General features: G+C 44.2%; 5 protein-coding genes across 8 annotated transcripts in view; 1 reads left to right on the top strand and 4 right to left on the bottom strand.

The window, feature by feature from the left end:
• The window catches only part of inpp5a (inositol polyphosphate-5-phosphatase A), a 132,944-nt gene extending 102,024 nt beyond the window's left edge, over positions 1–30,920 (bottom strand). Inside the window, exon 1 of one of the 2 annotated variants that reach the window (XM_071924798.2) lies at positions 30,457–30,920. In XM_071924798.2, coding sequence (XP_071780899.1) covers positions 30,457–30,534 — 78 coding nt within the window. In that variant the 5' untranslated portion in view covers positions 30,535–30,920. Of the gene's footprint in view, positions 1–20,619; positions 20,672–30,456 lie in introns of those variants that run through there. The other variant, XM_071924799.2, reaches the window with a different exon arrangement.
• A 26,153-nt stretch (positions 30,921–57,073) lies between these two features.
• Positions 57,074–64,522, bottom strand: pwwp2b (PWWP domain containing 2B). Of its 2 annotated transcripts, none has more exons than XM_071924803.2 (3): positions 64,288–64,522; positions 60,257–61,979; positions 57,074–59,101 (listed from the first exon to the last, which is right to left on the bottom strand). In XM_071924803.2, the coding sequence occupies exons 1-2, from the start codon at positions 64,425–64,427 to the stop codon at positions 60,257–60,259; spliced, it is 1,863 nt and encodes a 620-aa protein (XP_071780904.1). In that variant the 5' UTR covers positions 64,428–64,522; the 3' UTR covers positions 57,074–59,101. The 2 variants fall into 2 exon arrangements, with proteins under 2 accessions (XP_071780904.1, XP_071780903.1); XM_071924802.2 differs by having other exon boundaries at positions 60,261–61,979; positions 64,288–64,516.
• A 1,182-nt stretch (positions 64,523–65,704) lies between these two features.
• LOC139931342 (leucine-rich repeat-containing protein 27-like) lies at positions 65,705–72,268 on the bottom strand. The gene is made up of 10 exons (XM_071924821.2): positions 72,032–72,268; positions 71,723–71,853; positions 71,267–71,325; positions 70,684–70,836; positions 69,007–69,205; positions 68,230–68,370; positions 67,747–67,843; positions 67,036–67,154; positions 65,937–66,063; positions 65,705–65,800 (listed from the first exon to the last, which is right to left on the bottom strand). The coding sequence occupies exons 1-10, from the start codon at positions 72,266–72,268 to the stop codon at positions 65,705–65,707; spliced, it is 1,359 nt and encodes a 452-aa protein (XP_071780922.2).
• A 2,064-nt stretch (positions 72,269–74,332) lies between these two features.
• Positions 74,333–128,854, top strand: stk32c (serine/threonine kinase 32C). Of its 2 annotated transcripts, XM_071924806.2 has the most exons (14): positions 74,333–74,414; positions 92,893–92,948; positions 108,336–108,487; positions 115,395–115,568; positions 120,530–120,567; positions 121,073–121,162; positions 122,034–122,137; positions 122,319–122,435; positions 122,605–122,635; positions 123,252–123,322; positions 124,979–125,104; positions 125,416–125,544; positions 127,000–127,067; positions 128,647–128,854. In XM_071924806.2, the coding sequence occupies exons 1-14, from the start codon at positions 74,333–74,335 to the stop codon at positions 128,852–128,854; spliced, it is 1,446 nt and encodes a 481-aa protein (XP_071780907.2). The 2 variants fall into 2 exon arrangements, with proteins under 2 accessions (XP_071780907.2, XP_071780908.2); XM_071924807.2 differs by lacking the exons at positions 122,605–122,635; positions 123,252–123,322.
• Positions 128,855–132,017: 3,163 nt separating this feature from the next.
• On the bottom strand, positions 132,018–138,543 carry LOC139931339 (placenta-specific protein 9-like). The gene is made up of 4 exons (XM_071924818.2): positions 138,406–138,543; positions 138,249–138,320; positions 133,062–133,153; positions 132,018–132,586 (listed from the first exon to the last, which is right to left on the bottom strand). The coding sequence occupies exons 2-4, from the start codon at positions 138,310–138,312 to the stop codon at positions 132,431–132,433; spliced, it is 312 nt and encodes a 103-aa protein (XP_071780919.1). The 5' UTR covers positions 138,313–138,320; positions 138,406–138,543; the 3' UTR covers positions 132,018–132,430.
• Between the last annotated feature and the right edge of the window lie 5,636 nt (positions 138,544–144,179).

Raw genomic sequence — 144,179 nt, 5'->3', positions numbered from 1 at the left:
TCAAGGCCCGTCCCGTTAAAGACCCCTGCGACGATCTGCTGGGAACACATGGCCGCCACATGAGTTTCCTCCTCCCTCCGCATACTCAAACTCCAGGTCATCCCCTCGCTGTTTTCCCTCTGCCTCCATTTCGACCTCTGTGTTTTTGTTTCTCGTCAGTCTCTGGGTTCGTCTCTCTCCCCACCTCCCCGCCGCCCTGTTGTTTTTGCTTCATCCTCCTCAACAAATGTGTTATTCTCTTGTTCCCGACACGCACACCCTGCTCTCGCATTCTCTCTCTACTGCAGGGACGGGATCAAGAGCGCCAAAAAAGCAGGAAAAACAGTAACTCTGCATGAGAAATGAGTTGTGTGGTCCCCCCCAAAAAAAAGAAATCCTGAGAAAAACTGAAAGTGGAAAAAAGGGAAGATTTAAGGATTTGTTTAGGCCCGCATGTCAGCGTGAGGTGAGAGAAATGCAATAAAAAAAAACTTCACCGGGGGTTATTTTTGCACTTTCCGCTATAAAAATCCAAAAGCCAGGCCATAATCTTTGCGTCAAATCCCTTCACATGACCACTCCCCCACCTTCTATCAGCCCCCCCACCACCACCGCTGCTCTCATCCACCTCTCTACATCCAGCCAGCCTCTGGATGTAGAGAGCTCCATAATTGAAGAGGAGAGAGTGGAGATGAGGAGCCTTAAAATTAGCAACGGTTGCTTGGTTACACCTGCCGCTATTACCAGACACACACAGGTCTATCACAGAAAGGGCTCAATTTAAGCTACGACTTTGAAACCAAGGTATGTGGTTCACACACACACACACACATACACACTAACCCACATGCAGACCTCACTCTAGCATATCAGAGGAGGGCTGTGACTGAAAATAGAACAGCCTTCAGCCCATGTGTTCAAGGTTCTTGTCAAACATCTTAACATGTAACATGGCCTTTGGTGGATACTTTAATCTGACACTGGTTTGAAATGGATTTTTGAAGGCGGATGGAGATACTGAAATTTTTGGGATGGAAGCTGCTGATAGCTGATATTTTGAAGAAGAAGAAATCCCTGCAGCACAGGTACAGTACGATATCTAAAAGGTCTTACGACTTCTTCAGTATGCGCTTTACGGGGAACCATAACATTAACATAAATCGTCTCTTCCAGTTTACATAGTCAAAGAGCGATGTCCCACTTTGAGTAGACAAACCATGAACTGGGCCTGATAAAAAAGAAATGGATCCTCCTTTCAAATCTCAACCACCTCATTTGCCATTCAAAATGAGAGAATAAATTGGCGATAGATTTTTTAGGCTCGGAATGCTTCTCCAAACAACCGCCGCTTATAAAAACGTCCCTTCAAAGAGATTCCCTTCACTCCTGTGATATTGTTCCAGGCCCGACCCAATTATAGTTACCTCTGAATAGCAGGATTTCATCTCCTCGTATCAAACACAAATCCCCCCTAATTAATAACAATGAAAGATAGATTGAAAACAAACCACTAAATCAATATTTTAAAATGTATAATTGTGGTGGGCATGTATAATAGGGCTTTCCTCTCAGACAGCCTCGTTTTCTCGCGCCCCAGTGGCTGAGAGCTGATATCTCTTGTGCATCGACAGCATATACGTGTGTGTGTGTGTGTGTGTGTGTGTGTGTGTTGACAGACCATTCGAATTAGGTTATTGGCTTTCAGGGGAGCGGCCCGGCAGACTAAAAATACCCTGCCTAGATGGAGGGCTTTGATTGAGGAGGGGGTTTGAGGAAGGAGAGCAGCTGGAGTATCAGCAGGGGAGTCGGCTGATTGGCCGGCCTGGCGTCCTTCAACAGGTCGCCGCCGATGTCGTCTTCCCTAACGACTCTCCTCCGTAGCGGCCGAGTGGAGACCGGGCGACTCGGAGGTGCGTCCCTTCAGTGTCTTATGTAACTCATCATCAGAGTGGCTCATTATAGAATTAATTAGAGCAGACCCACTCTGAGTGAGGACTGAATTAGGCCTAGGCTGGCTCCTAAGGGGTAGGTTATCAGTTTTCAAATATATCAGGCCTGTATTGGCCTTAAAAATCTAAATCTAATTGTCCGATACTATGGATATGATGTAGTTTGATGATATATTTATTATACAATTAATCAATACTCAGTGTTTCCCACAGAATTCGAATGTACTTGTGGTGGTAGGTGGGTTGGCAGGGGGGGGAGGGGGGGGGGTGCCTTTTTATTCTTGTATTCTCTTATATTGTCAATATATGGGCTAATATCAATAAAGGATCCCACTACCTGGATGGCTGAAAAATTATCTAATGTACTCCATTTTAAATAGTTCCATTTGTCAAACAAATAACTAACCTGTATATATCTAAAGTACTTTGTGTCAAAGATAACATAACTTAAAAATATAAACAGTGCTACACTGTTCTGTTTGTTGCTTGCTTTTGTCTACAAGGTGAAGAATAGAAATGAGACTCCTTTTACAGAGAAATCTGCTTTTCTGCCCTGCTGCATCTCTCTGTGCTGTCAGTCTCTCCTGTATCTTTACATCGTTACATTACAGCCTTTGACATTATTATCTACTCTGTTTTACTGCTCAGCAGCTCCTCTGGTCCAGACTGTCCTGCTCCTCCTCAGGACGAGTCCTGTTCCTTCTTTGAAAATATTTTTCAATATTAATCTGGATTGAGGGAGCAAACATTCAGAGTCAGAGTTAAAAAGTTAATATTAATGTTATCAGTCCACTCGGTGGATACTGACTAGCAGCTAGGCTATACAGCGTGCTAACCTGGGAAACTCAGCTGTATTCAGAGTAACGTTAACTGTTAGTTCTTCTTTTAGGGAATTCAGTCGGCCGTCTTGGCATGGAAAAAAAATATCCCTCACGCGTGCGCAGTGGGAGGCAAACAGACGGGTCCGGTGAGAGAGCGAGTGAGCGAGAGAGAGAGAGAGAGAGAAAGAGAGAGAGCGAGAGAGAGAGAGGTCGCGTGGAGCAATTAGGGGCTGAGCGAATCAATGCGCTACACGCAGTTTTACGATTATATAGTTTCATATAAAGTTTTCTGTGTGTGGGAAACCGTGGAGGGGTAACTTAGAGTGAGGGGAGATTGTCCACTAGTTAATCGATCGCGGATGGCGTCGTTCTCTCGGACGGATAAAAAAATAAAAATAAAAAATCCTAAAATGGGTCGCCAAATATACTTTGGCGGCCGTTAATATACCTGGGCGGCCCGCCCAAGTAAAGTCTATGTGTGGGAAACACTGATACTGTACTGGCTGACTATGGGAAGCCCTTAACTGAATTGATTCTAATGGGACATTTTGATCGGACTCCACAGAAGTATACAAGAATATGTTTTCATCATCATCATCATCATCATCATCATCATCATGGGTTTCAATAGAGAGTTTTAGTGTGTCAATGCTGTTTCAAAGGCTTTACTACCCTGCCATGAATACAATTCTTGGGAAATATTTTGGCATGAAAATGGTCAAATTTAAAGACACTGAACAGTGGCACAAAATGTCGGCTGTCGGCAGCTTCAATCCAAAAAATCATATCAACCTTCAAAAATGTTGGTCAAACCACAGTAGGGGGCACGAGAGGATGAGAGAGGTGGAGGATACCGAAGCTCTGAGAGAGGAAGGGTGAGGGCGGATACTGCTGTTTTACCTATGACAACAGTTACAGGCACTGGTGTAGCCTAGTTGTTCACATGAACTATTATCATTATGTGCACAGAAAACGGTGTATACTCAGCACAAACAGAATCGTAGCTACAGGGAAAAAGTCAGTAGTGAGACAGTGAACAAAGGGGAAAAAAAGGAAAACTACTATGCTCATACAAGTGTGAATCTAGTGTGAATCAACACTGCAATCAGCTGGGCTTTGAGCAGATTAAGTGTCATCAGAAAACAGGAAATTACAGCACTCAGAACAACCACAGCTGTGTGGTTTGAAAGCCTTTTTCCTCACTGCCGAGACTACAGCGCACGCACACACAGACACACACACAGACACACACACACAGACACACACCATTTAACAGCTCACAAACCTTCTACATGGACCAGATCAATATCTGTCACTGGATCTACTGTACAGTAGCAAGGCCTAGGGTTACTGCTGAACACTGAAGTGTACATCAGTAGGCCAGTGCAGACTACAGCCTCTCTGGGTTCTAGTTTTATGAGAGTTGGTCTTGTTCACAAGTACTGATTACTCTTGGGAAAAACATACACACACTCTCAAGTTCTATTTGACCAATTTACTCTAATTGCAGTACGTGCATGTGATCAAATCGATAATAAGTAATTCAATAGATAGGCCTACTGCAAGGGGTGTCAGATGCTGCTGGTAAATGGTTTTATCATGAATTATCTTTCTTAACGTTTTCAACATTTCTGTAGAAATTGAAATTTTGCAACTGACAACTAAGGAAGAGCCTAACTTAGGGACATTTATGAAATTCTCAAGTGAGTGCAATTATGAAATTCTCATTAATTGCACTCACTTCTGTAAAACTCACAAGCTTCCACATTTTGCCATCCCCATTAGGCGAAAGAGAAAGCGAGCCCAGTGACTGACAGAGATAGGCTACTATCTACAGAGTGTGAACTCTCCCACTCGCATCTCATTACCATTTATTACTCAACACAGACGCCTAGCTCCTTGCAACAATATGATGCAGGAAACTACTGTCCTCTAGCACCTAGAACCTTAAACCACTACAGTGAGGTGGAAAAAAACGCCCAAGAGAAAGACCTCGAAAGACGGCTGGCATGAACAGGTATTGCTCTATGATTTTAATTCACAAAGGCCATCATTTGAATTCAGTGGTTTTTAAGCTCAGGATATGAAAACCACACCGCTGTGCATGCTTGGCTTCAGTACAACACAGTGTAAAATATTTAGTGAGACGTCATAAACAGGAACCTTGACCACATGGCAATTTCCAGTGAAAGTCCTCATGAAAGAGGCGTGTAATTAAGAGTGTGAGAGTGTATATACTAAGGGTTAGACCAAAATATGGATTTGCCAATATACTGGGCCAAATATTGGCCTTTTATTAAATGTTAAATTCAATTAAATGTGATCTACTGTATGACAGAAGTTCCCCCTGACCACAGCTTAAAAACCTACAATAAAAATGTATTTTCTTTTCACATTTTATTTATTCATTTAAATGCTCAATATTGTTTTTTTGTAAATTAATTCTTAATTTGAAAGTAGTAATCTATCTCCAAGTGTCCCTGCCATTGAATAGGTGGGTGGGTCAAGCTGCTTTAAGGAGCTTCTAACCCTAAAAGAATTTCATACATTTTCAGTGGAGAGTTTTAGCATCACATGATGATCAAATGCTGTTTCAGAGGCTTTTCCACCCTGACAAGAATAAAATTCTAGGGGGGAAACATATCTGTAATTTTTGGTACGAAAATGTAAAAATGTAAAGATACTGAATACCTGCACAAATTATTGGCTATCGGCAGCTTCAATAAAAAAATATCAGTTGACCCCTAGTGTATACTTGATTGTCCATGTGTGCATGTGTGTGTGCGTGGGTGTATATATATATATATATATATATATATGTGTGTGTGTAGGGGCCAGGGACTCCACAAAAACCAAGGCATGTCTCCACAAGACGCCTAAAAACAATCAGCTCTCACTCTGACTGGGGGGTTGTCTCGCCCTTCAGGCTTGTCAAGAAGACATTCAACATCAGCAGAGCCTAGAATTCACGTTTTCCGTGGCTGAAATGCCAAACACACCCAGTCATAATCCTATAGATGCATACAGACCATCCTATAGATACATACAGGCACAGCTACAGTAACTCTAGCGATGATACCAGTCTCTCTTTCCTGCCTCCGTGTGTGTCCATATGCATGGAACATGTGCAGTGGAATTACAGGGAAACACACCACCGCTGAGAGGGGAAGGGAGTGTCTAGTGCTTTAGATTCCAACCCGAGCCCACCACTCCGTAATTACACACCGCAAAAGCGAGCGAAGATAAAGACTATCCATACTGCGAAGGCACACCGTGTCTTTCTTTGATCCGCACCCTGTTCCGTTCACTTCCAACCGCCCATAATGAGAGCACTGCGGGTTACTTACAGTATCTTTGCTGTTCAATAAGGCTACTCGAGCGCTTGTTCTGTTAGAGAATATGACCGTGATGAGATTGACTAATTGGTCCTATTATCCTCTCTCTGTGTAACACAACCGAGCCTGTTCAGTTACTCAGAGAGAGAACAACTGAGAAGAGTCGTTCAGTTCCGAAATGAGACATCCACTGTTTGTGGAAAAAAGTGACACAGACTCATGGAAAATGATTAAAAGCACAAAATTTCAAACTAATTATGGTACTTTTTAAAGGACAGTAAGTAACTGAAGTCCTTGGTAGACACAGGGCTCCTACACCATTTCCATTTCCAAATTTCACACTTTTTCCAGACCATTTCTTGACTGATTTGAAGATTTTGGTCAGTATGTATGCTGATAGTGGCCATGAAATATGACTGTCAACTAGGCCACAGCACTTAATTTCCCAGTGTGAATGAGTCCAACTTTGCTGGATAAATAAAGGTTAAATAAATTCACAACCCTTACAAGTGGCAGATACTTTCCTGAACAAGGGCTCAAATAATGTTCTTCATGACATCAGTAATTCAAAGACCTACTAAAAACGCTGCACAAACAGGCCTGGCTATTGTCACTGCAAGTTGAATGTTTTTTATCCATCTGAACAATAGCTTGGAAAGCATCTCCAGAGAAAACGCATGGAGGTCTTATGCATTACGCTTAAGTCAGAAAAGGTGCCAAGCTGTGGGTTTCCTACACAAATAAACATTAAGAGATCAACAGGGCAGTTGCTGAGAGAATTGCGAGGATCTCTCATTGTTTTGAGCAGAGAGTGCATTCCATCTGAGATTTAAAAGCCATGTCAGATGCAGCGCTGAAGGTTAATCCTCGTGTTTACTTTGCTCCCGCTGGGGCGATCCAACAGAAGGTGCAGAGTCGGTGGCCACGCTGCAGAATGATGCGACATTATCAAGGCGCCCATCAGCGTCCCTGACAAGAGAGTGAATCTGCACAATATGATTCACGATGACTAGAATCTGGCCAGTGTTTTCCTCAAACATCACGTCATCGCCGTTATCAGTCCCTTTTCCCAAGAACCTTTGGAACTTTCTCAGAACGTTACAAGACAAATGCGTCAACTTCTACTCTGACATTAGCACAAATGGATTTTAAGTGAGGAACGTAAACATGTCAAAACGGAGGCGCTATTTCAGCAGGTAATGGTGACTGGCGGAAGATCCGTTTTAGGCCGTGCAGATAAGGAACATGGGACAAGGAGCAGGAAATCCCCAACAGTCTCACAATCCGGAGAGCTGAGCTCCTGAGGGCAGGCAGACCACACATCCTCTGATAGAGAGAGCACTTCCTCCAGGACAAACACCGATGACTCTGTGTCACTGCTTCATACACTGTACTGTAGTGTGAAATGCAATGTCCTGGGACGCAAACACGTCTCTAATCACGTGCCCATTTTAGCTCCTATCAGGGGATGGAATGTACTTTTATATCAAGCATGAGAACCACTCGTTGGGGCTATTAGATTATTCTTTGTAGTCACAATGCCTCTAGTATTAGCGCAGATGTACAAACTGTGCAACACTGTAAAATGTGACGTCCTCATACATAAAGACAGTCTCTAATCGAATAAGACTCAACCTATATGGTCATTAGATTACACTTCACAGACACAATGCCTGCAGCATTAGGCTAGGAGTTTCAGGCACTAAAAATACAATTCTGAAGCTAAAATCTGCATTAAAAGACGGCCTTGTTCATGGGTCGCATCCATTTATGACATTCTATTCTTGGGGCCTGTTTGCTGGTCTCTCGCCTTTTGACCTATAACCGCAGGTCAGATAAATCACAGCCATGTGACTCCCCAGCTGTCCATGACCACCAGGTCCACCTCCTAAAGATTCATGAGGTGCTTTGACAAATTGCCCACGGACATGGACGTCAAAATTCATCATTCAAGACTCAAAGTGTAGACTCAAAGCTGCAAATTAATAACCCTATCTACAGAGTGGTACAGAAGCGCTAGCATTTCCTGAACAACTGGTGAGGTGTTGACTGCCCCGACCGCCCGAGGACGTCCTGAGGGACTCTGCCAAAGTGGCTCTGCTCACATGTTCAAAGTAGAACTCAATCTGCAAAAAGGACATACTTAGAAATGCATGCATAATTTAGGAATGGAAGAGAAAGAGAGAGAGAGAGAATTAGGTTGTCACAGATTCGACATGAAAAGCCTGCTCTACTTTCTCGAGCTTTGAAGTCACTTGGACGTCTTCCGCCTCCAGAGGCGTCTGCAGAGCCACGTTTGATGAGGAGAGGAAGCAGTTTTTTTAATTCTGTTTTTGTGTTAGTGTGTTTGAGTGGAGTTCTTGAGTGGAGGTCTAAAAGTGACTGATTCTGATACCGATTCTGAAGTTTGTGGATTGTTGCCAAGGACCACTGCATGTCTTGATTAAACAAAATCAAAAGGGATGTTTTTTTAATACATGGTGTTCATCGTGGGAGCTGTTGAGCTGGTGAGGCAAATGTCACAGTAACTGCATCAAATATGCCTGATAATTAAATAATGTCCTTTACTCTGGGTATAAGAATAACTCAGTTAGGCTGTTTACATGTGTTGTGTAGCAAATATTTTCCCATAATCTGCTGTAATATTGCGCTCATGGTATTTCTTTGGTTGAAAATATTTAGAACACAATACATCAATGGTATGTTGGGCAGGTGTAGTGCGGTTATTCAATATGAATACAATATGAATACTCTATGACCTCAATCAAAAAACATAATTCAAGTAGTAGTTCATGTTTTTAACAAAGTCTAATTGATGTCCATCCAAAAAGCACTTGCACCAGTGTTTTGGGTTGCAAGTTATTGGAAGTTGGAGGATGAATCATATAAGCTCCTTTTTTTAAAACTATTGCTGTAAAGTTGTTAACACAACCCACATTTTAATCCTGAGTCAGTATTTTCATGGCTGCATTAAGACCAGAATGAGTTGAGTAGATAAATCCACGGAAAGTGAGAATAAGCATTGGCTTAGCGGAGGGAAAAAAAAAGACAGAAACATCATGTAATCTCTCCCTGGGTGAAGAGTAACAAACGATTATCTGCAAATCCCTATCAAAGTGTCAGTACACAAGATAAGTGAAGTGATTTGGCGACGCCACGTACGCGCATTTTATTCCTGTTCCGGTAAACACGAGCTCTGTTCCCCGCCATATAACTACCAGGCAGCAAAGAGATGGAGGAGGGGGGGGCAAGAGGTGTCTCACACATTTTGATTTCCTTGGTAAATAAAGTCAGTTTGAACTATTATGTGACAGCAAGGAAGCAACAGGAAATGGTTAAGAGGAGGAGGAGGAGGAGGAGGAGGAGAGACGTTACAATGTCTGTAGTCAGAGTCACATTTCCCTCAGGTGGCGATGCAAACCCTTCTGCTTCCTGTAGAAGAATCGCACTATTTTAGTAATACTGTAACTGTACAACTGCCTCTCCACCTTCCCTCAGGTATGCTCTTATCTTTCCACTAAACGTCTTCAACCGCTCCCATTTTCCCTTCATCATTAAATCCTCTCTGCGTCGTCCGTCTCCCTGCTGTTTTTTTTCCCCTGCCTCTCTGAGTTGTCCTCTGTCCTTTGCCCCCTCGGCACCCTTTTTTTTTTATTTATTTTTTTTTGGTCTTTCCCTCTCGCTGTTGTCTGTTCTTATCTCGCGCCGCTCTCCTGCACACAGCATCCTGTTTGCACTGGGGCAGGACAAACATTGTCTCTGTGTGACGCCGAAGACATTTCACAGGCTATCACGTTTTGTGCATGGGCCTGATATCTCTATAATTGGGCTCTTCCTGCTGTGGGAGTGGGTGAGAGAGAGTCAGAGTGGAAAGAAGAAAAAAAAAAGCAGGGGTGAGTAACGGGAGGAGGGGCAGGGGGCAGAGAAGGGTCAGTTGCAGTTTCCACCAGGACCCCATTAAAAAACGTCCCAGAGAAGCCCCCCTACAACTCTTTCTGTCAGCGCGTTACTATGTGGAGCAGAAAGATCAACATGGGTACTCATGTCACACAAAAATAGGTTAAATCCATCATAGTTCATCAGGCAGGCCCAAAACAGGACAAACCAGACTCTCCCCCCGACCACCTCCAGCAGAAAACAAACCAGGCTATCTACAGTATGTCCAAAATATGCCCAAATCAAGACTAAATCTCCCAAGAAGCCCTCTCTTGTAACGGTTCCCCCGAGGCATTGACCTTCACAGCGTGCCAGAAAACTGGACTTCCAAAATAAACAGAGGAGAGGGTGCTGGGTTTCCACAACACAGCACCTACGCCCGGACCTGAACCAGGGCTAAGAGTGGATGATTCATGCCTCAGAAGCACCACAACAGCCTTTTACTGGTTAGGACCTGGGCCGGGCCAAGATACTGGATGCACCGCATCCTTGTCAGAGTTGGGTGACCACCTGATGAAGAAGTTGAACTGTATAAGTGGAGGTTCTTCTTCCCTCTGAGTTTGGTCTATGAAGAATGCGTTTAGGTATACCTTGGTCTTGGACACTAAGATTAAGCCTTAGTGGGCTAAAGTACCCTTGTCGGTCAGTTTCTCTATCGGCTGGGACTTGAGTGTCTGTGCCAATGTCTGATGGTCATTTCCCACGACCGGGCCCCGCCACTGAACTCTCCGAATCCCTCTCCTCATTCAACCTCACCCATTCTGTCCTCCTGCATAAAGTAGTCCCTCAGCTCGGCTCCTCCCTGGCTATTTTCAGACATTTCCTTCTGCTTCCCCACACATCAGAACGCTAACTGGTCGAGAAACTACGGAGGGAGTCCCCTAACAGGATGAGAGTTGAGATGGGCCAACTGTAGGAGTCACTTGAGCTACTGTTTGTTTGAGCCCAGCTCTGGTTAGGTGACTCTACATATGTGACACAAGAGCTTTCCTTTGAGTAACATCCCCCTTCTTTAATGGAAAACAATAAATGTGCACATATCTTTTTTGGCCATTACGGTTCACTATCTTTGTGACGCACTCGACTAATTTCACAATCCAGTTTCACAACTTGCTGATGAACTGACATCGCTGGACAGCAGAAGTTGAGAAAGTGGTGGAGCTAGCCTACATTTCAGAGGACATTTCAAGTGTGTCACACATCTGGCAGTTTGACGAGTTAACAACTTATTTCGGAGTTACGACTGCCGATGCCTAGTGGCCATGTAGGTCATTAGAAAGATAGAACGGGGGGAAAAGGAGGTAGAGGAGGATCTAATTTCTCTGAAGCAGTATCCTGTCCTAAATGCAGATTCATCCTCCCCAATGATGCATTGGCCAAAAGAAAATTTCCACTTATTATTTAGTTTCTTCTTTGCGTGGTGAAAAAACAAGATGCACAAGATGTGTAGAAAACCTTTAGACCATACAGGTGCTGAACTCAGCTTGAACAGTAAATTGCACAATCACAAATGCACAGTGTAATTTAACAATTTCCTTGTTATCTTATTGTACACAGAAGAAGCCGACAGCAAATTTCCAGCATAGAGGACAATAAAGTCAATCTAATTTAATCTAATCTCATGTGTGACCTGAGCAATCGCACGTCTGGTCAGTCACTGGGAAATGGGCGTAGTCCAAGAGCGCAATGACTCTTAGACACATACTGCTGAACGGCCGGGCACGTATAGATGTGAACGGGAGCTGACTGTGAAGTGGGCAATCACTGAAAACAATGGCCGTTGTGTTCGCCAGGAGGAAGGCAAACAAATCATTTTGTGCACAGCGCACCGCAAAAACTGCATACTGAACTGCGCCGAGGAGACGTTCCTTTCCTCAAAACGATCCACTTTTTTTTTTTAAGCGTCAATTCTCCGCAACAGTGTTCTGTCTGTCTCTCGGTGTGCAGCGGGCCTTCGCCTCACAAGAAACCTAATCAGTTTTACGGATCCAGCCAGCCGGGTTCCTATTTACCTCAGTCTGTTCCCATTCATCATCTGATCTATCTAATCACGTCTCCCCGGCGGTCCTGTCACTTTCTACTGACCTTCCAGCAGAATAAAGACATGGAATAAGACAGAGTGAAATGGGGAAAACACACACACCATCAGACACACATTCCTACACACACATATATATACACACACACACAGGATGGGGAGTGTACACTGGCCATCATGAGAGAGGCGTAAACAGGAATTGAGAGACAAAGTGCTGTGTAATCTCTCTGTTCCAGATGCGAAACTCATACAAACTGGCAGACACACATCGCCTAGATACGCGCACACACACACACACACAATTTTTCCGCACTTACCAAAACTAAAATATTAGTTTACCTTACCTTATCTTACTAACTCAAACAGCCAGTAGCGAAAAAACCCTTACTGAAATGATTTATAGTGACAGATGTAAAACTTTGTGTTCCTAAACTTCACCCTCATTTCACATGAGGTGAGATGGGCGTGAAACTTGGGCACAAACACACGCACACACACACAATAATCTGACACCGGGGGACAGAGCCAAAAGGACATCTGTGTTTTTAGTCCCCTGAGGTTGTTTCACACATTGGCTCTCAGCAGTGTCATCTGTCCCGCCACAGTGTGACGGAGGAAGACGATGCAAGGGCCATTTTCAACACAGATATGAATGAATGTCACACCTTTGGTCCCTGCTAATCAAAATGGCCACAACCAACTCGAGGTAGAAGAAGTAGATCTGATCACTCTGTGGTAGCCAATCTGTGGTAGGGTTTCATTCAAAAATGCTTAATTCTGTATTCAAAAACAACTATTTTTTAGACAAAGGTCTTAAGATGACTCAACTTTTATAGTAACCTGTAATGTTCATTATTTTCAAGCCAGTGATTATTTTGTAAGAGTAGGTATCAATTTTCTGAAATGGTGGATATGTATAGTGGCTATCTATTTGAACTGTCCCTTGTATCATGTATGTGAAGTCCTGCTGTCAAAGCCCACAGCAAATCCCTGTGCTGGGTGAATAAAGTGTTCTGGTAGTTCTAATGCTGTAGTATGCTTGTTGGTACTGTATATTGTATTCCACTTAAAATAAATTCATTCAAGTGTTTCCATTCATGCTGTCTGAAGTAGGCAGTGCTTGTCAGTCAGCTAGTCTTCACTGCTGTAACAAATGCATGAGCACATGTACACACTCAAACACACACTCAGAGAGAGTGGGACATGCTGGAGCAGAGCAGCTTATCTTGTACATCATTCCTAGGTAAACGGACGGTGATAGTCGACTTACCAGACGCCCTACCAGAGATGCCCTGCCTGGGTGCTCTTGTGTGTGTGTGTGTGTGTGTGTGTGTGTGTGTGTGTGTGTGTGTGTGTGTGTGTGTGTGTGTGTGTGTGTGTGTGTGCATGCTCCCAAAATGTATTCATTTAATTTCTTTACATTTCGTGAAAATATGCATGACAGCATGACAGCAGGCTGCTAGCCTTAGGGGACAGAAAGAGGCCAGTGAACGTAGGAGCAGGAACCAAGGAGGGGTCAAAAGTTACTCTCCAGCCCACAATTTTTCATGTTTATGCAGAGGGCGTCCTCTGCATGGGACCAGAATTATCGCATCTACCTCCTATGAAATCATCAAAAAAGAAAAAGAACAAAAAAAAAAAAAGAAGGCCGGTGTCATCCATGTTGAGCCATACCTGCCCAAGAATGTTTGAGCAATATAATTAACTCCTATCCACTCCAACCAGAGGACAAAAAGATCATTTCCCTCTTAGTTGGTGAAGAAAATATGTCAACTTAAAAATCATTCCCGTGAATACTAGCTATCTAGTTTATTGACAATTAGTCTAACTATATCAGTGATAAAACAAAAAAATAGCTACCTTGACACTCGATTTACAAGCAGCAAAAAGCCCCAATGTTAATCTGCTGGATCCGATGTTAGCGCCATTCCCATGAATTTATTTACACTTGAAAGTGTAGCCTATGCAATGGGGCTTGAACATTTCTTGGACTAGTGCCTCTAGCTGAGAACAGGCAAGTAGAAAAGATGATGGAAGGATAAGGCCAGACCCAGACCAGGACCCAGGGACACCTATCTTCTCAAGTGTCCCTTAACACACCACTTCACCTCTGTCAGCAGCCAATCAGATAAGACACTCATTCTGCCTTTCACTGCCTGTCTCTGTCAGCATCTCTGGCTCCATGTGTCCATACATGTATTGTATGTTTGAGGACAAGGGAAAGGGAGTGATTGAAATGATGACGAATGAGAGATTCCTCCCATTTGCTCCAATTCGCGCTAACGCAGCTGAACGTGCCTAGCTGTAAATTCAACCAGTAAATACACAGCCGGTAAATACACAGCATTAAACCACAAGTTTAGCTTTTTTTTTATATTGTTTATCCAGGGAAAGTTGACTAAGCACACATTCTCTTTTTCAGCAACGCCCTGCTTCACATTCATACAACTACACACCTGGGAGCTGCCCACTATAACCACAGTCCTCAGCTGTTGGCCATTGGGCAGCTCCACTTGGAGCAGCTGGGGTTGCAGTGCCTTGCTCAAGGGCAACTTGGAGGTAGTTGTTGAGAGAGGAGAGAGTTTCTCATTGAATTTCCCCAGCCACATTTTCCCAGGAGGTCCAGGGATTCAAATCGGCAAAGTAGATTATGTAGATTAAACATTAGAGTGAGTCTGATTCTGACATAAGCAGGCTTGTGTTGTGATGGCTGAGGCTTTTTTTCCAGGTAATAAAAGCCGGAGCTGGGACCAGTGAACAAACAGAGGTCTGCTGCTGAGCCTGGACTCTGACTAGAGACGCTGCTATTCAGGACAGGAGGGGTGAGAGGTCTAGACTCCCATTGCCAATATCTCATACGGGCAATATCACATAATATACTCATTTCAATGAGAGCACTGTGGACCCGGGGGTTTGTTTCCAAGCCATATGTATCCATGAGCCATGTAGCCACCTGGCTACATTATACAAAAAGCAGACAGGCCCATTATTAGGCCGAAACTCGATTATATAACTGGAGATACTGTTTTTTTACTTAGTAAAACTAGAACATTACATTTACAATCTACATATTAGATGTTTAGCTGCCACTCTCATCTAGGAGAAGAAGCTTAAATTTGCCAACATAACAAGCAAGGGGTGGAAGAGTCAAGGGCACAGTGCCCAGAATAGTGCCTCATACTCCTGTATCCCTAGAATAGGTATTCGTAATAGAGAAGTGCGACATGAAGAAGTAAGAGCCGGGCAATACGTTTCTGTTCGTTTTACAAGACAGGAACACAAAGCAGATGCCAAAGCTTGTAAACCCTTGGCCTGTTTTGTTCCTATCAGTTTTATGTTGATTGTACAGTTTTAAATAGCCTAGGTACATTATCGTTTTTCTGCTGCCATACTACTTCCATGGGATAGTAAAGTGTTTCTGCAACCTGATTCACGCTCATGAAACTCAACGCACACCTAAGCTGCGTAGAAGCACACAAATCAAATGTTTTACTCGCGGAATTTTAGCGGGTTTCCATCTTTCGCGCAGACAAAACAAACACCTATAAAAGCTGAGTAATGAGCATTAGCAGGTGGCTTGCTGCACTACTGTTATCTTCCCATTCCAGCTAGCCTCTCGCTGGCCAAATTGGATAATAAAAAGCAGTGAAGCGGGCAAGGTAGAGAGGGTACCATCTGCCCGGCCGGTATGTGGACTGACATCAGAGGGCTGGTCTGTCCCACCGAGCCTGACAGACAGGTGGATACTTGTCTGAGGGCGCGCTGACAAGCCGCGGGCACACGGCCAGGGCAGCCCTTGAGACAAGCAAGTGTGTGTGTGTCTGTGTGTGTGTGTGTGGGTATGTGTGGACGTGCAAAGTGCGACGCCTGTTATCTGCTATCTACGATCTGCCCATCCAACCCTGACCACTGAAATCACGGCTTGGCTTTCCTTTTTTATGTTCTACAAATCCACCTGGCACACAAAGGTGTGAAACAAGCCAGCGACGGACTTCGGCTTATCTGGTCGACGATGCCCGCTGAACCCGACAGAGGTGCGGCAGAGGTGTGGAAATAAGTATCGCTACTGGAAGAAACCTCCGCAAAAATGTGTTGCGTGAAGCTATGCGGAAGAATACGGAAACACTTACAGGGTGGAGGAAAGCAAAAGCAAAAAAACCCCATCAGAGTCCCTGAGGGAACACAAGGAAGCATAATTCAGACGAGTCAAATCACAACTTAACCCCTGACACGCCCAAAGCCCATTTGATTTATTGTCTCCTTTACTGTCTTTCTCGCTGTTTTTGTCACTTGAAGAGGAAATTGGGGTGAGGCTCAATTCTTCGCTGTCGCGCCGCTTCCCAGGCCGGGGCCACGGGACCTTTCCCTCCGACGCGCTAATGAAATAAAAGGATGTCTTAGACAAAGATCCACTTGTGGTCGAGGTCTATATATAGCCGCCAGGGGAGAGGGAGGAGCAGTGGAAAGACGAGGGAGGGTCTGTATTGTTCGAGCCGTCCGCAGTGGAAACTTTACTGTGTTGGTGCTGGACGACCGAGTGATAGCCCGCAGTAAAGGGCAGTGACCAGAGATGATAAGGCAGCGATAGGGACCACACACACACACACACACACCTCTGTACACATGTACACATACACGCTGGAAAACTCGTCTTGGCAAATCCCCAGTGAGTATTTCCAAAACAAGGGGGAAACCAGTGGGGAACGGTCAAACACCCATTGACCTCTACACAACACGCATCAGCACAGCTTACAGTCGACACTATGGCTGCATGATTATGGCAAAAATAAGAATCACGATTATTTTGCTAAATATTGTTATCACAGTTATTTGTCTCGAATGTAGGAAACACCTTCAATTTTCACTTTTTAGTAGCAGCTAGAATGTCATGTTTTACTCTTATTGTGGTCCTTATTTACAAAATTCACATAATAAATACAGTCAAGATTTAATGTTGTCAAGTGTTGTTAACGTGTTAGCAAAATACAAAGACCATAATCCATTGCACTTATGACACATTGCATCTGTGCTTCGAGTCACGGCGTGTCTGTGCCGACACAAACTGAATAGAGAGACAGTTTGAAATGTGGCCTTGATAATGAGATGGAAGTATAATAGTCAAAAATATGAGTTACTGGGCTCGCTAAATGAAATGTCAGTAACAAGTCATTAATAACTCAACTTGACGTCAACCCTCTCCACGCTGCCCAAGTAAACTGACAACTTATGGGAAACACTGAAATAATTAGGCTACTACTTTATTACTTTGGGACGCAGCTACATATAATATCGCCAAGTTACATGATTATTAATCATGGAAACATAAAATCGCAATATACTATTATCTATGATTAATTGTGCAGCCCTAGCGCGCGGTGTATTTTTTTTCTCAGCCACTGGCGATTAACCATATCAACGCCAATCAGATAAAGTAAATTACCTTATGGTGCCAGACAGAGAGACAGACAGACTTCTACTGTTCAATACTTGGATGTTTCACTGTTGCGTCAGTTTCTGGAGACTGGCAAGTGATCAGGCTTGGCTGGATGTCTAGATGCTATATCTCAGAATATTGATCTAATGTTCAGTATTAAACAAAAACAAGTGTTCAAGGTCAGCGACTGTTGAGTGTTCAGAGAGGAAAATTCTGGGCCTTCATTTTCTCCAGAAGTGAGGCTGAGAGAGTGGGAGGACTAATGATGCAGTAATTAAAGCAGGCGCCAAGCTACAATGCCACAGTAGCTTGATGAGGAGTAACACTCCTGCGTTATTATCTATCTACACCCCCCCTCCACCCCCCTCAGCAGCTGGCCCTCTATTTGCATCCGAGGGAGGGAAAACAACATTGGCATTTTGGACGCGGCACGATTGACCAACAATAGCCGCAAAACAAAAAAATCACATGCATACACACACACACACACACACACAACTCACAGTTCTCCACACTATTCCTCAAGCTTCCTCAAGCATAACGGACGCAAAGTTGAAAATCTTTGAAGTGGCATGTGACATAAAACAGCAGCTATCAAGCTATTTCTGTAGTGATGGAGCGCCAGTAGCGAGCGTGTATTAGTGTGAGTGCATATGTGTGTGTGTCTGTGTGTGTATTATGTATTGCTCCATCAGTGTACGTCTTGTCTTGCCTTAAATGGGAAGCAGAGGGTGTCAAACAGTCGAATACTGATGTTCATTGGGAGGGAGTTTTCCATTATGGCTTTGTAAGTTGGTGAAGGAAACCAGACCTGGTAGCGAGAGTGAAGGAACATGCACCTTTGACCAGTGTAACATTGTGACTGACGCGCACACACACACACACACACACACACACACTTTTGAATTCACCAAAAATATTACATGTTGCCCACTGCTGAGTGCGAATTTCCTCCAGGACAATAAATGATATCACATCGTCTCACGTCGCATCGTAACCAAAACATAATCTGATATTTATAAGAGTGGAGAAAACAACATGCAGTAATACCATCCAGGTGCTGCGGCCAAAGCAGGAAATCAGGGAGAGACAGACAGAGAGAGAGAGGCTGGAGGAAAACCATGGTCATAGTACCAGGCCCTGCTTAATGACTTGGCCAGACCAGCTAGTACTTTTTCAGGCCGGGGCCACGGTGGAAAAAAAACAATGGCCTTAACTGGGAAATATTCACGCACCGTCTGTACATGGAGCAGAGACAATAAGCACTCTCCATCAAAGGCTTAGGGTTAAATAAACACCCGTCCTGCTGGGAATGTGTGGTTGAGTGTGTATGGGAAACAGATAAAGGGAACGGGGCGAGCGCAGAGTCCTCTGTGGGAGAGAAAAGAATCAGAATGAGAGAAAGAGAGAGACAGAAGAAGTGCAACCCGGTGGCAGACAATTTCTGAGGATGCACAAACCGGCCCAGAAATAGAGAAGATGCAAACAATCTAAAGGGGAGGAAAGGCTACAACAAGGCTACTGCAAGCCCTGAAGGTCTCTGTGTCTTCCCTATACTTTTCTTTCCATCTGCAGACCTAGTAAAGGCCTACAGGTAGACAGCTGGCCCGCATCAAGACCTTGATGCATCAAGACCTTTAGCCCCTGCTGTCACAGGGCTAATGCCAAGAATAATTTTGTGTGTAGAATCCGTTGCCGTTTGTTCATTTAAAGTTTGTCCACTTTTACAATGGATCAAGCTTGTAATTCATGAGTAATTGCAACGGTTCAAGTCACAATAACAATGCAACAAATTTAGACACTATTGCTTTTGGTTAACAGGCAGCCATTGTTTTGTTTTGATTGGCTCACGGTGGCCAAGTTTGAGAGTTTGAGAAAAGGCAAACAAAGACTGTATAAGGCATTAAGTGTGGCAGGTGACCCTTATTGATTGATATGCCAAAGACAAATTTTACCGGCATTTGGTGCATGACGGGTGGTAATTTCAAACACTACTATCCATCTAATCAGCGACAGTTGGGGGTCAAGCTTTCAGTTCAATACATTTCAAATTGTAAAGAGAAATGGCAGCTCATGTAACATTTACAGAATTTCTTCATAGATTCATTGGACCAGACAACATTAACATGAACCCATTTCGAAACAATTTCGGTTTTATAATTGGAAGAAAATCCACTTCATGAATTAATTGAAAATTGACAGAAAAAATCAGTAGACCTGGCATTTCTGAGTCATTTTCATGCAGCCCAGCATCTACCTCGTGTTAAAATCCAGTCTGCAACGCTATCCCATCCTTTTATCCAAACTGTGAAGACATGTGACGCCTGCAGCCGAGGTACAATTTTATGCTTCCCTTTTTGGCATGAACCCTGCAGCTGCCGGCGATAAGAAACGGCTTGGTTTTAATGTGGTGCAGAGCAGGGAGTCGGCCTATCTCGAAGTCCTGCATCGGGGACCGGGAACATCCTCGGCGAGACTGCGGGAGGAGGTTGCTCTTTTATTTAACAAGTTCGGCTTCTGCGGAGATAAATGAGGTATGAAGGCTTTTCGTAATCATTTGGTTTAATATGCCTCTTTTTTCGCTCCCCTGCAGGCTCAGTTGCTGAGAGAAAACACAGCAGGACAGAGAAAAAAGCATGTGTGCGTATGTGTGCGTGTGTGTGTCATGCGAGCGTGTGACTCTAACAAACACGCTGAGAGGTGTAAAACCGACATCATAGCAAGAGGCCATAGATTTGTGAAGTGGGTGTGGGTTCACAGATGAAAAAAAAACATGAGAGGACAGAGTGGACAGAGAGACTGCTGTTGGTAAGTTAGCTCTTTAGAACGCACACTTTGGGTTTACAAGATGAAAGTGAGCCAAATTCCTCTGATAAACACCGCTGACGCAAGCTCGAATATAGCACATAAACTATATACAGAATTCCAGTTATAAATACCAACACCATGATGACACACTGTTCAAAACACACACCTCTCCGACTGCGTACTCTCCAACACAACACACGACTCTCCTAAACCTCCCAAACAGATTCTCGCACACTAGCATTCTCTTTCTCGAAGATGGCCCACGGCTCGACTACAAACGCGTCCTCACGGAAAATCATCCCTACGGTACTGGCCTTACCAAGTATAGCACATCCCGGCCGTAACACACCCCACATGGTCAGCCTCAACCGGCAAGTCTGAAGGGAAGAAAGGCTTTCTGTTTTACCTGCTTAGTGATGGGAAATGGATGTTTACATTCCTGAGCCCAGGCCAGTACGGACTTGTCGACAACATCATTATGGGAATAGAGGGGGAAAAAAGGTTACGATTCTCGTCAAGCGTTTTACCCAATGGGACGTTGTGCATTTTATTACATCTAGGCTATAGATTTTACGGTGCTGCATGGATATATTAGTGTAAACAATCCCAGATTAAGTTGAGGAGCAGGGCCAAAAAATGTTAAGTCCAGCATATAGGTGTCATGACAAAAATCTTGGTTTGAGTATCAATACTGCCTCAAATATTATGGTTTCAAAGCTGAAATGATATCACATCACAAAATAAAGGTTTTTTTTTTAAAAATGCAATAGTTATTCAAGTAGACTTTGTTGGTTGTTCTGAAGAGGGTAAATGAAGCTACATAAAGTGTTCCCCTATGGGACATATTCTGCTGTAAGTGATTTCCCAGCATTCCCATGCTAACCAGCGAAACAGCACGGCCATCAGGACGACGCATACGCCTGTCACAACTCATGACTTTCTAGTAAAATTTATGGTGAACCCAACCTCTGTGTAAAACAGTTTTTACAAGATTTTGCGTGCAAAATTGTGGGAGTGCGAATTTAATGGATGCTGAAGACAGTGAATGTGGTGTCACACACTGCAAAATAAAGTGACTTTCTTGGAAAAACTCTAGTGCTGTTCCTCTAATCAGGATATGGTACTTTCTCAGTAGCAGACTAAACTCTCAGTTTAACCCCCTCTGTTCACTCTCACTGGCTCTCATTTCAGCTAATGTGGAGTGAATGCGAGACACCTGAGGCAAGGAGCTGCACTGCTAGGCAAGACGTGAAAGACGCACAAACATTCTTTGTCTTATGCAAGCAAATTCAGACACGAACGCTTGAGCTGAGCCTAAAAACACACACACGTACGCTCGCACGTAGATGCAGCTCGCATCCTCCAATGCGGGGAATGGCATGACAGCCAGGCGTGTCTGGACACGGAGGCGGCTCGGGAAACGCGCGGTGTGTATTCTGGCCGGAGACGCAGGCAGGGACCTCCTCCGGGGAACTCCTCTCTGCATGTCAACTAGCAGGCAGCGGGAGGAGATGGGAGGGGGCGGCTGCGAAAGCCTTGTGGGTCCCAGGCTGCGGGGCTGCAAGCAACGTCTACTACTGCATTACCGCAGCAACCGGAGGCACACTGCAGGCCGGCCATATTACCACCTTCATCACTGGTTACGTTTACATGCACTGAACACTACGTTCTTAACCCGGTTACTCAAGTCACCTGGTTTTGGGTTGACGCATGTAAACGCCATAACTGGGTTAGAATAACCTGTTTAAGCACATAATCCAACTATGAGAAACCTGGTTAAAATGCCTGGCTGACTTTAATGAGCCTTGTTAACTACTGTGGCAACCAGGGCCAGAGGTGACTGTTAGCTCCTGTACTACAATTGAGAGAAAGGATCAAATGTGACTAAAATGGATGTGTCAGACAAAATTTCAACAAAAACCCACCCACTGTAGCTGACGTGACTGCAATGACATGTTGAACGTGTCAGAAAGCAAGCAGCTTTTTGTTTCTGCTTCACGCTTTAATACCGACTAAGCTTCTGTTGCATCCATTCCATTGTACTACATGGAGTTTCACAGGGATTGAACCCTCACTCTTGTCTCTTCAGGGAGTCTTATGAATGAGTCCTTGGCCCCAGCGATAGGGAGGTGGGGGGGGGGGGGGGGTCCCTCTCTGGCTTTCCCATCCTGGATAATTATGGCTCTTGGAGTGAACCCAAGCTTCCCTTGCTCCATGCTGACACTCCCACCCTTATCCCAGTTCCTTATCTGGGTCCAATGGGGCCCGGCCATTCATTGTCTCGCTCTGCTCTCACACACACTATCAACTCCTCCTGAGCCGGGGTCAATGAACTCTGGAAAAAGTTGGCCGTGTTGGCTCACTGTAAAGTCCCTGTCTCATGTTATATATTACTGAGAGTTGGTTTGTGTGTGTGTCCGGATCCACATGTGTGTGCCTGTGCGTGCGTCATCCCCCTTGAGAGACCCCCACAATAAACTCTCCTGTCTAGTCCAGTGACTGGTTGCTTATTTTGACTGGTAAGATCAACAGATCCGGCCAGCCGGAGGGGACGTTCTCGACACTTCTGTCGGGTTGCTCTGCTCTGTTCCTGGAGCATGGTGACCTGACTGGGCGCCTGGGAGATGCAGCTCAAAAAATGGCCCGACATGGTCTATGTACCAAGAAGAAGATGTGCAAACAGGGAGTACTGGGACTGAATGATGGTCAGCCTTCAGTAATTCATTACCAAGTGTCGTAGGACAGGGCTAAAGCCCCCGGTTTGAGAGACACACTGAGGACAAATGACGGTGTGTTTTGGCCTTCAGGCTGCGTCCAAATGAATCCTGGCGCAATTTGTTTGATGCGAGAGAACATTTGGGCTAAAGAAAGGAAAATAGCCAAGGGAAATGTGCATTTGATGAAGCTAATGGACCATTATTGGCATGCTCTAATTCTCCATCAATATTTGCACATTGTAGGCAAACTCCATCCTCAATGACACCTCCCATCCCCTCGGTCCAGTTTCGAGCTACTACCGCCTTAAGTGTCAAACAGTCAGGTGGAGGGTCACATTCATGCCTGAAGTCATCAGGCTAGTCAATTACCTTCTCCTCCATACTCCCTTGGACCTACACTGGCACTGAGAGACTGCACTAGCAAGACACATGAACTTATTTGCACGTGTGCTCTCTTTCTCTTATGTTTTAACTTGCAGCTTTTAACAGTTATAGCACTTGTGTACTTGTGTCCAACTGCCCCTTTGGGATAAATAAAATTTACTGAATTGAATTGGACGGAGTGGGCAAACAATACTAAATAGCTACAGCAACCACATGTATAATCAATCAGTGACAGTGAATTGGACATCCTCAATATATAGTAATTCGTATTTGATTTCAGACCTATTCAAAACAAATTATAGTTGAAAAAGCAACCTGCGGCTGAATTCCCACAAACAGATGGGTCGCTTTCATTCGCATTGTCTTCCCCAAATGAATTCAACTGAACGCTAACTAGGAGGCGCCCAACATGACGACTGCAACTAGGCTGGAGATGGAAGTGGTGACGTCAAGGGAAAGCAAAGTATTGCTCGTGTATATTACCTAATCATTTCGTAAGACATTCTGTGGAAGTGGATTTGTTGACTGACATCCAGCTGCCAGCGATAGGCTGTAACAAGTCAGTGAGTCAGTCATGCATTCCACCATGAGTGGCTGACAGAGCAGGAACACACCAGAGCACAGGGTGACGCAGACAGAGGGGAATATCTCCCATATAGATGAATAGCAGACGACAGGAAAAAAGTTATATCTACTTCTTCTTCCCGCAGTATTCACCCGCAGCGTCAGGCTGCTGGATGAATCAGCCGGTGAGCTCTTGGGGTGGGAGGCAAGATCAGATCGGACCATTCGCAAAACATTCTTGTTTTGTTGTTACTGCCATAGCTCCAAAGAAGTCTTGTTTCAAAGTGAAGGTCTTGGCATGATACCAACTTCTAATTCATTTACAGGAATTCCTATTCCATGAGATACAGATGCCTACAGTTTATTTAATTAAGATACTATGCCATTGCCGTATAACTAAAATCTACATAACTTCACACATTATATACACACTGATTCAACAAACCATCCAGTGTCTTTAAGCTACAAGCTAAAAAAAAAAAAATCACATTGAGCCTCATGATGTCATGAGCTTTGCCTGAAGAATCAATATTTAACTAAATCTAATCCATCAAAGATGCCACTGTTGGATACTACAGATGTCGGTGGAATAATGAGGGCTCTGGCAACACACTACTGTATGTTCAATATTCTGGCTTTTTAGATGCCTGCTGGTAGCAACTTCATCTCTCTCCAACATCTCTTCCCTTTGAAATTCTAATTCCGTGTTATGAGAGGCTGGAGGAGGGCAGAGCAGGGAGAACACCAAAATAGCATCATCTGATCTTTCTTTCATAAACTTTTCCACTCCTGCAGCAATATACTGGAACCGGCTTTGGCAGAGGAGAAACTGCGAGATCGGGCTGTCAGATGAAGTCTTTAGTCACGGTCCGCCATTGAGCTTCTCCTCATAAAGCCTGAGTGACAAAACGGGAGCAAACACGGAAAGCTGGACAGCAACTAATGACTTAATATTAAGAATGAAGCCATTCTCAAATATCTTGTTAGCGCTGCTCTTTGCTCCCTCTCATCATCACAGCCTCACCTCTGTGATCACACATTTCAGCTTCATAAATCTAAATTTGTTCAGAGACAAAAACTGACAGCATAAACCAATACACCACTACTACTGCCCTCGCTATAAATACACACCACAAGCTACTCGATTACATTATTCACTTAGGGAATTCACTAACATCAGCCATGTGACTACGGCCTAAATATACAGTTTCCAAGGTCTATGTTGGCTGTGATAACATCCTCATATACAATTCTCGACCATCGTGCTCCTCGCCACTTATGAGGTTCAGAGGACCAACATGGCAAAGACAGTCTTCACAACTACACACACGCTGAGCTATAACAGAGTCATTGAGGACAGGATATAGGGAGCAGTGTATGCATGGCGACCAGGTTTGAGGACACAGTCAAGGGGGTATTTTTTCCTGCTCCGTTCTATCTTTAGTAGTGTAAATATGCCGGCTCGCTGGGGTCCGGATCCATTTGTAATGAGACAGGCTGTGATAGCCTGAGCTAATGAGCTGTCAGGGGACGAGAGGGAGGAAGAGAGAGAAAGAGAGAGACAGATAGGATGGAAGGTAGGTCGGCAGACAGGCAGGGTGCCAGTGTTAGGTACCCAACCCGTGAGGGGGCTATTCATAGTATTCCATTGCATCATCATGCGGCCATCTTGGGTTGGCAAACAAAAGGTGTTTGTAATCAAAAGCCGAGTGGTTGTAATCAAATGAAAACCACAGCCAATGACCAGTGTTTATTGCAATGAGCCACACTGGAGAAGAATGTAGGTAGCGTCATAAGAATAGTATGAATAGGTGTGTACCCACAGAGCCTTCAAAGGTATCATGGATAATATCAACACATAAGCTCACAACCTCAGCAATTAAGGCTAGCTAGTGAGTTAACATCTGCCTTGTCAGATTTTAATAATTTGGCTTAATCCCTCTGAGCTTTCCACTGGAAAATCTCTAAGAGTCATGATAAGCTCTCTCGGTCATTGTCAGTGAGCTGGAGTGTGTTACCACCATAGTCAAATAGATTACACAGTGCACTAGGACACATAGAGTGCGATCACACCTGCAGTTTGTTTTCTTTGGTCCGAACCATAATGGCAGAGTTTACTTTGTTGCATTTTTGTGTTTGGTCCATTTAGGTTCACAATGCCCAATTACAAGTGAGCCAAACAAATGTTCATTGACTCACAAGTAGGTTGTTTATTGGACAGAGTTTTGGTAACCTGTCATCCCACCAGGTTAGAGATGTTGGTGGTGGGAAGAGTTCCAGCCCCTGCAACTTCAACTAAGCATGATGGACTTGTCTGTGCTCTTTGCTGTAATTTACCGTCTCTGGCGTTCATACCAGTTAAGAACACATGAAGAAATAGCCGAATATGAGCATCAGTCCAGACTTTGGTTTGCCCTTGATTCATGCTGTTATGCAAGGCTTTCTAAGCATGAAGAATTGCAGGCTATATGCTGTCAACATCTGTCTCCTTATACCCATAAATCTTTGCATTTTGGGGTGATTTGCTGTAGCTGGTTATTTGTTGATGGATTAGCCTATGTTCTCACTCAAATCGCACAACAGTTCTCTTGGAAGGGGACCAAGACGCATTTTCAGGCGTGTCGGTGCGGTTAGGCCTATTTGGTGCCACCCGAGTTCAAATGGCATTGTTCTTACCTGCGCAAACAAACCAAACTAAAAGTGAACGCTCCAGAGTTACAATAAACTGCTCCAAACATGCTTGGTGTTAACATGCCCACAGATTGGCATGAGGTTCTAAAAACGTGTGATGGGCAGACTAAATGCTATAGACCATATTAGTGACTCTGCTTAAGCGATATGGAAGGGAATGGAAAGTTATAGTTATTATTAACAATGCAACGCCCAACTCTAAATGCTTTACAGAAGCAGAGAAAAGGATATGCACTCCGTCCTTGTCTAGAGTCCAACAAACTGTGACAGATAACTCCTGTAATGACACTATTCCACCTTAAACTCTTTACATTCCCAAGTTTATCATACACTACTATGATTTGCCTCTTGATGGGTTTGTATGGTACTACGGTAGCTTTTTATCTTACAGGTACATCTTGATGATCACTTGTCTTGAGCTTGCTGATCTGTTTAATCAACTTATCCTTGAATAAATTAAATGTTGTTGTTTTGAACAGTCTAACTGATGGAAAAGCCAATGGAGCAAAAAGACAAAATAGCCCCCAGGGTTAGGTTAGGGTTAGGGTTAGTTTACTTAACAATTTTAGCTAGCCAGGCTTAAGTCTGAATAAATACAAAATAATCATGTGAGACTTTCAAAAAAACAGCAAATAACGGTTAACACTTGACACACATTTTGAGGACTGGAGACAACAGTGTTTGCCATCATAATTAGACTGAGGATCAACATTTGAAACTGTCTCGAGTTTGAGGATAAATGTTTGTCTTTGCCTTTAGATAATGTTCAAATAATAAATGTTTGCCTTTTGGATCCAGAGAATACTCAGATGAACTTAAAGCGACACAATGAGGCTGACCGGTAGTAGAGCAGCTGTTTCAAGTAACATCTAGACTTGACACATCTGTTTCTACTGAGGCTACATGACTGTGTTCGATCAAAAGCAACATAGTTAATTAAGGATGATTTGCCATAACAGTGTGAGGGGAAGACCCATAAGAATACAGGCTACTGTTAGAAGCGCAGCAAAAAGGCAAGCTGGGACATCTGACCACAGGGCAGAGTCTTACAACAATGGCTCTGTGTGGCTCTATAGTTTTAGCATGGCACTAACACTGCCAGGGCTAGGGGTTCTATTCTGGGCCACCCACGCTAAAAATATACGCACATATATAGTTTCAAATGTTGATGTATATATTTTTTACATGTGTGTGTGTACTCATGGCGCTGTAAGGCACTTTCAATTTTATTCAATCCACCAAATGGCATGCGTTATGTTATTTTGATCCTCTGTACATCTAATTATGATGGCAAACACTGCTGTCTCCAGTCCTCAAAATGTGCATCAAGTGTTAACCGTTATTTCCTGTTTGGGAAACTCTCACATGCTTACTTTTGTATTTGTTCAGACTTAGGACTGGCTAGCTAAAAGTGTTAGGTAAACTAACCCCTCCAGCTGGGGGCAATATTGTCTTTTTGCTCCATTTGCTTTTCCATTAGTTAGCCTCTTCAAAACAACAACATACATTTATTTAAGGAGAAGTTGATTAAACAGACCTTCAAGCTCAAGGCAATTGACCATCAAGATGTGCCTGTAAGACAAAAAAACACTGTAGTACCATACAAACCCATTGAAAACAAAAATGCTTACAGTTGGTAACACTGTACATTTCCTGTGTTTTAGTGCTTTGTCGCTACATGCAATGGTTGTTGCATCAGACTTATACTTTTCTCTTATACTCATGTCTTTATTATAGATAATACAGTAGCCTACTTGTTGATTTAGAACTGCATTGGAGTATTGAACTGAACTCAGATGAATTGAATTTAGGCAGTGTGGGTGTCATTTTAGCCAAAAAAGCCTGAGGGTTTGAGCTCCCAGAGGCACGATGGCCTATGACCACACAGCCAATATCAGCTGATCATCACGCTATTGATCAGTCATCGACATTTGCTCACAATGGTTTTCACCCTGTTCATCTTAGTCTGCAAAACCTAGCCTTTCCGGCTACACCTTCACTCAGCGAGGGAAATTGTGGTATAACATTTTCCGTTAAATGCCTAATCCACAATTGCAGCATGGCACTCCTTGTTCAAACACCCCACTACTAGTTTTGTTTAGAACGTGATAAACAATGGAGTTTGCAGCCATGTAATTTGAGTTGCACTGGGCAAAGGAACGTTTGAAAAAGCATATTTTCCAGTCAAACTCTTTGAGATCACATGCGAACATACCCAAACTTTAGACAGACAAATAGATTCCATATTGTATCTTTAGCCAAGCTCTGGCTATGCAACCATCAAACAGGATCTTGTGATCTCCTACAACAGACCTAATTGTGGAAACAGCAGTAAGAGCAGTCTACAAAGACTTCATTCAACTCCAATATGCATCATATGGGGTGCCGACATACTGAAGACCATAGATAGCCTCATATATGAGCGGCACACCCACTCGTAAAAGGATATACGCTACGATGTGCATTTTGGCTCAGCCTGTCAGAAGTCTGGTGGAGAAATAATCCACGAGACACCCAAAGCTCAGCAGTTGTGACAGGCAGGCTATTTATAGGCTTACTCCAGTGAGGGAGAAAGCTCTCCGCTCATGTTTGGGACCAGCAGTTCACACGGTTGAAGGAAGAGAAAGAAGAGGGAGAGACTCTCTCACTATTGACACAACACTGAAAGTGACACAAAGTGTTTGAACTTGGAGTGTTAAATCATAACAGTCAGACTTGCCACCATAATTTGGTGCTGGAGTACAGCCTAACATAGCAACAAGGAAAAGTCTGGCAAATACATGATATCAGGCGTAGATATCATTCAACAGCCTCGACAGACACACCTTAAGAGGCCTGATACACCTTCAGTTATAGAACATGGTTTCATTTTCTTCAGACTAGCCAGCATGTGGTTTCCTTTAGGATGCGTTTTTGAAAGATGCTTTTTCTCATAATGATGCACAGAGGATGCTGGTGTGTCTAGAAGCATACTGTATGTAGCCAACATAACAGTTCAGCATCATGGGCCCCATTCATTCAACTCTCTATTCACTATATAGCAAATACGCATTCAGTAAGACACTGCAAGGCAGCCCTAACTGGAAGGAGATGAGGAAACACCAGCACTGTATGTTGTAAAAACTTTTGATAAGTTATAAGAGGCACTGGCCTTCTTATCAATCATGATCTCCAGTGATGCAGTAGTGAAGAAAAAAAGGGTAAACCATGACCTTCTGTTGGTGATCATCATGGAAGAACCACCACCAATATCAGCAAAAACAGATAATGCTTTTGAGTCTCATATAGTTTACATTAGCGCTATCATATATACCATTAGTTTAGCTCTGAAAAATTAATGTCAGACTAAAAAGGCGGGCATACTGAGTAAAGGTTGATTTACCCTCCACTACATCCCTCATTATCTCTAATTAGGGTTTGATCAACTATAGGAAATAACCATCATGTTGGCCATGGCACTACAGCAAAAATAAATTATGACGGATCAATACTTGCATCTTAAAATTGCTGTTTATACGAAACGAGCAGAGGAGGTGGGACAAAAAACATACCCATGTACATACATTACCCTATATGTCTTTCTGGTTATGAGAGGCCCATGCTGTGATCACGCGTGAAACAGTAACGTTATAGGTGCTTGGGCTTCTGTATGCGACTTGACACACACACGAGTCGTGACCAGCTGAGACCGTAAGACAACGTGAAAACGGGTTAACGCGGTACGAGCACAACAACACGGACAACACTGGTCTCTGCAGAGAAAACACTGTCAGACGGCGTTTATCAGCACAGTAACTCACATCCTCAAAGAGGGATCCAACGTTGGCTGTCACCAGCAGTATTCCTGTGCCTTGTGCTGCTGTCAGCTTCCCTGCCATAATTCTCTCTCGCAGGTGGGTCGGGGACTGTATAGCGGACTTTGAATGTAAGAATAAGGAAAAAAAAACAAAAAACAAACAAAAGCCGGTGAATGTTTCACGAAGCTGGTTAAAACACTGAAAATTTGCTACTGCAGCCGGGGTTGAGACGGCTCGGCTGGAGCATATTAGCAGTGGCCGTGCATCTACTAGGAGTTGCTTTGCAGAAGAAGCTCCGTTGGCGGCGGCGGTTGGCGGTTGCTGTGCTACTTTTTCACGTTTAGAGCCATCGTAAAAGTTTCCGTTTTAATCCACGGCGAGTGCTTGAGGGCTCTGGTTCATTTCAGCGACGAGTGTTTCCCTGGCTTTTTGCAGTGTAAAAGTCTCCCTCCTACAGCAGGACTCTGCCAGGACCATTGCCTTGACTGTTTGGAGAGGATAGGCTGGAGTCCTTCACTGTCCTGACGTCACCGTGCCAATGGAAACACGGGGCTCTCTTAAAGGGCCAGCGCACAGTAAACACAACCGCTCGTTTTCTTACGCCACGGTGTCCATTATCGGACATAGGTTTGCTCGCACATGGCGAGATTTCGTCCTTTCCAATAAGTCCATCAGTTTTATCAATATAACCGCAAACAAGCCATTGATTAATAATGTCAAAGCAGTTTTAAAAGTATGTATCTGTCTTTTGTTTATGTAACCTACTTACATTTTTCATTTGATGGATGATGCCGCATAAATCTTCCAAGTAAAACCAATCAGGTCACATTCACATCAGCATTTGTGATCCATCAATAAACAGATAATATCCCATGCATTTCAATGAGACATGTGCGTTGACGGATGACATGGGTTGCGTAAAAATATCGCAACCCAGTCCGTCAAAAAAGTTGAAACTAGTTGAACTGTTGACAGCGCAGGTAAACACATCATACGCTAGACTTCATCAACCAATTAAATTTGACTACTTCAAAAGGTTTCCAGACACACCCACAACAACGCAACCTTGAAGTGGTTTCAATGCATACTTGTCTGTGAATTTGACAGATGGTAAATATCCCATGTGATCGCCATCGCTTTTCGCGAAGAAAAAGCAGAGTCGAGCCGAGTTATCTTTACCAGCTGAATTAGAAGTCTTTTTTTCTTTGCCATTTGGAACTGAATGGGAGTGAATGAGTCCGAGAGAGGTATGGCAAAACTGATTAAAGAGTATATTTGATCATGGCACATGCATGTAAAAATTGTCACAAAGGGGAAAATGCAAAAAAAAAAAAAAATGTTTTGCAAAAACTCAAATCATGCTGGAATTGTCCTTTAAGGTCTGGTACATAAGCAAGGCGAGCATACTCCGCCGGCTGGTTCATGCTTCACGCAAAAACAAACACTGTGAAATGAGTGCAGTCAAAATGGCGTAATTGGGCCTAAATGACTGGGTTGTCCTGAGAAACATGAATGCCAAGGTGTCAGATGGAACTTGTGCATTCATACAGAGTTCAGGCACGTCTAGCCTCACAGAAAGCATGAGGTGTAACACAAGTTGAAAAGAAGATGGTACATGCATTCTATAAATATGGTCAAAAAGATATACGCTCACCGAGCACTTTATTAGGAACACCTTACTAATACTGGGTAGGTATCAACTTTTAGCTCAATGTAAACCGGCTACCAAAGTGCCATCCGCCTCCAGGTTGGACGTGTTGTGCATTCTGAGATGCTTTTCTGCTCACCACAGTTGTAAAGAGGTTATCTGAGTTACTGAAGCTTTTCTGTCAGTTCCAACCAGTCTGGCCATTCTCCTCTGACCTCTCTCATCAACAAGGCGTTTCCGTCCGCAGAACTGCCGCTCACTGGATGTTTTTTGTTTTTCACACCATTCTGTGTAAACTCTAGAGACTGTTGTGCGTGAAATCCCAGGAGATCAGCAGTTTCAGAAATACTCAAAGCAGCCCGTCTGGCATCAACAACCATGCCGCGGTCAAAGTCACTGAGATCACATTTTTTCCCCATTCTGATGTTTGATGTGAACATGAACTGAAGCTGCTGACCTGTATCTGCATGATCCTATGCATTGCACTGCTGCCACATGATTGTCTGATTGGATAATTGCATGAATATGAAGGTGTACAATGTTCCTAATAAAGTGCTCGGTGAGTGTATATGGCCCATGCGGAACGTAGATGAAGAGGGGCATTTCCAGTATTCTCAGATGTCAGCATCAAAAGTTAAGGGGCTTAATGTAATAGTAGCCATATCTGGACAAACCATGGCCAAATACGAACACTTGCTCTTTGATTTGAAATTTCATATTTAGCTTCTCAAATATGTATGATGTTGTGTCACTTGCCTTTCGGCAGGAAGTTCTTGGAAAAACTGACACTAAAAAGACTGAGTGTGTGTCCAGATTTGGCCATGGGAGTCCGGTCTACATAATGCCTGCTATTGTTTTGGTCTTTTCCAGACACCGCTTCCCCTTTCTTTCATAACTATTTGTTGCCAAGATATTGCTCATCCAGCGTTAGCTTAGGCGGGTGCGCCTGTACAACTTCAGTAAGCAGGGATCAAATTTGCTTTGCACTCAGATATATGTGTATATAGTTACAAAAATTGGGGGGGGTGGGAGTGTTATAGCCAAGTCCATTAATATTCTCAAACAAGTTATTTCAATAGAAGACGAGGGCAGAGCACCAAAAACACAACTGCTTCATTTTCCTTAACATTGCAAGGTCCATTATCAAACTCCAATGAGCCATTCAGTTTTATTAGTACAAACACAAACAAACCACTGAGCATTTCCATAGTTCTAAACACACATATCTATTATTTGTGTATGTACCCTTCGTGTGATGGATGATTACCAACCAAAGCCAGCAAAAAGATATTACCGACCATTTCCAACCAAAGTTTAACCCCTAAGTCCATTATTTGTCAAACAGCCACTCCCGGCTGCAGATAAGAGGCTACTGTTATTGTTTTGGCCTTTTCCTGCAATCAAATCCCCTTTCTCCTCCAGCTATGTGTTTACAGGATGAGGCAGCTGGGCTAGAGCCTCACCCTGAAGAGGTTCAACAAGTTAATGCTGCGTCTTTTCTTCTCATCACAATTAACATGCGAAAAACAAATGCATGCCGAATAATTCAATTTTACCTCTTGGAGAAAACTCTACAAGGTTATCCTCAAACTTTATCAGTGCCGTTGTTTTCTGTCACCTTTAGCGTTTGAAAACACAAACATCTGGCAGAAAAAATGCGTGATTTACTGCATCATTCACAGATCACAATGTGTAAATTACAGAGGTGGTTTTCACGCAGCATGCGGCGATCTCCGCTGATGGTTTTGAGGAGGCTGGGCAGGCCGTAAATAGACCACTCAAGTCAAAAGCTAGTTAGAGGTCAATGGGTCAGAGCAGGTATACGACATACTGAGTAACAGCTGCAGTTGACTCCTGTTCCCAAGAGGACAGATAAGGTGATCAGAGTCAAAATCACTATTGACCAAGTACAATAGATGCTTCTCTTGGTGGGATTGAAGCAGAAGAATGGGGTCATACACAATAACAAGGATATTTTAGCATTACTTAATTCACTTTACGATGGACAAAACGTTTTTGGCCGTACTTCATCAGTCTGCTTCTAAATTATATTTCAATTGTAATAACCTAAATTAAACTTGCTGTCGAGTGCGACCCCATTCTTTTGAATTCTGACTGCACTGAAACAGACACACATCACTAGTACATAGAGAGTGGACCGCTCATATCACCCTATAAATATATATTCAGTGCGTTCAGGCAGCTATGGTGAGTGTCCAGCCGTGCAGAGATAACAAGGGGAACGGTGGCAATCCCCAAATGGCTGGAGGATAGCACATGGAGCTATTATATTAACAGCATCAGTGTGTGTGTGTGTGTGTGTGTGTGTGTGTTGGGGGGTGGAGTGTGTGTGTGGGGGGGGTGTATATGGTCATGACTCACCGAGAGTCTTTGAAGAGAGCTGAGAGATTATCGCCAAAACGAGTTATTCAGAGTGCTCACAGCTGTGTCTGGCATGAGAGAGTGTGTGTGTCTCTCATGTGAGTGTGTGTGTGTGTGCGGGGGGAGAAAGTGTGTATTTGTAACATGCGCCTCCATGTGTCTCTCTGTGTTTGTGTGTGTGTGTCGGTCGGTCTGTTTATTTATTTTTGTACTTCTGTGTGTGTCTTGGCTTGTGTGTGTGTGTGTGTATGTGTCTGTGCTTGAGAGCTTCAATGGAAAACGTACCATATTATCCGAACTAATCACAGTAGTTTTGCATGTGCATGGCACAGCAGGCATGACCAGCTGCTCATTCACACGCATGAAGAGGGTAATAACAGCACTCTAAAAGAAATCACCAATGCTGGTGTGTGTGGCGTCTGTTGGTGTGTGTGTATGTATATATGTGTGTTAGAGAGCTTTAATCAAAAACGTACCATTATTATCCAAACTACACATATCTGTTTTGCATAATGTTACACACACTACTATCCCTGTATCCCTCAACGAAGTACCATTGGAGCTATATGTAAACTGTGAGGACTTAACCGGAAAGTTCTTGATCTGACTGACTGATGTTTATCATAAAGTTCACAACATTTAGCCAGCGTATGCTTAAGTCGCGCTGGGGTCGGATGACCGAGAGTTAATAGTTTTACTCAGGAGGAGACGGAAAGAAGACGAAGCAAAAAATTAAAAAAAAGAAGGAGAGAGACTATTAGCAGTGCCCTTAATAGGCAGAAGAAGAGGGGAGGGGAGGAGGGATGGATGAAGATAGAGGAGGGAGGGGAAGGAAAAGAAGTTGGTGCATTGCTACAGTGCATTAGGGCGGTGATACACTAAGCAGCTTTTGGGGCAACACAGATCCCAGCAACAAACGGCAAAATGGTCATAAATAAATATTCCTCTGCGATTAAAGCAACAACGTCCCGGGCAACTCCTTGGACGCTGTTGCCCAACAAAGTTGCTTTAGCCCGGACTTTGTTGGTTGGATTTGTCGTTGCCAAGGCGAGCATGCCTCCGCCGCTTTTCCCTCTGCTAATCAAACAGCTTGACGCGAGAGCAAGTGGAAATGGGCCTAAAAATAACAGCACAAATATGTGTTGAGGTCTGTGTGCAAGCAGATAACAGCACAGGTAATGTGTTCCATGAGGGGCAGTAAATACTACACTGTTAGCTCTGGACAGGATATCCCACAGGGGAATGCAATGGAGGGGGAGTAGGAGGGGTAATGAGGTTTGTTTGTGTGTGTGTGTGCTTGTGTGTGTGTGTGTGTCCATTTGCTGATAAAGGAGTCCTACGCACTGGGTAGAAGCCCCTCCTCCTGCACTCGGGGTAATGGAAAAAATGATGTCGGAATTCCAGACTGCGAGCAAATATGTGCACTTTGACCCCGATCCCTTCGCCGCTTAAATTCGCTTATCTAAAAATAGAAAAACCTGGAAATAATAAGGGTTTCTCATGTCCTGGACGGGAGCAGGGATTCAGGCCTGTAGTGATGTATTGGGAGTTACATGACAAGTTTGATCTCAAACGGCATGTCATGGAGATCTTATATATGTATCCCAAGGGAGCGAGCGTTGTTAGCATGGGAATTTGCCATGAGAAAACAGCTTCATTTGTCGGAGGGGGGAGGCTTGTGTGCAACGTCTATACATGGGAGAGTGTGTTCTTGTTTGTGTGCGTGCATGACATTGTGCTTTCTTTCACTGACTTCAGGTCTACAAAGAAGAATCATCTCAAGCATCTCAAGCAAATGCACTGAAACATGAGCGAAGAACATTTCCCCCCCCCTGCACAAACACAAAAAGTGGGTCTGCGGAACCACGAAAAGTCAATTTTCCGAAGCTGGGGGGCCACAGTTAACCCAGCCGCATGATTTCAATTGGGGCAGTTCACAAAGTCGGCCCTTTCTGCCTGGCCTGTACCCTTAAATCTCTGGCACATTTCTCCGCCTCTCTCTCTTGGCCAGGGTGGCTCCCACTGCGAGGAAGCCTATTTTGGAGCTCCCACCGGGTGCTCTATAATATCGGCCCTTACTAATTTATCCTCCCTTACCAATTAATTCGGAGCACGGTATTCTTGTGGGACGAAATGTCAGCTATTTTCCGAAAGAGGCTGCCGATGGCCTAAATCATTTTCAGTTCAAGGGGGATTGACGGCGGGCCTGTCCCTGCCTCTACTCGTTGCTTACAGTGTTTTCGTAGCGTTTCTAAAAGTTTTAAACTGAATGTTCTTCTCGGTACTTCGCATCCCCTTTCGCCCATATCTTTCTTTCTACCTCTTTCCTCAGCTAATACTTTTATTATTACTTTCCCCAGTACTTTGCTACGCAAGGCAAGGCAAGGCAAGGCAAACTTTATTTATATAGCACATTTCATACACAAGGCAAACACAATGTGCTTCACATAAAACAGAAAAAATACATAAAATGACATTAAAATCGAAAGAAAGAAAGATATTGAGCAGTTACTCTCACACTGGTGACACCTCTGGTCAGCCAGTATAACTTCTCTGAGTGACCCCCTCAATTTTTCCTCTCAAAAGGAAATCAATTTAGATGAGATCTTGAAGGATTCTTCGAAGGATTCTTCGAAGGAGCCTAGAGTCTTTCCAGTGGTCTTACCCCACCCTATAGGCAGGCCCCACAGCCCCTATAGGACTTGTAAATGTTCCTGTAGAACAATACACAGATCATCTAAACAATTACAATTATAAACTTCAAGAAATCCTTCAATTCTCAATACAGGTTTGAGGATCCCGTCAGAGCGGATGAACTACTCACCAGAGTTCCTCTAGACTCCTGTTGGGCTCCTGTTTGTGACGCCAATTGATGAATAATTTTGTATAAAATAGGTAAAACATAAATAAAAGAAATAAAAGAAATAAATAAAGATAACACCTGTTACATCGACATACAGATGATTTAGCAGAAGGCCACAGAGAAAAGGAATGTTTTGAGCCGACTTTTAAAAGAGCTGACAGTGGGAGCACATCTCAGTGCTTCTGGAAGTTTATTCCAGTAATTGGGAGCATAATTACTAAAAGCAGCTTCACCTGATTTAGTTTTCACCCTGGGAACAACCAACAGACCGGTCCCAGATGACCTCAGAGGTCTGGGTGGCTCATATCCTAGGAGCAGGTGAGAAATGTATTTTGGAGCTAAGCTATTTAGCGCTTTATAGACAAGCAGCAGAATTTTAAAATTAATTCTATGGCACACTGGAAGCCAATGACCTAAGAACTGGTGTAATGTGTTCTGTTTTCTTAGTCTTAGTCAGAACCCTGGCAGCAGCATTCTGAATGAGCTGTAGGCCTAACTGCCCCAGAGTTTTTTGGGGGGACCGGAGAGAAGACCATTGCAGTAGTCTAACCTGCTGGTAATGAAAGCGTGTATCAGCTTTTCTAAATCAGGTTTTGACATAAGACCCTGTACTTTGGTTATATTTTTAAGATGATAAAAGGCTGATCTGGTAATGGTATTGATATGGTTGTTAAAGTTGAGATCAGCATCCATACATGGTCATTCTAGGGTCACAGATTGCTTGTGAAGTTGGTGACCAAGAATTTATTCTTCTGCCCAAGTCACTGTTGATAGAACTGAATGATGAACTGATTCTCCTCTCTTCGCTCCTCTTTGCTTCTCTTCTCCATTCTCCTCTTCTCTTCTCATCTCTTCTCTTCGCTCTTCTTCTCTTCTCTTCGCTCCTCTTTTCTCTTCTCTTTGCTCCTCTTCTCTTCTCCTTCTCTCTTCTCCTTGCTTCTCTTCTTCTCTCTTCTCTTTTCTTCTCTCTTCTTTTCTCCCCTCTTCTCTTCGCTCCTGTCCTCTTCTTTTCTCTTCTCTCTTCTCTTTTCTCTTCTCCTCTCTTCTTCTTTTCTCTTCTCTTCTCCTTCTCTCTTCCCTTCGCTTCTCTTCTCTCTTCTTTTCTCTTCTCTTCGCTCCTGTCCTCCCCTCTTCTCTTCTCTCTTCTTCTCTTTTCTCTTCGCTCTCCTTCTCTTCTCTTCTCCTTCTCTCTTCTCTTTGCTTCTCTTCTCCTTCTCTCTTCCATTCGCTTCTCTTCTCTCCTCTCCTCTCCTCTCCTCTTCTCCTTCTTCTCTCTTCTCTTCGCTTCTCCTTCTTCTCTCCTCTTCTCTCCTCCCCTCCACATTCAGATTCATACCTGATCTGCTCTTTCCTACCTGGATCAATCCATGCTGCCAGACATTGATCTAATATCTTGGTCCCAAATCTGTGAATCTTGTCACAAACATTTGCCATTACTGTAAAGATTCTTCCTGCATTTCTGCCATCTAGAGGTGAACAGTAAAGCGTGCACGAGTCACATGCTGCAAATGTGTCTCTTACTTTGACTAATGCGATAGCAAAAGTTGGTGCGTAGTAATGTCTTCTCGAACAAAACAGCTTTGTATCCAGGCGGACTTTGCGGTAAACAGGGACTATCTAGAAACGCAGATGCGTCACAGGCCCGAAGCCATCCACCCAGCTAAAAGCAACAGCCATTTTAGAAACAGCAGCCCATCCAGAACACAGAGGAGGTTGCCTCGCTCACAGCCAAGATCACCTCTCCCACTCATTCCTCTATTCATTCAAACCATAACTGGCAATGTGTCAAGCGAGCGGCCCCGTTCGCCTCCGTGATTCAGACTCCTTGTAATGAGAAGTCTGTACTAAATATAAACCGAGAGGATTAGGCCTTTTTTTTTTTTGTTGCTTGTCAAACACAAAGCTCCTGAAGGTGCTGAAAACAGGCCTATGTGTGTAGCTAGGAAACGGCCGCTGCCAAAGTGGGAAACAAACCCCGCTCTGTGCTCCTCTCCAGGGCCTTATGTAAATGCCCCGGCAGAGTGGGGCTTAATTGACATCAACTGGTGGCCTTGGCCGGACTGAAAATGATGGGATTGTTCCACCTTGTGACCAACAGATGTTTGCTCTAAAGCTCGCGACTGAGCCCGCTTGTTCCGACCTGTTTATACATCTTGGCAGCGGAGTAATACCGGAGCTTCAACTTTAACATATATATTAGACGTGAAGAATTAATTTTGCTCAGTAGGCACACAAAACCGGATAAACGAGCTGAGCGTCAGTTATCTTTGAGGTGTTCATTTGGATGTAGGCTCATCCTGAGTCCACATGTAACCAGCGAGAGAGCTCAAATGTTGGATCGTCTTTGTTTTTAAGAAAGAATGATTCTCCCTGGCACATTATGACTTGACTTGATAATGGAAAGCCACAGACTGAGACGTTCAAAGAGATAATCCAAAGAAAATGACACTCTTGCATTCTCGCATTATCCCAGGAGATGGCAGTAAAGAGCCAAGAGCTGAGGCATCTTGCAAAATGAGCGAGGATGAACTAAATTACACAATGATAATGTCAATATAATTTTACAATCAGCGGCTTACACATGTACCAGCCAAATAGCTTTTATGGCACCTGTAACAGTAGGATATGGTATCAGGATATATCCTACTGGAGGATACTTCATATCCTGTTCTGCAGGATGCCTGCCTGCACTGTCATCTTGTCTTACAATCTATTTTTACAGGCTTCTATATAATTTGTTTTGACCTATTTTGTTCTTGTTGTATTTGCCTGTTATTACAAAGATCACATTATTTCACACTGTTTTTAAAACAGCATGGATGATGTCCCACAGGATACAGATCTCTTCCACAAGATGTTAAAAGTATATATTGGTTTATATTGTAATATTATAGTAGCAGTGGTAATAGTAGCAGTAATAGTAGTTGTAATGTCTTAATCACTGCAACACAACCAAGAGATAAAATGCACATGACCAATCAAGACACTGGTCACACAGAACAGAACATATCATATACAGAAATATGCAGTAAATAACAGTATTTTGGATGACTCGGGTACATCTCTGATTGTTGGAGTTGTACAAATGACCACAAATGAGAGCCTGAAATTGTCTCCAGACATTCTGGGGAATGTAAACCTCTTGCTTAAAGAACCCAGCATACTGTGAACAGGGGAAACATAGAGGAACACACATTTTTTAAAACTTTTTCCTTAAAAAGTAGCTTTTTTCTTGGTACTGTATAGTCTTGAGCCCTGTCCTCCTCAACCTTTTGGGGAACCATCTTCCACTGATTGTGAAGTCAGTTGGCAATATTGTTCCTAATTATTTAATGAAGTGCTGTGTGTGTGATAGACTCTGGTTATCATCTACACAGTCGGTTTTCCCTGAGGTGCCACTGGGTGGCAGTCTTGGATTTGCTCTGATTTCATTTAATGGACAATAAAAGAATCATGGTTGTAATTGTGAACCCTCCTGAAGGCAGTGGTCTAATGAGATGCTGCTGTGCCAGTTTGTATTGTCTGGATAATTTAGACGGTCTAGCTGTATCTGATAGCGTGATGCTACAGTCAAGACAGATGCACCGTCATATGGCTGGGCACTGAAAATCTTTTGCACATCAGTGGAAACAAATTGTTCCCAAGGCACCTTCCAAGTCTTGTGAGTGAATTTAGTTACGTTTAACCTCAGCAGCTTTTCAAGCCCATCACTTGGGACTTGTGGGCCACCCTGAAGACGTCCGGCTAATGCCCATCCTACTGACCAGAACCCCATTATCCAGTCCAGATGAGGGGGCATGATAATGTCCTGAGTGACAGGTTTGTGGCAGCTGTGTGGTGAAGGGACACCCCCACCCCCCCACCCCTCCTCCTCCCACCCTCCACGTGTCCGTCCGCGGAGGGAGGGGAGGTGTTTATTGCTGTGTGACAGCTGTCACAACCCCCCCACCCCCTCCTCACCCTCGCCCCTTCCTCCACCACAGCTTTCCACATCATTACCTCTGCCCATAACCTGCTGTCCCTTAAAACCTGGGACCTGGGAGACCTGTCAGTAAAAAGGGAGAAGTCACATGTTGGCCTATGAATAAGGAATTTGGCGCAGCGATTAAAGTCAATGAGATTTGATGGAGTTATGAGTTCGTGACGCAGAGCTGTGAACTGAAGCCTTCAAATGAAGAAACAGAAGATCCTAGGAAAAAGTCATAGTACTGGACACACTGTTTGATTGACAGGTGATCTCTGGGAAGAGCAGTGCAGAAACACCACAGCAATGAGCGCTGAGCACCAAAGATGAAGACAAAATAAAAAAAATTCTGTTTACCACTTCAACACCCAACATGCTTGCAGATGTGCAGCATAGTCAGCCCAACTCATTTGCAGTTCGGATGTTCCACATTACCCAAAAGTACACAGCCTCTAGAGTTTTTAATTATGAACACACACAGCACTTAAACTTACAGCCGTTGGATAGTAAAACTTGAAAACAACACTTTTATGCAAACCGAAAACAGACTCATATGGTTATTTGTCTGAGGGGTTCAGAAGTTTTGATGCATGTCAAGACTATACAGGGACAGCAGATGTTTTCTGTTTGTATCAGAGAGAACTCCAGGGGTACTAAAGAGGATCCGGGGGGGTCCCCAGCAAAATGAGGAATAGTTTAATTTTCCAAAGAATGACTATTCTGATCAGAGGTTTCAGTCTCCAGACATACACTGTGGACAGTTATACAGTTATACTAAACCAGCAACAAGAAATATGAGGATCAATGAGACAAAATGTCATCAAATGGCCTATTTGTGCCTATTTGTGTCTATTTGTGTCTATTTGGGGGTCTGCGACATTAAAGCATTTGAGAAAACCTGATCTGTATCATTAAAGCGGTGGTGAAAGCTACAGTCACTGGGCTGAGCAGGCTGTTTCAAGGAAAGCAGATGTTGGATTTTATTAAAGGATGAGTCATGCAATAAGTTTCAGCCCATAGACACATCTATAGTCACACATATACGGATGGATGATGCACACCCACACCCACACCCACACAATGAATATCCACCCTGTTTCTTCCTGTATACACACACAATACTTGCTTAATTGCTATATTTAGTTGCACAGCTGATTTATCGAGCCAATACTGGCCTTTTATTAAAAATCAGATATTGGCTACAGATATGTCATGCACTCCCAATATGATGGATATGATATAGTTTGTTATTGTAGAACTGATCAATACCACAGTGGTTGTCTATGGGAAGCCCTTAACCTGAATTGGTTCTGTTAAAATTTCATCAAATTCCATGCAAGGATGCAGAAATATGTTTATTCTTAATCTTATTACTGGTTTGAATGGAGAGTTTTGGTGTCTCTTTCTAAATGCTGTTTAGGCCTTTCCATCCTGCAAATAAAATTCTGAAGGAAACATAATACTTGTCATTTTTTGGCATACAAATAGTCAAATTTAAAGATACTGAATAGCTGCACAAAATATCAGGTATCAGCAGTTTCAATCCAAAATCAGTATTGGCCTTCAAAAACCCATACTGGTTGAACTTTTGATGTAACATTTTTATTTCACCATTCCCACATCTCTGACGACAGTTGGCGGAAACTGTTAAACTGCTATTTAATGGTGACTGTCTGACAGAGCATTCATGCTCAAGTGAAAGTGTACTGACCCCCACCCTGTCTTTCATTACTGACCCAGCAGCAAGACAGTTTTATAAGAGAATTAACATCGCCCCCGAGGCTGTAACCGCTGTGTGGGATTGTTTACAGTAAATGTACAATGACTTTCTGACTGACAACATAGGCTATTCCTGTACTGTGCCTACAACTCTATTGTACTGTACAGTGCAGAACAAACCAGCACAGTACAGAACAATCCTGCCTGCCTACGTGTGAATCACAGCATGTGTTCCTGATTCAGCACTGCATAAAAGGTCATTTAATCCGATATCCAGTCATAGTCTGAGTCCTTGGTAGTGAGAAAAAATCTGCGAAAAAGCAAAATCATTCGTTGTTCATGCAACTCAAGTATATGTGAGAAGTTTTCGATAATTTTCTCACCCCACTGGTGGATTTTTCCACTGGTTTTAAGAAGATTCTACAGATTTAAAACAATATTAAATGTCTAAGACGGTCTTTTTTCATGGAACAAAACAAACCAGAATAGTACAGAACAATCCAGCCTGCCTACGGATGAGTCACAGTTTGAGCTCCTAATTCGGGGAGTAGGTTAATCTAATGAGGGTAATGACACAGTGCTTCCTGTATATACCACCATCCTGTTGATTCATGGCCCGGTTTTCCGCAAAGGCCCTGGCACTGTCACCTTGAGACACACACATCCACACTCACACACACATACATACAGGCATACGCACTGCAGGGTTGGGTAGTAACTGAGTACTTGTAACATCTTTTTAAAATGTGGCATAGAGATAATGCAAGCCTGAAGTAAATGTCCTGAATTTTTTTTTCACTTATCTTATCTGTAACTTTATACCTCAAATATAGCAGTAATTAGAAAATAACTGAAAGTGATCAGAATCCATTACTGAGTTTGGGTAGTTCCTTGGATTACGTTACTGATCACAATTTTGATGAGGTAACTAGTAACTGTAACACACACACACACACGCACACACACACGCACACATTTGTATTAGTATACTTGTGACAACCTTCCACTGACTACATTTATTCCCTAACCCCTAACTCTGACCTTAGCCCTCACCACTGTTTAGGGTGTTACTAACAAATTAGCCTACATTTAATCATGTTACTGTAATTGAGTAGCTTTTGTTGTGTACGGGTACTTCTTTGAGTCTTTATGAAGGCAATTTTTATATATGTATAATATGTATTATACTTTGCTACATTTTAAATTGCATCCATTACAGAGCACAAATTTTCAAAACTCTCCATAAGCGTTGCATCAGAAACTTACCAGTCGTAAACTTCATCAAACCTACACAAGTATATGGAGAAAACGTAAAGTTAACTAACTGAAACATTAAATGCTCAATATTATCCATGACAGTAGCTTAGTTAACATTAGCCAAAAAGCCATATATCCTGTAGTATTACTGGTTTGCTTTTGCCTACGTGTTGTCTAGCTATTGCTAACTTTGCTAGCTAGTTGGAAAGCTAACAGCAAAAGAACATCAATGAGGTAAATCAGTAACTTTTACTCTGAGTACATTTTAGATGAACTATTTTGTACTTTTACTTAGTCGATTTTAGCAGCAGTAAAATTACTTCTTCTTCTTCTTCATCTTTCTACCCTTGTGAGGACATTTTGATTTACATGAGGACCAAACAAAACACGCACACACACACACACACACACACACACACACACACACACACACACACTGCCCCTAGGAGCAGCTTCAAGCCTTCCCTTAATTTAAAACCAGATCCACTCAAGTGAAAAATAACAACTGAGACATAAACTTGGTCTCTTTCTGGAGCCGTTCACCTTTTCCAACTGGAGAGCAGACGAGCGCACAGAGAAAAGCGAACAAAGGTGCTTGTCAGCCAGCCCACTGCTCTCCTCTCCTCTGTATCCACATGTGGAACCATGGCCGCAGGTTGAACCACGGCAAAACAAAAGGGTAAACGGCTACGCTACATGATGGAGGTTATTGGTTTGTGACTGGGTTCACTGGTTCCTTTAGTCCCTCTTGCCATTTGAACAGGTTTGTTCCAACATGAGACATCCACCATTTGAAAAAAACCTACTCTTACATAAGGATTAATTACACAAAATTAAAGCAGATTATGGTACTCTTGAAAGGATAGATTTTAAAGGATAATTTAGACAAAATGATGACACTTTTGCCTGTAGATCCTTTCTGAAAAGTGAAATTCAGGCTGTTTTTTTTCTTTTTTTCCAAAACAGACCTATAGCATTTTGGAGTGGAGCTGCTCATATGGAGCGATGACGGACAAAAGGCTAAATGGCAACACAACGTGATTGAGGTCATGTGGTCATATTCGTGACTGGGTTCACTGGAGTTTTTTACTAATTTTTGCACCTTGGTCCACCCTGCCTTCCTCCTGCTTAATTCCATTCTGCGTGACTCACCAAGCTGGCATGACGGTGGTCTGGCTCCGATGGTATCCAAAAGGTTACACCACTGTGATTCAACCTCCATCTGAATCGCTTTACCATTACGGGCTGAGGCTTTCTGGTGCGTGCGGCGTGTGTGTGTGTGCATTGTGGGAGCAGCCGCCTGTGCACCCGGGGGCAATACATTAAGATATTCTATTTCACCTCGGCCCTGGGGGGGAATGGGGGCGCTAATTATTTCAGATCTAATATCAAATTAAACACAGATTGTGCCAGAGATTTAATTAGGGGCTAATTAAATGCTGCTCTGATTAAGGGTGAATCACAGATACATTCATTCTGGGTGATCCATTCAAGCACGTGAGGCATAATGTACAACGGGGCCCAATTTGTTTTCATTTTCTGTATCTATCTGCCTTATTGGCCATGGTGGATGACAGTAACAGAGATGCAGTGCGGTGCTTTTTCCTCTCAGTGAAAGCCATTGATTTCCTCCCCGCTGTTAACTCTGTGTGCGTGTGTGTGTGTGTGTGTGCGTGTGCGTGTGCGTGTGTGTCACTCATGAGCGAGCCGGAGCCGGGAGCCGGGAGCTGTCGATGAGATGAGTGGAGGACCTGTCAGAGACTGAGGTGGCAGTTAGATACCGCCATGCCCCCCAGGGGATTGTGGGTGAGAAATGTGTGGCCTCTCTGATGGATTTCACCGTCCTCCTCCAGCCGTTGAGGATGAAGGCAGGCTGTGTAAAAGGACTCTTTGTTAAGCCACGGACTTTATGAAGTTGGTACTTTCCGTTGCCGTTTTGGTGTTTAGCATTGAGCACACCTATGTGCAGTGGTGCATGTTTTATTTCAACTTTGGGAGGGACATGAACATGCACAAATAGGAAGACCCATTCTCAATCTATATCTTCTAGGGATAGACCGATATGCTGGTTTGCCGATATATGGGGCTGATATTGGCTTTTTATTAAAAATCAGATATCATCCAGTTAGTGTTGTCCCCCTCTGATATGATGGACATGATGCAGTTTGTTTGATTACATATTTATTGTAGAATTGATACTGATTGTCTATGACAAAGCCTTAACCTGAATTGTTCCAATGCAACATTATGACTGGATTCCACATAGGCATGCATGAGTGTCCCATGTGCACTTTAGTTTTTGGCATGAAAACGGTCAAATTTAAATATCGGGTTTCAGTTTTAATCCAGAAATACCGGTTTCGGCCTTCAAGCGCGCGTATCGGTCAATCCCTAGTATCTTCACTTCCAGACATACACCCATATATGTACAAGGGCAAAGATAGCTATTTTGCCAATGGAGAAATTCAAGGATGAAGTGATTTCATACTCCCCAAATATTTCAGAGCACCACATTTCACTTCATAAAATGCTTCACAGATATTCCTCATCGCTCTGATATCTAACCTCCATCCACTGTGACTGCATACATTCCTAGCATGCACTGGAGGGATGTAAACCCCTAACTAGCTCGGTCCGACGCCCCGAGCCGCGCGGGAACAATTACAGAAAAAAACACATCACACTTGTTATCGCAAATGTACACTTCTGCTTTCCTCCCTTCGCCCGAATTGATGTTGCTGTTTCACACCAGCGAGAGAGAGAGAGTCCTTGATGAGCCCAGCGATCCTGAAGCCTCTTTAAAATGCCTGTGCGTGTTTCACATGGAGAGACAGAGATAATGACTGTGCGGCTATGGGTATGAACGCACACATTGGCATTTCCTCCCTCTGGGAACACAGCCCGCAATCAAGGCCTGAATACTGACTCATAGAGAGTAATAGGGAGACAGAGGCAGTGTGAGAGAGAGCGATAGAGAGAGGAAGAGCAGAGAGAGAGAGAGAGAGAGAGAGAGAGAGAGAGAGCGACCGAATTTGAACTTGTAATTTGTTCGGCACATTTATCATTCCTTCGGTGTCAGATGTTACCGTAATGAGAGTGCGCAGGACATTTCAAAGGGTTTAACTCAGTCCCCGATTCAGATGTCATGTGTGGTTTTCCAGCTGTGGGACCGAATATTAAGTGAGAGTTCGGGAACGATACGAGGAACGTTTTTTTCCTCCCCCCGCTGCGGTTGCGGACCGAGGGAGAGGGCGGCGGCGTGCAGCAGACTTAGTGAGCTGCGGTTATTATTCTCCTCTGGAACACCATCTGATGCTGATCTGCCATACAAGGCCAAAGAATGTCAAATATGAGGGAGGGCAGGGAGTGTACGAAGCATGCGTCCTCGCTTTCACATCTCAGGGCGTGCACATTTATTTTGCATGCACGGTTGTAATGCACGCACACACACAGACACGCAAACACATGCACACACACGTCGAAAAATATTGAAGAATCAACAGTTCCCAGGCCTCAGGAGGTGTAAGCTATGCAAGCTCAGCTGGTCTGACTTACAGTAAGCAAGTAAGCTACTTGGCTTAACCACAACCTGAGCACACACATCTATTTTCCTCTTTCAGAGAGCCAAGCTCAGGCCATCATCACTGTTTCCCCCGGGCCCCTTACCTTGCACTGTCCCCTTGGCGCTGTGTGTGCGGCCCTGCTGTCCTCCTGCCCTGTGTGGGTACGTGATTTGTATCAGCGTAAGTTGCTCAATTCAGACTTGCTGCTCATATCTGATTTTTTAGGATGACTGTTCATATCAAAAGACGTCCCATCTGTTTTTGTACCTAAGCTTCTCCTGCTTGTTTCAACACATTGTGGTTTCAGTATGAGCCTTCAGGTTTTGACTGAACTGAGGCGTCTCCCCAAATACCAATTAAGTCGGCAATTTGGGTTTCTTTCCACTGTTGTGTCTCGTTGTCCTCCATGCTAACGCTGGCTCAGCCAAGCTGCTGTGGCTGCTGAAATTAAGGCAGTTGTCTCAAGTGAATGACATGAGATTTACTTATTTTCACGGCTACTGCAATCTTTCAATTTGGTCTGGATTGGAATTGAAAGACTGCGACTCCATGCAGCTTTTTGCTGTTCAAACAAGAAAACATCAAATCAGTGTCATATGTGAGGGAAAAAAAATCAACTTTCAGCTGTAGTGTGAACGTAGCCCAGGACAAATTCAGAAGTGAATCTGATGCTGATCCTCAACAAGGCCATTTTCATTTTGGCACCTGTAGCAGCCTCACCCCATCATCAAAAGGCGCTAATCCACTGGATCCTGTTAACCACACACACACACACACACACACACACACACACCCTCTCTCACACACACACACCGGCCCGTTTGCCCCCCTCCTCCGGGCCAGGCTGTTAATTAGATTGCAGGCTGTTCAGAGGAGAGAGTTTCGAGAGCCATCCGGGCCTCCAATAAGCGCCTGTTGTGGCGCTGCAATGTTAATAGTCCTGGATTAGTGAGACAATGGAGGCGGTGGTGGGATCAAGCTGTGAGGAGGCAGGGTTCACAGATGGGATCAGCATAGCTGCAGGGCCGGGCTGGAGAGAGACACGGGACAGGGGAGTCGGTGCAAGTGTGCAAAAATCCACATACACATGTGTGAACGTGCACAATACACACAGGCGCACTTTCATTTGTGCAGGCGCATACACACATACACACGCTCCTGTTCTTCACATCTATTTTTCACACATTCTACCCACTGTCAAGGATCACATTATCACATCGCAGCATCGCAGATGAACGCATTTCCAATTTCAGATCCTAAACACAATTCCGACCCCAAATCCGAGCACTTGCACACACACACACACATACAAATGCACACACCCACACACAATCTCCCTACTCCATTTTTTTTAGACATCCTATCCACTGTCAAGGATCACATTATCACGTTGCCGCATCGCACACGGACACATTTCCAATTTCAGATCCTTAAACAAGATTCCAATCCCTAATCTGAGAGTGTAAGGTTTTAACAGGGAGAACGGGAGAGCCTCTGGGTCTGTATGTCTCTGTTTGACTCACTGCGAGTCGGTGATCTTGGAATGTCCTTTTCCATTGTGCCCGATGCTTTTGATGTTGGCAACATGCTGTGGTTCATAATAATAGACAGATAAAGAAGGACCGGAGCTGCCAGAGGGCACACATGGACAGGGGGGATAACTTTGAGAAGCCAACCAGAAAGAGAAACAAGGAGATAAAGCGAGCTGGATCGTTGCAGTAAATAATACCACATGTAAAGCCTGTGTGTGTGTGTGTGTGTCTGCGTGACTGCAGACGGAAAGAAGAGAGACAGAAAGATGACAGATGGTGCGATAGGTTACATATTAACATATTAACACACCCTGATCAGAAAATGTGCCAAACACCTTCCTCCCCCCTGCACAGCACACCTTCACACATATCTCTAGTTAATGTGTGTCAACGGGAAAAGCTGTTACAATCCTGTTAAAGCTCTCCGGAGAATCATTTGATTGGCACACACACTTAAAAAGAGCGTTCGGGGGGAAATTAAATGTCACCCTTTCAAGATGTGAACACACAGTCCAATGCAGGTTAAATGGCATTTGCAAATGATTCTTATGGCTTTTATCTGCTTGGATTACCAGGCGGGTTAGGTTTGCTACATGGGACAATGCAATAAATGGCAGAGAGTTGATCTAATTTGAATGGCAATTTAGTTTACTCCTCTGTGATTGACTGCTCATCTGATGCTGAATTGTCCCGAAGGATTTAATATTCTATTATTAAAAAATTGGCAAGTAAGTAATGCAAAATCAAGGCAATTCTTAACATTTTGAAATTTTCTATTAGGAGTTTTTGCATTTGTTTGGACAGGCTTAAAGCGGTTGAATCACTCTCGACCCACCCCACTGTCACCCGGTGATTCATGTAAACCATAATCGGCGTCTTGAGCAAAATGTTATTCAATGCTGATATGGTTTTCACCATCAAATGGCATGGGAGCTTAGTAAAGACCGGGGTGTGGCAGATGCGATGTCTTGTTTCCTGTTCTTAGCACACACTGTTATAAAGCATGTGTCACTTCCAACACCTCTGTGTGACACAATGTACTGTATGTTGCGAAATACGATGCGTTGAATAAGAACACAAACGCGCGTTGTGGCAAATGACTGTTTACATGCTGAAAATGACTACGACTTTTAAGAATGCGGTGTTGCCCAACCGCACTTACTGTATATCTGGATCTGACTGCAGCCACATGGCAAGAAATGGCCATCTGATCTGCAGCAGATACACAATGAGATCACAGAATAAACGTCTCAGTATCACAATAAAACTTTATTGGCGATCTTATTTACACGGAGCAGGATGCTGAACTGGTGAACCGGTATACTTGGAATGCTAACAACCTCATGACAGACTTTATAGTGGTGTTAGAAATATAATACAGGCAATCTGGTGGCTTGGTATTGCATGTATTTGCGGTGCCTTTCAGTGCAGATCAGACTCATGACTTCTGTTGTGTCTCATCCCTTCTCTCCCATCTTTTCTGTCTCTCTCCTATGCACACTACTGTAGCTAATAAAGCAGAAATGCTGCAGAATAGCCTTAGAGTTGATTATTTACACACATGGATGATGCAACATGGTGAATAAAAAGGACATAGACCAAAAAAAGTCACAATGACTTCAATGTTTAGGGGCTGAAAATGCCATTTACCGCCTTACTTCCTATCACTGCTCCTTCTCATGTCAGGACAGCGAGCCTGTTGTTTTTCCTATGCTGCATTTCCCCTGACAAAATACAAGAGCGAAACATCAATACACGCAGTTCCCAAAATGAGTCAACTCATTAGTCATTCATCAGCCGACCTGATCCCGTCAGCTTCTTTTCACACAAACGCCAGAAGGAGATGACTGGCTTGTGGTCGAGACTCTCTTCCTTCCTACGGTGACACTGTTATGTGACACTGGTGGTCTAAAACCTCGGAGAATGTTTCGCCTGGCCGTGGCTCGGTGAGGAACACCAGTGCACAATAGAGGAGGTGATAAACAGGAGCTTGGGGAAGAGAAAAAAGAAAAGGCCAGATGGGGAGCTACAAAGGAATGAGACAAAGGCAGTGATCGGCCTCCTATTGGTAAATCCTTCTGGGAAAAGACTGATAAATCAACATCGAGTGCGACTTTTACATGCTTCCTCAGCATCGAAAATAATTTCATGATGAAGAGATGCTGGGAAATCGTTCTCGATTTCCCCCCACGTTGTGTGTGTGCCTTCCTGACGAATGCCCATCCCCCTTTAGCCCCGGCAGTGTGAGCAGGCAGGCTGGTAGGAGTTGGGGGCAGGGCGGCTCTCTTTCTTTCCGTCTCTAGAGCAAACTGACAGCTGCTCGGGGAGGCCGGGGGCCGCTGCTCGCGGCCGGGCAGAGTCACAACCACATCCTGGAAGATCCTCTCAAGGACTCATGCCTGCTCACGGCCATAAACTCGCGAACCGGAGCAACCTGATGTGCGGCAGATTAAAGACGGCCTTGACAGAGAAGCCCGAGTGTTTACTCAATCTGTCCACTTATGTTAATATTTGAGAAATCCCTGTGCGACTGTGCGGGTAAAGAGGGAGGGGGGCAGGAAGGCAAAGTGGCATGACACACAAGCGCACACTGTTGGGGTTGAAAGTCCATCACAATGTTGTCTGACGGCCCGCTTCCTGTCGCCAAGACCCCAAACTGCGTTTACCCAGGTCACATGGCTTGACCTGCGGGCTGTCATGCAAATTATTCAGTGGAACCACACCCAAATCTTTGAGAAGGTCATCCAGTCCCTTCCAGGAATCACATGAGGCAATTTGGGAAAGGCAGCATATTTGGCAACCACAAGCTAAAGGGGTTTCAAAAAATTCCATAACATTTGATGGAGGCTAATGTTCACATTTTACCAAGTACAACAGATGTACAGGCATTTGCTCTGGTGACATTGGTGCTGAGACATATAGACAGCCTGCAGAGTTTCCGTATGTCTTTGCACCATCAATCAAAAGTAAATTAATTCCGCAAAATGGTCCATGTAAACGGTAGTTATTATCCTTGTTACAGTACAAAGACTCAGGCAGAGAGAGAGAAAGAAAGAGAGAGAGGCAGGCTACTGCTGAATGTAAATGAGAGAGAGTGAGTGATCAAACCCCAAGTGATCAGAGCCAGGATCAATAAAACGGCCCAATCTAAAAAGCCCCGGCCAGCAAGCCTTCGCTGTCAATACAGATCACAAGAATGAGAAATGACTCTTGAGGCATCAAGGACAAAGGGAGAGACGGATCTCTCCCATGCGCGGCCCTGGAGACATGCCAGGGCCCGCTTTTGAAGCCACCATGCCATTTGCCTAGCAACTCCTCGGACAGGTGGAACATGTCAAATAAACCCAGACGCGTCAGGCTGGATGGATTTCATTTTCTTCGTGGCTGCAGAACATAGCGAAGCGCATTCCTGCTCACTGAGTTTCACCGCAGCCAATAAAGTGGGAACTATCTATAAGAGATCATATTCCTAATCAGTCCAAGGACAATGTCTATTGTGCAAAATCATTGTTGTTGCATCTCGCAAATCGCATAGTCAACATCCAGTTATACAGTAACTTGCTGACCTCTCGTACAAACATTCTGGAGCACCACACCCTCTTGAGTAAGCCCCGAGTTTTAGCCGAGTTCCGGACAACAACTCCATTAACATCCGCATCATGTTACTCCTTGACACCGGACCACCCAACATGCCTAATCTGTGGTAGCAGACATGTTGTCTGAACAACATCAAGGCAGGTTTGCTTTCTTAGCCTCGGCTGAGTGCAGCTCTTAGCGCTGCGCCTGTTCCTTTGAGCATCTTCTCCACACAGCGCTCGCACAGGCCAGGCCTCCTCCAAAGTTAATTATGGCCACAGCTTGCATGGAGGCATATCATTAGCAGTAATTGCACACAGCATCCCACTGCCATGTGCCTCCCTTTTTGTCCCAGATTTACGCTGCACTGATCCATGAAGGAGCTGTGCCGCTCCACATGCTGCGAATCAAAATGCGGTGGATGCATAGGGAAGGAGCGCTGCAACTTCAGGATCAGGACTGCGTGTGCGAGCATGTGTCCACATCTATCAACGTGAGGGAATCGGGGTCTGAAATCGGCGAGTGCGTGCCCAAAGAAGCCGGGGTGCAGACAGCGCATGTGGATGAACGCTGCAGTTTCGATGTCAAGCTCAGGAAGTACAGGGATTACCAAGAGGCAGAGCGTGTTTGTTGTGTGTATGTGTACGTATATGTGTGTTTTCATATCAACAGTGGGGCAGTTGTTCCCTCCTGCTCTGTCTGGGGACTGGTTGGTACATGCTGAGCCAGGAGCTGTAGATTTTAAGACCCAAATGCAATTAGGCTGTTTCCTCTTCACGGTCTGGGCAGATGGCTGGAGCCCAGGCCCACTTTGGAGAGATCCGCAACCCCGGTACTGTGGTGCGCCACCGCACGACACCTGTATGGAGACTCCTGGGCTTACAGTATACCTGATGGCTCTGTTACAGTATTCATAGAGTATTCAGGGCACTAGCTCATATCATGGTTAAGGTCGTTCAGGATAAGCTACTTGTCTGCACCTTCATATCCAAACCATGAATATTCTAGTATCGATGAATAAACCATAACCCAGCTATCATATCTTATCACATCTCTGACAGGATATGGCGTTTACATGTGCAACCTCAAAAAAAAAAAAATCTTGGGTATCTCAAATAGTATTGGAATATGGATGTAAAAATGTCCATTGTGAAATGAACCAAGCCTAATGGGAGCAGACATTTTTTCCCTACAGTATGTGCACAGCCAAGAGATCCACAGTGGAACTGAATGTTGGCTACACTTCAATGAAAATTGCCCCCAGCGTAACAAATCTTTCCTCAATGGTCATCGCTATCCTGCCTGCAGGTCTTCCAGCGAACACTGTTTCTTTGTTTCATGCATTTTGTGTAGATATGTATGTGTGTGTGTGTGTGTGTGAGCGTGTGGGTTAAAGAGTGTGCAGCCTGCTGGATCAAGCACACAGGCTCACAGCTAGGTTCAGAAAATGCGGCGTGCCTGCATTCCTTCCCCCAACCTCACCTGCACAGTGTGGGGGATGGACACTAGGCAACAGCCACTGAGCCAAACACAGCCTCAGATGGCGCGGACTTGCCTGCGGGAAGAACAGACATAACACTAACTAGAAAAACCAACAGAGCCCCTATAACTGTAATAAACACAGAGGCAAAACCAGTTGCAAATGTCAAAACTGTTAAGCAGGTTTCCACTTCCACTGGGCCTTTTATTAAAAATCGTATACCGGACAGTCAGTGTTGTCCTCCCCTGTTATGATGGAGGTTCTTCCACAGCAAGAGAATATGTTTTTAGTAATTTTATATCAGATGTCTGGCCAGAGAAATCATTCCATTGTGGTGTGGGAGTCGTTTACTCAATAGTTTCAGTCTGTAAAACTTGCAATGAAACCTACCCCACCCTGCCTTAAGGAGCTGCTGACCCACCTAAAAGAATTTCATTAGTCTGGCCTTCTATGGGGAGTTTTAGTGTCCCATGAAGGTCTAAATGCTGTTTCTGAGGCTTTTCCACTCTGACAAGCAGGGGTGCTGCTAGGAATTCTAGACCCCCCGACAAGATGTGACACCCCCCCCACACACACTCCAATGCACCTTATTTAGTACAGTATCTCCACTGTATGAAAGGCAGCCCCTTTCATACTGATTGCTTGGAGGCCCCTGAAATTTTCATCTCTTGCATGAAAACATGCCTGGAAATCATATGCAAATACTTTTGTCTGAAGATATAAACAACTGTATGCACAAGTGCAATAAAACAAGATAGATATTTACATTTATAGATAAACTTTCCAAGCCTTCCAACGACTGCCAGGCTTGTTTCCCCCCCCCCTCACTTTTACCTGCCATGCTTGATGTGTTCCGCAGTGTCCTCATTTATTGACGTCATTGATGCTATGAATTATGGGCAATTCCCTCTGAAAATTCTGCAGGGTTGCAGACTTTTCTGCACGGAGGGCTCCAAAAGTTCACAACAGAGCCCTAAAGCCCTTGCTGATTTTGCAGTGAAACAGCCCTAAGCCCTTGTGGACTTAGCAGGAGTGCACCTTAAAGTCTGCAAGTCTGGACATTGGGATTCAGCCAAAGCCAGAAATCTCATTGCCTGGTCAAGTAATTGAGTCATTGATATTGATCAACAACCCTATCTACCCCCCATAGATATATTATGGTCATTTTGTTCTATGGGGCAGTAAAAGTCTTACTTAATGCACGTTTAAAAATACTGAACATTAGCATAAAAGAGTAGAGTATCCATCTTGTGAAAGGCAGAATTTACTTTTTAATACGACACACCCTGGATTGGCCCATCCCTGGTCATCAGTTCATTCTATTTGGAGCAGCTCTGGTCCAAAGGAAACAGACTGGAGAGTTATGAAATGTCTGGCAGTAGACAAGGCCGGGTCAGAGGTATGAAATGAGAGCAGGCATGGGGGAGGGGGGAAATCTACAGCTGAGCCTCTATAGTAAAACGATCTGATCAGGAGATATGAAGAGACACGAGGGTCATCTGACCTTCACTGGGCCAAGCACTGAGGTGTACATACAAGTTATGCAATGCACACACACTAACCCACTCCTATTTATGACACACAGGCTACAAATCAACACTCGTGACATGGCCAGTGCTAAATGAGAGCTTGGAGGATGGGTGGGGGGGCAGATAGGAGCGGTGTAAGGACAGCGCATGGTAAATTGAAGAGCAGATAGGATTTTTTGGGCCATTCCAGTTTAATTTGTGGCTCAGCTCAGTATGGCACTAACATGGGCGGGGTTAGGGGTTCCATTTCCACCGAAACTTTTCAAAGATCTACGTACTTACAGCACTGTAGGTCATGTCTGATAAAACCCTTCGCCAACTGGTTTAGGTTATTATGGCATGTCAAATAAGGACTGAAAGAAGGAAGAAAAAGCACGTTACACCCCTATAATCAAGTTATTACTAAACCTGAGCATGTGTAATAGAAGGACAGCGAACATGTGACCAAAGAGAAAGTAGAGGACAAGCCATTGAGTTACAACCTGAAACAGACCCAGGGGCCATGTCTAGACACAACTTTAGGCGCAGAGCTTCTAAAGATTAAATATGCAAGCCTGAAGACTGAACACCGATAAGACTATTTCTGCCATTTCTGGCAAAAAGGAGTAAAAGGGAACAAACTGGAAATTATGTTTTTCAGAGGTCAAACGCATATCACAAAAGAAGACTAGAGGATGACGAATACAGTAATAACCTTGTCATTCCTAACCACTGGATGGCAATAAGAAAAGTAATAGTAAATGGGTGGTTTTGCCGAGGCGTACAAAAAATGCTATTAAATTCATCATTTCCCACACACATTTCAGGAACCAGAGGATGAGATGAAAAAAAACTTCTCTTTTTGTACATCAGCATGATTGAATAGAACTAAAGATGGCAAACTGTATCTGCTCCTTTTTAGCTTTTTTCCTCCACTTTGCACCTTATTTTTGCCCCTCGGCACCTTTTATTCAATCATGATGATATATTAAAAGATGTCTTCCATCTCTGCCTCCTGGGTCTTTTGGCCACATGTTTACGGAAAACTTATGAAGGAAACTACCGCAGATAAGCGAAACCATTTCTTTCCGAGCGGGCGTAACAGAGTGACCAAACGACAACAGCACGGATATTGCTTGTATATTTTATTTTATGTACAGTACACGTAAAAAACAAAACAAAAAAGTAGCCAATAACATTGACCAACGTGGGCAACAGTAGATAGCCATGTTGCTCATACACGGGAATATCCTGACGACCGTTTCCCTCTCAATCATACATTTAGAGGGTAGGGGGGGCAGTGGAGTGGGTGGGGGAGACTCTCCTTTCCCACTCGTCCTGGAGTAAGGCTGCCTGGAAACTAGCTGGGCTCGACGGCAGACACGGTCAAACCACTGATTATCAAAATGGGAGGAGTGCATTACCTGCTCCCCCGAACACACCTCTCTCGTTGACAATCAATGAGCCAGTTTTCATGCGACTGACGACAGCCTCGATCAGAACAAAGCGTTCCAGACGGCCAGAAAGGAGACGGGCTGGCTGGCTGAGCATGACTGTGTGCAATCTGCAGTTTTTAATAGAGGCTAGGCTATGGGCTGTGCTAGACTAGCCGTGGTCTCTGCCTTCGCTGCCACCCCCCCTCCCCTGTTCCGACAGTGCTGCTTTCAACCCAAAGGTCACTAAAGGCCAGCTCTGCAGTCTGCTTTGCCGGATGACTCAATAACTGCAGGCTCCAACTAGTAGCGAGCTTGCTCCCCCGAACCCTTTTTCCTCTGCACACTCAGCAGTTGAATTCACAGTATTCTTACAGCATTTTTTTTTCTTTTTTTTTTCCCAAAGTTACTCGTAAAGCTTTAACTGATGATGCATAGGGGGCTTTGACACATTTGTTGTCCCATTTTTCTCCAGTGGAAACATTAAATGTGGATTTTTTGTAGTGTGTGGTAGGTAAGCTGAGAGACAGAGAGAGAGAGAGAGAGAGAGAGAGAAACACACCCAAGTCAAATGCGAGAATACAGTGTACACAACCAGCCGCAACAGGTGTCCGGTATCTGGTGTCCCCGAATCATACGATAAAATAAAAAAAGATTTTATCTCCAAGGCCATGGATAGTCAAACCACGAAGACTTTTGAACTCCCCTGCTGCCTATCAGGGCTGTATCTCGTGCTAGTGTTTCGGACAGTGAGCTTACAGCAGGCCACCAAGGTACAGATAAAGTGCTTTTTCTTAAACGTGACGCATTAAATAATTAAAGTGATGTAGAAATGAATCTCAGGAAAAACGGGGGGTGGGGGGGTGGATGGGGTGGGATCTTTCGCCGACACACGTCACACTTCTAAAGGGTCCTCTACGTTTAAAAAAAAAAAAAAAAAAAAAAATGAAATGGAAGAGAGACACAACATGATTTTGAAGAGGATAGAGCTCAGTATAAATACATCCACATATCCAACTAGTGACGCAGAAGGCTACAAGGATGGAACACTGTGTGATCGCTAGAAGAGCTGGAACAGTCACTACTGTCTCTGGATGGAGCCATTTCACATTTTCAGATCCGGAAAGTAAAAAGGGATTCACACTAAGACTTTTTAAACCACGGTAAAACGTCTCGGGTCCTTCCGCTAGAGGTGGGGGGGTGGGGGGGTGGAGGGTTGCCGTAGAAGATGGCACTGGGGACCAAAACAGACGCCACCGGGTTCCTCTGATTGGACGAGTCGGACCTTGCAGTAACCAAGTCGGCAGTGAGGACCGTAATAATGACAGCAGCAGATTGGGAGGTTTTGCAGGATTGTGGTATAAAGGTGGACTCAATGGATAATAATAAACCATTACAGATAATAAATACATTCGGGTTCTTGTAGTGTCGTTACTCGGCTCTATTGAAATGGTTAAATCTAGAAAATAAAAAAAAAGGAGGAATAGTTTAGTTCAGAGTAGGCCATGAGATGCCTGGCCTTTTTTTGCTCCCTTATCCAGTCTCAATAACACTCCACCTTGGCGGCCATTTTCCTCCAGCCTCCAGAAAAAAAAAAAAAAAAAAAAAAAATAGCGGCATATAAATAGTAGCCGTGGCAACCGCACGTACTCCCTCCTGGGTCTTGATGACAGAGTCTGAGAGTTCAGAAAAACCTTGGAGACCTCTCTTCAATCCTCAGCCTCTACACAGAGAGAGGGGGGATAGAGAGAGAGAGAGAGAGAGAGGGAGGGAGAAGAGAAAACACAAAGTAAAGAGAATGAGCAAACAGAGCAGGTCATATTTCCCATGTAGAGATTTTATAACTGTGAGTGTAGACGATTCAGCACTGGGAGCGATGTGATTCTTAACAAGTCTTGTTACTCATCTGAAGATTATGGAGCGCTGTGAATTAAACTTGGCGGTTTCGGAGGGTACAATTGAGCGACAATGTGCATGTCAGCTACTTCGCTGCCTGTTGAAACCTCTGTGCAGCTGACAGAGCAGGAAAAAAAAAATGTTTCCTTTATGATCTCTGGAAAAAGCACCAAATATAGGCACATCTTAATCCCTTACTGTGTAGATTCTGAACTACTTGAGTTCACTGCCTACCTCTGCTTGGCTATTGAGCCCCATAACAGAGTAAACAAGGAGGGTGGGAGCCGCCTGTCTGTCCCTCATATCACTCAGAGACAATATTTAACCTTTGAGTGTGTGTTAAGGGCCTGCTGCTCGGCTACCAAGGGTCAACACACTGGGAAACCAGGGGAACAAGCTTGGCATAGCCTACAAATCTGCCGTAGTATGACACCGTTGAGTGTTTTAAGACATGACTGAAAACTCATTCGACTGATAACTGGCTATTGCTTTTATTATGCTCTAGTATTATTGTTTATGTGTTGGTTGGGAGTCTGTTTCTGAATTTTGCTGAGTGGCCCTTAACAAGCTATTGTTGTTAATGGAGTCAGCAGCCCGGCTCTTCTATTCATTATAGCCGATTTTAATAAGCTTGTTTTGCCCTTTTGAATTCACAGCGCTTTTCGCCTTAAAAGGAAAGCGCCACAGAGTTATGTTGCAGTAAGTGTTTATGACATAAATGTAGCAGAGCCCACAAGGCTGTTAAATATAAAGTTAGGACAAAAGGTAGTTGTAAAGATAAGCATCCTGGTGCATAATCATCTTCAATTATCTCACATTCCCTCCAAATTTACCATGAACATGCAGTAAAATCAGATATTTTTTCCAAAACTACGCCTGTCCAACCCAACTTAAGGTCTTCCAAAGCACAGTGCCAGATTAAAACAACTATAATGGTGGGTATGGCAAAACCACCCTGGAGGTCTGACTGTGGTGGACTGACCTACGTTTCGCAGTGGGAGAGCAGCGAGGTAATCTCAGGGCCCACGTGGCCCACGGCCTTGGCCGCCTCCAGGATGGCTCTCCGGTACATCCCTTTCTTCTTGCGATTGAAGCGGGACCTGAAGAGCTCTCTGAAGGGCGACAGTTTGGCAACGGAGAGCTGCGAGGTGGTGGGCGAGCCGAACCACGCCACCTTCGCCTCGGGCCACTGGGCCTCACAGCTGGCCGTCTCCTGTTTGCGGCTGCCGCTGATGCTGAGGACGCGCGCCGGCCACCAGGGGAAGCCGTGGATCTTCCCCCACACGATGTCGCCCACCGCCACAGCGTGACCCTCTTCCGTTACACACTTGGTCATGCTGCGCGTGTGCAGTCGCACCGTAAGCGGTGGCACTGTCTTGCAGTCGTCCCGCGAGGGAACGGAAGATGAGGTTACGGAGATGTCCTCGCCGGGCGCCAGGTCGCACAGCTCTGGCGAGGTGCCATCAGAGCTGAAGGACTTGGATTCATCTAGACTATCGCTGCTGCACACCGATAGGCTAGAAGAATCCGCTTTGCGCTTGCGGAAGTTGATGAGCAGGGTGAGGTCGCTGTGGCCCCGTTCGGCCTCCTCCCCTGAACTCCCTGACCACAGCTCCAGAGAGTTCTTGCCCTCCCCTGAGTCTTCAGAGTGGGGGAGACAGGGACCAGGCACCCTGGGGCTTCGTCTCCTGGTGCCTCCTACGAGCTCTGCCTCATACTCCACCACACTCTCCTCGCCCTCCCTCTCAGGTGGCCTCAAGCGGATCTTTGGGGATGGCAAGTCCTGACCCACAGTGGTGAAAGGCCTGGTCAGTTTGAGTTTGGGAATGGACACGGTGAGGCCTGACCTTGTGGCATCTAGGATGTGGCGTTGCTCCTTGGTGGGATCAGAGGGCATCTTGCCATTTTCTTCCAAGCCATTCTGCACCAGCTGTTTGGGACAGAATGGCTTGACCGAGCCGTGGACTCGTGAGGGGATCTTCATGACCTCCCCCTTGCCCTGCGGAGTGCTGTAGGAGATTTTTATGACAGGACTGTGAGGGATCACATCACCTCCAGGGAACTTCTCCCCCTCAGGCTCCCCCCTCTTGTCCTTCCTGAGGCGCTTGCAGTCAAAGCCAGTGCTGTTTTCCCGTCTCTTAGTGTCCTTGGTTGCAACCTCATCCTCTTTCCTCGCCTCCTTAGAGGCGGCATCCTTGGCATCGTCATCGCTCTGCGGCGCATTCTCTTTTCTAGAGGCCTTGGTGTTGCTCATGCCATCTTTGCTGTCCTCATCACTGTTAAGCGTGTTCTTGCACTTTTCACATAGTACCTGCCGCGGCCGCAAACGGATAGTGCTCATGGTCATGCGGCCGGGCTCTCGTGTCCGCCTCTTCTTCCTCTTGATTGGTCGCGGTGGGGGCTGAGGTACCCATTGGCTGTAGCTGTGGCGCACCCACAAAGGTTGAGGGAAGGGGGCTCCTTCAAAATAAGGAGGGTAAGGAGTCTGTCCAGCTGGCACTGGTGTGGGCACAGGGCAGGGAAGAGGTGCACTAGGTATGCTGCTTTCAGGAAGAGTGTTTTCATCCTTTGGTCTGTGTGAAGCCTGGCTGGGAGATTTGGAAACTGGCTCCTCACTCAGAACTTCAGGGATTTCACAAGCCGATTTGGATATCGGGCATTCCTCCAATTTTGTTGTGACATCTGGTAGGCAAAACAGCCCAGTTCTAAGAGAGAAAAAAGCAACAATGAAGAAATTAATGAGTGCGTGTCTCACAGGTCCTTCGTTAGAGCGGTAGGGTGAAGTTCATGCAAGCTAACAAGCCACACAAACATTGTTGTTGCACATGACATGCATTTCTCAAATTCTTAAGTTAAGCAATTCCCTCCACAACAACATTACTGTAATGCCCTCCGTGTATTTGACCCTCCTGGATCACTTAACGCCAGTGGGACTGCATAAATCAAATCTGCTGTTGCAATTAGGCCAAAGGAGACAAGAGCGGTAAAAGCCGTTCAAAAACCATTCCTTAAGTGGCTGACTGCAGGCTCTGACTGGGGAAACCTATTTTACCATTTTGTTTTGCTCTAACTGGTGCCCATTTGGTTACTGATACCGCTCTTTCTGTCACCTGTATGCTGAACATTCTTTAAGTGTGGGGGTTGGGGAACACAACACCAGCAGGCAGGCTGTTGTCTACCCTGCTGCCTCTGGCCAAAAAAAAAAAAGAGCAAGAGTGCGCTCTGCCTCTGCTTATGAGTGAATTCACATGTTCCTTTTCATGGCGTGGGACCTGCAGACGTGTCCAAGGAAGGCTCAGCCTCCAAGGAGTCTTTGAAAGGTGGCTGGCAGGCAGCAGCAACATGGCTGTGCTGCTTTAGTCAAGAGACAGCAGACAAAGAGACTACAGGATGCCCAGGAGCCCCCCCTCCCCAACATCTGACTGAACAAAAACAATCCCATGAATCACTCGGGATTCAGAGATGTAGGGAAGGAGCCAGGAGATTTCAGTTTGTTTTCACATCCGTGTCTACTCTGGGATTAGGTGTACTGAGATTATTAATTAGGACACATCTTTCTCCCCAAGAGAAGTAATTGGCAGACACCTCTCAATAATAGTCTCACGGTGAGGCTAGTTCCCTGAGACCTTTTCATATGCGTCTCTTAAAGCAGCGGATGATTAGCCTTCACAGTGACTGACAGAGCACAAACAGTGCTGTTTGTGACGGGGAACAAACAGTCCTAGCTAGGCACAGTACAAGGACGTAGCATATGACCAGCCATGACTCAATGCTCTGTTGCCATTTCACACTGTGTACAGTGTAACTAGATGTGGAGATCTGCCTGAACGATAGGCCTAGATTGTGACATGAAAACCTGTGGGAGACAATGACGGGAAATGCATTTCCATGAACTAAAAAGGAAGAAGCAGTCAAATTTTGTCAGTGACAAGGCCTGAAATATAGGCCTATTTTAAGTTATTCAAGGCCTGCTTTTTCCCATTTGGGAGGGTTATTCCCAGGATAGCATGAGCTCAAATGAAAAACCGTCTAAGCATACTAAGGGGGAAAGCTGGTCAGATTCTGATTCTGCAAGTCTATAAATAGGCTAAACCCAGTGGCTTTTAAGGTGCACAGTACTAAGAGCAACACAAGGCTTGTACATGTGACTGATTTCATGGTGTGACACACACCAAGAGGGGCAGATAAGGCATAATGCATATCAATTCTGTTACAACATCTCATATTGTACTTTTATGGCTTTCTGATTTGAACATGATGGTGCCTTGTTGCCTACTGCCAAGAAAAAGCTCCCTTTGTCAAACACCGAGCCCAAGGTAGTCACTGGATCTTATTGGATCCAGGTTATTTGAAGAAAAAGCATTACAGTGGTACAACATCAAATCAAAGATGTGTCTTTATTATCATTTTCCATTGTTTGTAAGGATCAAATGTGCCTGGGTTTGAGGGGTTCTTCTCCATTAGCCACTGTGTTTCAAATTATGTGAATTGAAACATCACTCAAGGGACCAAGTACACAATGTAACACTATCTGGATGAATAATGAGAACAATAGCATAATTGATACACAGAATGGTGTGCAGCCAAGGCCTACTCTTTACTGAATACGTTATAGCTGGTCTGAATTTGATTAGGCTAACAATGAGCTATAGATGAACCCACTGACATTAGCTATTGTTCAGGAGAAGTCAGTGAAAAATGTATGTAGACAGGGGCACTATCTTGACACATTATTATTCTCCCACAATAACAAAATGCATTTGAAAAACGCATTATGGCCTAAATTGAGAACGGTTTTCCATTAGCCTGTTAGCTAGCAAGATAGCTACCCTGTCAGCTACAATGTTACCTTTAAGTCTTTTGTATGGAGGCCCAGTTAGCTAGCTTGCTAACTTGCTAGCTTTGACTTGTTAGCATCAAAGGTAGATTAGCCGTTAGCTGAGGTTAGCAGGCTAGCAAATTATTATCATACATAAATGTGGAAGGGAAAAAATAGAAAGAAATACCACTCACTTTTTGCTGCAATCAAGTAATATCCCCGTGTAGCTCCTTTCTCGATAGGTCAGCGTCACCACCAGTGTATCGTTAACTATTTGATCGATAGTGACAGGTACCCGAGAGCCGGCCCGCAGCTCCTCGGCCACAGCCTCCATGTTTCCCGGGGTGAAGTGTCCGGCTCGGCGGTGCTCGATCCCGGCCAAGGGAGCCACGGTCGCGTCGGCCAAAGATCCTTCTCCCCTTCTCTATTGGAGCACAGGAGGCTACACCAGGGCATGAAATGACGCCATCACCCCCACCAAGTCAATTACAACAGTACTGCCACCGCTGACATCACACACACAGTGTGAGAGGAGCAAAAATCTCTGAAGATAAGGCCTACCCTTCCTCTGTCTCACTTTGAATTATTTTATACCATTCAGTATTATGGCCTTTTATATGTGGAAAGCCTCAACATCTCGCTATGAAAAGCTCATAGCGTTTTTGTTAATCCTAAAAGCACGCCACTACACTGGTAAACGGTCAACATATCTATGCAAGTTCCAGTATATAATTGTAACAGTGATGTATAGGTAAATAACAAATCTGAGTAAAGTGTTATCTCCAGTCAGAAGGCAAACAACCACGGATATGAACTAAATGTTTTATATCTTAAAATATATCATAAAAACATTAATTTATGCTTTTCCTCAAAATGCCCTATCCTGATATAACTTCTTCAGTTTGGTACTACTTCTTATGGTTTGCCTCCACTATGAATTTAATTTGTAAATATTTATGTCCGGCTAAAAAGGAGGTTCTCTATGCTTAAAATAAATGGTGGATAAACTGAGTTTAGGTGGGTTTACCCTCCACTACATCCCTGATTGTAATGTTATCTTTTTCTTCTTCTTTTTCTTTGGAATAAAGACATTTTGAGCCTTGCTTTAGGCCTACAGTGATTAGCACTACAGTATGATGGTAATCTAGTTTTTATAGTTTAAACAGAGCAGATTATGCTTGTAAATTAATACCATTATCTGATAATCCAATCATCATTTCATGAATAAGCAACAATACTATTGATTTTGTTAGCCGTACATATTTAAGATAGAGGTTAAACAACAAAGAGGTTTATTTGTGAAAATGGTAAACATGATCAGTTTTTGTATAATGGATAGAGTTCATGTGTGAAGAAAGAAAGAAAGAAAGACAGAAAGAAAGAAAGAAAGATAGATAGATAGATAGATAGATAGATAGATAGATAGATAGCTAAGCACCATTCTGGGGAAAAATTCAAAGCACTCACTGGTCCTGTAACAGACTTGGGATCTTTACTTTTAAGATATTGTGAGCATTGCAATGAGCAATCATAAAGGAATCACTGTTCATCATGGGTTTTGAGAGTGAATCAAATACTACAATGGCAGGACATATAAAACCGCTTCACTTATCAGGGAAACTTGGTGTCTCCAGTGAAGGCACTGAAACGATATTCAATATCTCTTCCTCGTTTCCTCTCCAGGAGCTCAGCTTGCAACTTCCTCGTCTGTCAATCAAAAAACGAAACAAAAAAAACCCCTCAGATCAATCATCCATGAGTTCAGCTCATTATTGAGGATTTGTACGAGATTTGGTCTATTACAGTACTATTACAGCTGGTTATATGACATGGTAGAGCAGACCTCCTCCATGTCTTGCTCTGCTGCTGCGGTCTCCTCTGCCGCCGTGCCCCTGGGCTTCCTGCGTCTCTCCTGCATCTTCTGGACGTGGGCACGGATCCGCTGCTCCAGCTCACGGTCACGGGCCGCTCTGCAGGCCCACACAGGTCAAAGGTCAACATTTCACACTTTAGGACCGAATATCAGTCGAGTTGCTTAGGTTTGTCCTCTTCTGGTGTCATGTCAAATGATATTATAGCCTTCAATGTAGCTAGTCCATATCCATATGGGAGTGGTGGTGGACTAGTGGGTAGAGATGCAAGCTTGTGACTGTTTGTTTGCAGCTCAGTTAAGATTTATCCTATCAATGAAGACAGAAATATCAAAGGTGTACTATCTAGTCTGGTTTACTGCATACTTAAGGTGCTAATCTGTGTTTTTTCACAGGCCGAATGAACAAAGAAAACTGCTGACATTCCACAGTGGTTGTACAGTCTCTCTCTCTCCACTAGGTGTCTCTAGCCTTCCACTTGAGTGGGCCACAATTGTGTTTTGCATATACAAAGCACAACATAACGTATACCATTTGGTGGACACTTTTATCCAAAATGCCTTACAATACCGTGAGGGCGTACATTTGAAGTGTTGGTGGCCCAGTGGGAATGGAACCCCGATATAAAATGGGTGTTGTGTACTGGGAAGGGTCTAGACCAAAGATCTGTGTCGTGCTTGTACCCATGTGGGTCAGTATGTGCTGTCACTTTGGAGGTTATCTATATGCTGCATGTACAAGATATTAGGGACACTCACTCTTTTCATGAAGTGCACTGATGAGGTGAATACAGGTAAAACCCATCATCCCTTATTGATTTCCCTTATTGAATCTATTCTAATCACAAAGGAGGAGATGTAGATACAGAGAAGCAGACGAGTTACAGAAGCATTTTAAAGCTTTGAGACAATTGAGATGTGGATTGTGCAAAAGGGAGCTGCAGCTCAATATCAGGAGTCATGTCCCCAATATTTTGTACATTCAGTGTTTGTCTGCAGCAATGCCACCGTGACAAATTCCAAAAAATGTCCCCGGCCAATGAAGCAATTCTGTTTCTGATTCTATACTTACCTGGCCTTCTCACTCTCCTGGGCCCAGTAGGACCTCTGCCTCTGTGACCTCTGGGGAGGATCACTGCTGTCAGCTCCACCGAGCTCAGAGTCTGCAGCGAACAGAGTCCTTTCTGGATCCTGCAACAGAGACATGAGGTCTGTCTTGAATGCAGAATCCGTGAACATACAGGACAGTGTAGGGTTGACTTGTCCTATACAGCCTACAGCTGCTGGTTACCTGCAGCGTAACAGCCTTATTGTGCTACCAAAAGGAGTAGATCAGTGGATTTTTACATTGATTTTGCTGGTTGAAGAATCATGCATCTGTGTTTTCTACACTGTGTGCATGCCTGCATGTTTACCAGCAGAGGTTAGGCTTCAGTAGCTATGTATTGCTGACTGATTCTACACATTTGATGCAGAGCGCTCCATCACCAGCACTGGCATCTGTTGCTGCGCCAGAAAGCACCAACCGCAACTGAGTATCTGTCTTTTTCCCTGTCTGCTCATCAAGGATGGAAAGACATCGACTCTAGCTAAAACTCATTTATCAGCAACTTAGAAGAATGTGTTATCTTATGTGCCAATTTGCCATTGATTGTCATTGTCTTTGAGCCTTTTGTGACAGAGGTGGTGCTGTACTGCCCCCTTGTGGTTAGCAGGCGAACTCCAAGTAAATTCAAACCATAGCATAGAGGCAATTTAGGTGATTTTCCTCACACATACACACCTCTTGTCTCGTTTGTTTTTCCTGCTTGTACTCCAACATTTTCCTCTCCTGCATGATCTTGGCATGCGTGTGCCATTCCTGCAGAACCTCCTGGTTCCTATAGGAGTGGGAAGGAGAGGCAGCCAGATAATCACTGCCTTAGAATAGACTTTTGCCTTTAAAATTTTTGCCATTTTTAACCTGTAATGTTTGAGACTGGGGTTAGGAAGAGCTGATTGTGCTGCCTGTCTTTACATACCCCTTATGGGCATTGGATTTTGCAGACACACTATATTGATCCCTCACTGTCTGGCACTTCGGCAAACGCCAATTAGTCACAATACAGCCCTGCTTTCTGAAACTGCAAGGTAAAAGAACATTCTCTCTTACCTGGGGTGTTACCTGGGGCCAAAATACTCAAAAATAATGATTAGGATGCAGCGGGGCAGTCAAAAGGGTGTCTACTGAGCTGAAAGCTTCATAGCGACGGCTGCAGTTACTTACTTTCTTCTCTGCTCCAGAACAGTTTGTTTCTCTTTCAGTTCTTTCATGGCAGCCAGTCTCCTTTCTTCTGACCTCTTCCAGCGCTGGATGTCAAACAGAGGGAGCTCGGGAATCACGTTGGCCTTGGTAATCTCTTTTTTTCTGACAAATAAATCGAAACAAAATGCTTTATTTTTATTGCTCTCCTGAGCTCTGAGTCCCAGTGGAGACAGCCTGGGAGATTTTTATCTCTCGGTCTCCTCCACAGAGAATGTCATTAAAAAGTTTTATGCCATCCCTGTCCAAGGCACTATACAGTATACTCTGCCCTCCAGCACAACTTCAGACCTCAGCACTAAAGTTCTCTTCTGAAACCAAACAATATACCTCTACTGTGGATAGATGAACCAATAACACTTTCAGTTTAGTACGCCAAAAGGATGGTAAGATTGGGAGTTCTCTGTGTATTTTTCTAGGTGTGAATAGCGGAAGTACTATGTTAAGAACAGGCCTCCTCCATATTGTCCTTCATTTGCACAGCTGTGAAATATCAGGACAGGTGAAAACTGATCCATGCCCAATAGATATCTACTGCCATCTGGATATAAAGCACAAAAAACAAGGGCAGGGCCAAAAAAAACCCTCAAACAGGACAACCTGAATTAGAAAACAGGTCATTTTAATGTCTCTGTGCCCTATTCAATATATTTTATAAATGCAACTCACAGTTGTGCCTGGACCTGTTTTTTTTATTTTTTATTTTCACCTCAAAAAATCCTTCACTTCTTCTATATTTACCTTGTGAGAACAGGGAGAAGGTTCGTGTCACAGTGTGCTGTCAGGGGCCCGCAGCCCAGCTCAGCCCGGTCCAGCAGGATCATCCTGTGTTTGAGCTCCCTGAACCTCTGCAGCTCGTCCTCGTCCACCGACTCCTCCTGCTCCTCCACACTGGACCTCACCAGCTCCGACAGCTGGAGCTTCTCCACCGGAGGCATGTCTGCCAACAAGACAACCACGACAGCCTCAAGCATGACATGGAGGTAGCCAACGCGGGAAACTACCTTTGGTGTCTACAGGCCACACTGGTAAAAGCAAACATTCACCAGTCACATTTGCTGGTTTACCACCTGACTTCATTTTTACAATAGGACCTCCAAATGATGACCATGATGATCCAAATGTTACTTGTCAGAGTTGCTGGTAGAATATAGACTAACTTTTTCCAGTGTTAATAAGCGTGTTTTTTCAGTGACTATTATTTGGAGAAGTGATGATTGGAGAGTTGCTTATCCACTCAGAGACATGATATGGCTCTGGTGTTGAGTGTTCAAAACTATCTCAGTGTTAAATTAACTCTGATGGGTGTGGACTATATTGTAAACACTGGCATAGTGTAGCTGTTTACACTCTCACAGTTAAATTACCACTGATGATTTTGTTGTGTATTAATTTCCTGCCTGGTGGTATTGGCAAAATAGGTTATATTCCACTATATTAATGTGCATAATTAAGCAATAGCACTGAGTTGAAGTAATAATATCGCTGTCATATCATATAACAATGATCATATTGGCTCTCTTAGTAAGATGGATATTGCAGGATAAAACAATTTAATAAAGTAAAGAATAATTAAGTATTGGTAGCAGGTTTGGAAATTAACACCACCGACTGTGGTGTAATATATTTTGGAGATTCCATTCTAAAAATCTATTGGCTTGTTGAATAGTATATGCGACTTTTTATAGGATTAAACAAGTAATATTACACAGATAAGTAACTCAATATAAGTGTTATCCAACCCTTATTCAATTCTAGGATGATTAGACTGAAAGCTAAATATTCCACGCCACCACAGGTCTAAATGGTTGATGACAATGCAGTATTCAAATCTGGGATGACCATCACTAAAGATACCAATTAATGCCTTCGTATCGACCCAGTGGCAAAAACACAATGTCTAATACAATGGGAGATTTGGCCCCAGAAGACAAGGGCCCTCTCTTTGTTAATAACCTTGTAGACGGAGAGATAAATCGGTGGACTGGGGCGTTTGGCTTTGCTCAATGTGCAGCGGCAGCTTCTCCTGTGGAGGGCTGTCTCGGGCTTCTCACAGTGATTAGCTGCAGACAGCGCTGGGTGACAGAGAGCCCCGTTAGGAGCCCACAGGTTATCGATCATCTTCATCTGGCTAAAAATATTACAGAGCTTGGAACAGGGAACAAAAAAAAAGAAGGAAAAAACAGAAAAAAAAAGAAAAGGGAGTCAGCCGACTGGCACGCGCCGTCTCCAAGGGAACAGAAGTCACACCAGTGAAGCGGAACCAGGGCAAGGAGCTATTTTTGTGGCCAGCCTTCCTTTTTTTCGCTAAAAAAGAGCAGATGGCTGGGACGCGTTCAGAGGGCGGCGCGCATACTGAACACCTTGCCGCCGCTTTGCGAGTCGACTCCAGGTGAGACGGGCCTCCCTTTCATTCACCTGGACGGGACTGCCGGACGCTGAGCGGCCGCTCGGCCATGGCGCTCCTCAGGTGCTGGAGGATGCACGGGAGCCCCCGGTGCACGATGTCCCGCGGAGGGAAACTGATGGGGCAGTTCCTCAGGTTCAGGGCTTTGAGGGTAATCACATTTCCTAGAAAGAGGAGAAATGAACACCTCAGCACTATGGTGACGTGGTGCATTTTCCGCATGTAGCTGACGTACAATGAGTGCAACAGTAGAGCAAGGTTACACTCCTGGATCGCCACCATTAGCAGGATCATGTAAGAGGGAAGTGCTAGGAAAATAAATCAAATAACAGATGAGGAGAGAGCAAAATAACAGCTAGACAGAAAGGATTTTTTGTGTTTGAAACAGGATTGAAGGATTCTACCTTAAATGCCTTCCTATCATCTAACTACTGCTTATCCTCTGCAAAAGTTTTCCGAATAGGGCATGTACCATAGATTTAAAGATATTTTGCCCATGATGGCTTCGGAAACAGATGCTGGAATCAAAGACTGTGTGTTGTTTCAAAGAGCAGAGAACTCACACACCGGTAGAAGTGACTGAACTCAACTCACCCAGCTGTGGTGGAAGTTCTGAGATAGGATTCCCTTCCAGCAGTAATGTTTTCAGAGATCTGAATGAAGCGATTCACAAATTAATGGATGATTACAAAGGCTCTGAACGTTTTTCGTTTTTCAAGGAGCACATTTGATCCTAAATTGAAAAATGTAAGCATACAGGAAGAAATTAAATAAGAAAAATGCCTAAGAACTCATAAAAATAACCAGAAATAACTAGTTTTACTTTGAATATTAAGTTGCACATGTATTCCTTTTTTATTCTTCTAGCTAACAAGGATTTATTTTTCAGAGCGTATGCTACTAAAATGGCTGAACCCTACTTTAAGGTGATATCATCAGTATTAAACACTGTTCATAAATGAAACACAGAAACTGGTTACTTGCAGTAGCCTACAGGTTCGGAATAACAATATGTCTATATTTCAAAGAGCCAGTGCATAAGTAGCTTACCTGTGCAAGCCAATTCCTGCAGGAAGGGAAGCAATTTGGTTATTTCTGAGGTCCAACCACAGCAGGTTGGGCAACCTGGTGAACATGGAATCCGGCAGACTGGATATCTGATTACCTTCAAGATATAAATTCTTAAGACAATATAATGAGATAGTTAGAATGGATAACTGATTGCAAAATATGGTTTAAAATACAAATTTACAGACTGAATGTTCTAATGGAAGTGTTATATATTGTTTGAAGCCCAAGGCAGCATATTCAGCTGAGTGGGTATTTGGTTGGTGAGTGTACAGTGAAGTCCAAGCTGACCTTTAGGCTGCTATTTTTCAAAATACTTTCTGCAACATCTTCCAGCTTGGTTCTGCTCAGAAACAGAGTCTCTGGTGCAGAGTATTGAGTGAGTTCCTTGGGCTCAGCCTCCTCAGGCGGCACGTGGGGCGTCTGTGGCTTCAGGCTCTGCACTTTGTCTGCATTGTTCCCACAGTCGAGGCTCAGTTGCAGGGCAGGAATCTCCTCTTCCTCCAGGGAGGACATGGTAGATGTCATGTTGGGGTGTTTAGTGTATACGGACCAGGGTCATTCTCATCAGTCAGAGCCCAGTATTCATGTCATTTTGCAATGGCATCATTCTCCCATGGTGTCTGAAAATATGAAACTTCATGTTAGTTTAGCCACATTCAGAGAACCGAGCTTTCCAAAGCTTGATATCAACAAGGAGTCATTTCCCTGCAACATGCATGTGAGCATTTAGGCTGCCTGCTGAAATGTTATTAGTTATTCCTTGTGTTGAGCCTTGACTAAACATTTCATGACAACAGCTCGCTAACGCTGCTGCTACCCTTGCTGCTACCTAGCTAACATTAGCAAACAGTTCAACTACTGATAAGCTACAGTGCAACTACTGAATGAACTGACCTGGAATGAGTCATTTTACTCTTAACCTGGGAGCGTGCTAACAATTCAGTATCTACAGGGAGCGTGTTAACAATTCAATATCTACTAAAATTGTAGCTAAAACGAACATTAAGCTTTAGCGTTACATAGGAAAAAGTTACGCTAACTTGTAGCTACCATCTCACGAGTAAGTTACCGTAACCATAGCAACCAGGTCAACATCAACTACGGCAACTGTCTATGTGCAAACAAGGCGAACATTAATGTCTAACAACAGAAAAAACAACGGATGACTTCAATTGGGAGTGTGTTTGTTAGTAAATTACTTATTTTAGTTTGTAAGTTGGTGTCTATACTGCATCAGGTATTCTATCCAATTAATTGATTGTTTCTTGCATCTGTATACGGAAACAGATCATAAGCTAGGCCATATGATGTCATGAGAAATATTAGATAATGTATTATTTTGAGAAATCATAACAGAGCAGCAACAGGAGCACATTGTGTGCGTCCAGTCGGGGGAGATGAAGTGTTAAACCCCTTTTCCCCCTCAATGATCCGGCACCACCCACCCATTTTCTAATGAGATTGTGGATTGACTGAGCTTCATTTGGGCTACAGCGCCACTTCCTCTGCTAGTACTAGTCGGTGGAAGCCTCCAGTCTGTACGGTGTATGCAGGCTTCACCTAGAGAGGGTGTTCTTAAATCTTGATATGCATGACAGTCAGTGATACAGAGCTACGTCGACTACTGTCACTGGCCAGCAACTGCCACACTACTCTCATTAGTGTCAAGTCACACAGAATTAAACAATAAAAGTTTCCGGTCAGAACTTTCAAGATAAAAGCCTTATTAACAAACACGTGTTGCAGCATTTTAGAATGATACAAAGAACCAACCTGGAAATAAATACTATAAATAAAAAATAAAAAGGCTCTCTGTCGATGTAACATGCCCCCTAGCATCCATTATGTGGCTAGAAGGGGCTACTGTTTTTTGTTTTTGTTTTGTTTTTTAAACATTTTGTCTTTTAACATTAACATTAATTGCTTTGCTATATTAGCTTTCTCGATAGTTAGCTAGATAACATAGCTAAAGCCAATTGTTTGTTCAGGTTAACTGAGCAAACAAAACAATATTTTTGAGATATCACCTTTTTCTAGCCTGGTATAAACTATTACCATTGTTAGTGAATGGCCAATCCTCCAATGGACCTCCGTGGTGGCGTCAGTTGTGGTTGTGAGGGGACTGCAAAGCCTCCACTATAAAATTATAAAATTAATTTTTTAGGCTTTTATTCTCAAGGCAAGATCGCCGGACTTCCTGTTTTGTTCTGGCTTACTCTGTGTAGCTTGACGCATCTCTCACTCTCAGCCCCGACAACATAAGTCTCTCGGTTTGGCTGGCTGGCTACGGAAGACAACTGAACGCCACCAATACTGAGTGATTTTTTAATCTCCAGCTGCAACAACCCCAACAGTCTTTGTTTTAAATTATTTTGCTGTCGACTCGGTGCCTGCTACACTTGGTCTTCCCCGGTTCCTAAAGACTTTAAGTCGCCGTGCTTAAATTTTCGAGGAAATAAATAACGGACATAACGGGAATAACAGGCACGGGTTGGGAGACATGTATGATTATTACTATTAATTGCGGAGGGTGTCCAACACAGAGCTGTAGTTTCTCTTCAAGGGGCGAGGAATGCAATCTGAGCATCAATGTTTCACTGGGGCAAGTGGAAGAAGAGGATGGGAGCCAATAGTTCTTCAAAGAGACCAGTTTTCGATGAAAAGGAAGATGGTAAGTGACAGAAAGTGAAGCGGGGGAATGGGGAGATGTGGGTTCCCAGTGAACCCCTAACGAAAAATGACTAGAATATTCCTTCAGGGACTTACAGTCTGTGGTTCTTAGTAGTGAGTTTATCGTGTGACCTTTTCCTACTTTGTGGTATCTTTCTAATCTCCTAAAGTATCACTATATTCCCATAGGGACTGAGTTTTGCTGTGTGATACCGAAGTTGTCGAAGTTTCTGCTTGGAAAGGAAATGTAAAAAAGGAACACTTGATGTTTAGGCTGTTGGAGTTCATCTTGAAATTGGAGTCAGGCTGCTTACATTTAACAAAGGCTGTTCTCGTGGAGGGAAGAAATGCCTTGCTTGAGTTGCTTTGTAGCTTGAGGCAGAGGTTGGAGGTGTGATGCCCAACTTTCTGCTGAACTGCTGTCTGTCAGTTTTATCATCCATAGGCTATAACGAAAGAAACAAAGCAACTCTAAAATGTGTATTGTCATCACAGCTTTTTCTAATAATACTGGATTACATAATAGCATATAAAGTTTCCAATTCAACCTGTTTTAGCCTATGGGCAAATGCACAGAAACTAATATCTTTTTACAATGCAGAAACAGCAGCATTACCACCGATATTATGGGAAGAAATATCTGGTGCTCATACTTAAAGAAAATCTATGCATGCCTGATTGAACTCTTTGAAATGTGAGCCATTGAAGTCATCGAGTTAATTGCATAATTAAGACAAGATTAGTGCCATGCATGGAAGTAATGTTAATTCACGATAGCTGTCAGTGTATGGGAAATAAGCCTCTTGGAAGTGCACCAAATATGCTTAGCACTGAGTCTTGAACGCTTCCTGATAGACTGGAAAAAAAAAAAAAAAAATCCAATGTTGCTGTAGAGTTATCTCAAATGAGCCCAGTAAGTTAGAGGCACAACTTCTGTAAATGAGGTCACTTCACTGCAGGGTTGTCTTCATATGGTGATGTCTGTGTGTGTGTGTGTGTGTATGTGCTCATGTTTAGTACACGTGCCTACATATTCATTTACAAAGCAAACCTAATTAAGCTTCCAGCAGTTTTGTCCGTAGCATCCAAGAAAAAACAACAGATTGTTTGTCAAGGGGAGTGGGCAGTGAGAACAGGTAGGAGTGGCCCTACAAGCTATGCAGTGTGTTCTCACCCTTGTTGTAACGGCTGTTCAAAGACAAGACCCAGATGAGTGTGTTAAGGTTCAGAGAGGTGCGCTTGACCGGGCATTATGGTTTCCTTTACTGGTGATGAATGGAGGAACCTTTGAGGCTCGGGGCTGAACCTCTCAAGGCTGAGATGGCTCGTTTCTCTGCTCCACCCGCGCTCAGTGTGAAGACGGAGCCCCTATCATCTTTATTATTGTCCTCCATCATGGATGGAGGGCCGTTTTCATAGCCTCATATCATTGATATGAGGCAAATGCCGCTTACGTATATAGCCTGTGAAACACTAATGACTGCTCTAACCCTGCTTCCATCTCCATTGCGCTCCACCGTGCCAAGAGTCAGTGCAGTTGCATCATCATTGTCATCTTCAGCATCATTGGCATCACCGCCATTACTATGCATTGATGCATAGATTTAAGTCAGCCATGTTCTTGGGTGCAAAGGGGCGTTTGATTTAATTATTCCAACGTTATTATTTCAAGGATGTAGTCTAATGTGTGTCCCACTCCCTTCATGCAGCACTGAATTACTCCTCTATGCAACATGTAGGGGATGGGGGGCATATGCATTAGAAAGACACTACTTTTCATGTAGGTCTGATCACCTTGAGCACTTGTAAACAGCCAACTCTGCTCGGTTTACTGGCTTTGTAAAGCAGCTGCTTCTCATATACCCTGTTCATTTTCAAAGAGCTGCCTAGCGATGATAACAGGCTCAGCGCTCCATTGTGCACTGCGTTGTGGATGCCGAGTTAGTGTGATGCAGACTCTAGATGACTTTCGCTGCCTGACAGGTCTCTGGGAAACAGTATCTCTTGGCTTCTTGGAAAACAGCATATGGCCTACATTAGGCAGTAATATTAGAGCAGCGTTTGGCTCGAAAGGCTGCAAACATAATCAAGTGGTCAGGTTGATGTCCAGGCGTCGCTGCCAAAAGGGCTTTTTTGGCAGATAGTTTGATTAGCAGAGAAAGGCTATGGAATTGATTGAGGTGCACATCCTTCCTGCACGTTACTGCATTGCTTTTTCCACTGAAACTCTTAAACAACAGTGCCTAGGGTGGGAAATTAAAGCCCAAACAATAGCTAAATGCTGGTTAAGCACGTCTACTCGACCAGCCACTTTGTCCGGTAATTTATCATCATTTGAGAGCTCTTTTCTAATTCACTTTGGCTGATATAATGGTAAAAGTAGGTGGTGAATTTTGGAAACCGCTGGCCGCTGTAGCCTGTGCACAAAAACCTGAGTTCCCTACACATACAGTGTCCTAGGTGAATGTGGCAGTCGTGTGTCCACAATCGCGCCGCTCCACATGAGCTGTACTCCACAAAGTTGTTAACACAGTTGGAGCTGACTGAGTGAGTATAGAGAGACTATTTAGTCTAACTATGAGCCAAGCCCCGAGACAAAGGAGCACTTTACTCTCTCCGAGTCCTCATCTGAACCGGGAACAGCACTGGCATGTCGCTTTTGAAAGAGGGCATTTGTAGTAAGTGCGCTACAGTATTCAGCAGAGAGTGTGGAATAGAGGAATGCCTGCTTTAATTGAGCATGGACATGTACTTTGTGTACTTCATATTTTTGCTCCAAAGGATTTACACAAAGGGTGTTCCTAAGGTGGGCGTGTGTGTGTATGTGTGTGTATGTACACATGCGCCCGCCTGCACGTCTAAGTGTGCGCGTGACTGCTCTTCCCCTCAAGGATGAGTGTATAAGGCAATGAAAGCAGATTTGGTTGAGGATAAAGATAGATGCAGAGAGAGATGGCTGATTACTTGCGCTGAATACTGAGTCACTCGCTTTCTTTCATCTCTGCAAAAGACTCAATTTCTCTCGCTGCCTTTATTCAGCTGAACTGTGCGGCTGCCTGCAGCTACTGGCCTCTCCTCACGGTGGAGGGCCGCTGTAATTGCCCTCACCAGTAACGCAATAGGTGGGGGTTACTGTCGTGGTCATATTGCGGTATCATCTGATCCCTGAGTGTGGCCGCAGTTCAGGTTGTGGTGTATTTCCATTGTAGTACATTGAAGCTCTTCATGTTCAAATGCAGTTGTTCATTTCCAAAATACTCCATGTCCACTTTGGGAACAGAAACATTAGCTGTCTGTAAAAGTTCAGTCATTTTTTCTACCAAGGACTAATGTTAACTACTGTCTTTTAAAGTACCATCATTTGTGCTTATTTTGTGCCATCAATCATTTACCTACCTTACCGTAACTCTTCAGTTTCTCCACATAGGACACAACACTTCAGAAAAGCACTTGGCAATGTCTCACATGTACTTTTTGTCCACCTTCCCAATCCATGTAACCTCGTTTGCTTCAGGTTATGTGCAGGAGACGACAGTCGTAGCAGCGCTAGTGCCAGAGTGAAGGATTCTTCAAAGAGATCAGCTCAGCTTGATGCTGAGATGAAAACAGAGGGAAGAAAGGTCGCTCGCTTGGTGTGTATGTGAGTGTGTGTGTGTTTGTTTGAGTGTGTACGTGTGCTTCCGTGCTGGGAGAAAAGGATTAGGACACGGGGAATGCAATTGATGTGGGCCCGGTGGGTCGGAGAAAAGTCTGTGTGTATTCTCTCACACCTGCAGATTCTTTTGTCTTTCCTCTCCATCGCTCTGTTTTTGTCACTGCATTTGCACTTTCCCTTCCTCTCCAAGGGACGGAGTACACAGCGCTTTATTGTTGACCACAAATCCGCTCAGCTTTGTCATTGGGAAATCATGGACTGGATCTGATAAGAGGAGCATCTAATAAAGCAAACAAAAGCATTACCTGTCTGCACCCTTGCAGCAGTAGTTAGATTGATTTAATATTTGCCCCTCTGTTTGGCAGTACAGTTCTTTTATTTATGGAGAAACATATTACTGTTTTCAGCTTCGGCCTACATCTAGCTCAGTCCCACTGCTTCGATTACTGAACTAGATTCATGACAGAGGGAAGACAAGCAACACTCTCGCCTAGCCAATTCCTATGGGAAGCCTGTATGAAACTGTAAGTACATTTTCACTGTGCCCATGCACAGGCAACCTAGAAGCAGATAAAGAGGATGGGAGAGGATAAAGACTGATCCCAAATCACAGAAGCAACACGTTGTTTGACGGATTGACAGATGTAAACTCTGTTATCCTGCTCATTACTCACAGTATATGTGTGTGTGTATAGACTGTATGTTTGTGTGTGTGTGTGTTCAAAGGCAGGCCCTCTGTGCAGTGCAGCGAGAGAAGCTCCAGAGCCCAACCTTTCATTTAGCAGCCAGTCCAGACATTATTCAGAGATGCCCATTGAAACCAATTAGAGCCTGTTTTCAAATAATCTCAGCATCCCCCGCATAGATTTATACTTGTTTCTATCTATGTCAGTTTTGTTATCATTTTGAAAAAAAATATAGTCTGGTTGACTTGCTCTGTGTGAAATAATTCCATAACCAGGGAATATTTATAGGGCTGTGCCATCTTTGTTGACTCATTATTTGGTTTTAATGATTTAAAAACATATTAGATGAGTTATTTTCTACAAACTTCTAAACACACCTCTGACACCACAACAGTATTCTGAAAATGAATCAGCCATCTTTCAGAAACACTAGATCTAAAGGTCAGTTTGCATGATTGCATGTGTTTGCAGGGGGGCAATTCCACAGCTTTACTGATCAAATAAACTGTGTGATTAGTCAATAAAATCCCTTGAATAGTCGTTGACGCAGAATCTCATTATTCAAGGACAACCCTAGACATTTAACTGCTTTTGTAAAGATGTTGCGCTGAAATTGCTGTATTTCTACAGTAGCACTGCGATAATATGAGAAGTTCTAAACTGCTAATGAAATGATACGATTGCATTTTTTCATGGCCGTCTAAGATTGGATTTTGCCTGGCGGCTATTTGTAACTCTAAGAGAATGAGGTCGGAGGAAGGTGACTCTGTTCTCCACATCGCTGCGAGAGGACAGGACAGGACGGCCAGTCTGTTGGCCAGGCTTTTGGATGTCACAATACCACATACCACCCACCACCACTGTACTTCTCTAGAGCTTTGAGCTCACTTGTGTTGCCAGAGGGTTTGTCACACTCACTGTGGCAACACACACACACACACACACATTCTCATTCTTGAAATACTTCTCGCTGAATGGCCACTGAAATGTGACACTATTAAATCTGACAGTGGCTCCTCCCTTCCAGCTGCCCATTACGCCCTCGGGGAGTGTATATGCAAACAAACCTCCTTCCCTTCGTAGATCGTAGCTCTGTGAAAAAAATCACACTGTCTCCTGCAGGTGTCAAAAGAGACGTGTCTCAGTCGATTGCAAGGCATTGGAAGCAGAGAAAGTTATTGAGGAATCTTGTAGGTGGTTTGGAAATGGGGTTTGGACTCAGGCAGCATGTGAGCGCACACCTGACTGCTGAACTGAATATACAGTACCGGCGCTTGTCCTAAATACCTGTGAGGGCTAACAGAAAGTCAGGTGTATCTGGGCCAGAACGCGACGTGTCCTGCCTTTGCTCCAACACAGAGCTGCTCGGGGGAGAGAACTAGGCCACAGCATCCATTTCCTCTCTCCCTTAAAACACACACTTGAATGCGGTGTCATACGCGCCGTGCATGCTGACCTTCCACGGCCCGGTTTAAGTACCTCTTCACCTCAAGCGCAGTTTGCTTAAGTACCTTTTCACCTCAAGTAGGTATTCCATCTCTTCGGATATTTGGATAAGCATGCCACAAGGGCGCCAAAATAAAGGTATTGTTCCTCCTCTTTCACCTTCACCGCAAGTATTCTGCCTTTGAGTTATGGCATGCGAGCGTCACAACCTGCCTACAAAAACCCAAATATGCTCCTATCCCCATCAAGACACAACATGCAGAATATTCTTCTATGCGTATAAAACAACATTTCCTGATTTATGATCTTAATTTGGGATATGATATATTATTCTGAATACTCTGCGGCTCGTCAACACAGTCCCACTGAAGCACACACTGAAGCTCTGCACTTCTTTGTTTTGTGTGTGTGTGTGTGTTCTTGTGAGTACAGCTGGTGTGGGGAGTGAAGATGCATTATTCAGCCCTGAGTGTACTTTTCACCTCTGAGGGGCTGAAAATAAAAGAGTGCAGCTCCTTTTCCAACCCTGCGCCTAAACCTCTTTGCCCACTCTCCCCACAAACTGGACACTGCGTAGAACCCTATTTATACCGTCTCAATCTTCCTTTTCTCTTGAAGCCTCTCTCTGACCACTCTTTCCTCCAGCTATCCCCCGCTCCTCGCCCTCCCTCCCACCCTCCCACCACCTCCGCCACTCTCTAAATAGATCCCTAATGTATCCCTCTGTGAACTGTCGAAAGGTTAATATGGCATTTTAACCCCGGAGCATGGTCCATTTCTTTAGGATGCGTCACGGCCCAGTGGTTTTTTGAATCCGGTGGGAGGGGGGGGATGCGGGAGGACAGAGTGGCAATGATGGTGGTGGTAGCGGTGCTGATGATGATGAAGCTTTCGCTGTACCCCGAGATTTAGTGGCGATGCGGCGGCTGACCTGGTTTCAGAGTGCTGGTTTGCGATGGGGACCTTTGAGGAGTGAGGCAAGGCTGTCCATTAAATCCATTGTTGTTTTGCTGGAGTAACTTAACACCGCACTGCACGAGTAACTTACAGTAACACTGAGTTGCAGCCTAGATAATATATGTCTTGTCTGACCCCAGGTAGAATAATAGGTCATGGGTAGTTGAGCAGAAGGTCAGCACAATGCCTTCCCTGTGTTTTATTAATGAGCCAAAACATGATGAGTACACAATGTGCCGATTCTGGCCTAGGAGTTGTGAATCACAGTGAATTAGTTATGTCAATGCAGGGACTAGGAGATGATGTGGCAGCACTGTGACGTGACACACACACACACACACACACACACACACACACACACACACACACACACACACACAAAGGCACACATTGCCATGGTAACCTCAGAAGTTTTCACGCGGTCCAGATGATGTTTCTTTGTGGCAGCGCCATGCATAGTGTATGTGAGAGTCCCCATGCTGCAGTGCAGAATTATCCTCTGAAGTGTTCTCTTCTTGCTCTCGCGCCGTCTTGACAGCCTTTAGATGTACGATACAGCCTCCCGTAGTGATTTCTCTGTGTGTAGAGGTCCAATTTCACATCTCCTCTTTCATACTGGCTCCTTGTTTGTGAGGATTTACTTGGCATCTGTGCAGCTTTCTCGTACCTCCTTCAACTTTACAACCGAAGCACACTGCGCATACTCAGAGATACGTAAATTTATTATCATGGACAAAGCCGTGCGGTTTTATTCATTCATTGTGCTGAGTATGAAGAATCAGTAGAAAACTGACATTGCAACAGCATTACTGTGCACGTGTTGATGTTTGTATAAGAGTATGGGGGAGTGCATTTGCATGTGTATGTTTAGTTGTATAAACTGCCAACAACGCACATTACTCTTCCAGCAGACAGCCGATTGGACCTGCTATTATAAGCAAGACTATAATAACGGACAACTTGACAGAGCTAGGCAGAGCGATGGTGACATATGAAGGCCTCCTTCAAATGAACATAATATACTTGGTTATATAACTTTTGTATGTATGCGAAGGTGCTGCAAGGCAACCTTATATTTTGTTGACAGATAGAGGGGAGAGGGAAGGATGAGCACAAATAACCGAACAAATGGATTGCTGAGGGAGCCTAGAGCAGACCTGGTTACAAAGAGGGCGAAAAGGTGAAGTGTACAGGATGAATGCAGGGAAGAAAGAGAAAGAGAGATGCGGATGACTTGGAGAGCGTGAGACACAGTTAGACACGGGAAACCTGATTACAGGCCCGTTTCCCCGTCCAGCCAAGTCTGGGGAACATAATCATCGAGGACGTGGATGCGAAAATAAACGGGCATGACCGAACAGGGGGGAAATCGATGGTTTCCATTGGTTGGCACTGAGCTACCCAATAAAACTTGGATGGCTGATGCACATGTCCCTGATCTATGCCCTCTATTGATCTCCTTTAAGACACCAGCAGTTCAAGTTCATTCTAATGTGATCAGCAACTTTAGTAACAAGGTAGGGGGGAGAAAAGACATGAATCACATGCCTCACTGGTTGTTTCTGGATAGAAGTTCATCACATCGGTGGGTGTTGAGTGTGCCACTCTCACGTGCACGCGCACACACACACTCACACACAAGAAAAAAAAACAGATCAGACTTGAGTGGCTGCTTTCATTCTCCAGCAGTACAACTCTTTTGTGTCACCATGAAAGCCATTCAACGGGTGAAGATCAAAAAAGCACTCAGGGTAATTAATGCACACACAAGGAGCCTCAAACAAGGTGCGACCACATGACAGTCCGCCCGTAGGGATCGCCGACTGACGACTGGAATTGAATACAGTGTTGCACTGGCACATCCTCTGTGCTTCCCCATCCTTGTTGTCCAATTACCAGTGGAGATCCATTGCTGAAATTGTCACGCCTATAAAGACAATGAGCTCTGTGGTGCTCATGAGTATTCATGAGAGGCTCTGTTTAGAGAACCCGCAATTAAACTGTATTAGCGCTCTAGTGTACGAGGAGAAAATGATGATGATGGCTGCTCAATGATGATAGTGATTTAAGTAAACAGATTCATCAATGTGGTCTTCAGCGCGCTGCAGAGGCATTTCCCTGTCACGTCTGTTTGAAACCTAGACAGCGCAATGACAGCAAGTGTTTGCTTTATGTCACCAGCGATGGAGTAAACCTCAGTCATGTACAAATCTCATATTGTAAATAGAGAAAGCAGCAAAGCACTATTTTTAGTGTTATACAGCAGTATACCACGTTTTAATCAGCCACCGCACAGCTCAACCCATGTATTTTCTACTTGACCTTTAGCCTTCAGGCAGCATCCTGAAGAGCAGAGTCCTGAACACAAATAACTGTACGATCATGTGTAGTACAGCTGTATAACTTACTGATGGGAGTGTCTCCTGGCTGAAGACGGATGGTATCAAAAGTGCAGAGGAAAAGTTTGCATGCTGGTAATGTAAGACGGACCAAGCCACCATATCATCTGTTTATCGCCAACCAGGGCACGTGCAGAGCAGCTTCTCCTGTGCTGATCAAAAGAACATGTGAGCTTTTTCCTCCCATGTTGTAATGAGAGTCCCGTCAATAAAGATCAAAGAACATCCGCGCAAGGTCAGGCCCACAACCAGCGCTCAGACCCCGAGCTCTCATGAAAAATGAAGTGTGCCACGAGCAAAACGGATTCACATTGAGTAGATGCTGTACAGTTAGACTTCCTGCATCCGGCTCTCAGTGCATTTGATTGGGTGCTCATCATCAAAGACCCCAGTGTGTCCCAGTAGTAGCTCTACTACTACAGCCCATGAAATATGACTTACTACTGCGATGAAATATTCAGTAATCACGTGGGAGAAACAGCTTGCTGTAAAGCGAAGTGTTTTTTTTTTTTTTTTTTTTTTTTTTAGGCCAGTTCTTGCTATGATCCTAGTCTCACTGTGTAGAGTGTCACATGCACAGTGAGTGTCACATGCACTCAGACTGTGTTCCCACTGCCGATGTCACCTGTAAAGATGCTAAACTACCGCCGCGCGGATTTTTGCGCGGTACCGCCTACCGCGAATTTGAGCAAGGCGCTCAACCCTCATCGGATCCAGTGGCGCCTACTGCTGCAGCTATAAAGCTGCCAAGCGTACTGCATAGTGTATGGAAATGGCCACCTGTCAGCAAATCTAAAAAAATGGCTTGTACGATGGGCGATAACACAGCGCAACAGCCGAGCACATAGTATTGGATTGGCTTGGATGCAGAGGCATATTCTCAAAACAGAGAGCAGGAAGGGATCGATGCTGGGAGGTTTTTTGATCTCCGTCCAACGCGCTCGTCCATACAGGGTACACTCACCCAGAGTGTGATTTGATGGATGGGTTGTACTCTACATGTACAGCGTTTTTGAATTCAATTTCAGTGTTTTATATCGAGCTACTTTACTTTGTAATAGGGTTGAGCTGTACTTTGGTTTGATATTTGCACATTTTCATAGCAATTTCAATACTCTAATAATGATCCATTGGGTGCCAGTTGTGTTGGGCATCAGTGTAGGTGCCTAGGAGGTGAAATGAATTACTCATGAAGCATTCTTGTGTATCTATCCTCCACAGTATAGAAGCCTATATGCAGTACAAAATTATAGAAACGCGTAGAGAAAAATAACAGTGAAATAACTGCCTAAAACTAGCTTAAATCTGCCTAGTTTACTGTTTATTATATAAAATTCACTTATATGTTTGTATAGGCAATCAAAATATAGGTGGTACCAATCCACAGGTTCTGATGTAACTATTAAAGTTGCTATTAAATTGACCGCTTACAATGAAACCTGGCTTAGACATGACATTAGAGGAAAGGGGTTCTGTAGGTGCGAGTGGATACCCTGCTGAGGTTATTAAATGGGAATGTCCTGTCACACATGTTTTGTTGAATTAGGCCTGCAACAAGCCCAGAAGCCTCAACATTAGCTCTGGCATCCCCAAACCACCCCGCTCTATACCAGCACTGAGCATCCATCAGACTTGGACTTGGACATGGAATGAACACGGTGCACCATGGCTCCCTCATATTAAGTTGTATTGCGTGGATCAATGTGCTCCAGCTCTACTGACATTAAAGGTATTGAGTTGCCCCCTGTTAGGATAGCGCTTCGGCTCCTTCGCAGTCCTTGGAAGCATCCTACTCCAGGTCAATGCATCCATTTCAGATAACAGTGGAACAGTATCGCAGCTCAGTGTATTGATCATGATGTGACTCTCTTCCAGTCAGATATAGCCTCTTTGGGGAACCCGGTGTAAAATAGGAAGCCACATAGTGTTGCATGAAATGTGTTTTGATTTACAAAGGAATGTATTAATGCTTGGCTAATCTCCAGTTCTCTCAATGGCTTTGTGTAGAACCCAGTGTTCACAAAGTATTTTTGTAACATGTTAATTGTTATAGACATAATTTCGATCAACATATTCCACCGTCTGGAGGTGCATTGTGTTTTGTGTAATAGGCTGCACAGACTCGTAGCATCTTTTTTTGTTTCATGATTTTGGTCATACAACTTTTACATACAACACTTTTTTCCTTATATTGTGTGTCCCCAATCACCTTGCAGCTACTTCATTTCAGCAGACCAGGCATTACCATAATAATAGTGAGTCCAGTTGTTGACCAACTTTTCACAAATGACATTGCATAAATTACACAAACTTAGAACATCCAAGCACCAAGCATCTGTTTGCAGTTAATCATGCCATTGCTATCTAAACTGCAGGTCCTTGTATGCAAGTTGAACTCACAATTCATCAGCATCTGCGCTCTTGATAAATTGCCACCCCCCCTCCCCTCGCCCAACACTCTTTGTGCCGGGAGCAGAGACTATGATGGTGATTAATAAAGAACGTCTCATGAAAATTACATCATCTTAGGATTCATAATTAATGCCAAAATATGACTAAGGAAGCTTAGCATCACAGAGCAAATTAGTCACTTTCATACATTTATGACACTTTTTTGTAAGTCTCAACATGCTCTGTCCTCCCTCTCCTTTAGGTCCCAGCTGTTTATTGCAATCTTCTTTACTATTTTCCATGCCGTGAATAATGATTCTGACAATTCGTGGCTTTTAATGCTGCTGAACTACTCCGAAGGATAGATACCAACACTCTCTTTTAACTCCTCTTCTCTGGGCTGCTGTTCTGTTTGTTTCTTACTTCCTGAGAGTTACCAAGGCAAAGAGAATCGCCTTGAAAGGTTGTGTCTCCAGACTCCAAAACTCTACAACTCAGTATTTCCCGGGGTGTAATTAGCAAGGTTAATGATCTCGTTGCATAATGTATTTTTCATGGTCTTGAAGGTGTCCTCCACCTTGTCTAGCTTCCCCTCTTCTCTCTGCTCGCATCCACTGTGCTCTGTGTATTACAATTCACTGTATTGACTGCAGTAATTACAAAAACGAACTGACTTTTTGATCAACTTGTGTGACTATAGGGTTCATAGCAGCTTCACCTCTGTGTCCAGTATTTTAGTTTGTTGCATACTAATAGTTTAGCACACTGTGTATGCTTAGTGGACAGTTCAAGCTAACTTCATCTTTCAATGATATATGCGCTGTAATGCACTAAGTACACCAATCTTTTCTGAGTAAGTTGATCAAAGCGCTTTTTTGCCAGAAAAAAAAAAAATGTTTTCCTTTAAATCTCCATGTAAGTGTGGTAAAGCTTAGTGGATCAACCCCCTGTTGGCTAGGATTGAGGTTTCAATGGAAATGTGGAGAATCATTGATTCAAAACACAGGGCCAACTGTCCCCCTAGGTACCACTACCAAGGTTGTTGGGTTGTTCCTGTAAGGAGCTGCTGTCATTTGTCAGAACAAGACAGATTGGGGTAGAGCTCCACCCCCTCCCTGATCATCCCAGTACACCTCTCACACCCCGCCAGGACATGATGCTACATAGCTGTCTCTCAAACATGCTTATCTCACACTAAGCTATCCTCAAATATTGTCATGCAGTTTGTCACGGTGACACGCTGCCGGTGTGCCGGTAGTGAGATGGAGTTCAAAGCAGGCTGACAAATGATTAAAAGACTCGTCTTGATTAAGAGATGCTATCTTATCTGGTGTAAATTGTCAGCTTTGAAGTCGCGGCGTGTCCGTTATCGAGCATTGTGACTCATCCTTGTGAGGGCAGCATTTACACCTGACATTTCATGCGGCTTGCATCTAGATTGTATCCGGATGTGATTTACATTTACATTCGTTATCAAAAATGCGTCTTTGGCAGCTGGATAGAAATACGATTGAGAAATCCTCCCCCTGCTCTTTCCCTCCCGATATGCAAATTCCTCTTCCTGAATCTAGGCCTAGTTTTTAACCACCTTTCCCGTCTATTAGAAACATTTCTATTTACACTCAGCCAACTTGTGGCTTTGTGATTTTTATGTGGGCAAGTGCGATCGGATTGCTATGTGATCATTCAAGATGAATTCTAAAGCCAGGTGTAAATGGGGTCATTGTGACTTTAGCCCACTTAATTAGAGGCTGGAGACCCCACACACACGTGCACTCATGCACACAAGTACACACATGCACATGCACAGACCCACACAGGCCCACATACACACTTTACTTGCCCTTTGACATGGGCTTCACGCCAATATCAGCTCCTCCACAGCAGCCAATCACCCATGGAGGACCCCAGGGGAACCGACTCAGCATATCCTCCTGGTGCGTCAGCAGCTTCCAGCCCCAAGAGACGAAAAGATGTCACCACGATCCCACTACTGTCTCCAGCCACGGAAGATCAAATTCACTCGCGCCGCACACCGCAGTTTGTCTGCAGAGTGTTTTGGCTTTGGCCAAAGCATCCTGCGCACCGTCCACTGAAACCTGAGAGCGGTTGATGGAGCCGACTCACCGATTGCAGACACTTTCCTTTTCTATTCAGTCTCCCTCCCCTCCCTCCCACTGGTTTCCGTTGAGCACCACTTAACCTTGAAATGACCCAAATTACTGGAAGCATCAACTCATCCTTTTCAGCTCGTGCGGCGACGGCGTTCATTGGACTGAAGGTAATTTTCGCAAAAGTTAACAGAAGAGCAGATGAAGGTAATTGAGGCTGTCCTCACTCAGTTTGGATGGACTATGGAGAGTTCTCCAGTTTGTGGATTGTAGTTAAAAGAACGGATGCCCCCTGACCCTCAATCATTTTGGCTTAACATCCACTGCAGCAACTGTACAGAAAGCAACCATTTTGAGCTGGGAAAGAAATGCACTGAATATCCAAGGACACTCATTGAAAGGACTGCAGATACATTCATTGAAATGCTTATGAATGGTTAGTCACCCAGGACTTGTTAATCAACAGAATCCACAGGTAGAGAGAAAACATTTTCACTCTGATGTTGAATGGCAAGAAAGGAAAGGCTGCTATTGAACAATAAATCCTTTGTGTTGCTGTGAAGCCATTTGCTATAGCTGAATTGCACTCACTCCACCTTTGCAGTTTGACTTTGCTGGTCAGCCGAGTCAAAGATGATCTGTGTTGTGATTGAAGCCAGTGTAAAGCTGCATGAGAGCGGCAGGTCTACTGACATGAAAGCCCTACGCTGCCTCCCACATAATTCTTTCCCCCCCAGCTTGAGTGCGAGGCAGCCGGGCGCGTGGGGGGAAAAGAGGGCCTCTGACGGGGACAGGAAGCGCCGTGTCCGCTCTAATTATCCCCTCAGCATGGAACAAGGCCCGAGCTTCTTTTGCCCCTGAATCTGAAGAGCGGCTCCGTTTCACCGGGGCAGTCAAAGGGAGGGGGGCTACTTTTGTTTTGCTTCCCAGTAGCCGATGACTCATGCTTCGAGGAAGCTCTGCGATACCGGGGAGATCGATCGATGGGTAAAAAAGGTTGAGATGGATGGTTAATTGTGCTGTCTGACATGTAGAGCCATATTTCTCCATCTTTGATAGTGAATTAGCATTACGTGTCATTTTTTTTATCAACATATAGGCCTAGTTTTGTATCGTCTGACAGATCTACAGCAGTGTTTCCCCTATGTATTCTACTATGGCGGTCCACCATGGTAAGATCCTTGCCCACCATGCTAAAAATATTTGCAAAGTAATTTTATTTTTGCTCTAAATGTTTTCTTTAAAGCTACTACCAGTAGAATTTGAAGCTTGATGACTTTGGCGACCCCTTAAGTCCCTTAGTCCCTTTAGTGATGGTGTATTTGTTTCCATACGAACAAGTAAAGCAATTCAAAGTGAGTCCTCTTTCTGTTTTGGTTGAGGTTCTATCTTTGTGCTGTAAGTCAATCCTGTACATTTCGCGTCAAATTGCACCCTGGTACAAATAGAATAAACGCATAGAGAGCAACACAGAATTAACCAATTATTACTGCTAAGGTCTCATTTTTCTACAGCCATTATACTATGCTATCAAAATTAATTTGAGTATGATATACTCTACACCTAGGGGCTTTAAGTAAAGAGGCAGGTGAGATACAACTGTAGTGCAGTGAACACTATTGTGTGCCACAGACAGTGTGTATCCTCATTATCTCCTCAAATTCACCTTTGTTCTTCAGTCAGACTGAGCATTTGAGAAGCAAAGACAAGAGAGGTAGACTACTGACCATTAAGCAGTGTTTAGCTATTTAGATCTAGACTCGGAAACTAAAGATGAAACTGACAAACGTTAAGCGTAACTAGGGGGAATTGCTTGGCTAGAGCTATAGAAATAGATTTATATTACCAATCAAAAAATTGCTCCGCCAGCAACACATCTACTGTAACTTTATATTGGCTATCAATCAAAAAAAAATTTCTACCCTCCTACATGATATGGCTTTGTGCTTCCTACCACTACAGTTAGAAAATATGTATTGGGGAAACACTGATCTACAGTACACAGTAGCTTTGGTTTAGATGATAGAGACATCCAGCTAAGTGTTGTGTGAAGACTGGCTTCCTCTTCTTATTAAAGCTCGGGGCATGGTTCAATCAAGTCTTCATGGGCAATATCCACCAACCTGTGGAGAAAGTCTGCAGTTCAATCTGCCGTGGGCTAAACCAGACTTCTAGAAGTTGAAACTGGAAAAGTGGATTTTAGCAAACCTTCCATGTTAACACTGGACTGTCTATACGACTGCATTCAGTTTACACTGAGAGAGCTGATTGTTGGGGCATGTTTCACTGGAGCTTCAGTTATGAAGACTGCTCAAATGTTTCTTGAGCAACAGTGGCTAAGGTGATGTTGGCATGGAAGTCTGAGGGAAAGACATCAACTAGGGGCAACTGTGGACAGAAGTGCATACTGTTTGACCATGACATCCATGCATTGGATACAAAGATGCAAAGAAAACCAGACATGCAACTCTGGATACTATGATCGAGAGAGACCAGCAGGAGACTTGAGCTTAATTTATGCTTGAACAGTTGTCTCTCCACAGAAATGACGCATTCTCGACTGCAAAGTGTCACAGGGCATTATTTTCGCTGACGCTTACCTCTAGAATTTTGTAATGTCACAGACACCGTCGAGGACTGTCGCGCAGTGTGATTGGATAGTTTGTTGCCATGGCAGTGCGCACCACTTCCTTGCTTCCTTTAAAACATCAACAATCCAAGACAAACATGGAAGGAATAGAGGAAAGGCTGGCAGAAGAAGTGAGAAAACATTGTCTCTTCAAAAGAAGAAGGTTCAAAATCTCTTTTTCCTCGATGACCTCAGCTATTTTCATCGTTTGCAGAGGATGTAAACAAACAGAATCCATTGCGTACATCTTCGCCAAGTGTCGAGCGACCAAGCATAAATTAAGCTTTATGGTGTTCTCATTGTTGAATTATCAAATTTCTGGAGAGGTGTGAGCGCTATTGAATCAACCAACCAACCATTCTAGTCTATGTATTTGCATCACATATTCCTTTTTCCCCTTTTAATACCTCATGTATATATAGATTTAGAGGTTCCAGCTACGTTCATGATGGGTATAACGGGGGGTGTCTTCCCTGTGTGTCGGCAGAAGGGTGCACTCAGAGCCATGCCATATGAGAGGATTAGCTATGTACAAAACACTGAGCAGGGAGAATCCACACAGGATTAGTCCGTCTTCCAGACAAAACATGTAAACCACACCAAGCGTCTTTTGTCTGGCAGCAGTGCCGTGCAGCGTGGGGGTTTACCTCCTCAGCCGGCACCGGGGTACCCGGGTCGGCTGGTAGTGGGCGTGGAGCTAATAATCAGAGGGAGTCTGCCCCGAGGGAACCCAGCCTCTTCTGTTCTGCTCCCTGGTGATCGCTCCTCTGTTCCCGTAGACAATCTCTGATGTGAGCTTTAGAAGCAGATCGACTTTTAAGGAGGAGACGGGTGAGTCAGCGTCATGCCTGCTGTGCTCACATCTGCCTGCAGGGCACTGCACGGCTGCACACACAACACACACACAGGCTTGTCTCAATCAGATACACAGACCATAAGGAGAAGGTCAGTTAGTTGTAGCCTTCATCAACCCACATGCATAGCGACAGGATGGCTGATTCCTCTGGCTGAATTCAGTAGGCAGTGCACTCTCTCAAAAATAATTCCTGATTATACAAGGCTGGAGAAATTGCTGCCCCCCCCCCCCCCCCCACTAAATGTTCCTAACTCATTTCAAAGTCTGGACCAGACATAGGACAATTCAATCATTCAACATAACACACATCCTCTGAAGAAGGCAGCGGGCCAAAACGTCTAACTGTGCCATTACACATATTGATATAATGAAATGAAATAAGATGAATGATTGCAGTGTCCTGAGCGTAGTCCGGTTTCTGAAATAAGACTCCTCAGGCCGCGCCGGTGCTCTGATGTTCCCAACAGATAAAGTGGAACTCCAAATAAGGTCTTTTCACTTAGAGATTGTGGGCCTCAAGGCTTCTTTTGCACACATTTTCTGCTTGCAACCAAAGTTGGTACTTACAATAAATTGATCTTGACGCCGAAATCAGTGGCTATGTTGAATTTGTCCAATTTTCTGTGGCATATCTAAAACTAATTTTGAGAATTTCCCAAGCTATGAATTCTCCATGTGTCAATTTAATTTAGTTTTTATTGTTTTCATTGAAGTGATCATAAGAGGGAATGTAAAACGTTTAAAGAACCATTTCATAAATTTCAGCTGTCCACAAAGGCATTAGTTCTCTCATAACAAGTCATCTAAATGAAGGGGTTATGCTGACATAAGCTTTCTTGATTGAGATGATTTGACAGTGACATCACCAGTATAAAGGTAATTTCCAAGTCAAAAAGAACCTCATGGACTTAAGAACTGACTGGACTACCAAACAGGAAATGATGCAAAAATGGAATTGGTTTTGTGTAATTCTTAGAATTCCCTTGTTGATGCATGCTACTATCTTCAAGCTATTCTGTACAGAGCATGCATGAGCGTGCACGTTTCATGTTTTGAATATGCCCTGGTCCAGAATTTCAGTCCAGTGCTTTCCAATTTTCCAAACATTTCATTGTCCTAAACGATTCCCACTCCCAAGGTGTTCAGATAAGCCGGGTTCCATTCTAATGGAAAATACCCTGCCTGTACAGGAGTTGTGGATGTGCAAGAAGCCTTGGAAGCAGCAGTGCATTGTGTAGTGATATTTTTCTCTTGACCATTCCCCTGTTTTCTCACAGCCGCTGCCTGCCAGTAAAATAAAACTGTGGCTCATACTGACAGATTCTCTCTCTCTCTCTGTTTCTTTGCAGTGAACTTTGACCATTTCCAGATATTGCGGGCCATTGGGAAGGGGAGTTTTGGAAAGGTAATGTAGCCTCCGTTCTCCATACAGTCTGCATGTGTGTGTGTGTGTGTGTGTGTGTGTGTGTATATTTATGTGTGTGCGCGCTGCCATTGCTTAGGACCCTAGGTGATTCTGTAGCTCCAATTACCCGGCACAGTCATTATCTCCGCCGAAGAATCAGAGAAGGCCAGGCAAAGTGGGCTATAAGTAATTACCGTTTAGTTCCCATTATACCGCAGTGCTTAAATGATATATAATTTTTCTATTTTAATAATAGTAATAAATACGGCTTATATAGTACTTTTCTGGTACATAAAGTCGCTTTGAGGAGAGCCAATTTGCTTTTCATCTCATGCCAGCTAGCCTGTCGGGAGTTTTGACCCCTCGTCTCCATTTAATTACAGAGCAGCATAATACTGTAGCTGCGTTTGTCATCATGCTCAGTGGTTTTCTTCAATAGAGTAGGTAGGGAAACTTGGCTGGCGTGTGTGTGTGTGTGTGTGTGTGTGTGTGTGTGTGTGTGTGTGTGTGTGTGTGTTTTGTGAAACCAAATTACCACCAGCTCTTTTCAACCTTGTCTCAGGTGCCAATATCATCATTGGAGGCCATTGTTGGTAAAACAGACATTTTGGATTAACCTACTGGCCATTTGTTAGTTGAAGAATTCCTTTGTGTTCGTATTGAATGCATCAGTAATGAATTCAGTGCATAGGGTGTGTGTGTGTGTGTGTGTGTGTGTGTGTGTGTGTGTGTGTGTGTGAGTGAAAAGGATGGCTACAATGGGGCTCCAGAGATTGGAAGAGTTTATCAGCATTTTGACTCCCAAATATCACGGCTAATATTTGTTCATTATACTTCTGTCTGCACACGCCTTTGCAAATTCCTTCCGCTTTGCTCCTTTCAAAACACAATCTTTTTTTTTTTTTGCAAAAACATGTGCCTCTTTTATATGGCAAGTCATTCCCCGCTGCTGAATACATTACCATGTGAATTTATGTTAATTTTACTTATTGCTTTGTTCCCTCAAGCTGCTGTCACTTCCCTTATGATGTTGAAGGCAGTCTGCAGGAAGCCAGGAAATACACTGAATGCAGGCCCAGCCTCAGAGGCTAGAGCAGTCCAAACTTTGTGGTAAAGAGGGGATATAACCCCATTGGATAATGGTCATGTAGAAATGTAACTATAAGCAGCTTCCTAGGTGTTATGTAGTCAATATGTGTATTAACATGCCTTGTCATGAGACGTTTATCTTAAAGGAGAATACCTCATAGCCTGAATGTACCGTATGTCTAGTTTACATTTCCCCCAATCATTTTGCAATGTGTGCTTTATGTAATTAGATTTTTGTGACATTTACACATTTTTCATCGTTTTTAAAATACAGTCTTTACGTAGCTTGGAATGAACTGCTGTCCCAGCCAACAAAGAAGCCCCAAATAAAAAGCCACAGATGTGACAGTGAAGTTTGAAAGGCGACATGTTTTTGAGGGATTATTTCTTGACGGAGACTCCCATTTCTCCCTGTGGGTGTCAGGTGATTGACAGTAAGCAGAGCGTAACGTGATGTGCGCGCCGATATGAAAACACTCCACTCGCTCACACTGAAATAACAAAACAGAAACTTTGATAAAACCAAATTAAGGCTTCGTGTTTTCCTGTGATGGATTCTCTCACGCTGTGGAGGTTGTTTTTCATACTGTACAAACATGAACGGCAGCAAATGGCTTCTTCTTCTGATCGAGGGCCAACAAGCTCTGATATCTCTAACTATGCTGACTGTGTTCACACACCACCAGGAATAATGGAATGGAGAGGGGAAACCTAGGCCATTATAATCCTTTAAAAGAAATGGGAGGTGTTATGAAAAATGAATCAAAACAGATCAAATACAGAATATTGTACTTGGGCCATTATCTTTTGTCGAATGCCAAATTTTGCCCACAAGGTCCACCTTTGGCTAAAGCATCAGACGACAGCGGCTTGTCCAAGAGGCTGCTGTCACAACTGGGGATACGGGCACGATCCTTGTGTGAGAGCTAGCCTAATAGTTATGCAACATCTATAACCCTGTCACACACACACACACACACACACATTTTTGTGGACGCATGCGCATGCACACACGTCCAAAACACACTCGTACAGTCAGACAGATGCTCAGAGAGACGTCCAGATAAAGTTTGTCCTTATTGGAGGTCATCTTGTCGGTGTTATTTGGCCCACTGTGGCCTCACTCTGTATTCATGCTGTTTCTGAATACTTAACAGCATGAGTCTTCAGCTTCCCACAGAACACACTAAGGCCTGTGTTGCTGTGTGTGTGTGTGTGTGTGTGTGTGTGTGTGTGCGTGCGCCCAGTGAGACAGTGGTAAAGAAAAAGGTGGGTAAACTGTGACCTCCAGTCAGTGATCATCATAAGACATCAGTTGAAAGAGAGAGTTCATTTCGGCTTTTTCCATCATAAAGGCCCTAATATAACTTATTACATTAGTTTGATACTACATACTATGATTCATACATTGAATTTATGGCATAAAGATTCAAAAAAGTGAGTAAAGTTTATTCTGAAAACAAAAAGCTGGGTAAAATAGGAGATGGGTTTACATTGTGGTGCGTGTGTGAGAGAGATAAAGAAGGAGAGATACAGCTAGAGAGAGAGAGAGATAAAGAAAGAGGGAGACAGCTAGAGAGAGAAAGAGAGACAGACAAGCACAGAGAGAGAGATATTTACCCCATGCTGTAGCACTGCGAAACACGTGGATTTCTAACTTCTGTCAGAGCTCCTGCAAAATAGGCTCTTAGGTGCGCGGTGCAGATGGATGTGTGTGTGTGTGGGGCGGCGTGCGTTCGCGAAAGTGAGAGAGTGTGTGTAGCAGGGCTCACTCTCCCACGGCGGTGGGGGGGCGGGGGGGCCGTGAGCGAGGTTGGAGCGGGGAGGCTGCCGGAGGCGAACGAGAGGAAAACCTCCTCCCTCTCCAAAAGCCGTCTGCAAATATGGCTGACACTGGCAACTCCACTCTGCTGTTCACCTCTCTCTCTGTCTTTCTCTCATTCACTCTCTCCTTTTGTTATATTAGTGCGGGTCTCTCTCTCTCTCTCTCTCTCTCTCTCTCCTTTTAATATATCAACGTAAGGGTCTCTTTGTGTCCTCCTCCCCTCTCTTACTCTGTATTTCTCTCTCACACCCTCTTTCCTTCTGATGTCTCGGGGCAAGTCCCCCCCTCTCTCTCCTTTTAATATATCAAGGCAGGTATCTCTCTCTCTCTCTCTCTCTCTCTCTCTCTCTCTCTCTCTCTCTCTCTCTCTCTCCTCTCCCTTTTGATATATATCTAGACAGGTATCTCTCTTTCTCTTTGTCTCTCTCTTTCTCTCTCTCTTTCTCTCCCTCCTCCTTTTGATACATCAGGGCTGGTACCCCCCCTTTCCCCCTTTCGATATATCAGACCAAGTGTCCTTCTGTCTCTCTCTCTCCCTCTTTCCCTCTCACTGTCACTCAGTTCAACTCAAATATGCTTTGCTGGCATGACGGGAAAGCAACCTGTGTTGCCAAAGCAATCAAAATATAGCATCAATATCAATTTATAGCGTAAGTACAGTTACTCTTTCTCTCACTCCCCCCTGATGCTTTGGGGCAGCTGTCCTCTACTAGGCGGGGTGATCACCATGTTAGGTAGAGGTGTGATTATTTCCCCGGCGGTGGAGGAAGTAGCGTATAGCTCATTTGTAACGTGCCTGGTACAGAGGTGGATGGCCCATATACAGCACCAGACTAGGGATAATTGCCTGCTCCCCTGTTGCTCTCCCTCTCTCTCTCTCGCTGCCGCCTCCTCCTCCTCCTCCTTCGCTCCTCTAAGAGTCTGCTCAGGAGTCTGCCGCCATGCCGCAGGGCTCATTAAGGCCGGGGGAACAACAGCTAGACCGGGGGGGGGGGCGGCCGGGAGGGTTCTGACGCCCAGGGGTGAAAGTGACAGTCAATCGGCACCGACGGGCGCTTTTAGTGACAGCTCCTTAATGCCAGCAGTCGGATGGACAGGTAACCGTCTCGGCGGAGAGACGAGAGTGCGAAGGGAGGCGGGTAGAGAGAAGGGAGGCGGGTAGAGAGAAGGGAGGCGGGCAGAGAGAGACGGTGGGGGGGAGGTCAGCTGGTGGTTTCCGCAGGTGTTAAAGTTCCCACACTGATCGGAGCGAGGATGAGATACGATGTGATGGCGGCAGGGAGGTTGGGTGGGGGGGGGAGACAGACGAACTGAGACAGGAGTGGGAGGGGGGGAAAGGACAGCGAGACAGGCGACACTTTGCGGCTGCGACACCCCGGTCGTATCGGGGGGGGGGGGAGGTGCCCACACGTCTGCGGAAAGGTCAGGAGATGATGTAGCCTTTGTTGGCGTTTTCTCTATCGGCTGGCACCGCGGGGCTCCCTGGGCAACACACAGAGACTCAGCCTGCCTCTAAAGACGAGACGGCGAAGGCTGAGCTCGGTTATGAAGACTCCCCCCCCCCCCCCCCCCCCCCCCCCCTCTCCTCTTTATCCCCCCCCCCCCCCCCCCCCCACTGCAGGTGTGAAGAGCTCGGATAAGAGTTGGTTTTTGCAGAGCGGAGCGGAGCCGCAGCCCAGCCGCATTGTAGCCCTCGGCAACCTATTAGCCTAGAAATGTATGCTCTTCCACTACACTGTGCCTCTATTCGTTTCGCAGCACAAAGCCTCCACTGCATAGGCATTAAAAGACCAGGGGCCATATGGATAAAACCCGTGTAGCTTCAGGACTGTGTTCAGATTTCCACACCCTGTAAACCCCCACTGTTAATTGTTAATGATCTTGAAACGCCCTGTGTTCACCTGTTGTGTTTTAGTTTTCCCATTCCATCCAATCTATCATTCTTAATAAGAAAATAGCGAAACCACCGACTATGAAGTTAATAAATCGTTGAGTGGTTTTGGAGTCCAGAGAAAATAGGGCATTTGGAGGCGGTAATATTAACATTCCTGCTAACAAAAAGTGTTTCTAATGGTAAGAAGTGATGATGCCACTAATTGCTGTGGGCCAGAAAGCTGTCATGACCTCTAAATATTTGTTTTTGTCAGCATCTTCATGCATCATCATTGCTACAAATATTAGGGCTGAATTCTTGGTTTATTTGTAGCATTTTCAAGCATTCTTCCCTGGGGAATACCACAAAATTTCTGAATTTTCAGTTGTGTTATTACTGAACTTAACTGCCTGTCTTAGCCAGAAACAGCAGATAAGAGTTTTGTTCCACTTACAGATGTTTGATCTATATACAGCGCCATGGAGAATGAATTGGAAAACTGTGACAGTCACCAGGATGATTTTTCTTGCGATAAGGTTACATTTTCTGATAAAGATCTGATACAGAACTGTGATAATGTGAAGCTCATTTGGCTGTAAAAGTTCAGATAAAAATTCTATCAAACCACAAACTCTTCTATTCTCCTATTCATCACTGATGCAGCTGCCCTAGGCTGTACATCAGTATAGCATTATAGATCAGTGACTTTGAGTTATTTGATTCACAGCCTTGGAAGATATTTTGCTTGTACATTGTTTTTGGTATTAAGCTGACGCGCTTATCCAAAGTGAACTACAATGAGTGCAACAGCAGAATAGGAATAAACTGCCAGATCACCAACATTAAAAGCATCTAACAGTAAAAAGTGCAAGGGTGAATGCCACAATAGGTGGAACAAATATTTCTATATCTCAGAGTTGTTAATGCTTAAAATGCTGGTTGGTCATAGGCTGCAGGGATATGAATTGTTAAACTGAGCGGCTTTCCCTTTTAACAGAGGGTTCATGGAATGAGACATCCAAACAGAAAAAGGAAAAGAGCTCCAAGCAGTCAGAACATGGGAATGGAAGAATTACATTAAATACCATATGAAATCCCTGTAGTTTACAAGACAGTCCGCGTTCAAGGTGACAGGCGTATAGCCAGTCATTCTAATACTCAGTTTTATCGCTCATGGATTCATGTTCTATTTTAATTGAAAATGAGAGATGAAATATCATACAGTTTATGTCTGCTCATGGCACCTGGAGGCAAACAGCATGTATTTCCAACATGATCTTATGGAACAAGATATCAAATAACAACCTGCGATTCTATCAATTTGATGAATATGCATGAGATGTTACTATAATGAAACATGCAGCGACACCTCTAAGTAAACCTGGAGTGAATATACTATAGATAAGCCTTCCGGCACTTTCTGTGGATCTGGTGCTCTCCTTTACATTCTGCGAGGCAAATAATAATAATCCTCATTATGCCGTCCTTATTTTCCCCGCGCTTCATACATCAGTGACTTCAAAGTCTCTCTGTGTATTTTATATAATTTGGAGGTAAGCACACTCTCATGGCAAGCTTGTTTATACATTTGTGCTTTGAGAGCAATTTTCTGCAATTTGTGTCTCTTCCCAGAGGGCATTTTTTAATTTTTATATCAGTTTGGATCATGCACGTATTCAAGTCATAATGCAACCTTTGTAGTCTCCCAGACATGCAGCCCAATTTTCAGAAGTCTATTTTACCTCCTATATTTTGTTCCCTTTCCCTCTGATGTCTGGCAGAGATTTTTGCATGCGGAACGACCGATCCGTCCAAATCAGAAGACAACTGTGGGACGTTTCCCCTGTGTGATCATGCAAGATGTTTTGGTTAAAACTTGGAGCCATTACTCAGGCTGTTGAGGCTTTGTCCTAAGTGACAAAGAATCTCTCTGTCATTTTCAGAATAGGCCTCTTCAAAGACTGGCAGGCTCTTTGGCTGTTAGAAGAAACAAATGTAGCATAATGAAGGTATATTACCGAATCCTGTTGGGGTGACTGCAATAGACATTTTTTTGTCCATGGAGGGAAGAGTGCAATTTTCATCATTTCTCTTAAGCTATTAGAGGAAACAGCTGATTGAATCTATACATGTATTCTGTTGTCCATAGTATAGTCTTGCTCTCTCCCTTTGTCCTGTATGTGAAGTCCTGATGTCCTTGAACCATGTGTGTCAATATGTAATGTGAAACTCAGTTGTCAATATATCTGCACCAGTGTTTCCGGACATTTATTGCACTAGAGGTGATTCTCATTCTGATACAGAAAAAACGTCTCTCCTTTTCCATTAGGCGTACGGTAGCGAAATATATATATTTTTTGCTATCGAGTTTCACTTTTGCCCAGCCCAGTCTCCGAGACAGTCTGATCCATGACTTCTGGTTATTAATGGCCGTGCCTGCCTTAATAGTGCGTCCTGGAGCTCTGCAAATGGCCGCCCGAGCTCGGTAAACACTTTCATTTCCTCCAGGCTGACAGCAGCCGCCGTGGAGCAGAAGACATCCAGTGGAATGAACCAAATGAAAGAGCGAATTATTCCTTCCGCTCCCTGGATGACATGTTCATCAGACCCTGAAAGTGTATTTGCCTTGCTCGCCTCTCTCAACCCACTCTTGCCCAAATGCAGCGACGGCGAGGCTGCGTATGTGTGTGTGTGTGTGTGTGTGTGTGTGTGTGTGTGTGTGTGTGTCTGTGTCTGTGTCTGTGTGATTGCAGGTTATCCCGTGCTTACACAACTCTGTTTCAATCACCGCTCGCCCAGGATGAGTGTTACACCGTCATAGCGGCGACAACAAACACATACGCCAAGCTGAAACCTCATCTGAGAGAATGATGGATGTCAGCACTTAACATATATTTCCGCTGAAACATTGTAGAACTTCAGAGGTAATAGACAAGCCTCTCTCTCTCTCTCTCTCTCTCTCTCCCTCTCTCTCTCTCTCTCTCCCCCTCTCCCTCCCCTCAGGCAGTGGTCTTCTATCTGTTCGTGCTTCCCCATGTGTCTCAGCCAGAGGCTTCTGGTCGACTTGGCACTTACCTGACCTAGAAAACAGAAAATCTGCAGCTTCCTGACTGAGTCCACTAAATTTAACACCCAACCTTTTTCTCCTCTCTGCAAGCCATGTCGTCCCAGGAGCTTCAGACCTTCTGACAACAATTGATAGGGCTGCTAACTATAGCAGAACAGCGGAGAGAGCGGGAGGAGGAGGAGGGGGGGGGGGGGAAGAGGAGGAAGAAGGCGGGTTGGGTATAAAAAGGTAAACATCGTGCAGCCAACCCTGGGATAAACAGCAAGGCTTCACTTTGAAGCGCGACATGAAAGAGCTTATTTTGTGAAAGAGTGATATGTTCGGCTAATAAGCATTTAATAAGTGCATGTGTTCAAGGGGCACGTAACATTGAGATTAACCAGAGGGAGGTCTGGGTGGAGAGGGAGGCGCTGGAGGGAGAGGCAGCGGTCTGGAGTGCGTGCCTGGTTGTTTTTATAGATTTAAAACAGCAGAAGCGATGTTCGTGCTTTTATTTTTGTTATTTTTTGAGATTTACCTACCTGGATGCTGGGCAACACGAGGACAGAGGAGGTTTCTCTTCCGGCTCTGTTAGCTTATAGGACCCATATGATTCCCAGAGACCTGAGACCCAGATACTCCATGATACTGCATGCAGGTTGGCCAAGTGATGAGAGAGGCCGTCCCATCACCCAGTGTTCAACCTTTTCAGCTCACGACCCCCCACAACAAAGTGATGCCTACTTGCGACTTGTGATGTTGTGGTCAATAACAAGGTTTCTAATAGGGATGGGGCAATATATCGAAATTCAATATATCACAATACAAAAATGTGACAATATGTATCGTGGGGCAGAAAAATAAATCATGATATTCGCTACATTTTATTCTGCTGTAGTAATCACAAATGTTCAGGAAAAACATTTTTTGCTTTTTTCACTTAAAAGACCCGATCCTCATACAACTTGCATCAGTTTCATACTACTTACAATGATGTATACTATGAATTTATGCCATAAAGAATTACGTGAGGCTGTTAAGTCTATTTTAAAAACAAAAATGTTGTAATGGTAAAGTGAGTTAACATTTAGGTGGGTTTTCCCTCCTACATGCCTGCTTATGACCTCCTGTTGCAGGCAGAAGTGCACAAAAAGTGGAACTTTGATATCAAATTATGATTTTTGTCTTTTCCCTTTTCAGGTTATTTTACTTGATTAATTATAGGGGGAAGCGTAGAGGCAGCAAATGTTCATTATTTCACAAAAAAGCCTTTTATCAAAAAGATGAAAAACTCTCAATAAGCATTATATAAATGCCTAAAATATATAATGTAAATGCCATATATAGGACTGTGGCAGTAGGTAGCATTCATTATCTCCTCAGTGATGGCTGAAACACATTATTAGCGGCTGGTGATTTCCTGGTTTTCTATTTTGAGCATATTTTGAGCTCCTTCCATATGGCCCTGTCAATCTTACTTTCCTCTCTCCTATTTTTTCTCCCCGTCGTCTTCTTTGCCCAGTCTTATATATGTGGCAGCACAATCCTCCATTGTCAGGTGTTCCTCAGTCTCTAAAAGAGGTTTTGGAGGAGCTGTTCATCTTTGAGCTGAGCTCATACACTAATGCCACGTAACTTATTTCTGTAGTGGGTGTATTTGGTGTATCAAGTCCAGATAAAGTTTTAATGAAATTGGAAAAAAAGAAGAAGAAGAATCTCTTGGGTTCAGTAAAAAAAATCACCTGTATGATTTAATGGACTGGTGTTTTGAAAGTGCTATTCTTCTGATGAACTCTTCACCTTCAGAAACTGCTGCATCACAAAAAATCATATTTTCCGGTACCGCAACTCAATGTGAATTCCTTGTAGTCAAGATGATGATTCAACATGACGAATAATTTTTTTGATTGTGAATTATACAACGCCCTGTGGCATCATTATCCAGTGACCTCCAGAATTAACATCACCCAGCACCAGAGTAAAAAGGCTGCCGTTAAAGCTTGACAGACCATCTCAGCGGAATGTATAATTAGTCTCACCATCTAGATGGGTCATACCGGCAGATGGGTCACATTGAATCTCTGTGGAATTTTTCCAAACAGCAAGTTCGGGAAGACTTAAGTTTTACAGCAAGGAATGCCAATAGTAGTGACAACCATCTATTTTTAGAATGAATGCTATCATTCACTGGAAATATTTTTTTCCCCCTGAACAATTGCCTTTGATTGAAATATCAATTTCAGAACTTTCTCAGCACATAATACAGCTCCCAAGTTGCATAATAACATCAATTACAGCCTGTATGGTTCATCTTTACCAAAGGTACCAATAAATCTGGAGTGCGCTTCCAGTAGGCTGTATCCAATCTGCGTGTTTGACTGACAGACTCTATTGGTCGGGTGAATATAACACTGTAATTTCTATGCTGTCTGGCACAGCACCATCTCCCTCGTGCATGCATATCTCATTTGAACTGTCAGTCATGTGCTGGATTTGAGGTCCAATTAAGAATTGATATTCCATTAGTACTGTAGAGATATGTAGCGTCCTGACAGCCAGTGTAAGGGTCTGGGGAACGGGGATATAAGGCTCGAGCTTGAAGATAATGGGTATGGTAATTACTGTTGCTTTTAAACCAGAGTTTACATAAGTAGCTGCACCCATCACAAGGCATGAAGGACCCACCATTGTTATTCTGTAATTGCTGCTAGAATCGTCTCATTAGGGCTCCTCAAAAGTTTTAAAAACATATATGGGTGAATAACTGCGGCGGCTTTATTTAGAATCGTGCTTGTTTTAATGTGTTGTTCAATCGCGGGAACGTGTTTCTCCGCCTGCCAGGCGCTCCTGGCTGACCCCATGCAGATTAACTCCGGGAAACAGCCTGCCGAGCCGCTCATTATTAGCGCCGCTCTCCTTTCTTAGCGCTGATTAAATAATGATTGTGTTGCAGGGAAAACAAAAAAAAAACAAAGTTAGTTTCATGCTCCGGAGCTCAAAACTATTAAAGTGGTCCGACGGAGCTGTCGCGGTGCGTGGGACGCTCCCTTTGAGGGCGCGTCTTTGAGGTTTCTGTGTCAAGACAGACAGGTGCTCTCATCTCCAGCATCCTGCCACATGCATCAGCCTTGCCTTTGAATTCGTCCGCATCAAATGATTCTGCACTCCTAACACTGTCCGGGGAGAAATCAATAGATCCCGCCTGGGCCCAGCGTGCGTGTGTGTGTGTGTGTGTGTGTGTGTGTGTGTGTGTGTGTGTGTGTGTGTGCTTGTGTCTGTCTATCTGTCTGACCACCTCTAAAAAGCTCTCTTTAGGAGAGATAAACAGGTGCTATGTGCAGCTGGTGGTCAGAGATTACAGCCAGCGTTGTGACAGCGTCTCACCCCAGGCCAGCGCTGTCGTTCTCCCCACCTCTGGGAGACGTGGAGTTTGCAGCCAAGCAAGCAGCCTGGATCCAGCCCAGTGAATCGCTCGTTTTTCTTTTCAATTGTATTTGTTCATAAACCGCAAAACCATTTGAATTTCTTGTTCATTGGGACTGGCACGGCTGCATTCTGGATTCACTGTCACCCGGACTGGTGACATTTCAGTCCTCAGCCCAAATTGTTCCTGAGCAGCAGCAAGGAGTTGTTTTTCTCACGTGGATACATGTCAATGCGAGCCATCATCCGGCTCACCAACCGGTCCAAACAGAGTGGCTGATGCCTCTACGCTTGACGTGCCTCATCGGGGGGGTGGAAAAACCCCTGCCAGTCCCACGGATCACGGAATTCAAATGGTCACATGGTTAACGAGAGAAAACAAAAATGAGCGACTCATGGTGCTGGCTGTGGGCGAGGCGGTGCGCGGCGCGGCGAATGTGCCAATTTATGGGCCAGCTCTTCCCCCAGCCGCAGCGTGTGGCACCAGACAGCCAGCGGAGAGATTTGGCACCGTCCTTGGGCTGGCCCGCAGCTCCCGCCCTGCCTTTTCCAAAGCAAAGTGACCTTCCTCTGTCCCAAATATCGGAAGTGCGTCTGAATAGCAGGTGTTCCTAAATGAGTATTTAACATGAAAACCTATCCAGCGGTATAATGGCGCTTTGGACCGTGCTGACCATTAGCATTTTGGAGATAATGCTTCAGAATTAATTAGGGACTCTTTAGTGTCCATTACTGCTCAGAGAGACTGGGTCTCGGGAGCTGTCACACTGTCAGCGCCTCAGTCCAAAGCCAGGACAGTCAGAGCGATAGCCTGAATCTCCCATCTCAACTGATTTCAATCTAGGTAAAAAGTCTCCATTCATATGCAAATAACCTTGCAAAACATTCTGACTCACACCTCTCGCCTCAAAATTGTTACCTTTTTCCCCTCATACCAAACTAATGCATTGAATTGCTAATGTGCTCTATGAATATATGAATAAAACCTTTTTAAAAGTCATCATTTCCCTCCTCTGACCAACTCATGAGGATTCCAGATAAGATGGGGGCAGATGTGGGAGCTGACTGACAGTGTGATATATCTGATTGGTAGCAATGTCTGGGCTTAAGATTCTACAGTGCTAACCACAGTTGGTACACTTGGTACCCTTGATAAAAAGGAGCTATTAATGGCTGTATGTGATGAGTAAGTAATGAACCATGTACTCAGAAGAGACAGAATAGACTCAGAAAACAGGGATGCAGTCAACAATACAAAAAGCATTAAATAATCAGGAAAACATGAATCCATTAGAAATGAATGTGAATTTCATGTCCAAAACATCTGACAACCTAAAAAATGTTCTACAAACATTTCTCAGAGGCAGAGCTGTTCTGGAGGCAGAAGTAATCTGATTGGTTGAGTTAAACCTCAACGGGCGGAGGTTATCTTATCTTTTTGGTTGCTTCTTTATATTTTGTATTAGCTGTGCTTTCCTGTACGTTATAACAACAGCCTGATTTATGATGCTGTGGTACCTACAGTCTCTGAACATGGGCAAAAGGCATTTAGGAGGGTTTTTTCTCTAACTTATAGCGCAATGCAGATGATACAGACTGGCCTGGCTGAGAGCAAACAGGAGAAAGTGGGTCTGTGTTGAGCTCAACCTGGATGACAGGGGAGAAGGGAGGGCCTGGAGCCGAGGGCCCCTGCCCTTGTGATGTGATGTGTGTGTGTGTGTGTGTGTGTGTGTGTGTAGGTGTTTGTGTGTGAGAGACAGAGAGACAGAGATAGGAAGGGAGGTATTGGGGGTACAGTTTGGCCGATATGGGTTATTGAAGGCAGGTGCCAATATGTTTGGATTTAAGGTGATAGCTGAGATTTTGTGCTGATATTTAGTATCTTTAAATTTGACAATTTTCATGTAAAAAATACAAGTGTTTTTTCCCGCAGATTTTTAATCTTGATAGGGAAAAGGGAAAGCCACTGAAACTGCATTTAGACCATGGGACACTAAAACTCCATGGCAACCCTGGACAAAAACAACTGCTGAAAATAATATTCATGAATACTTGTGTGGAATCAAAATGTTGCATCAGAATCTGTTCAGGTTCCCCTCTCTTCTTTAATGTAGGCTAACTCACCACTTTATGAATGAGGAGGAACAGGTTTGACGAATTTCCGCTGTGACGAGCAAGTCTGTAATGAAGCTGACAGAAGAAGGGAAAATCTGAGCCTGGACGAGATCCAGACAGAGGAAACAGAAGCGAGAGCGGAGAGTCGGACCTGGCGCTCATTTCAGCTCTGTGCTTGAGGGGAAACCATGAGCACAATTAAATAGATGGTGTTTTACAGGGTAATAGATTTCCTCCTGTCACCCTGCAAAAAATGTCCATTTTAACACCTCATTTAATTTAGTATTTTCTTAAAGCCCCTAAAGAAATCTGCCACTGGAATGGGAACATTTCACGTTTCCAAAGCATTTTGACCGAATCAAGCCATATTCAATATCTTGATTCAATTCAATATGGCAGATCACTCCACTTCAAGATCATTTATTTCAACATATCTCTGTATTCATGAAAATTCTTGAAACGTGAAACTGCACTGGAAACAAGGGAGTTTTTGTGACCCCGTTTGTTTTTTTTTGCTTTTTAAGACTTAAAGACTGAATAAAAGATTAAATGACTTGCTGAGACGGGTGTTTTCTGCAGTGCATCCTGGCTAGAGCGCTGTAAAGCAGCATCTGTCTGGCTCAGACTGTAATGAGCAGACCTGAGCCTTGGTGGACAATTCAATCCTGCTAAGGCCCTCTATCTTTAGCAGGAGCAGCATGGAGCTGTTTAGCTTTTAATGCTTCACAGACTGGTCAAATCTTCCACGCTCAGGCACCTCGGGACTCTTAATAGCCCAAACAGCTGCTTGGGTTTTGTTGCTGAGGTATCTTGACAGTGAATGGCGATGTCTTCTTTCAGGCTTTCACATTTTTTTGGCCATGGAACTCCCTTTCATGTCAGAAATGTCTGTTTTCCAGCCCTTTTTCTACTCTGTTCCTTATTGCATACCTGAATAAAGAGGCTGATTACAGTATAGTCATGTAAGACAGTTTGCATTGGAGGCTATTGCAAATTTCTGTTTTCCTTCTCACCCATTTGAGTGATGGGTGATATTTTTGCCAGTGTAAAACTATGAAACATGCACATTAAATCTTACCAAGGTTTGGAGAATGCCATAATGCCACCTTAACTGTTTTCCCCTCTTGTTTTTTCCATTAACTCTAAAAGCATCTGACCTTAAAAACTGAAGAAAAAAAAATGAGCGCAGATGGCTTTAAATGTCTATCGTTAATCTGTCGGTATCATGTGGTGTTTTTTCATAAGTAAGAAAAACAACCTCTCAGGTATTTAATTCCTCTCTGCCGTTTTTTTCTCACCGCTGCTGTCTGGGAGGCAGGATTTCCTGCAGATATATGATCCGTTTAATGACTGTGGTTGGGTAGTAATGTTACTGTAATGACTCTGACCTCTCCGGGGTCCCGTCCTACTCTTGACCTTTCACAGCCACTTCCTGACAAAACCGCAACTTTTAATGAATAAATAATGAGGTGATTTGTTTGTGAGTGGTTTCTGCCACAAACATCCATTTTTGAAAATGGGCTGTGTTAGCGTTGCCCCGCATGTGGACATTTTATGTATCGGCATATGGTATTCATCCTAATGATTGCATTAATCAACTGTTGAAAACTGCTGTGGGCTGTTTTGAAAGCATGTTTGATTTGCATAGCAGCGTGGCCAGATTTTATGGAGCTATTATTATATTTATTGAAACTTGGCTTAGACACCTATGCAGTGATGTAATTTTCTTTCCCTGCCAGAGCAGTTCCACAGGTTCTACAGTCAGGTGTGTGTGTGTCTGTGTGTGTCTGTGTGTACATGTAAGCACATTTATGTGTTATCTATAAATTCACATGCACACATATATTGTATGCATACTGTATGCATACGTGCCTGTGTTTGTCTCGTGCTTTCACATGTGTAAGTTTCTTGTTTTTCAGACTGTCCAGACGTTTGACACTGGCTCTCTCTGTTTCTGTCTGTCTCCCTCTCTTTTTCCCTCCATCTCTCTCTCTCTCTACCCTTGTCTCGCTGCAGGTATGCATTGTGCAAAAGAGGGACACCGAGAAGATGTACGCCATGAAGTACATGAACAAGCAGCAGTGCATAGAGAGAGATGAGGTCCGAAACGTCTTTAGAGAGCTTGAGATCCTACAGGAAATTGAACATGTTTTTTTAGTAAATCTCTGGTGACTATTCCATGTTTTTACACTTTTTATGTGGTCTGCGCCGCCTGCTTTGTCTGTGTGTGTATTTTGTATATTTACAGTGAGCGCTTCTCACGAGGGAGATGCATGGATCTCTAGCTCACTCTAAAATCTGTTGCATCCGTAAAATAGATATTCTCTACGCACATATTCCTGATGCTGCATCTACTCTACTAGCCTATATTTTTCACATTTGGAGTTGAGTGGAAAAGTTTTGTTAGTCCTATTAAGGCTTGGAAAAACAAATTGTCCCCCAGAAACCAACAGCTATTAAGTTAAGAAGCCATTTACACTGGAGAGATATGTTGAGATATTCATTCTGGACTGGGAGCCCATGCAGCACACATTTGATAATTACTGTGGTTTGAAATGACCTTACTCTTCCCTTGAGTCTGATATGTGGGTGAATGGAAGCCGCTTTCATTATTCAACGCTCTTCTCAGAGTGGGACACATTTCTAAATGTAATTGGGGACCTGGCATGGCATTCACGGCATATTACACAAAGCACTTTACTCCTCTGTAATTGGTAGAATGATATTGCACGTGCCTATCTTCCCTGAGTAATTGCCACCGGAATATTTTGTTATTCATGCACACCATGATAGATTGATTATGTGTAGATAGTAAGTAGATGAACCACGACAAGTCTTGTACCTTCTTGGCAGCTTATTATAATAAGTCCTGGGCTCATTTCCTCACCAAGTTGTGGATGATTAAAGTTTTATCTACAGAATACTTTTTTTTTTAGCCTGCTAGAGAAGCCAGTCTACTAGAACAAACTGAGGGCATTTTAATGAGTTTATAGTAGTACGTTTGTGTATTTTTTATAGTATAATTTCCCGCAGGACTGTAACGCTGCCAGAGCCTCCTCTGTTCTACTTTTCCATGCGCTGCTCTCTTCTGCTCTGCCCTGCATCCACTGCTACTTCAAATGCCCATTAGTGACAAAGACACTATACAGTATCGTCGCGGCTACGTGGGAATGAGTTTCACACTTCACACCTCCTCTCTCTGCTTTCGAAGTCGACTTCAGAGAGACGCTCGGAAAACGGTCTGGTTATCTCACGAGGAGCGCACAGAAAACGAGATCTCACCCAGCTTCCGTTAACAATGCCCCAGCTGTCCCACGCTTGAAGGGGATCATTCCCCGCTCTCTATCATTTTTAGACCGCTTCCCCGAACAGTGGCGTGCTGTTTCTCTATCCACATCTTGCTCAGAGCTCGCCTCCTTGCATTTGATTGGCTCTCTTGAAAAGCATAGGGAAGCTGTCAAATCTGCATAACAAATAAAGCATCATGGCACGGGGAGCGGGGGGCAAAGGCACATTCACAGCAGGCTGTCTGCCATCACCATCAGACTGACCAGATTGGGCGACAAGAGAGAGATGGCTGGCAAAACCAGTTGTGTGACGGAGCGTCTGGCCGCAGCTGTTACTGTCTGGCAACAGAGGGGGGAACAACAGACTCGGGCCCTTATCACATTGAAGCAAGACAGCTACAGTATGCTAAACAAAGTTGAGTTTGTGTAGCACCCACAGACCCTGAACCCGGGCAGCTGTCCCAACGTTTTATAACGTTACATCACCAGCCCGGTCGCATGCAAAGCCACCAGAGAATGATAAAAAAAAAGTTTCTAAAATAACTTTGCTCCGGCGTATCAATCATGCTAACCTCATTGTGCAAGCCTGCAGACAGAGGCTGACCAGAAATGCTTTTGGGTTGGTCTCTTCTCGCCATGATGCTGGCTTCATACAAGACCGCTCTAAAGATGATCTCCAGGACCTGAAGCCCTTCTTGGTTGAGCCAAAAAATTATAATTCAAGGAAAGTTCTGAAGCCGGAGAGAGGGGAGTAGCCGGCACAGTGAGACATAAAAGAAATCAATTTATAGCATGGGTCCGTGGTACGTTTGTTATTTCTGCCCCAGTTCACGCAGACACTTTGTGAGCATATGTGCGTGACAGCATTGTTATGCGCTGCACCTGTATTCTTCGCATAAACTGTCTGCTTCATTTAGCCGCTGGTTGAGACAGCATCTCAGCCTGGCAGGTAACGAGATCAGACTGATGAGAACTCTGCTTCATCTTCTGATCGCCTACCTTACTGTATAACAACCAGGAGCCTAATTGGTTCACTGCATGCGTATGCTGTTTAACACAATCCCCTGTAGACCGCAGAGTTGCCAGTATCCATAGGCTTGTCAAATAGAGCGTTATGATTTGTGGCGCTTGGCGTTTGGGCACTCCGATACATTATTAATGGATCTGAGATGGACCAACTGGGGATTCTGGGAACTGCATATATTCCCAAACGCAAACAACAAAAGATGCAACTCAGGAGAACCGCCGGCTTTGATAAAGCTTCATAGGAGTGTTTTTATTGATACGGTGCCAGGAAGGCGAGAACGAGAGAGTCAGGTGGAGTCAGAGAGAATGAGAGGGAAAACAGACCAAACCAGCTGTCAGAGAAAGTAATGATTCCTGCAATCACAGAGAGGGGAGAAAGCGTGAAGTAGAGGGGAGGGGTGCAGAAGACAGTGTTAAGAAGGGATTTGGCATTGATTAGTTTTGTCAAAAAAAAGAAACCTACAGATGTGCAGACTAAGAGGATTTGTAAGGCTCTTCCTCTCGTCTCTTACCTACACACGGCTTCTTTCTGTTTTTAAAGCGGGGTTTCACTTCCATTGAGACATTCCTGAAATTCTGCCGTGCGTTTGAAGAGGTTCCATCCGTTGCCTCAGAGGAAATTCATTAGGAGGGAACCTGTGAAAACCCACACTGAATCCCATCAGCTGGGTAAAGGCTGCCTTAAGCTGGGCGGATGTCAAGTTTGCAGCCCACAGTAATTGCCGCGACCATTCCCTCGCTGGATAGATATGATGTGTGGGAGTTGGGGGTGCATTGAAATGGATTACCTTGGAGGAGTAAAAATTAACTATCATCTGGTGCACGCACCAAATCCACACAAATCCTCGTAAGGATTTGCGACACATGAGAAGACGCTGACTTCTTCTTTCCCCTGGATATATGTGAAGCCCCAAAGTGCAGGGGGTCACTTTGCCCCACTCGGAAGCACTGTACTGGCTTAAGTGTGGTCGAAAGTAACCAGGGGTAGGTAGCATTAGGGTGTAGCAGTGAAATTGATCCCCCGGCCTGCAGAGTGTACATCATTATAAAAGCAAGATTTTGCCTTAAGCATTACATCACAACAAATCACTCTCAAACACCATCACCCGTTCTCCCTTGGGGGCTGGCGAGGCAGCGGTGAATCATGGCCAAATGGAAGGTGCCGCAGTGCTGTGGATAACCGAGTCCCAGAGAGTGGCGAGGACAGCTAGGGAAGTCGCTACGTCTGTTGTCAAAAGAGTTAGAGCTTTACAGAAAGTCCCCGGAGATCGCCTTAAAACGGATTTTAAAGGTTTCGAAACCAAAACAGGGGTGAGTCATTCTGAGGAGCGGCGGAGTGCGCTTCCCGTTCACCATCCATTCCTTCATCAGAGAGTCAGAAAAGAGAGCGAGAGTGAGTGAGGGAGAGAGAGAGAACGAAGTGGAAGATGAATGTGCTGTGTCCTGTTCAGCTTCCATTAGGAATATTGATTTCAGGCCTGAATGGAACAAAGCCCTGGGAGACAGTGGAGCAAATTAGCCTCTACACCCCAAGTCAGCAATCATAACAAGCCCTGTGTGGGAGTTTATCCTCAAATGATGTTCATAAAAGATGAAATATGGGATAATTCCCAAAAGCGCTTGAGTCCCTTTCTTGTCTAATACAGCGCTGTGCATCCACAGACTTATTTCGCCGTGGACTAACAGCGCCGCAGGACTTAAGAACTTTCCCGAAACTGCCCGACACACCACTTTAAAGAATAACTTTTTTATTTTGGAGGACGCGACATTCACAGTGCACCTTGTGAAAGCAGGCCAGTGGAGGTGGGGTGTCTTGGGGTGACCGGCTCGGGGCCAGCGAGGGGAGAAGCAGCGCTCACTCACAGCATTGTTGGAGGAATCCTCAGCGGAGGCCGGGCGTGTCTTGTGATTGAGTCATGCAGCCCGTTCCAGCCGGCCTGTCTCTATCATCAAGCCTATCTAGGCCACTGAAACTTTTGCGGATCAAGTAAAGCCAACACAATCACAATCTCTTCTTTCTCTCTCTCTGTCCCTCTCTCTCTCCCTTTCTCCTCAAAACTCTTCTCCTCTTCCTCTCCCTCTGTTTCTCCATCTCCCCCTCTCCTCTCTGCCTCCCTGGGCTCATTTGTCATTGTGGCCTGATTATTTCAGCCTGTTCCTTGTACTCCTTCCAGCCGGCTAACCTTGCTCTCTCGGTGCTGTGACTGTCCCAGTCTAGTCCAGTCCTGGCTCTTCCACGTGGCCTCCCTCTGGCTTTGGACTGCAACAGCTCTCCCCAGACCCTTGAACGCTGCCAGGCATTCATTCACACCCAGGTTGTTGACCCGCAGCTCCTCCGAGCCTCTTATAAAGCAGCTCTTATTAAATTGTGGTCATTTTTGCGCAGCAAAGGGCAGCAGAGGGCAGGTAAAATGAGGTTGGTGGAAAAACATTACTTCGACGGATTCCATGGCCAGCGTCCTAAGGTCTTTACCATTTGCTGGCAACATCATTGATTTGAAGGTAGTTCATAACTTTCCATCACATTTCATCTGTCTGCAATGACATCTTTGGATAATCTTTAAAAAAGTAAAAAAAACTTTGTTGTTCATCTGTTGTCTAACCAGTGTCCCTATCCACTCCTTGACAGCAGGAGGATTATTTATCTGTTCTTAAAGAATGTCAGACAGATTTGTCTGTGTGCTCTGAACGCCCAGATCTGGAACTGCACGTTGTATTTATTTGGAGAAAAGTGTCTCTGTCTATTTCTATCCTGTACCCTGTCCTTGGCGAGAGTTTTAAAGGTGACAAGGCTTGTCAGCGCTGGAGCTTTCATATGCTCCAGTTGTCGGCCCATATCTGACATCTCCTTGTCACCTCAGTGAACGCGCGGTAGGAAGTGACAGCGAGACCGAGCCGCGCGGGTCTCTCTCAGGGACCCGGAGAGTTCAGCGTCGGCCGGGGAAGGCCCGGGTTTTCGCGGCGCGCCGAGACGACAGCGGCCGCCTCGGAAGAAGCTCACCTGTCAAGCGGATAGCAGGAATCAGGCTGTGACAACGAGGTGATAAAAAGGTGACGGTAAGGGAACCCTGCCAACAGCAAACAACAACCTGGGGCCGGCCATCTGCTGAGGCCGCGCCGTGTTTTCATAGCGAGGCTCATCACTCGAGGGTCGGGTCAGGTTGGTTTGCGAGGGCTGACGGAGGTGGCTCTGCTGTCAGTTCCTATTGAGTACATGCCACAGGACTGTCCCGCTGCATCGGCTGGCGGGGCGTCTGACGAGATGGAGGGAGGGAAAGTGGGAGTCTTGAACAAAGCTTTGCCTTTATAGATGGTAATGGAAAACGTAACCTTGTCGCAAGCTTGTCATTGTTGAATATTGTAGTGTTCCGCAATTAATCAGTATGTGTCCAAAGGTCCAAATCTTAATGCATCAAGGAGAAACGGCATATCTTTCGGTAGGTCTTTCTCTCCTCTGAGAGATGTGGTATTTAGTGTTCACTGAGTCGGTTATCTATCTGTAGAGTGTGCTTTCTTTTCACTAGACATCCCTTTATCCAGGAGCGCAGGCCATTTTATCAATTAATCTGCGTGTTCTTTTGGGAGACGAGAAAGAGCCGAATAGCACCGTGAATGGGTTTTGCTCTGTGGCAGAACCAATCTGTAGACGAGATCGAATGATTTTCGCTCCTGCACCAAACATGGGCCCCATTTCTCACTTATAGAAAGGCAGGAAATTACACCTGAAGAGGGCCAATCATGATGCCCCCCCCCCCCCCCCCCCCCCAAGGCTAAGCCTGAAGGTACAGAGGAAACCTGCAGCAATGAAAAGAAGTAATAACACTGCAGTATCAAAGCTTTAACGGGAAAATAAAGAATTGGCTCAGTAACAACCGTATTAAACTGAGTTTGATAGAAGAAATTGCAATGGGGTCAGTTTGTTTTCTGCCTCTGCGAATTGAGAGCATCTTACTGCATGGGAGGCCTATTAAGAAATGATTCTGGCTTTATTATTTTCCTTAGATGAGATATTAGATCCCATTGTAGCAGAATTGTTTGTGCACCCATGTGGCTTGATGTTTTGTTCAGTGTGTCTGGGGTAGAAATTGTGGAGTGTTACAAATCCCCACCCAGATCATTAAGAGGCTGTGTTTTAATTTGATGTGCATGATTAGTAAGCCTGATTGACAAGAATCTTTAGCGGACCACTAGCAATCTTCAATTAAGTCACATCAAGCAAAGATGGGCTCTTTCCAAGCTTTAATTTGGCAATCACTTCCTTTCCTTTTTACATTCCTTCAAACAAGTTGCATGTTATTAGGATAATGATGGGTGTTTATCTATTACTGTACACTGTGCCTGTTTGGAGTCTGCCAGGAAGCGCACGTTCACGCACAAACCAACTCCTGCGTAAATGCATAAATATGCATCATGCATAATGGTTGTTGATTCATTTTTTTTTAGGTTTAAGTGCAGGGCACAGCAAGACGCATGTTGTCTTGTGGCTATATGTGGATATGGCCTTGTATAGTGTTTGTCCTTGTGTGGGTTTATATAAACATGCATGTGTGTGCATATGTGTTTACACGGTACGCTTTGCACATGTGTTTGTGTACTGTATTCACACTGCGGGTGCTGTACTGTACAATGTGTATTCTACATGGCTGCTTGTATGCTCAGTCGTTGCCTTTGTTTGCACAGCATGTGTACAGTGTGTGTCGCCTTTCCAAACCGGAATGCGTCCATGCCTCGTGACCCTCGCTCTCCCTCCCCCCGGTCTCAGGTACTCGTTCCAGGACGAGGAGGACATGTTCATGGTGGTGGACCTCCTGCTGGGAGGAGACCTGCGCTACCACCTCCAGCAGAGCGTCCAGTTCAACGAGGACGCTGTCAAACTCTACCTCTGTGAGATGACCCTGGCCCTGGACTACCTGCAGAACCAGCACATCATCCATAGGTACACATTTGGATTGAAGATTTTTTATTGGTGGGGGTTATAAGTGGGGTTCTTGATGGGGTGCCAGGGGATCCACATCAAAATGAGGAATAGCTTTATTTCACTAGAATTTGATTTACTAGAAATTGTTTTAGAATGACTATTCTTATCTTCACCCTCACCACTGTTATCTCTCCATGTACAGTGTAGACACTTCTACAATTCAATACTAAATCAACACCTATCTCTCTGGGGGTCCATGACATGACATAGTTTGCAGGTATGAATGACTATATTGGGGGAATCAGTTTGGGACTAGGCATATCAACTCAGGGTATGAATGAGACTCTATAGCATCATTTCATTGGAGGTGTGAATGAGCCTATATGGATAACATCATTCACAGAGTGAAGCCAAAGCTAGCATCCTTGTTATGGACGCTATCCATTTTCTCATCTGGGTCATCACCATAGTAATGGAATTAAACGGATGACACTGTAGATAACCATGGGCCAGCCGGATACGTGCTGAATACAGGTAAACTGATTAGCATCGCTACCAGCCTCTTTTTATGTGATTCAGTTTCGATGCTTATTATTTTACTCTATTTACAATAGCCTAACAGTGTGTCACCATCTTAGACAGGCAAAAAAAATGAAAATTTGATGTTTAGATTTAGTTAACCATGGACAGAAAAAATAGCCGTCTTGCCAGCAGGGAATGATGATGTACCCTGCAAGTGTGTTTTTCTCCAGACATCACTGTCAATGTTAGTGTGAGGAACAAATGGATCTAAAGAACCTAGCAACCATTCTGTATTTACCAAGATATTATTGTGATGACTGAAAAGTGTTGAATAGCGATTCCGAAGTGCAGTCCCCTCATTTGTTCTCTCAAGGCCTCCCATAGCTTCCAACAGTGTTAGGATGAACTCTTCAGAGTTCATTTCTAATGCTGTGCAGAATATCCATTTTGGAGATTTTTATCACCTGCAGTTCATCATTCAGTATCTTTGTGAACCAAGACTTAGGTTAAGATACTTTTAATTTTGTGTTTTATAAGAGTAGGTGTCACTTTTTTCAAACGATGGCTTATTGATTCCATTTGGAAACAAAACTCTTGGTATAAACTCATACAAACTGTCTCTTTTTGAGGGCTTGGTGTTCATTAGGATGATTTACATTGAATAAAATCATTTTGACATTTAAGACAATAACAATTTAGTCAAGGTCTCCTGACAACAGTGCAGGAGCTTGTCAGCCGTGGGACCTACGCTGGCGCCAGAAATCTGTTGTTTTTTTTCTGTGTTGAGCCGAACTGTTTTGATTCAAACTTCAAAACAGCAGATCAGAGAGAGAGAGACTGACAGATGTGAATTGAACTAGCTTTTTAAATGCCGGTCCCATGTCCCAAGCCAGCCCATTAAGTCGTTTACATCCATAATGCTAACATCCAAAATATGGCAAATGCATCAGTGTCAGCCCGTTACATCATTATGTTTTGTTTCCATCAAAAACACTAAACCTTGCATCCTCGTCCAGAGCCTGAGTTCAAAGCCTAGAAATTCCCCTGCATGGCAAAATTCTCTGAGGATCAACTCAAAGTTGCGTCATTTACTTTTAATATTCAAGAGGCTCATCGTGCCAGCCACATATAAATAAAGTTCTGCCCCTCCAGCTCGCAGTCATTCTTGGTGACTTATGAATGTAATGATTTGCTTTCCAGGCTGCAACTCAAAGCACCAAAATGAATTCTAGTAAAAGGGAGAGTGCCTCTTCATTTTAACCTTGCCGTACATCATGACATGGGCAAATACATTATCTCCCTTCTGTTCCAGAGGGAATGCTGCAATAATCTTTTTTCCTTTGTGTAAGCAGTCTTAGTTTATCCGAACCACAAAGTCACAATGCCTCAGTCTAACTAGCTTCATATGCAGTCCTTTAGGCAATGAAGGTGACTCAAAGCCTGTCTCCAAATATTTTTTTTCCTTTCACACCCACCTTCAACTCATCTCTATTGACTACTCTTTTTTATTACCTGCTTCCCCCTTGACCTCCTGATGGTGGGTCAGCCTCCCATCCGCACTACATTACTCCTCCCGCGGCAGGCACGGTTCCCTCCTGACTCCCCAGAGATGGATGGGCCCATGCAGGGGTATAAATGATTCATCATCAGCCTCTACTCATCTGTTCCCTGGCTATCCAGGCGAGGAGAGAAGGAGCCCTCCGTTATTTTGACACTGTGTACCTGGTGGTTACGCTGCCCTGTGTGTTGCTGGAGCCCGTGGCTCTGTGTTTTGTTGTAATGTTTTGTACAGTGTGTAGGGCCTGTGGGGAGTTAGGGTTACATATTTTTTTATTTTTATATGAAAGTATTCAGTCCACTTTTTTTTCCAGTTCTGAAATACATTACATTGATGAGATTCAGGAAGATGATAGAGATATGTGACTGCATTTTGTATCCACGCAATCATGACTACTGCATGTGGAATGGCCATTTTTATTTGTTTAACCTTTATTTAGTAGTCCAATTCAGATTATAACATCTCTTTTTTTCAAGAGAGACCTGGCTAAGAATGCAGCATCAATGACAAACATAAAAGTAGCAGACAATATATGACAATGTACATAAGCAGAAGGATCCCCATGCAAGCAGACTGGCTTTTGGACCAGTTGATGTTTTATTCTGCTTCTTATGGCAGCCTGGTTCTTGGGCCTTGGGCCTTTGTGTGCTGAAGGGCATTACCTTCCAAGCATTTGGGCATCCCTGTTTTCATTTATGTTACTTTACATATCTAAAGATAGCCCTCATGTGTGTCCCTGTAATTGTTACCATCCATCTTCCTCAAGCGGGGCGGACTCACTATCCGCAGCTTTTTGTTGAAATATGCTGAGCACAGCGGTAAGTGTCTGTGCAGTACAGTAAGTGGAAGTGCTCGGTCCCGGCAGACTACAGATTTAACACCACAGATGGCCCAAAAATTGTTTGAACCTTGTTCCAAACCTCATTTGGGCTACTTTGCTTCCTTGAAACAACATTAGACTGTGTGTGTGTGTGTGTGTGTTTGCGTGCATGTGTGTGCGTGCATGCATGCATTTGTGCACATGTAAGAGTATCCATCCTATTCACATACACATACAGCATAGAACATAATACACATACAGTCGATATGTATGCATATGTGGAGATTTCGTATATGTATGCACATGTACATGTTTTATCATACAGTCACATTACCACAGGTATATATAATGCACATGTGTAGACTTGGCGTGTGTGTTTCTGTGTGTGTGTGTGTCTCGTCACAGATGTGTGTGTGCTGCTAGAGCTCCCCGCCTTCACTGAACACAACAGGTAGCTCAAGTCGTTTCTTTCTCATCCGGTTGATAAATGAGCCCACCATGATGTAAATATTAAAACTGCCAATGCGAAGGAGCTGCCGCCAAACCCCGCCGCTCTGTTTTTTTATTTTCCCTCTCTCCTTGGCATCAACTGTTCTGCCTTTGACACAATTGTGTCTGCTCTCAGAGCCGTAATCCAATCCCTGGGTATCCGTGGCCGTCCCCAGCTCTACAATTTTGTTCCACCCTGTGAGTTTTTGACAGGAGAATACTATACAATTATTTTGTTGCACCAACTGAAGGAAGAAGAAGGGTCTCCGGTCTCCTAGCAACAGTCGGCTGCCACCATGCCCAAGGAGGTAAAATTAGTCCAATGAGAGGAAGAGAAGTAAAAGAGAGGAGAGTCCCCAAAGAACAAGGCCCTCTCTCCTCTCCGCCTCCCTTCACTCTGCTTCCTCTCCTCCTTTCCGCATCTCCTCTCATCTTTTCCTCCCCTACTCTCCTTTTGTTCTCTTCTCTTCTCCCCTTTCATTCCCGCTTTCATCCTCTCCTCCTCTTCCCTCTCATCTCTTCTCCTCTCTCTTATCCATTCCTTCTCTCTCCTCTCCTTTATTGTCTTCCTTCCCTCTGGACAGACCACTAGTTTGCGGGAACCGAATTTCTCTTTGACGTACACCCGGCATCTTACAGTGTTCCTCGTTACATCTCCTCATGCTGGCGGTTTGTTTCTACACGGAGGGAGAAAGCCACTTCACATGCAGTTTCAAGTCGGAATCGGTGTTTCCGGGCCTCGCTGCGAAAACGAATAAACCGTTCGACATCAATCCCCCCGCGAGTTTTGGCAGATGATGTTAGCATCAGCTTAGCGTCGCGTAGCCACGGCGAACACACGCGTCCTATGGGGTGTGTAGATGTTCTCTGCGGACCGCATGTATTTTTCACACCGGCGTGACATGCTGCATAATTAAATAAGCTGTGTGGGCTCCGTTAATTGCCTGTGGAGGGCTTAGAGGGGCTGCGCTATCTGGAAAATGTCAAGATGTGTGTGTGCGTGTGCGTGTGTGTGTGTCTGCTGCATGGGTGCCCAGTATAATAAGCATGTGCAGACAAACCTGCGAGTGCCTCCAGGGGATTGGTGATCGTGCGTTCTCATACACTCTGGCAACAATTGAGGTGTGGGGAGTGAGAATGAGAAGTCTCTCTCTCTCTCTCTTTCTCTCTCTCTCTCTCTGACACACACACACACATATTTTTTAACGTGTTGTACCAACACATGTAATTCACACCTCCATCAACCTACAAACACCTCCCACAGACTCTCACATGCACACATCTTAACACACTGCATATTCTCAGTCTTTTCTGCTTGTCCGTAAACTTTGCTGGAGCCTGTGAATTCACAGACACAGTTATGTGTGCGTAAATGGAGATTTCACTGAGAATTACAGGTGCAATTTAGGCACCCGACCAACGCTCTGATTCAGAGTGACTCACAGTAACGGCAACAGTTGAGTAGTGTGTAAGCAAACGTTCATGACTGGGCAAACACAGGGAATTAGATTGTGTGTATTGATTTGGGTTATTGACATGCTAATTCTTGCATGATATGTGTGTGTGTGTGTCTGTGTGTGTCTCCTCTAGAGATGTCAAGCCAGACAATATCCTGTTGGATGAGCAAGGTAAGGATGTGAACTATATCTACTTTGTGTGTGTGTGTGTACCATAAATGGATCAAATGGGATTTGCAAATAATAGTTTGTTTTAACCTTCTTGAACCACTGGATAGGCAGGGTTTACTGCATAATCGGGAGTGTGTGTTTAAGGAAGAGTGGGCATAAGACAAAAAACCATATACAATATAGAGAGAGAGCAGAAGGAGTATCTGGTCCAAGGTGACCAGTAGGACACACAGGAATGACCCTGCAGGCTACTAATGAGTCACAACAGTAACAAGGCCAGAGGAGTCAGGGATGTGTGTCTGTCACCCTGTCTGACACACAAATACAAGGGCAAAGCTGGTCCACTTATATAGAGATGTCTTATCTTACTGTCTGATTCATTTCAGCTTTGACTTTTCTTCTTATTGAAATATGTCTTGCAGAAAATGTTTCCTTGTTTTAGGCGACCAGAGATTTACATTTTGAAAAAATAGAAGTTTTGATGGACTGTGTTGTTTCCTCCCAGGCCATGCCCACCTGACAGACTTCAACATCGCGACGATAATAAAGGACGGAGAGAGAGCCACAGCCTTAGCTGGAACAAAGCCCTACATGGGTAACTTTGCACCCCTTTGAGCAATAAAGGCTTTGCAGCTGCATCACGAATCTCCTAGCAACCACGGCTGGCTCCATCATGGAGGTCCAGCTGTCAACTGCTGTGTGCAAACTATGGCTAAATATGTAAACTGGGCAAGAAAAAGAGGGATACCTGGGAAGGTTGTTGTGGTTTGAGGGTAGATCAGTTGAGTAACATTCTAAGTTAAAGTGAATAGTATGATCAGGTAGATTTGTTTCCAAAAATTAGCCCTAGTCTCTACTAGAAGAGTCAGCTCAGTTAACCTGAACAAACAGCTTTGTTAGCGAGCTAACTAGCCAGCAGGCTAATTTGGCAAAGCAACATGTGACTACCAGCCACAAGTTGATATTATCTAAACACAAAATCAGACGCATCAGTGGTGAAATGATCCCAGTTCCCAGTCAAAAACAACTCAGAAATTAACTGCCATGTCTATTCAATTCTGTTGAGATGGCCAAGTTGGAGGTATAGAAATGCAGTCAGCTGTTGTGTTTTTGGAGACACTCATCATCACTGGAGAGAGAGATGTTGTGTTCTACGATGCTATCAGTCAAATTGTTGAAATCACATATCTCACCTGTCCTTGTTTGTGAAAAGCAGAGACAAAAATGAGAAAACATCATTTGAACTGATTATTTTTCAACAGGTGGCGGCAAGAAAATTGCTCTGAGAAGACAGTGTCTCCAGCTTTGATGATGCGTGTCTCCAGTTTTTGTTGAAATTTTGCAAAGGAACACATGCACTTTCACTGCATGTAGTGAAACATAAGTCCAGTGGGTTTTAAATGATTTGGCTGTAAAGATCCTGCTTTGCTCCAGAAGTGACTCCCTGACTGTGTGTGTGCTCTCAGCCCCAGAGATCTTCCAGTCGTTTGTGAGCGGAGGGACGGGCTACGCCTTTGAAGTCGACTGGTGGTCACTAGGGGTGACGGTCTTCGAAGTGCTGCGTGGATGGGTGAGGCATGATGGGAACTGGAGTTTGTTTTTTTCTTACTAACATGCAGTACCTCTTCTATTCATCCACCCCTCTTCCAGTTTTCTCTTATCTCACATTATCGCCTATTCTCTTCTCTCCTCTCCTCTTTCTTCCTCTCCCTCTCTCTCTCCCTCTCCCTCTCTCTCTCTCTCCATGTCAGAGGCCCTATGACATCCATGCCAGTAACTCAGTGGAGTCCCTGATGCAGCTCTTCAGCACAGTCAGTGTGCAGTACAGTCCGGCCTGGCCCAAGGACCTGGTTTCCCTCATGAGGAAGGTGAGCTGGACAGGTTGGGGCTCAATGCACTTTCACCTCAGTCAGATCAGTAGGTGGGGTTTCTCCAAAATTAATTGTAAATCTTTTGCCACTGAAAGATTCTTAACCAAACAATCATTAAAACTGGATCAGCAGTAGAGTAGAGTTTAGTGAAGAGAGCTTGTAACAGGATGGTTTGAATCCTCAGATGACGGGAAAATGTCTTAAATGATCTAAATGTAAGTCTTAAAATTCCTGAAATACAGTTTTTGTTGAGATTTGGTTCACCGATAGTGACTTTCATTTTGACCAGCAATACTGTATGCTCATGTTGTATTATATTACATACACTTACAGTTTACTGTTTGATCCACATGCATGTCCACTCTTAAATTAATACAGAACAGGCTTAATACAATATGACAAACAGGTTTTGTTTTCATCACATGCTTTAATAAACACAGTTGGACATCATGTCCCTAAACAATTAATTTCCCAGTGTGCTTTATCTCATACTGGCCATTTATGGTTTTAGAACTTGAGTTATGTTCAGTTGGTAATAGTCTGTTTTTGACTGATATTTGTTTCTTTATTTTGGTGGTTAAATTTAATTTCAGTCTTAAAATTAAGTCTTAAATTTGGCTTTGTGGAACCTGCAATAGCCTGAATGAATGTTACAAAAACAAATATTGAGAATGGAGGCTCTATCCTTATTGTGTGAATCGCAGTTTCAATTGTCGATTTTTAATTGAATGAATTGAAAGTAAACTGACCCCCGCCCTGCTGCCTGGACACAGATGGTCCTCCCTGGAAAGGAGAGTTGGACAAGAGAGAGAGACGGGAGCAGGGGGGAGGGAGGGAGGGAGGGAGGGAGGGATAAAGAGGTGATATGGGGTGTGCAGAGCGAGGTAAAAGCGGACTGAAGCCACAGGAACGGAGAACGTGGGTTGGGGGGGGGGACTGGAGGTAGAAGGAGGGAGGAGGGGCTGAGACGCTCAGGGCAAAGGAGAAGAAAAACGACAGATGGAGTCTGGGGGATGGAGGCAAAGAAACAGAGAGAGCAAGTGGGAGAGAGAGAGGAACAGAGAGTTTGTGTCTGTGGCTCTGTGTGTGTGTGTGTGTGTGTGTGTGTGTGTGTACCAACAGAAGGGTTTGTGCTGCAAATATAATATTCATCTTAACAAGTCATTTAGTCTTGTATTGAGGCAGAAAATGTTCTTTTACAAAGAGTGAAAAAATCTGCCAATGGGGTGAGATAATTCCATTTGTTTCCAGTGCAAATCAATCTGTTTCAACCATTCTCTTGAATCACGACTCACTTTCTTGATTCTAGTGATTCTCTTCTTGAGCTGCTTCATTCTGCCTTGTTTCAACATGCTGACACTTGAAGATAGAAAATAGAAATAGAAAATAGATAACTAGAAAATATCTGAAACGTGAAACTGTACAAGAAACAATTTGGAATTACCTCATCCTCCTTTGGCAGTATCTTTTTTTATCATTTTAACAATTGAACAACAAAAAGAACATTAGGATTTTAAGACTGAGTATGAGACTTAATGAGCTGTTACACTGGACATTTTTTGCAGCGTGTGAGCGTGACCACGAGCGAGCGTGTGTGTGCGAGTGTGTGTGTGCTCCGTGTCTGAGTGACTGAGTGTTCTGGACGGACGGCGTTGGTCTCTTCCGCTCTGCTGCTGATCAATTACCATGTCTGGAGTCCGCTGAGACAGACCTAACCCGCCCTGCAGGGGAAAATTGAATCAGCCTTTGACAAAAGAAAAAACTGGAGGAGAGTTAACATGACAACAGAAGCCACAGCCCATCATCGTTTTCCTGGGTGTACGTGTGCTAAGTTTGCCCCGAGGTGAAGGCTGGAACAGATGGCATTCCATTAGAAGCACAACTGCATCAGCACCGGTTTTTAGTTGCTCCCTGGACTGGATGATGGCACTCATGCGTGGCGTTCATCTGTCCTAATCGCTGCTACAATTTGGATTCCTGATCAGTGTCTGATTTGATTGATGAAGAGTGCCCCCTGTTGGTGACTACATATGCATGGACTTAGATTTCCCTGGTGTCCTCTTACTGTAACTAAAGGAGAAGCTGAAGTTAGGTACATGCATATGTGAAGCTGATTGAACATGCAATTGTTTTGTGATTGCATGGAAGCAGTGTAATGTAAAACATCCTCAAATAGTGTCTGGAAGTGTTGTGTGTACGCCAAAATAAAAGCCAGTCACTAATAAAAGACAGGTAAAAAAATATGGCAGAATTACTAGAAAGGAGTGCAAAAAGCTACAATATATATAACCTAAATCGTCATTAAATATCATTATTGGAAGGTTAACGGTGATATTGATTTGGGGACATTGCTGTTGTGTTCTTAAATTAGGACTGAAAGGGTTTATAGTGAGTCTAGGAAGTAGTAAAAATGAAAAGAGAGAGAGAAGAGGGAAGATTTGTGAAGGTTGTGAAGGTGATGTCGCTGGAAGGTGACATTGACGTAGGTGACACTGTGGTGTGTCTGTGTGTGTGTGTGTGTGTCCCTCCCTCTCTCGCAGCTGTTGACGGTGAACCCGGAGCATCGTTTCTCCAGCCTGTCTCACATGCAGACATCTCCCTACCTCGCTGACGTCAACTGGGACGCCGTGTACGAGAAGAAGATGGACGCCGGATTTGTCCCTAATGTACGCGCGGATCGATCAAATATCAACACACATAAATACACACACACACACACACTCACACACACGTTCAAATATGTGTGCATGCTCAAACATACACACAGGCACTTCCTCATATCTGCTGATTGCAATGAGAGAGTATAGCAACTAAATTATGCAACGGAAGCTGAATGCAATTTCTTTATGCTATGCAACTCTAATGGTTCCTGTGTGCATGTGAGTGTGTTCATGTGATACTATTCGATGCGTGCGACTCAGCAATTCGATTGATCCTGTGTGTCCGTGCGTGTTTGATTACGCTGTGTGTCTAACAGAAAGGTCGGCTCCACTGCGACCCCACCTTTGAGCTGGAGGAGATGATCCTGGAGTCGCGTCCGCTTCACAAGAAGAAGAAGAGGCTGGCCAAGAACAGATCCCGAGACAACAGCAAGGATTCACAGTCTGTGAGTGACATCCTCCACTAGGCAGACTGATGCTGAAACTGCTGAAGCGTCATATCGTACATATCTTCTAAGTTAAAAATATTATAACACTATTAGAAGAAGAACAGGATGAAAGTGGTATTCTTTAGTCAAGTTGCTAAAAGAAATGGATTTCAAGGCACCGCAATATCAGTTAAAAGGCCTTTATTCTCTTTGATAATAGAAAGGGCTATTTTTACCTTTTTTCAATCCAGTGCAAAGGCTTTTTACCATTTCCACAATGCTGTGGTTTCCCCCCTCAAACTTATCTTTACAGCCATACTCAGAGCAGATTATTGTTATTTACAATAGGAAAGTGCTTGAAGGCAAACGGGGATAGGAGCTGCGGGGAGAACACCAGCATACAGGACAGACAGACCACCTGGACACACATCTGGGCGAATCATTTCTACATGCATACATGCAGCATGATGATTTTTGAAATGATCTGCATGGAAAAAAAACTTGGTCGTAGATACACATAAAGAGGCAGGAGCAGTCTGGGGGAAAAAATTTGGCAGTGAACTTTTTTTTGTTCTGTTAAATTTGTGTTAGCAAGTGTGTATATATTTACATATCTATATGTACAGTGTCAGCACAGCTAAACTATTCCCAAGTACTTAGTATTCTCTCCTTTATCTACTCCTGTGTCAAAATAGACTCTTTCCTGAACAGTGAGACTTGCTTTGGGAACTCAAAATGACAAAAACAAAAGGATTATTTATATATGCGACAGCAAAAATCATCATATGTTGTTTTGGCAGAAATAAATGATGAATTATTAGGATATGACACAGCCTGATTTGCCGTATGCTGAAACCAGGATATTGACTCCTCGTCTCATCTGCCTTTATTATTGTGTGTGATTGAGACGTTATTTACCGCGGCTGGGAGACATCCTCTCTGTATTTATGAGAAGCAGCCTGTTCCCATCAGACAGTCATCACGACTTCAACGTTATTAACGTCAGTCCTGTGTGTGTCACGCGTTATCAGCGCTGTGCCTCTAACAATAGCGAGCTCGCAAGGGTTTGAGACTGTGTGTGTGTGTGTGCGCGCCGCTAATGTGTGCGCCCGCTTGTGTGTGCTCATACTATGTTATTACCGAGATTATTAAATTATGGAGCCTTCAGTGCTGTTGTCATGGCCCCAAGTGCTTTCGGAAATATGAGCTTCTATTTTCGTCTCGGGCCAAACATCCAATTTGAGGACAGCACACAAACAATTCATGACTCGTTATTTAAAAAGAGCAACGAAGAAGAAGAAAGAAACAGGAAGAAGAAGCGTACAACATTTTACCTCTGAGGTCGGGCTGCTGACCGATTTGAGGTCGATTTGGATGATGTTAATGACGTTGATGACAATGACAGTGATGTTGCTGATGAGCGTGATGAGTCAGATGTTGACTGTGTTGTGTGTGTGTGTGGGCCGCCCGCAGGAGAATGACTACCTACAGGAGTGCCTTGAAGTGGTGCAGCAAGAGTTCATGATCTTCAACCGTGAGAAGTAAGAACACATCATCTATACAGACAGAACTAGAAGTAGTAGTTTCCTCTTTAGTCATTCAGCAGTGGTGCGGCACCACAGCCAGAAAATTACCACCCCTGCTAGAGCAAGTGGTAAAATATTAGTATAATTAAGGCTAATTTCCCTTTCAAACAAAAACAATTTGAGCTACTCATGGAGGCCAATGGATGTTCTAAAAAAAATGTATCGGCGCATAAAACAACAGCGTCAGGGATACATGACAAGAAGACAATTTAAGATCCATTGTCTCTTTGCAAGAATAGCTGAATTTGTTCTTTTCTACCTTGTCTAGTTTATGCACCTTGATTACAGGGAAAGTAGTGACAGTTTTGTTTTCCCTCTTAAACCAAAAGAAATGCAGTCCAGATGTTGACAATTACTTTCTTCATTATGAAGTATTCAAACTCAGAAAATCATTTTTCCCACTGCAACCTGCACTATAACCATACTAACTGGGAGCAAACCAGGGATGGATGCGGAGCCAAAACTAAAAATACCCCCAAGCATCGCTGCTCCATAAAATCGCTGAGGAATCACTGCAAGAAGAAGATATGAAAAGTTATAGAGCTTCTATCCGCTGCAGTATGTGAAGAGGCACTCCATTGGAAAAAACAAAGCTAATGCTAAAGTACGTTCACCATAAAACAAAACCATGGGGCATGAAACGTATCCCACAAGAGAAATTGGTTATTGGTTTTAACACAATTTTGAAAGGGAGACATTCCATACGGAGGAGACTGCTGTAACATTATTCCAAACCTTTCCAAAGACTTCATCTTCCCTTGGTCTGTGCTGTGACAGTCCCCTCTCTATGAAATGGCTTGGATATTTAAATCCTAGATAATGGGAAGCTTTTATTGAGCCTTGGCTCTATATTGTGAGTCTAATGTTTTGTATGTCAATAAAATATAAGCACATCATCAGTAAAGACTACCAAGCCCATACACCATGGAATATCCGCCTACTCTTTCATCTTAAGGAGGGAATATTGGTTCAGTGCTGCTCTAAATTATTGCCTCATTTATTATTGACCAGGTCCTGCCACTGCAGCGTTATTTGGAAACCTTCCTGTATGGCAAATGTCTTATTATATCGTATTGCTCTAATTAATGGCAATCTAGTTCTATTTATAACGGCAGGGTGTAATATCTAGAATTATGCACAGCAGAGACTTGTATAATAGACTCAGACCCTCTCATTACTTTCAGCTACTTAATTTTTCTCTCTGCTTGTGTGTGTGGGCTTGTACTATTCTTATGAGGACTAAATGTCCTCATATGAATAAAAAGAGGAGGAAAACCTTTAAAGTGAGGATTTTGCTGGTCTTCACTTCTACAAGGGGTTAGTTTAGGGTTAGGACTTGGGTTTAGGGTTAAAGTTTGAATTATGAATAGGTTTATTTTGAGGTAATTAAAGTTTAGGTTTAGGGTTTAGATTAGGTAAGGTTTAGTTTAGGTAAGGGTTAAACTTTAGGGTTTAGGGTTAGGATTTAAGGAATGAATGTTGCTGTATGTTTGTCTGTGTCTGCGTTTCTCCATCTGTGTGTGTCGTGTCTCAGGTTGAAAAAGCGTCAGGAGGAGGGCCAGTCGGAGGCCGGGGGCGATGACGCCAGCGGGGACGGCGACGGCGAGGGCGACGGCGAGGCCGAGGGCGGGGCCGACGACGACGACGGGGCCGAGCCGGAGGCGGAGGCCGAGCCCAAGCCGGAGTCCTCGTCTAAACTGAGCATGTGCGGCTCCGTCTGCTCCTCCCCCGGCAGCTGCTAGCGCCGCACCGGCCCCGGCAGCGACGATCGCGGCCTCTCCGGCCGCTGCAGTGTTTGTGCCACGCCTATAGAAACTCTCTCACCTCTCCTCTGTGTAGCCGGGAGCAGAGGAACGCACAGCGGGGCGCCCGACGCACAGCAGGACCCAAAATGGCTCCCTCCATTATTTTTTCCCATTGATTTTTATTTATTTTGTTCTGTAGCATCCTTCCGGTAAGGCATGAATGAAGCTGTGAGCCCTGCAGATTTCCAGAGAGGCCCCGCCTACCTGTCCGCCCTAGAGTAAGCTCTAACTTCTATGCAATGTAACGGTATAGCATGATAATAAGGTATCACTTTCTAGGAGGTGTGAACGCTCCACGAGCATGACGACATCCCAAGCAATAGCAGTCCACGGTTTGAGGGGTGTTGGTTTTGGTGGAGAGGCCTTCCCCTCTCCTTCAACCTCCGATGGGGATTACTGAATTATTCAGTAGACCTAGGCACTCACAGTTTCTCTCTCTCTGTTGCCTGTGTATTCTGCTCTCTCTTCCTCTCCGCTCATATTCTGTGTACCCTAATTCTGAACAATTGTTTCCGATTTACAAGACTTACAAGAAGTATTCATGGTTATTCCAGTCTGTCGCTGGTTTCATTTTGTGGGAGGATAAACGCCACGTTCAGATAGAAAGAGGAGGAGCAGCCCCCTATAATAGATGCTTCTAACACAAGCCATCTGGGACAGAGAGGCTTTGTGAGTCTAGTCGCTGCGTTGTTTCCAACACTGTAAACCCATTTAAGTGGTGCTTGTTGATAATCAGTAGTCGTTAATCACATTGTAGCCATGGCTGCGTTATAGATCAGAATGCTAGTTTGATTTTCTTCTTAAAAGTGTTAGCCAACTATGATTCATAAAGCCCTTTCCCAGCTCTTTTAGGGTATCAAGGTACTGTAATTTACGGGGAATCTGCGCAGCAATCAGAATGAAAGGTGTCGCTTGTCTTTGTGTCTGTAATGGTTTCCAACATGTAGTATCTCAGCCCTGCTCCATGCTCTTAACTCTCCGAGAGCATTCAGAAACACTGCTCCGGGGAATCATACACTACATTGCCAATCAACAAGCATAATTCTTTAAGAATCTATAAGACAAGTCTGTATGCCCCACTAGACGTAACCATTTATCAGTGGAATTTGATTATCATCTCTTTAAGTGCTTGTTTATTGTAAAGATCGTCTCCCCGTGGAGGTCGTCGTGGGGCTATATTGAAGTGTGTAGCTGTGCCCTGTCGGTACTTCAAATCGTATAGATGAGCTAGTCTTACTGTTATAGTGATAGTGGTACATTTAAGGTGGTGCCATTAATCTCAGCCTGGACACCTGGGAACATGTAGCAAAGTCCACCTTAAAACCCTAAGGCCTAATAAAAATGAAAACCATGTAAATAGCATAGGTAATTTAAAAAAAAAACAACAAAAAAAAGACGAACTCACCACAGTTTTATGTGGGACTGCGTACTTAACGACGTGTAAACTTAAAAGGAAGAGCGGTGCGAAGCCAAACCTCCGCGCCGCTCGCTTCCGGTCTTCTTTTCCAAGTGTGCAGGCACAACTTGTAGGCAAAATATGCCAAAGCTTTTCTACCATTTGCATAACCATTTCTAAGGAACTTTGAGTGTGTGAATGTATGTCTCTTTTCCCAGTACAACATAAATCCAATGTTCCTCCTGCAAGTGAAAATACTATCATTTATACAACCATATTGTGATTCTGTATAAAGGATATGTTTCGGGTAGGGGGGGGTTTACCTTAAACACTATATGATTAGATTAAGGAGCTTCTTATAAAGTGGAGATTTCCGAGTCCACCAAAAATATGTCATGAAAAGATAAGTGCATTAACAACATTGATAGTCTCAAACCCTTGCGCTTTTTTTTTGCATGTACCTTTACAGTATAAGCCTGTTTTAGCAGAAGCCTAGAGCTTGGGCCTGACTGGCTGATTTGTGCATGCACAAGCTTCTGGTGATAGCATACCTCTCCGACGCTCACCCGATAATCGACACAGGCCGAATCCGAGTGTAAGCCCGGCCTGCGCGACCGTACTTTGGTCAGTGAGTTTCGTGACGAACATCTACAACTGTACAAATCATATAATCCCAGTGTTATATGGACGGCATGATATTTTTTAGATGATATGCAGTACCTTTTTGGCATCCCGTAGGTTGTCTTAACGCTTTGTTCAAGTATACAGGCTTGTACCCTTTGCTGGATGAATGGAATGAAGTCAGCAATTGTGTTTTGATGCTGTTGTCGCGGGACGTGTTGCATTGTCGTCCGTGCACCAAAGGAACGAGAAAAGGGATCGGGGCGTGTTTCGACTCCACCCCAACCAAGTATTTGCTGTGTCATGAAATCGTGTTGAATGTCTCAATTGGTGGAAAAATCCTCCTTAAATCTGTCCACACGCCATCGGAATAAGCGTAGGCCCGAGACGCCTTTGTAATTATATGTTAATCATTTGTAAATGAATAATAACTGAGCTGATGGATAATTTAAGTGTAGCTTTTCTCTAAGTTACAATACTAGCCTACAGTATTGTCATTCGTTCCTTGATATCAGTGATCATTCCTAATTGGACATTGCTTGCAAGCCCTCCCAACATGTTTCCTATGTGTTAAGTGTGTTGGATGCTGTTATTGTGAGCATATTAACCCAGGTGTTTCAAAAGGCAATTGTGCTAGTGTTTGACCAGCAAAACAGCATGTCTCCCGTGCAACGGATTTCAGATCGATGCTGCCGAGGCGCGGCGTAGATGTCTTCTCTTTGTGGATACATTTTTGAAAATTCAGTGCCCCTGTCGAGACAAACGAGTCCAGAAGAAATAAGCCACTCTTCCTCCTTGTGATCCTATTTTGCATAATGTTCTGTACCGCAGGATTTTTACGGGGAAATCAGTGGAAAGCCTTGTACTGTACCTACCGAAAAAACCGCTCCGTGTGTTTTAACGACATGCTGCTTTAACTGCTTTGATAAAGAAATAAAACTCCTTCCAGTATTCTGACTCCTCTGTGTCTTCGTCACTTTCATTTAGGCTTTACTCTGCGAGGCGTTAAAGGCACAGTTCTGCCAGCTCTACCCATGTGGCTGTGCGTAGACAGTAGAGTAGCGACGGAGAGGGAAAGCAGAGTCAGAGTCCAAATCAAAGTGTATTAATCCTTTTCACACAGCAGTGTAAACATGCCCTCTGAGCTGCGTCACCACTGACTGCGGGGGGGAAAAAAGGCCTGGGACTAAGACAGGAGAAGAGATGAGGTTGTCCCAGGATTAGCGAGACCGAATAATGCAGACAAGTAAGCATTAGTGTCGTGATCTATCAGCCTGTCCCGCCTTGTGTAAGCCTGCCTCCTCTCCCGAGATACACACTTCTTTTGCTACACAAAAAATGCATCTACACAGTCAGATTCTAACAATGCAAGCTACAGGTTTTTGCAGACAGCTGGTTTCATAATTTAAACATTCTCCAAAGTTCAAGTGGAGTTTGACCCTCCTGTGGATGCTGGTTCTGGTTCTTGATGATATTTGTCTATTTCTTTGTCCTGGTTAGTTCAGGAGTGCGCCCTCTCCCCCCTTGCCGTCCAGGATGTCCACCACAGGCTTGCCACTAGTGTCCAACAGGGGGCGCCACTCCGGGGCTTCGATGACATCCAGCAGAGCGGCCAGCTCAGCCTCCAGCTTCTCCACAGTGTCCTCCACTCTCTACGGGGGGGGGGGGGGGGGGGGACAGGGGACACGTTTGTGAGGTTGTCATATGAATGATACATTAATAAGTTGTCCTATGAATAATAGAATCATCCCTCGTATGAATAATACAATCACTCATTCATATGAATAATGCAGGCACTCATAACAGCGTGTAGGTAAAGTCAGAGCGGGACACACCGGGATTTGTGAGGTGAGTTGAGTTTGGAGACCCGGAGCCATCTAATCTAAGTTTGGAAAAGAGCTGAAATCATGGGGTTTTAAAACTGGATGCCTTTGTCGACATTTTATCCCTCGAAAGGAAATGCTGAGGATTCTTTGGCAGCCTCAGATGGAGAGGAGGCTGATATTTAATAATAAAGTTGACAACACCGGGGGAGAAAAAAAACATCCCGGAATCCTGATGATTTCAAACCGCTAAGGACCGTGAGTGTGAGGAAGGCTGGGAGACGGCAGCCACAGGCTCCTCTACCTTCTCCACCACGTCCAGGCGGTTGTGAAGACTCGTGTGCTCCTGACAGGCACTCGAACGCACCGCTCTAGGCTGGAGGGCAGACTCGGGTCCTGGGGAACAAAACACAAGAGGTGCAGCTCAGTCATTTGGCTTCACATGAACTAAGTTTAGTACAGTAAATAGACCACTTAAAACCACTGGGTCATAGTCAAATACTTCTACAATCTACTGATCAGTGTGCGGTTTAAATATACTGATTTTGGAAGTTGTGTGTGCAAATTGAACAATATAAGTATGCCTTGCCTCCACATTTAAAAAAGTATTCATCTTAAAACTTGTGAAAAATACCCTGACTTTAATGTGACAATGAGAGATAGTGAAGTCAACCTATTCTGAAAAACAACAAACATCATATTCAACATACTATACAACCTGGGGACCAAAAAACATTTTCTTAGGATATGAACTCATATTTTGCACATGCCCTGATTGAAGTAAATCACAAATAAAAGACAATAGAAGCAATCTGTCACAGTGGTTATGGGGTTATGACTTCCATCCATCCTAACAAGTCAATTAATCTAGTGTAAAATCTTATTTTTCTTTATTTAAAAAAGTGAAAAAACTGACTAGTTGATTAAGATAACTTCCGTAAATACTAGTGAAATTGCACTGGAAAAAGTGGAATTATTTCACCCTACTGGCAGAATTTGCCACAAAAATTAAGATTTGAAGACTGAGATGGACATTTTTGCAGTGTGGAAAATCAACATTTCTTTACCCACCCACCCACACACACAGTTTCTTCTCTCTCACTCACAGCTCTCTCCACAGGATTGCCATTAGCCTCGGCAGGCAGCTTGCAGCCGAACCACTGAGCTCACCATCACAAAACCTGGCGCCGAGCCATCCTGCTGACTCGGCTGTGCGGTAAACTGAACCGAGATCAGATAAGCCCGTCCCTCGCCAGGATCTGACCTGGTTTATGCAGGAGGACGGCACCGATACACACTCCGCGATAGACTCACCTCACGGGTATGCAGAGATTGTTCTAACAAGGATGGAAGTAGATGAAAAGTGTAAGGTGGGAGGTGTGTAATGAGTGTAACAGTGTTGGTATCAGTCAGCAATTTGGTCTGCAGGCTTATCTCAACACATAAAAGATACAGGATGCACACCAAAATATCCACTGATTTAGAATTATCTGGAGTGTAAAGTTGTGTTACACTCAGCACACTGAGAGTAAACTGTAAAATGCTCTTGGTTCGAATCAAGGCCTCCCAAGTTTCACAGGCCACATGCATTGTTCCAGCCATTTTCCCTCACGGTTATGTTTCCAATTATCCCTTTCTCTTTGAAGCCGACACATTTGAGGGTAAACCTGCATTCTCTCTCACAAGGCTGCGGTGCCGTTTCCCAGCTCCTTCGCACTGTAAAAGCCTGTGGGTCGATCTCACGTTGATAGCTTTTATACTTAATAAATGACTGAACTTTTCATTCAGCTTTCAAATGCTGGAAGCAGTGTTGTTATTTAGATGGAACCTTTGGAGTGTGTGTGGTTCAAAACAGCAAGGGGTAATGACAATCACCATGGTGCCTGACTATGTCTGCTGTTATTGAACATTAACGCATGACGCAAAGGCAGTATAGAGTTGCCTCTGCAGAGTGGATTTTGTCAATATGCGTGGCCAGGAGTGTATCGTTCCTCTCATACCATGGCTGCTTGCCAAAGACCAAACAGGGCCGCACTTTCACCTTTTCTCTCGGAAAAACACTGTCTGGAGCTCGTTCCTTGCCCACTTTTTGGCAAAAACACTTAGGTCCCATTTGGTCTTGCAGCATTCTTTAACAGCTACCAGGCAGCGAGCTGAAAACTTCCAGCGAACCAAAATACCCCGAGACCTTTCCCACACTGAGAACTGCAACCCAAAACTACTTTTCTTTACATATATTTTGTATGTCTTCTGAGGCGAATATTTCTTCTTTTCTTAACAGTTGGTCCAATGGAACACTCATCTGATCGCTATGAGAGAGAGAGAGCAGTACATCAACTCTTAAGCTTTGGATGCTACATTGTGCACAACCTTATGATCTTCCAATAGAAGGCTCAGCACATGGTGTGTACACATTACAGTGCGTTAGTGGATGTAACCAAACGCGGAGTATTCACTCAAATAAGTTCACACCAAGCAATCTGACTGGTCAAACTAGCTCTCATTGATGCTCTCCTCCTCACTTTGTTGGGGCTGTTTATCTTGTCCTCCTTCACATGCACAAGGTTACAAAAATCATTTCAGAACAAAAACAAAACAGCTCAAACAAACCAGTCATTCAGGCCACTCTCAGATCCATGGGTCTAGACTCCAACGTTATTCAATTTTAGCTCTCTCTTCGTAGCTGTACAGCAGATATCTAGTTTTAGAACTGTTAATGTCACCATATTGGTGTGTGTCAAAGATAAAGGTAAATCTATTGTTTTTGCTTCCATGCATAGAATGATAGGAATTGTTTTCCTGCTGCGCTCACACTGCAAAACAGCATCCACTATAACAAGTCATTTAGTTTAGTATAGAGTCTTAAAATCTTGTCTTGTATTAAGGGGAAAAAGACCCAAAAAACAATTCCCACATCTTCATCTGCACATTCTCCTCCAGCGTACAGTCATGACTGAGCGTCCGACCTGTGTGTTTTTACAACTTTGTCCCATGGTAACATTTTACAAGCTCCATTACACGGGCCTCAGGTGTGCCAAATGCATCCAGGCAACGAGCCAAGAAAGCGCAACGGACGGACGGAAGATGCGAGTCGTCTTCATCCGACTTCGCTCGCTGAGCAAACCAAGCAGATGTTTGCACCCGCTGCATCTCCCCAGCCGGAGGACGCTTGGGGTTTTTGTTCAATTCACTCGGGTGCACGAGCGACTCGGCAAAGCTCGCCAGCGCCGGCCCGACAGTGATGAATGGATCGTCTGCAGTCTGCTAAAGACATGAAGAGGGATGCCAAATTGCGACGCACTATTGCTTACACAGGATTTGGGAGGTTGGGATGGTGTTATCTAAATTTAGCATGTTGAGCGTACTGAGTGGTTTTGTTGTTGCGTTTCACGACTGCCATGACCTTCAGCTGTTCGTAGAAAAGTGCTGCTGGTTTCGCTATCAGCGAGAAACGGGCACCAAAAGGCCCCGAAAACCACAGCTGTGCTTCCATGCGTGTGTGTGTGAGTGTTTGTGTATGTATGTGTGTTGTGTGTACACAGCACAGCCTGTTCTTTGAGAAGGGGAAAACTTGCAACAGAGAGCTCCATGCTGATGCATGTGATGAATGTCTTACCCACGAGAAAATGAAAAGGAAGGGGTGTGTGTGTTGGACTAAATAAACTAGTGGCAGTATAACATGGAAATAGCTGACAAAGACCAAGACTGGCTGAAACATATTATCACCAGTTTGTTCAGTAATAATAATAATCCCTTCCTGTTTACGTTGACTTTTGCTCATGTGAAGAGGTTTTGGATGAGAGGAAAACCCCTCCTCCCTTTTTTTTCTGTCCAAACTGTTCCAGGAGGTTGAGAAATCACATCGTAACCCCCCACACACACTCCGAGAAAACACACCACAGGAAAAGAAAACACACATATCTAACTCGGTGACTCCACCCGGGGACAAAGGTGAATGAATGTGTGTGTCATGGTGGTTGTGTGTGTGTGTGTGGCAGAGGGAGTGAATAATTCAGTGTTACTTCACAACAACAACAGTGTGTTCATACAAAGCAGCCTCCGGCCTGGCGGACAGAAGGGACCCGCCCATGGAAAACATCAGGGCATTTTTACTGAGGAATAAACTAGTCTTAAAAGCTTATTTTTCTTCAAGTGAAACAATAGCTGACAATGGGGTGTAATTTCAATGTCACCCTTTTGTAAGGACAGTATAATACAAGTGAAACACAGCAAAACACAACAGACACTGTCTATCACAGTGCTTATGACCGCACTGCAAGAAAATATCCTTCTTAACCAGACATTTAATCTAGTATTGATTCTTAAAATCTTATTTTCCTTAAAAAATAAAAGGTGAAAAATCTATAAATGGCATGAGATGATTTCCCTTGTTTCAACTTTTTTCAAGAGTCTTCTGGAATTTCAGCGAATGATTTTCTTGATACTAGTGGAGTAATCTCCCATAGTCTGACTTGTTTCAAGATGTTGACACTTGGTCCTCAAAAATCCTTAAACGAGTAAAACTGAATTGGCAGAATCTTTCACTAAGAAAAATACAATTTTAAGGTTGAATATGAGGCTAAATGAACTGTTTGTAGGGATCATTTCACCCACATTGGCAGAATTTTTCACTTGTTTTAAGAAAACTAACATTTTAAGACGGAATATCAGAAATGTGCAGGCATGTGTGTGTATATTTCTGTGTGCGTTACTACGTTACTGCAGTTGGCCATTCTTGCAGTATGAAGTCACTGTAATTCACACTGAAGCCTAATGCCGTCAGTCAGTGATGTTGCACAGATTTTGCTCCGGGGGAACGGCCAACATTTTTGTGAATTTCCATGGGATTTTAGTAACGGTGGTAAACAAAGCTCCAACGGCTGGTTAGAGGCAGGCAGGCGGACATATATGGATAAAGGGAAGAGTTGTTGCTAGGAGCTAGGCTGACGGTATATTAGATTAAGTGTTGCCAATGCGGCAGTGGAATTAGTAACAGATGTGCTGGCTAAACTCATAACACACACACACACACACACACACACACATATGATGTCAGTTCGGCTTCACGCATGTTCGTCCAGCCATCACCTACACGCACTTACACACATCTGTGAAACCTATAAAACCCACAGCATCACATATAGAGTGAAAGACAAAGATATACTGTAAAGAAATACAGACTGCAAATTCCATTAGAAACGTCTCATAATTTGACAGCGAGTCAGCATCCACCTTGCTTTTCAACACTGCTAGATCATAAAACGTATTCGCACACCACTGATCTCTACATCATCTGTTCCAGCAAATCAGCAAAACCTGCTCTCCAGAGTCCAAACACCTTTAACAGACTGAACCGCTAATCTACACAGTTGTTTTCCCAGCTGCTGTGCGTCTCTCTGGCCCTTCCCCTTTGACCTCTGACCCCTTGGCCCGCCGTCCCACCCTCCCCTCCTCCCTCCTTTCCTTGACCGCACCCTACCGCATCCCTTACCTGCCGCCGCGTAGCCAATCAGGAGGAGGAGGAGTCCGACCGAGGAGGCGGAGGGGCGGGCCATGGCGAAACCTGCAGACGAAGAGAGAGAGAGAGTGTGTGACTGCTGCTGTGAAGAGGAGAGAAAGAAATAAAGAGAGAGAGAGAGAGTACTTACAGTGTATCCGGAAAAATTCAAAAACTCCTCAAATTCAGAATCAAACACAACTCTTTTTTTCCCCTCCTCAACTCTTCCTCTCCTCCCTCTTTGCCCTGCGTTCGCTCTCTCACTCTAATCCTTCCCTCCTTCACTTGGTTGCGCCCAGTTTCCTAATGAAAACACTAGATGCAGAACAAAAAGCCCAGTATCTGGGAGGGGGCGGGAGGCTTCTTTCTGGGGAGGGGACTGGATCTGGGGTTTAAGAAGAGGGAACTCTGGTTTCATTTAATGCTTTAACATGGATGTTATTGGGTGGTTTAAGGTTTAACTTGCATTTGTGGTCACTGGCACACTGTAAGGCATATTCAAAATCTCCTAAATTCAGATTTAAGTTGATAAATAGCATAATCAGGAACATTCTGCATAACAAAACATGACTATTAATACTTTCAGTGTGCGCAAACTAGCATCATACAAGCACAGGAAGGGCTGACCTCATCCAAACCACGTGAAAAGTGGAGAAACATTATAAGTGAAGTATGCCAAAATAATGTGTACATAATAATAAAAACTAATTATGTAACAACTTTTAGTTTTAACTGATTAACCAAAAGGACAACATAGGCTATGGACACTCAAAGACACTTAACATCAAAGGCAAACAAAACATAAAACAATATAAATTTAGGATTACACAGTAGGGAGATAACTAGATTACTAGAAAGCTACAAAAACTCAAAATAGCAACATAGCACAGCATAGACTGCTAAAAAATAACATAATATCCATAAAATCCAGCAGTTTTACCATCCCTTGCTGACATAGCTTCCATGCTTTCCACCATGGAAGTATTATATTAATTATAATTATATTATTATATTACTTTCCACCCCCTACAGATGTTAGATGTATTATTCATCAGTCTGAGAAACAGGTTCAGGTTAACTGCCTTGCTTAAAGGCACAGTTTGTTCGACACCTTAGATAGAAGACCAGCATCCACCCAGTTGGCAGCTCAAACTGGGACACACCCGTGCCAGTGCTTGATAACAAACCAGTGACTCTCTGGCACCTGGTCAGCTTGTTTTATACCATGAACAGCCATTTCAAATGAACAGAACCTGATGTAAAATCCTCTGTAGAGTTTGAGTAGTGCTCTCATACTCTGGATTTAGCATTTGTATCAGCAGCTGCTACCTGGTCAATCCTGCTTTCCTTCACTCTCTTGTTTGTGTGTGTGTGTGTGTGTGTGTGTGTTGGAATGGCTCATTTTTGAGATAGACCATCCGTTTGACGTAGCCTTCTTGGATAAAATTACCTTGACCTAGGTTATATTGGTAAGATAATGCTCCTGATATTTGACAGCTTTGGACTGTTAGGGCCTTACTGACTGCAAGTCCAACTAAAAACAGCCAAACAACTAATGGGTTCAGTCCCTGCAGTAACAGTTGCCTGGATCGTGTAGCGGAGACGATGACAATGCTTTCTGTATCCTTAAATGTTCTCCAGTCTTGTTAAACGTCTGCAAACCTCTCATGTGGAATTTACTGGATTCAAATAATGCATTTAAAATATCGCTTGTCATGTGAAAACGTATCTCCAAAATATAAACTTTTCAGGAACTAAGACAAAAACAGGCTTGTTTTATAGCTTCACCATCATGCATTTTTCAAGTTTTGAAAGTCTTTCATAAGCACCAAGAGCCATAGAATTTATTCAGCCCATAGAGCAGCATGTAATCCTTCAACTGAAGTTACAACATGATAATCAGCAAAGTTGGAGTTACATGGTCTTCACATGATAACAAAACGCAATTCCTGTATGATAATTTCTTCATTTTACATTGCATCAATTCACAATAAATTTAAAAAAAAATGACTGACATGGACTGATTGCAATGCAGGACTGAATTTATTTTTTGCAGAGGGAATTTCAGTCCTCTGTTTCCTCGGCTGCACAGCAGCAGCTGCAGAGTGTTTTAAACAGCCGGCGGAAGAAACGTTGGACTCTCTTCTTCTTGGTCTTTTTTACCTCTGAAAAGTAAAAGAGCAAAGTCAATGCCTCAGTTAATCTTGGTGGAAGTATTAGCTTCAGTGTGAACTGACCTGATGAAGAACTCCTACCTGATGTGGTGTCAGAGGATTGTTGCAGCTTCTCCTCAGTGCCAACCAGGCTGCTGCTCAAGCCTTCCTGGACTGCAGTAATGGCAGGAGCTTCAGTTGGGAGGCTCAGAGGAACCAGAGGAGCTTCAGTTGGGAGGCTCAGAGGAACCAGAGGAGCTTCAGTAGGGAGGCTCAGAGGAACCAGAGGAGCTTCAGTTGTGAGGCTCAGAGAAACCAGAGGAGCTTCAGTAGGGAGGCTCAGAGGAACCAGAGGAGCTTCAGTAGAGATGCTCAGAGAAACCAGAGGAGCTTCAGTTGGGAGGCTCAGAGGAACCAGAGGAGCTTCAGTTGGGAGGCTCAGAGGAACCAGAGGAGCTTCAGTAGAGAGGCTCAGAGAAACCAGAGGAGATTCAATAGGGAGGCTCAGAGGAACCACGGGACCTTCAGAAGGGAGGGTCAGAGGAACCAGAGGAGCTTCAGTCGGGAGGCTCAGAGGAACCACGGGAAATTCAGAAGGGAGGGTCAGAGGAACCAGAGGAGCTTCAGTCGGGAGGCTCAGAGGAACCACGGGACCTTCAGAAGGGAGGGTCAGAGGAACCAGAGGAGCTTCAGTTGGGAGGCTCAGAGGAAGCAGAGGAGCTTCGGTAGGGAGGCTCAGAGGAACTAGAAGAGATTCAATAGGGAGGCTCAGAGGAACCGCAGGACCTTCGGTAGGGAGGCTCAGAGGAACCAGAGGACCTTCAGTAGGGAGGCTCAGAGGAACCAGAGGAGCTTCAGTTGGGAGGCTCAGAGGAACCAGAGGAGCTTCAGTTGGGAGGCTCAGAGGAACCAGAGGAGCTTCAGTTGGGAGGCTCAGAGGAACCAGAGGAGCTTCGGTAGGGAGGCTCAGAGGAACTAGAAGAGATTCAATAGGGAGGCTCAGAGGAACCGCAGGACCTTCGGTAGGGAGGCTCAGAGGAACCAGAGGAGCTTCAGTAGGGAGACTTGGAGGAACCACGGGACCTTCAGAAGGGAGGGTCAGAGGAACCAGAGGAGCTTCAGTTGGGAGGCTCAGAGGAACCAGAGGAGCTTCAGTTGTGAGGCTCAGAGGAACTAGAGGAGATTCAATAGGGAGACTCAGAGGAACCACAGGACCTTCACTAGGGAGGTTCAGAGGAACCACAGGACCTTCAGTAGGGAGGGTCAGAGGAACCAGAGGAGCTTCAGCAGGGAGGCCCCAAGGAACCACAGGACCTTCAGTAGGGAGGCTTGTGTCCTCTTCTAGGCTCAAATCTCCATCAAGGGGGCTGGAGTTCATGGCTCCATCCACTACAGCTGGCTGAGTGGAATCATCTAGTTCCACCTGAAGAGGGAGAGAAACTATTTTAATTTTGGAAAATTATACTGTTTGTTCTTTCTTTACTCCACAGTATCTTATGCTGCTACTCTATCATACTTGTGCGCAGGTCTTCTTACCTCTGTGTGTTTCTGTGGCTCAAATATCACACAGATTTCCCCCACTGTGACGTCAACGATCCTGGTCAGCAGCTCAGGCCCAAAGCGGTTCAGTTCCTCCACCAGGAGTTCTGGTGTGTATTTCTCTCTCACCTTCTCCTGGATAGAAAGGACCTTCTTGTCCCGGATGGAACGGGAGAAGGCAGCCTGACAGTCCGTGGAGGTCAGAGAGGCGGAGAGCTCGTCCTGAACGGCCTTGGTGAGTCCGACAGCCAGGTCGCTGAGCTGCAGCGAGGGCATGACACACGAGAGGCTCGCCGGATGAATCCAAAAGCCCTGCAGCACTTTGGGCACAACCAGCAACGCCACTTCCTCTGGGCCGAGGAGGCTGCAGCCGGGCCACTGCTGCTGCTTCTCCATCAGGCTCCTGGTGGCTTCCTTAGCCAGCCGGATGATTTGAGGGTCTCTGATGATGAGAGACGCTCAAAATGAGTTGAAATACACATTTTCTTTAACCTATCTTACAACTATTGGCTGCTGCAAAGCCACAATTCCCCCACAGGAATCATTCAAGTTTCATCTTATCTTTTAAATGTGACTTACTGAAAACAAGGACTGTTGGCTTCTGGTGAGTTGAGCACCATTTGGGCTTCAAACTCAATGTCTCTCATTTTCATGCTGATGTTCACCTCCCACATCTGAAACAAGAAATGAGATGCACCATTAAGATTTGACATATTTACAGGATCAATCTAGTGTTATGTGATCATTTACTTCATGAGTCTTTTCATGATCACAGTCTTACCAGCGTGAGGAGAGGCTGGACACTTTCATCAAAACCCTCCAGTTCAAACCTCCACAATCTTCAAATAGAAAGAAAACAGAAGGGTCATCTCAACTGTTGCTCTATTTTCTTCTCATTAGAAACAGACTAGCGTAACATGAGTAGAGTTGATGATAGATTGAGTGGTGGACTGTCTGTGTGTCTCAATAAGTCTCACCGCCCCCTGAGAGATTTCTTGCCCCGCTCCACCAGCCAGTCAGTCATGTCCTCAGCTGTCAGCTCAGATGGGAGATGGTTTTGTCGCTGAAGCCTCAACAACTGCACCATCAGTTTTTTCTACAACAGAATGGAAAACATCAGATGTCCTCATGTTTAAGCATAAGAGATCAGGTGTTTTCTTTTGTGTGGGCCTGAAACAAAAGTGGTTCTTACTTGGGAAATATAATATTTCCTCTCCCAGCAGAGCTGCACAGAGTCTCCGTATATCGGTGCATCGAACAATGCCTTTGAAGGAAATGAGATAATGTCACTCAAAAGCCTCTTATGCTACATTTTAATTACAGCTGAAAATCTTTACAATTTAACTGCAATAAATGCTCACATACCTTGATGGGTCTATAGATGACCCTGTCTCCTTCCACCCAGTCCATGGATGTTTTGTTACTGGATGACAAATCAACAGTGGAGAAACAACAATCAAACGTACAACCAAACTCACAACTACAGAACAGAGGTAAAAGCACTCAAACACAGTTGATACTGGTGGCTGAAATGAACTGAGGGTGTTCAGGGAGAAAGTTTCTGTGGGAGACGGAATGGATTTGTTGTTGAGTCACTGGGAGTAGAATTCAGCTCTTAATGACAGACAGATTCTGTTTTGGTTCAACTGTTCAGGCAGAGATGACCAGGGAAAATAAATGTCTGGTCAAATATGATGATCAATTATTAAAGATTAATTTGATTGATTATTAAAGAAGTTGCCTTAACACACACTTAATCTTTTAATCACACAGGAAAATCTTTTTGCAAGGCAACACTTGAAGAGATGTTACTCCTGCCCAAAAAACTGCCAGGTGTATCAGCACCTTTATGACTGTGATACGCACACTGTGTAACATTTTAGTCAACACTGCAGGGTAACATACCCCAAGTAGATGGCTAAACACTCTCTCATTGTCTACATGGCAGCTTCTAATGCTATGGTATATTAGTCTCGCTTTAATTCCTGTTGACCGACACGTTGCCTTGTTCACAACCTTTAGGGCCAAGAGCCCTTTATTAACCGTTTACACTGTATAGTAAAAATAAACTATACTGCAAGCAGTCATGGATGGGGCCGGCCAGATGTTTATTCTGCAGCACCCATGATAAGATCTGTCCATCCATACAAAGGCAGATTTCAAAGTAGTGTCAAATATTCAGTTTTCAAGATAAAATTCTGAGACTTTGTGTACTTTATCTAGATAACATAGA

This window comes from Centroberyx gerrardi, chromosome 15 (assembly GCF_048128805.1).
Source record: "Centroberyx gerrardi isolate f3 chromosome 15, fCenGer3.hap1.cur.20231027, whole genome shotgun sequence".
NCBI lineage: Eukaryota > Metazoa > Chordata > Actinopteri > Beryciformes > Berycidae > Centroberyx > Centroberyx gerrardi.
Note: the sequence above shows the minus strand (reverse complement) of the source record. Positions and strands in the feature narration are given on the sequence as shown.

Excerpts from the sequence above, each read along its gene's own strand:
- pwwp2b (XM_071924802.2), bottom strand. The coding sequence starts at position 64,427 with ATGGAGGCTGTGGCCGAGGAGCTGCGGGCCGGCTCTCGGGTACCTGTC. Across the intron at positions 61,980-64,287 it reads TTACTTGATTGCAGCAAAAA|AACTGGGCTGTTTTGCCTAC; the intron begins GTGAGTGGTATT and ends TTTCTCTCTTAG.
- LOC139931342 (XM_071924821.2), bottom strand. The coding sequence starts at position 72,268 with ATGACATCTACCATGTCCTCCCTGGAGGAAGAGGAGATTCCTGCCCTG. Across the intron at positions 69,206-70,683 it reads CGTCCGGCAGTCCCGTCCAG|ACATGCCTCCGGTGGAGAAG; the intron begins GTGAATGAAAGG and ends TCTTGTTGGCAG. Across the intron at positions 67,155-67,746 it reads AAAAACAAACGAGACAAGAG|GATCCAGAAAGGACTCTGTT; the intron begins GTGTGTATGTGT and ends TCTCTGTTGCAG.
- stk32c (XM_071924806.2), top strand. The coding sequence starts at position 74,333 with ATGTTTCACTGGGGCAAGTGGAAGAAGAGGATGGGAGCCAATAGTTCT. Across the intron at positions 108,488-115,394 it reads GTTTTTTTAGTAAATCTCTG|GTACTCGTTCCAGGACGAGG; the intron begins GTGACTATTCCA and ends CCCCGGTCTCAG. Across the intron at positions 122,436-122,604 it reads TGGTTTCCCTCATGAGGAAG|GATGGTTTGAATCCTCAGAT; the intron begins GTGAGCTGGACA and ends AGCTTGTAACAG.
- LOC139931339 (XM_071924818.2), bottom strand. The coding sequence starts at position 138,312 with ATGGCCCGCCCCTCCGCCTCCTCGGTCGGACTCCTCCTCCTCCTGATT. Across the intron at positions 133,154-138,248 it reads GATTGGCTACGCGGCGGCAG|GACCCGAGTCTGCCCTCCAG; the intron begins GTAAGGGATGCG and ends TTTGTTCCCCAG. Across the intron at positions 132,587-133,061 it reads GCCTGGACGTGGTGGAGAAG|AGAGTGGAGGACACTGTGGA; the intron begins GTAGAGGAGCCT and ends CCCCCCCCGTAG.